The sequence below is a fragment of the Leptopilina heterotoma genome, unplaced genomic scaffold (assembly GCF_015476425.1).
Source record: "Leptopilina heterotoma isolate Lh14 unplaced genomic scaffold, ASM1547642v1 Lhet_217, whole genome shotgun sequence".
NCBI classification, from domain to species: domain Eukaryota; kingdom Metazoa; phylum Arthropoda; class Insecta; order Hymenoptera; family Figitidae; genus Leptopilina; species Leptopilina heterotoma.
In genome coordinates, this window is record NW_025110934.1 from 38,423 (window position 1) to 182,601 (window position 144,179).

The 144,179-nt window shown below is 28.9% G+C and overlaps 4 protein-coding genes across 5 annotated transcripts in view; 2 read left to right on the top strand and 2 right to left on the bottom strand.

Annotated features, from left to right (window-relative positions):
* Nucleotides 1-23,543: 23,543 nt before the first annotated feature.
* LOC122501877 lies at nucleotides 23,544-36,427 on the top strand. Of its 2 annotated transcripts, XM_043611640.1 has the most exons (7): nucleotides 23,900-23,971; nucleotides 25,828-25,877; nucleotides 26,501-26,532; nucleotides 26,979-27,141; nucleotides 27,248-27,446; nucleotides 28,565-28,756; nucleotides 35,197-36,427. In XM_043611640.1, the coding sequence occupies exons 2-7, from the start codon at nucleotides 25,848-25,850 to the stop codon at nucleotides 35,349-35,351; spliced, it is 771 nt and encodes a 256-aa protein (XP_043467575.1). In that variant the 5' UTR covers nucleotides 23,900-23,971; nucleotides 25,828-25,847; the 3' UTR covers nucleotides 35,352-36,427. The 2 variants fall into 2 exon arrangements, with proteins under 2 accessions (XP_043467574.1, XP_043467575.1); XM_043611639.1 differs by lacking the exon at nucleotides 25,828-25,877 and having other exon boundaries at nucleotides 23,544-23,971; nucleotides 26,450-26,532; nucleotides 35,197-36,424.
* A 21,885-nt stretch (nucleotides 36,428-58,312) lies between these two features.
* On the bottom strand, nucleotides 58,313-60,262 carry LOC122501842. Its single transcript, XM_043611605.1, has one exon. The coding sequence runs from the start codon at nucleotides 60,260-60,262 to the stop codon at nucleotides 58,313-58,315; it is 1,950 nt and encodes a 649-aa protein (XP_043467540.1).
* Nucleotides 60,263-77,713: 17,451 nt separating this feature from the next.
* On the top strand, nucleotides 77,714-83,289 carry LOC122501843. The gene is made up of 4 exons (XM_043611606.1): nucleotides 77,714-77,753; nucleotides 78,016-78,145; nucleotides 81,204-81,493; nucleotides 81,674-83,289. The coding sequence occupies exons 1-4, from the start codon at nucleotides 77,714-77,716 to the stop codon at nucleotides 83,287-83,289; spliced, it is 2,076 nt and encodes a 691-aa protein (XP_043467541.1).
* A 55,829-nt stretch (nucleotides 83,290-139,118) lies between these two features.
* Nucleotides 139,119-144,179, bottom strand: part of LOC122501845 — a 10,449-nt gene continuing 5,388 nt past the window's right edge. The window contains exon 3 of the mRNA XM_043611607.1: nucleotides 139,119-139,412. Coding sequence (XP_043467542.1) covers nucleotides 139,188-139,412 — 225 coding nt within the window. The 3' untranslated portion in view covers nucleotides 139,119-139,187. The remainder of the gene's footprint in view (nucleotides 139,413-144,179) is intronic.

Here is a 144,179-nt window from a genome sequence, read left to right on the forward strand (position 1 = left end):
GTATTTTTTTTAGGGGTTGAGACTAACAGTTATATTTTTAAAAATAAAATATTCTCGCCATTTTTGTAATGGAGAAACGAATAAGGAGACAGTGTTTTTTAAATAGGAGGAGTTTAAATCTCGTTTTTATTGGCCAAAAGTATTTTTTTAAGGGGTTGAGACTAAGAGTTATATTTTTAAAAATAAAATATTCTCGCCATTTTTTTAATGGAGAAACGAATAAGGAAACAGAATTTTTAAATAGGAGGAGTTTAAATCTTGTTTTTATTGGCCAAAAGTATTTTTTTAAGGGGTTGAGACTAACAGTTATATTTTTAAAAATAAAAAATTCTCGCCATTTTTTTAATGGAGAAACGAATAAGGAAACAGTATTTTTTAAATAGGAGGAGTTTAAATCTCGTTTTTATTGGCCAAAAGTATTTTTTTAAGGGGTTGAGACTAAGAGTTATATTTTTAAAAATAAAATATTCTCGCCATTTTTGTAATGGAGAAACGAATAAGGAGACAGTGTTTTTTAAATAGGAGGAGTTTAAATCTCGTTTTTATTGGCCAAAAGTATTTTTTTAAGGGGTTGAGACTAACAGTTATATTTTTAAAAATAAAAAATTCTCGCCATTTTTTTAATGGAGAAACTAATAAGGAAACAGTATTTTTTAAATAGGAGGAGTTTAAATCTCGTTTTTATTGACCAAAAGTCTTTTATTTTTTTAGGGGGTTTAGACTAAGAGTTATATTTTCAAAAATAAAATATTATCGCCATTTTTGTAATAGAGAAACGAATAAGGAGACAGTGTTTTTTAAATAGGAAGAGTTTAAATCTCGTTTTTATTGGCCAAAAGTATTTTTTTTAAGGGGTTGAGACTAACAGTTATATTTTTAAAAATAAAAAATTCTCGCCATTTTTTTAATGGAGAAACGAATAAGGAAACAGTATTTTTTAAATAGGAGGAGTTTAAATCTCGTTTTTATTGGCCAAAAGTATTTTTTTAAGGGGTTGAGACTAAGAGTTATATTTTTAAAAATAAAATATTCTCGCCATTTTTGTAATGGAGAAACGAATAAGGAGACAGTGTTTTTTAAATAGGAGGAGTTTAAATCTCGTTTTTATTGGCCAAAAGTATTTTTTTAAGGGGTTGAGACTAACAGTTATATTTTTAAAAATAAAAAATTCTCGCCATTTTTTTAATGGAGAAACTAATAAGGAAACAGTATTTTTTAAATAGGAGGAGTTTAAATCTCGTTTTTATTGACCAAAAGTCTTTTATTTTTTTAGGGGGTTTAGACTAAGAGTTATATTTTCAAAAATAAAATATTATCGCCATTTTTGTAATAGAGAAACGAATAAGGAGACAGTGTTTTTTAAATAGGAAGAGTTTAAATCTCGTTTTTATTGGCCAAAAGTATTTTTTTTAAGGGGTTGAGACTAACAGTTATATTTTTAAAAATAAAAAATTCTCGCCATTTTTTTAATGGAGAAACGAATAAGGAAACAGTATTTTTTAAATAGGAGGAGTTTATATCTCGTTTTTATTGGCCAAAAGTCATTTATTTTTTTTAAGGTGTTGAGACTAAGAGTTATATTTTCAAAAATAAAATATTCTCGACATTTTTTTAATGGAGAAACGAATAAGGAAACAGTATTTTTTAAATAGGAGGAGTTTAAATCTCGTTTTTATTGGCCAAAAGTATTTTTTTTAAGGGGTTGAGACTAAGAGTTATATTTTTAAAAATAAAATATTCTCGCCATTTTTGTAATGGAGAAACGAATAAGGAGACAGTGTTTTTTAAATAGGAGGAGTTTAAATCTCGTTTTTATTGGCCAAAAGTATTTTTTTTAAGGGGTTGAGACTAAGAGTTATATTTTTAAAAATAAAATATTCTCGACATTTTTGTAATGGAGAAACGAATAAGGAGACAGTGTTTTTTAAATAGGAGGAGTTTAAATCTCGTTTTTTTTGGCCAAAAGTCTTTTATTTTTTTAAGAGGTTGAGACTAAGAGTTATATTTTTAAAAATAAAATATTCTCGCCATTTTTTTAATGGAGAAACGAATAAGGAAACAGTATTTTTTAAATAGGAGGAGTTTAAATCTCGTTTTTATTGGCCAAAAGTATTTTTTTAGGGGTTGAGACTAACAGTTATATTTTTAAAAATAAAATATTCTCGCCATTTTTGTAATGGAGAAACGAATAAGGAGACAGTGTTTTTTAAATAGGAGGAGTTTAAATCTCGTTTTTATTGGCCAAAAGTATTTTTTTAAGGGGTTGAGACTAAGAGTTATATTTTTAAAAATAAAATATTCTCGCCATTTTTTTAATGGAGAAACGAATAAGGAAACAGAATTTTTAAATAGGAGGAGTTTAAATCTTGTTTTTATTGGCCAAAAGTATTTTTTTAAGGGGTTGAGACTAACAGTTATATTTTTAAAAATAAAAAATTCTCGCCATTTTTTTAATGGAGAAACGAATAAGGAAACAGTATTTTTTAAATAGGAGGAGTTTAAATCTCGTTTTTATTGGCCAAAAGTATTTTTTTAAGGGGTTGAGACTAAGAGTTATATTTTTAAAAATAAAATATTCTCGCCATTTTTGTAATGGAGAAACGAATAAGGAAACAGTATTTTTTAAATAGGAGGAGTTTAAATCTCGTTTTTATTGGCCAAAAGTATTTTTTTAAGGGGTTGAGACTAAGAGTTATATTTTTAAAAATAAAATATTCTCGCCATTTTTGTAATGGAGAAACGAATAAGGAGACAGTGTTTTTTAAATAGGAGGAGTTTAAATCTCGTTTTTATTGGCCAAAAGTATTTTTTTAAGGGGTTGAGACTAACAGTTATATTTTTAAAAATAAAAAATTCTCGCCATTTTTTTAATGGAGAAACGAATAAGGAAACAGTATTTTTTAAATAGGAGGAGTTTATATCTCGTTTTTATTGGCCAAAAGTCATTTATTTTTTTTAAGGTGTTGAGACTAAGAGTTATATTTTCAAAAATAAAATATTCTCGACATTTTTTTAATGGAGAAACGAATAAGGAAACAGTATTTTTTAAATAGGAGGAGTTTAAATCTCGTTTTTATTGGCCAAAAGTATTTTTTTTAAGGGGTTGAGACTAAGAGTTATATTTTTAAAAATAAAATATTCTCGCCATTTTTGTAATGGAGAAACGAATAAGGAGACAGTGTTTTTTAAATAGGAGGAGTTTAAATCTCGTTTTTATTGGCCAAAAGTATTTTTTTTAAGGGGTTGAGACTAAGAGTTATATTTTTAAAAATAAAATATTCTCGACATTTTTGTAATGGAGAAACGAATAAGGAGACAGTGTTTTTTAAATAGGAGGAGTTTAAATCTCGTTTTTTTTGGCCAAAAGTCTTTTATTTTTTTAAGAGGTTGAGACTAAGAGTTATATTTTTAAAAATAAAATATTCTCGCCATTTTTTTAATGGAGAAACGAATAAGGAAACAGTATTTTTTAAATAGGAGGAGTTTAAATCTCGTTTTTATTGGCCAAAAGTATTTTTTTAGGGGTTGAGACTAACAGTTATATTTTTAAAAATAAAATATTCTCGCCATTTTTGTAATGGAGAAACGAATAAGGAGACAGTGTTTTTTAAATAGGAGGAGTTTAAATCTCGTTTTTATTGGCCAAAAGTATTTTTTTAAGGGGTTGAGACTAAGAGTTATATTTTTAAAAATAAAATATTCTCGCCATTTTTTTAATGGAGAAACGAATAAGGAAACAGAATTTTTAAATAGGAGGAGTTTAAATCTTGTTTTTATTGGCCAAAAGTATTTTTTTAAGGGGTTGAGACTAACAGTTATATTTTTAAAAATAAAAAATTCTCGCCATTTTTTTAATGGAGAAACGAATAAGGAAACAGTATTTTTTAAATAGGAGGAGTTTAAATCTCGTTTTTATTGGCCAAAAGTATTTTTTTAAGGGGTTGAGACTAAGAGTTATATTTTTAAAAATAAAATATTCTCGCCATTTTTGTAATGGAGAAACGAATAAGGAAACAGTATTTTTTAAATAGGAGGAGTTTAAATCTCGTTTTTATTGGCCAAAAGTATTTTTTTAAGGGGTTGAGACTAAGAGTTATATTTTTAAAAATAAAATATTCTCGCCATTTTTGTAATGGAGAAACGAATAAGGAGACAGTGTTTTTTAAATAGGAGGAGTTTAAATCTCGTTTTTATTGGCCAAAAGTATTTTTTTAAGGGGTTGAGACTAACAGTTATATTTTTAAAAATAAAAAATTCTCGCCATTTTTTTAATGGAGAAACTAATAAGGAAACAGTATTTTTTAAATAGGAGGAGTTTAAATCTCGTTTTTATTGACCAAAAGTCTTTTATTTTTTTAGGGGGTTTAGACTAAGAGTTATATTTTCAAAAATAAAATATTATCGCCATTTTTGTAATAGAGAAACGAATAAGGAGACAGTGTTTTTTAAATAGGAAGAGTTTAAATCTCGTTTTTATTGGCCAAAAGTATTTTTTTTAAGGGGTTGAGACTAACAGTTATATTTTTAAAAATAAAAAATTCTCGCCATTTTTTTAATGGAGAAACGAATAAGGAAACAGTATTTTTTAAATAGGAGGAGTTTATATCTCGTTTTTATTGGCCAAAAGTCATTTATTTTTTTTAAGGTGTTGAGACTAAGAGTTATATTTTCAAAAATAAAATATTCTCGACATTTTTTTAATAGAGAAACGAATAAGGAAACAGTATTTTTTAAATAGGAGGAGTTTAAATCTCGTTTTTATTGGCCAAAAGTATTTTTTTAGGGGTTGAGACTACGAGTTATATTTTCAAAAATAAAATATTCTCGCCATTTTTTTAATGGAGAAACGAATAAGGAAACAGTATTTTTTAAATAGGAGGAGTTTAAATCTTGTTTTTATTGGCCAAAAGTATTTTTTTAAGGGGTTGAGACTAACAGTTATATTTTTAAAAATAAAAAATTCTCGCCATTTTTTTAATGGAGAAACTAATAAGGAAACAGTATTTTTTAAATAGGAGGAGTTTAAATCTCGTTTTTATTGGCCAAAAGTCTTTTATTTTTTTAGGGGGTTTAGACTAAGAGTTATATTTTCAAAAATAAAATATTCTTGCAATTTTTTTTAGTGGAGAAACGAATAAGGATACATTATTTTTTAAATTGGAGGTGTTTAAATCTCGTTTTTATTGGCCAAAAGTCATTTATTTTTTTTAAGGGGTTGAGACTAAGAGTTATATTTTCAAAAATAAAATATTATCGCCATTTTTGTAATAGAGAAACGAATAAGGAGACAGTTTTTTTTAAATAGGAAGAGTTTAAATCTCGTTTTTATTGGCCAAAAGTATTTTTTTTAAGGGGTTGAGACTAACAGTTATATTTTTAAAAATAAAAAATTCTCGCCATTTTTTTAATGGAGAAACGAATAAGGAAACAGTATTTTTTAAATAGGAGGAGTTTATATCTCGTTTTTATTGGCCAAAAGTCATTTATTTTTTTTAAGGTGTTGAGACTAAGAGTTATATTTTCAAAAATAAAATATTCTCGACATTTTTTTAATAGAGGAACGAATAAGGAAACAGTATTTTTTAAATAGGAGGAGTTTAAATCTCGTTTTTATTGGCCAAAAGTATTTTTTTAGGGGTTGAGACTACGAGTTATATTTTCAAAAATAAAATATTCTCGCCATTTTTTTAATGGAGAAACGAATAAGGAAACAGTATTTTTTAAATAGGAGGAGTTTAAATCTTGTTTTTATTGGCCAAAAGTATTTTTTTAAGGGGTTGAGACTAACAGTTATATTTTTAAAAATAAAAAATTCTCGCCATTTTTTTAATGGAGAAACTAATAAGGAAACAGTATTTTTTAAATAGGAGGAGTTTAAATCTCGTTTTTATTGGCCAAAAGTCTTTTATTTTTTTAGGGGGTTTAGACTAAGAGTTATATTTTCAAAAATAAAATATTCTTGCAATTTTTTTTAGTGGAGAAACGAATAAGGATACATTATTTTTTAAATTGGAGGTGTTTAAATCTCGTTTTTATTGGCTAAAAGTCTTTTTAGTCTCATCTTGAAAAAAAATAAAGATTAATTAAAATAAGGCTGAAACCTTTTGTGAATTTCTAATGTTTGTTTGTAGTTGAATCACTTCTTTATGGTGTATTTGCTGCTTAGAACCAAAATATATTTTTTACTTATTAATATTATTATATTATAATAATTAACAGGAAATGTGTAAACAAAACCATAGTATTATTTAATGAAATTCTCCAGTTATTAAAAATATTAGAAAATATTGTCTATTGCATTCGCAACTTGAAAATATACATCTTTGGAAGTCCTGCACTTGCGTGTTTGTGGTAGCCAATCAGAGAACTTCTTGGTGAACGCGTGAGGTTTCCCCCACTATTATAATACCGTCTAGGACGTGTGTGAGTAGCAGGCTCGTACATTGTTTAACCTGAACGCCAAAGAGCTTTATTAAAAATAGTTTACAATTGATTTAACAAATCTGATTATTAACATTTTGCTTTCTCATATGTATTCGACATTTACAAACCGTAATTGAACAATCATAATAGTATTTCTTAAGATTTGAATGTGAACTTTTATGTATTTTATGTAGTCTTGTTTTCTTGTCAATTATTGTTGAATGCGTTTGTTTTGTTTCACACATTTCAAATAATTTAGAGATTTGAACAAATTGCCTTACTTATATTTCATGTTAATTTGGAATTGTTTATTAAAAAGCCAAAAGAATTAATTTTTTTAATTTTTGTTATTTAGTTGATGTTTGTGCATAAATTATTATATTTAGTATACATAAAAATAATTTTTATCGAGTGTCTTTATATGTTTTGACAAAAATTATTTTTTTTATTGCTTATAATTAAGAAACAAAATGGCGTTCAGGCGTCGATTCTTATGTTACACATGTAACAGACAATTCCAAGGACAGCAAATGCGATTATTAAACGGTGTCGAAAATATTCTTAGACGTCAAATTGCTATAACAAGGAGAGAAGGTTTAAATCATCCTCCTCTTCCTGTTAATGAAGATTCCAAACTATGTTTTAATTGTTATACGTCAATAACGAACGAAATCAATGCTATGCAAGAAGATCCAAATTGTACAAGACTAAATGTAGTCCATCAGACATCGAGTCATTCTTGTATTATTTGCAATGCACAGGATAATGTGCAAAGACTCTCTGTTGAATGCAGAGTAAATGTCTTTATAGTAAGAAATATTTATGTACCCGAGAATGTGAGATCTTGTGCACATCATTTAGATGAAAACGGGCTTTTTCTTGGTCACTTTTTAGTCGATTTCAGGTACATTAATAGACCATATATTTTAAAAGGTAATATACTAGAATCATTTTTACAGAATCTAAGAGAAACTTCTGCCAAAAAAGAAAGATTTTCAAGTGAAAATGATTTTACAGATGAAGAATTTGAATGCATTGCACCTATTACAAAAGAACAATTTCATAATCTTTATACTTACTGCGAACCAGTTCTCCAGTATGGAAACAATAGAGAAGTTTCGAAAAAGGATCTTATGACTTTTTTATGCAAATTAAGGCAAGGTTTACCCGATAATTTGTTAAAAATAATATTTGACTATCGTAGTAGACAAACTGTCAGTTTAGTTGTTGACAATGTTCGAAAATCTTTACTTCAAAGGTTTACTCGAGAGAATATTGGGCTTGAATCTATAACTAGACAAGACTTTATTGCAGCTCATGTCACGGAATTTGCTCAGCATTTATACAATGCTGATCCAGAAACTCCTAAAGCCATTGCAGCTATTGATGCAACATATGCATACGTGGAAAAAAGTTCAAACTTTCGCGTTCTTCGTCAAACATATTCGATGCACAAAAGCAAACATCTTGTAAAACCAACAATGGTGGTTGCACCAGATGGTTATATTTTAACTATTTTAGGGCCACACTTTGCAGATTCAAGAAATAATGATGCGCGAATTTTAGAAAGCGACTTTGATAAAGATGTAGACTCTTTAAGAGACTGGTTCGAAGACGGCGATATTATTTTAGTGGATAGAGGGTGTCGTGACGTAATGCCTCTTCTAGAACGGTTAGGAATCAATGTAAAAATGCCATCTTTTCTTAGACGTGGAGAAAGACAATTGAGGCTCCGGATCTTAAAAGGGCACACGCGCGAACACACGGCAAATAATTTGGCCCCTGGAGATAAAATTTTGAAGTTGTTCAAAATGAATTTTAAATTATTGTTTCTTGTACAGAATTTCAAGGCGAAACTTTTTTTCTAATAAAATTTTTTTATATAATTTCTCGTTTTCACGTAAATTGAAAAAAACGTGATTTTTTAAGTTAAGAAATTTTAATGAATTTTTGACTTCAACTCGTGACTACTTCGTTAAATATTAATATTTTTCCACGAAATTTACACAGAATATTCTTCAAACTATTCCAAGAATGAAACAATATTTGGAAATTTTAAAAAAAATTGTATGTCAAGGTAAATAATTATTTAAATAATTTTGTCGGAAAAATGATTCTCCTATTTTCAATTGAAAAAGTTGAGTGACGAATTTTCGTTTTCGGAAAACTTTCAGCGACAAAAATGTTCATTAATATGTTAGGAAGTTTTTTGGAAAATATCTCGCCATTTGATAATAAATTAAAGACAATAGAGCAATTTTAACATCGTCGCGCTCTGCTGTAAAATTGCGGCGTGGCGGCGCACGTGTAGCATGGCCGCCATTACAAGACCAATGCATATAGTTAGACATTGTTTACGTTTACAGCAGAGCGCGACAAAGTTAAAATTGCTCTATTGTCTTTAATTTATTATCAAATGGCGAGATATTTTCCAAAAAACTTCCTAACATATTAATGAACATTTTTGTCGCTGAAAGTTTTCCGAAAACGAAAATTCGTCACTCAACTTTTTCAATTGAAAATAGGAGAATCATTTTTCCGACAAAATTATTTAAATAATTATTTACCTTGACATACAATTTTTTTTAAAATTTACAAATATTGTTTCACTCTTGGATTAGTTTGAAGAATATTCTGTGTAAATTTCGTGGAAAAATATTAATATTTAACGAAGTAGTCACGAGTTGAAGTCAAAAATTAATTAAAATTTCTTAACTTAAAAAATCACGTTTTTTTCAATTTACGTGAAAACGAGAAATTATATAAAAAATTGTTATTAAAAAAAAAGTTTCACCTTGAAATTCTGTACAAGAAACAATAATTTAAAATTCATTTTGAACAACTTCAAAATTTTATCTCCAGGGGCCAAATTATTTGCCGTGTGTTCGCGCGTGTGCCCTTTTAAGATCCGGAGCCTCAATTGTCTACAGAAGACGCGAATCAGAGTCGCATTGTCACTAAAAGTCGATGGATTGTAGAAGCCCGAAATGGTCATTTGCAACTGATATTTAAATTCTTTGCCAAAAGAATTGGTTTCCATCATTTGAAAAAATTACAGAGCTACTACTGTATAGCAGGAGCTCTAATAAATAAATATCACCCTACTATTCAAATGGAAGGGGCAAATGCAGACCTTGCCAGACAAATTCTTCAAAGATCTCAAGTTCCTAATGCAGTTCAGAATCGAGTGCAGTTGGAAAATCTGCGGACAAGAAACGGACAATGGCGAAGACTTAATAATGGTCATGTAGGAGATTTCCCAATTGTAATATATACTACGAATTTCAATTGGATGAACATTTCAACGAACACGGCTTTCTAAGAATCCGTATGTATTCTCGATTCCGAAATAGTACAAAACATTATGTCTTCATAGAATACACCGTGCAAGAGCTAGAAGATGAGCCAACTGAAGAACCAATTAAAGGCTACTACTGTACATGCCAAACTGGAGCAAGAACAGTAGGATCATGTTCACATGTCGCATGTGTCATATGGTTCTTAGGTTTTGCCAGACATCAAGAACGTGTCAAATATCTAGACGAAGCTTTATTAAATATAATATTAGACGCAGATGGTAGAGAACCACCAAGGCAATACGAAAATCCGGTCGATTGAAATTCCAACCTTAATTGGCCGAATAACATGCTATTCTTGCCTTTGCTGGCTGGAAAATCGCCAATTCTGCATTAATTAGCCGAATAACATGCTATTCTTGCCTTTGCTGGCTGGACAATTATCAATCCTGCCTTAATTGGCCGAATAACATGCTATTCTTGCCTTTGCTGGCTGGACAATCGCCAATTCTGCCTTAATTGGCCGAATAACATGCTATTCTTGCCTTTGCTGGCTGGACAATTATCAATCCTGCCTTAATTGGCCGAATAACATGCTATTCTTGCCTTTGCTGGCTGGACAATCGCCAATTCTGCCTTAATTGGCCGAATAACATGCTAATCTTGCCTTTGCTGGCTGGACAATCGCCAATTCTGCCTTAATTGGCCGAATAACATGCTATTCTTGCCTTTGCTGGCTGGACAATCGCCCATTCTGCCTTAATTGGCCGAATAACATGCTATTCTTGCCTTTGCTGGCTGGACAATTAACAATCCTAAAAACACTCAATTAACAAGTTGCAAACAAATCTTAGCGATAATTATAATTTTATCAGAAAGGTTAATCCCGCCATCTTGAATTTATAAAATCTCACCTAAGATTTTTGTTCTAATCAGTCTCAAAAGCCCACGAGTAACAATTTTTTAAACAAATTGGTCGATTTTTTAAATAAGGACAAAAACATAAGTTAACATTTTTTAAAATTATTTTACAACTTTGAGGCTTAATAACTCAAAAACTGTTCATTATTTTTAATTTTGCCATTTACATTTTTTGTTCAGGGGATCATAAACTACAAAACTACAAAACTACAAAATATAAAAGAAATTGGCTGAAAGCCAAATTCAATATAAAAAGTGCGTGGTCCTTTTCCGGAAGATTTCCGTAAAAAAAAATAAATTTCGGGAAGATTTCCGTAAAAAAAATAAATTTCCGGAAGATTTCCGTAAAAAAAAACAAATTTCCGGAAATTTTCCGGAAGATTTCCGGATGATTTCCGTAAAAAAAAAATAAATTTCCGGAAATTTTCCGGAAGATTTCCGTACAAAAAAAATAAATTTCCGGAAATATTCCGGAAGATTTCCGTACAAGAAAAATAAATTTCCGGATGATTTCCGTAAAAAGAAAAAATTTCCGGAATTTTTCCGGGAGATTTCCGGAAGATTTCCGTAAAAAAAAACAAATTTCCGGAAATTTTCCGGAAGATTTCTGGATGATTTCCGTAAAAAAAAATAAATTTCCGGAAATTTTCCGGAAGATTTCCGTACAAAAAAAATAAATTTCCGGAAATTTTCCGGAAGATTTCCGTACAAAAAAAATAAATTTCCGGAAGATTTCCGAATAATTTCTGAACAAAAAGAAATTTCCGGAAATTTTCCGGAAAACTTCCGGAAGCCGCTTCCGGAAAGTTTCCGGAAGTTTTCCGGAAACTTTCCGGAAACCCTTCCAGCTGGGTGGACAGTACATTTTGTACTTAACTTCATGTTTCGTGATTGATATTAGTCTGTCAAGTGTCTTTGTATATTTCATAACTTTATGAAGTTGACGGCGAAAAATTTCTGCTTGTCTGACACCCAGTTTGTGGTTTAAGGATTTTTTCGTAAGTGCACTGAGAAAAAAGAGGGCGCGTTGCAGCACATTTTCGATTCATGTTGCGCGACTCAACCTGATTTCAGATTCGTAATCAGCGACCCTGAAAATCCTCAAGTATTCAGTTTCAAGCCAATCTGATCAATTTTTTATTTCGTTGTCCGCCATATTGGATCCGCTATTTTGAATTTTGGAAAACTAATGTTAGATTCGTAATCAGCGACCCTTAAAACCCCTGAGTAACAAGTTTCAAGCAAATTCAACGAATTTTGAAAAAATTTCCGTTATCTTGGATCCGCCATTTTGAATTTCGAAAAACTGATGTCAGATTTGTAATTAGCGATGCCAGAAACCTTAGGGTACCAAGTTTCATAAAAATGCATTAAAATTTTTTTCAAGGGGTTAAATACGACAAATACCAATTTCATCCAATATATTTCTCCTTAATCCATTTTAAATACTTCAAATTCCATCCAACATCCAATCAATCGAAATTTCAATTCTATCCAATATTTCTTTTCTTATCTTTTAAATAAAAAAATCAAATCTTATTCAAAACAGGAAAAAAGTAAATGTTAATTTCTCTATCCTTTAAATTCAAAATGAATAAAACTATATCAAATGGTAATATAATATTTAGAAAAATATAACTATACCACTCAAGAAACACTTTGATTAACTCTCTACAAATTGTAGAGAAATTATATAAAAAACAGAAAATATCTAATGTTATCCAAAATAAAAAAAACTATATCAAATAGTAATGTGATATATTCAAAAAATAAATATACCACTCACGAAGCACTATCGTTATCTCTCTACACTACACTGAAAGAATTTTTGGGAGGCTGCAGGCTTTACATTAGTGCCGCTAGAGCTCGCTGCCTCAAGTTCGCAGTTAACCTCAAAAAGGCGAGAATCTACTCCCGAAAGGTAAGCAGCAACTCCTCAGGGGCAGCAGCTCACCTTTCGGGAGTAGATGCTCGCTTTTTTGAGGTGAGCTGCGAGCCCTGAGCAAGGGGCACTAATTTCGGACATTAAAAGTCAGCAGCCTTCCCAAAAATTCTTTCAGTGTACATACAAGGAGAGATGTCCCAGTTAGTCCCGTGAGGGGAAGTAGTCTTCTCCCACCATACGGCACACCAAGTTAAAAATGAGTCCCGAGCAACCCTCACAGCAAGGATCGCTCGGAACCTTAAACCCTCATTAAGTAAAACTGTTAATGACTTTCTCTATAAAATATAATTTTTTTAAATAGTAGCATTTTTTATTTTTCATTAACATATTTAAATTCCTTACTTTCTCACGATTCTATACATATGTTGTTTACCAAAAAAAAGTTGAAATTAAAAAAATTAATTATTTTTTCCAGATACATAGAATGAAGTTAACTCTACCAAAAACCATATACCTATTATTAAATAAATATTTTCTGTTTCACATAGGTTTTATCTAAATCAGTTTAATGCTATTTGACCCAATATTTGCAGTATTTGAAGCAAATACCATTTAACTTAATTTTTAAATTTTAACATTTTTTTGGTAAACAACATGTATAAAATCGTGAAAAAGTAAGGAATTTAAATATGTTAATTTAAAAGTTAAAAATGTTACTATTTAAAAATTTATATGTTTCATTATTAATAGAAAAGTCTTTAGCAGTTTTCCTTAATGAGGGTTTAAGGGTCCGAGCGACCCCCGCTATGAAGGTTGCTCGGGACTCAATTCCAAGTAGCCCTCGCAGCGGGGGGCTCTATGTCCCTTATAACGGCGAACAGACAAACTAAATGCGAACAGACAAAATATATGGGCAAATCTCTGGAAATTTTAACATTCGAATTTTAATTTTTTAAAAAAATTTTTTGTGTGCACAATTTTGATATTTTTGGTCTTACATCTTCGACCAAAATAAATTTTATTTTAATTACTGTACAACCATTATTTGGTTGCCTTCTATTTTAAAATATAAATTTTTGGAAAGAAAATAATGTTAGGTTATCTAAATCTGTAACAAGATATACATAAACATTTTATCTCCTACACTTAAGTAAGTTATTTCTCAGTATCACAAAAACATAATTAAACATGAAAATAAATATAATAAACGTCTAATACAACTAATAAGGACAAAATCACAATAAAAAAATTTAATGAAAATTTTTTACGTATAATTATTTGATTTAGTAACATGAAATTTTCTAATTATTTGATTGGCTGAATTGTTTTGAAGAAATATCGAGGATCTTAATATAACCTTGAAAAAACACTAACAGTTTCATGAACGTTTAATAAAAAATAAATAAATATTACTTAAGTGCCTTCCGTTGATAAATTTTTCATTCCGCGTTTCCTTTTTCTCGCTTTTTATTTTCTTTTCTTTGATTTTCTTTCATTTTGTCACTTTTTATTACATTTTTGGTTACTTCGTGATAAATGACACATAACAAATAAATGCGAAACTTCAGATTGATTGGAAAACTATTGATTTGACCAAGCGACATATTTGACGAGCGACAATTTGAATATCCACGTAAAAAAATAAGTAAATAAGAATTAGAATAAATAAAAACATATGCACAGTTTTAAATACATCTAAAGTAATATGTGCCCCAATTTTGGAGCAAATTAAATAAGAAACTTTGGAGAAATTAATGATTTGACCAGCGACATATTTTTCGTACTACACCAGTATCACAAGTATCCAACAATTATTTTGCTTAAAATATAGTTGAAAATAAAAATAAAAATCACGCACATAAAATTTGAATTACTATTCAATTGTGCCTCTTATTTCAAACTTTTTCATTTAGTTTTTAAATGTTTATTTTATAAAACCATTTTGATTTGACCAGCGACACAAAAACTGAGGGACACTTTTTAGAAGATTATATCTTTCATAATTTTTACTTTTTATTTTTTTTAAGTTTGTTTATGGAATTTTTAAGATATTTTTAAATATCTTAAATATTAATATTAAATATTAATATTAAATTAAATTAAAATATTAATAAATATTTTTATTTTTATTTTTTTTATACTTAAATATTAATATTAATAGTATTAATTTTTTGGATGTTCTTATTACTAGGGTGGGTTGTAAATTAGGAACTAATTGGTTTAGAAAAGAAACTTTTTCCGGTAGATACAGAGATTTTCATTCATCTATGCATATTAAAGATAAGATCTCTATTGTTAATGGTTTAGTTGATAGGGCTGTAAAATTGTCGGAGACTGATTATATTAGAGATAACTTAGAAATTGTTTTTGATATTATGAGTTCTAATAACTTCCCATCTTGGTTCCTTAAAAAACATATTAATGCTAGATTTAAAAGGATTACTGACTTAGATTCTGTTTTTTCGCACGTTCATAATACTACCACTTTTGATGTCGAGAAAGTTATATCCTTACCTTATGTTGAGGAACTTTATATGTTTTTGGATAAAACTTATAGGGAATTCGGCATTAAGGTTGTATTTCATTATTATAATGACCCTTTTAAATGTTTCTCAAAAAACAAAGACCTGACTCCGTTTGATTTACGAAAGAATGTTGTTTATTGTATTCCGTGTAATTGTAATTGTGTGTATATTGGCCAGACTTCGAGACATTTAAAGGATAGATTAAGTGAACATAAACGAGATTGTAAAAATGATAAGAGAGCATCGAGTCTTGTGACACATTCTCATGATCATGATCATTTATTCAATTTTAAAGATACAAAAATTTTATGTGTTGAGGATAATTTAAAGCAAAGTCTTTTTAAAGAAATGTTTTACATTTTGAAATTTGAAAATTGTGTTAATGTCAGATCAGATGTTAGTGGTCTAAGTGATTTTTATTATAATTTAATCTCATCTACTAAGTTGTAGTTTTTGTGTTTTCTTTATAATTTTATAATTTTTACTTTTCTATATTTTTAAATTTATTAACTTTTGTTTTTCTTTTTATGAAGATTAAAACAAGGTTTAAAGGTTTTTTGAATGAATGACCATGTCTCGATTAATGTGAATTCGGTTTTATCAATGACATGTAATGGACGAGTCTTTAGTATACAGGAATGTGAGCGAGGTTTGAGTATGTAAGATCAGGTTAGGTAGGAACTTATTCCTGTATTATATGCTTCTCTGACATGAGTGTTTTCAGCACGTGCTTTATTTATGTAAAAAACATGTGAATTGTTTTTACATGTTTTTAATGATGTTTATAGTTGTCCCAGTAATTGTTTTTATTCAGTTTTTTGTTTTATTTATTTATAAATGTATTGACATCAAATGTGGAATGAGGATGACTGTTTTAAAATTTTTGAACACGTGTTTTTAACAGGTTAGGATTTTTGTTTGTATGTCTGTTTATTTACATTTTATTTCTGAATATTTATATTCTTGATTTTCAGTGTTATATTCTTGAAAAGGCCTCACTTCGTAGAGGCGAAAGCTCGATAATTATATCAAAGTTTTATACTGATCAGTTCATTGACAATTAATAAACATCTATGACAATATATTGACTCTGATCAACAATAATATCTCCATCTTATATTATATTTTTAAATAGTTTATAACAGTAAAAACGTGTTTTCCAAAAAAATCTTATTTAAACAGTTAAAATACTTTTAGAAAAAGTGAAAGTGACACTTGCAAAATCATGGTATTGTGAACTTTAATAAAGAAAAACATAGAAAAAATAAACAAAATAATTTATATCAATGGTTAAATCTTAATCCCTATTTTCTTTTTAAAAACATGTAAATATTTAAAAATCGTTGGTTTTTATATTTAGGCTGTTTAAGTGAAAATAATGTGAGGGACATAAAGGTTAAAAGTTCTAGAGATTCGCCCATATATATATGCAAACGGAATACGGACTTTAATATTGTTAATTTACTTCTGGAGTGCTCAATTATACAGCCTCTATTATCATTATTACTAATTGAATTAAAATTATTATAATTTTTTTTATTCAAAGAACACTTATCCTTTGACTGCTCCATTGTTACAATTTTATTATTATTTACATTATTCCAAGGGTGTGTCTTCAAAAAATTATAAGAAATTGTTTTTTCATATTTCAAAAGACGCTTCTAATCACACTCTATAATCGAATGTCTCATATTCGATCTTCTCATCTCTGAAAACTGACATAGACGATTATCTTAAAACATTTTTTAAATGCTGCCTCATTTTGTTATTTATGCTTTCGTAATTAACAGTGTTTGGCATAACATTATAAAATAATGATGTTGCAAATGTTATTGCATATACTCCGCATTCAACACTACCCATTGGTTGTTAATCAACAGTAACAAAAACTACTGGTGGCTTAAAAGGATATAATCTACTTAAATAATTCAACTGATCTCCATTCAGACATTTTTCATTAAGACTATTAAAAATATAAATTCTTGTTGTAATAAATTTTACGAGGCCTTATACGGTGTAAACAATTTTATTCATTTTGACGACGTTTCGATACATTGAGTATCCTCTTCAGGTCAAATAATTGGAAATAAAAAACAAACAGTCGTTCAGTCATTTCATCGAAAAAAAATAATAATAATAAATTAATGGAAACCCTCTTTATGAGGTGTTTCTGTTTTCTTTTGTTTTTTCGATGAAATGACGGAACGACTGTTTGTTTTTTATTTTCAATTATTTGACCTGAAAAGGATACTCAATGTATCGAAACGTCGTCAAAATAAATAAAATTGTTTAAACCGCATAAGGCCTCGTAAAATTTATTACAACAAAATAAATGAAAACGGATGTAAAATTTATCAAGGAATATAAATTCTTACTCCATCATAAAACGTACAAATCCAATGACCCCTCTTATTATGACCACTAAATAGTATTTGAATATGTTTTTCGCCTACTCCAATAGGTCTAATATATTCAAGCAGATCTTCATTTACAAATAAAGTACTTTGCATTCTAAACATAGAATTTGATTCTCTTTCCAAAATTTTTCCAAATTCATAAATATGATTATCACTTAACATTTTTTTATTATTAAGTATTTCTCTATATTCTCTAGCACTTAAATTAACATGTCCTTCTATTCTCGACATTTTTTAATCAATATTTTCTTCTTAATCTAACTTTAATTCCAATTTGTGGGTTTTGATAATAATAATTACGTTTTCCCAATTTATATTTTCTACATCACAATTTCATCAATTCTTACAAAATCATTGTCTCCTATATCATTAATACAAACTAACCAATATTTAACTCATAAAACAATATTCAAGATTTCAACTAATAAAGTGTATTTACTCCATTTCAAATAGGCCACATTCCATTTCTATCCAATATTTAATTATTTAACCAACATATCAATATTTAACCAATCAAATCATATTTAACCCATAAAACAATGTTTTTGAATTCAACAACCAATATTCTATTTAATTCATTTTTAATATGTCAAATTCCAATTTTATTCAATATACATATCCAATAAGCCCTAAATTCAATTTTATCCAATATATATTCTATTTAATATTTCAATTTGACAAATTCGTCAAATTCGTCAAATTCCGAATTCATCCAATTTACATATCCAATAAGCCTAAATTCAATATTATCCAATATATTCTATTTAATCTATTTCAAATTCCAATTTTATCTAATATATTCTCTTTATTCCATTTTAAATACGTCAAATTCCAATTTCATTCAATATATTTCTCTTTAATCCACTTTAAATGCATCAAATTCCAATTTCATCCAATATACATATATATATTTCTCTTTAATACATTTTAAATTTTAAATACTTTAAATTCCAATTTTATCCAATATCCAAATTTCAATTTTATCCAATATTTCTTTTCTTATCTTTTATTTCATCCAATATCCAAATTTCAATTTTATCCAATATTTCTTTTCTTATCTTTTTTTTCATTCAATATCCAAATTTCAATTTTATCCAATATTTCTTTTCTTATCTTTTAAATAAAAAAATCAAATTTTATTCAAAACAGAAAAAAATGTCAATTTCTTTATCCTTTAAATTCAAAATTAAAAAAAATACTATATCAAATGATAATATAATATTTAAAAAAATATAACTATACTTCTCACGAAACACTTTAATTGACTCTCTACAAATTGTAGAGAAATTATACAAAAAAAAGAAAAGAAAATATCTAATGTTATCCAAAATAAAAAAAAGTATATCAAATAGTAATGTGATATATTCGAAAAATGAATATACCACTCACGAAGCACGATTGTTAACTCTCTACACTACATACAAGGAGTGATGTCCAAGTTAGTCCCGTGAGGGAAAGAAGCCTTCCCCCACCATACGGCACACTAAGTCAAAACTGAGTCCTGAGCAACACTCACAGCGGGGATCGCTCGGACCCTTAAACCCTCATTAAGGGAAACTGTTAATGACTTTTTCTATAAAAATACAAATTTTTTAAAAAGTAACATTTTTTATATTTCATTAACATATTTAAATTCCTTACTTTCTTACGATTCTATACATATGTTGTTTACCAAAAAATGTTAAAATTAAAAAAATTTATTATTTTTCCAGATACATAGAATGAAGTTAACTCTACCAAAAACCATACCTATTATTAAATAAATATTTAACTTAATCTTTAAATTTTAACATTTTTTTGGTAAACAACATATGTATAAAATCGTGAGAAAGTAAGGAATTTAAATATGTTAATGAAAAATAAAAAATGTTACTATTTAGAAAATTTATATATTTTATAGAAAAAGTCATTAGCAGTTTTTCCTAATGAGGGTTTGAGGGTCCAAGCGACCCCCGCTGTGAAGGTTTTGCTCAGGACTAAATTCCAAGTAGCCCTCGCAGACCCCCGCTATGAAGGTTGCTCGGGACTCAATTCCAAGTAGCCCTCGCAGCGGGGGGCTCTATGTCCCTTCTAACGGCGAACAGACAAACTAAATGCGAACAGACAATATATATATATATATATATATATATATATATATATACAGTGCCGCTTAAAAATCTTTTGCCCACACTACAGCGATTAATTAAAAAAATTAAAAGTTAAAAAAAATAAATTTGTTAATGTTGAAAAAATATTATTGCAACATTAAATTTATCAATTTTCTTTGTTTTTTTAAAGTGATTTTTAAAAAAAAATTTACTATACTTTTTAAGAATAATATGATTATTTGTTTAAAAGATTAGCTTTTTTTCAATTGTTGATAACTCAAAAACGGTTCATTTAAAAAAAATTTTTTTAAAACATAAATTTTTCATTTTTACATGTAGAATCAGAAAAAAATGAACAAAATTTTTTTTGGAAAATAATTTTTTTAACGTATTTAAAAAAATTTTTTTTTTTGCATTTTTTATATTTTTAAGTATTAATCGTAGAAATTTTCTGATTCTATATGTAAAAATGAACAATTTATGCTCTTAAAAAATTTTTTTTTAAACAAACTGTTTTTGAGTTATCAACAATTAAAAAAATTGCTATTATTTTAAACAAATGATCATATTATTCTTAAAAATTATCGTAAATTTTTTTTTAAAAAATGTGTTTTAAAGGTATTAAATCTATCCTTCAACTAATATAAATGCGATTCACATGCAATGATTTTCTAAAAAAACTGTACCACTTTAAAGAAATCAAAGAAAATTGAAAAATTTTATGTTGCAATAACATTTTTTTAAACATTAACAAATTTATTTTTTTAATTTCTGTTTTTATAGTGTTAAAGCTTAGAAAAAGAGCTTTAAGGGGAGACCTTTTTAAACTTTTGAACTTTAATACCAAACAAAATACAAAACTTTTTGTAATGTGTTTTATCGTTGAAGGGTGGGCAAAAGTTATTGCTATATTGCTATAATATATATATATATATATATATATATATATATATATATATATATATATATATATATATTATTTCTGACATAATTACTTTTGTATTTAATAGGAGTGATTGCATTTCTCAAGACTAATTTTGTGGAGCAAAGGATTGGAGTAGGACAGCAAGTTGGAACGTATGGATGTGGATCCATAACAAACGGCTCCCATAAATTGGAGGTACGCATCGCGTCCTTCAGAGGAGTATCAAATTTCGAGAAAGGGCAACATGTATCTGTGACCGGAAGAATTTGTAATCAAGGTAAATTTTCGAAAGACCTTTTTGAACTTTTTAACTTTAATAATAAACAAAATACAAAACTTTTTGTAAAATGGATAATCGCTGCAGGGTGGGCAAAAGTTTAAGACCAAACAATTTCACATTTAATACTAAGTCAATTATAAAACATTATTAACTAATTACATTTATTAGGATTTAAAAATTAAGTTTTTTCCGCCTTTTTATACAGTGCAAGACGATTAAAATCAATTTTTTAGACAATCAAAAAAATTTATATAGACTTTGTGTTCATATGTACGATTTAGTAAACTCCGTAAACTGTAAATAAAATAAATAAACATTAAATAATAAATAAATAATTAAAAGTAATAAATTTAGTATATAATGTTTTTGTTTTAAATATAATCCACTTATTTATTTCTCTTTTTTAAAAATACATTAGCTTTCGCCCGACAACGTTGGGCCTCTTTAGACGAGAATTCGAAGTGGATTTTTTTCTATTTAAAAAATATATAATTTACAAAAAATTTTATTATTTTCAAAAACGCATTTTTAGCGAGAAAATTAATTGTGTATTATGCTTAAAGCATGGTTGCTGCATAATGTACTTACAACGATACATTCTGCTTGGCACGAATACATTTAACCGCACGTGTTTGCCAAGTAGAATGTATCGTTGTAAATACATTATGCGGCAACCATGCTTTAATCATAATACACAATTAATTTTCGCGCTAAAAAATGATCTTTTGAAAAAAATGAAAAATTTTTGTAACATATATATTTTTTTAAATTAAAGGAATTAATCTCCTTCAAATTCTCATATGAAGTGGCCAACGTTGTCGGGCGACAGCTAATGTATTTGTAAAAAAGAGAAATAAATAAGTGGATTATATTTAAAACAAAAACATACTAAATTTAAATAATCCAAAAAACATTTACATTTATTATAAAAATAATAAATAATAATAAAAGAAAAATATAATTAGGAAGTACACTCTATAAACCACTGTTAATAAATTAATATTTTTTAAGATAAATTAATTTTAAGTAATTATCAATTATTTTGTTAATATCTGTAAAAAGAGGTTCCTTATATTGCAAGACCTTAACTTAATTTTTTTTACAGGTCCAAGAATACATTTACAAACAAACGACGAAAGTGATATTGACGTTGTTGATGATGCGATGATGACTTTATCAGAACTTCTTTGCGGTTTTCGGGAAATGAAAAGAATATTACAAGCAGGGGAAGAACCTTCCAATTCAAGACGAAGGGAATAAAAAAAGGAATTCATTAAATAAAATGAAATTTGCGTGACCTCGATATTTCATGTAAATATTCCAATTGAATACGAACATAGTTTTTCATTTGTTTAATTTCATTTTTCGTTTGATTAGCATTACTTATAATGCTTGTTTTTTTTATCATGAAATATCTTAATTCTTTTCTTTAATTATGTAATTTCAAATGTTTCTTTTCATTAACTTCAATCTATTTTCTTTTCATTCAACGCCTCATATTTTGATATATAGGTCTCTTAATGAAACTGTTTTGTTTAGTTATTATCATTATAAACATACTTTGTGATGTGAGAAACTTTAATTTTTTTTCAATAATGCATTCTAAAAATGAATCAAATTCGATCAAATTTATCGAAATTAAATAGATAAAAGAAATCAGCGTTTCCGCGATTGGCTGCAAGCTCTAATGCAGTCAAGTAATAATAAGCCAAATTTGATAAGACTGATATAGCATATAGACGAGAAACTAAGACTTATAATATATTACTTGTTAATGCTATTGTATTATTTACTTATAATTATTATACTTATTATTTACTATTAATTGACATATTAATTGAAGAATTCAGTCAAATTAATATGTACGTGCGATCACCTGAGTTAATACCAGTCAAGTTGCAATGAATAGCTCTCGAACATTCACTACTACTTGACTGGTATTATCGCATGCTTCCACATGAAAGTCGATTTATTGAACTGATCTTCTAAATTTCTCTAAAATATTTAAGTTTATTTTATATTGATATAAGTAATGTTACATCTTATCATGTTATAGAATTTGTGATAGAAACGAATGGTGATGAAAATTATTATGCATATATGTAAAATTGTCAAACAAGACAATTATTTTCTACACAAAGAATTTACACATTTGTTTATAGAATAGGTTTACTAAATAAAATAATTATATTCTGATTTTTGAATTAATTTTCATTTTATGCATTTATAATTTCATATATGTGCAAGCGTGAATATATATTTCAAATATAATACTCTAATGTTTATTAACTCTTTAGCTCTATGATTTGTCAAACGTCTCAGGACAATGTTAAACGTTGCAAAGAATAATATTTTTAATTTAATTGAGGTTTTTCTCGTCCGAAAATTCTCCCAGTCAATTTTCTTTGAAATTTTAAATTAATTAATATTTCAATTTGTTTGGGTGCTTCCTCATTTACCGTACTTCAAAAATAAATGTTGAAAAAACTATTAGAAATACAACTTTTTAACGCTTTAATTAAAAAATATAAATTTAAATTAACATATTTAATTAAAACAGTAATTTGTAGAATTCAGGTATACTAATATCGTGTGGTTAAATTACTATGGAATATATTAAAATTAATTACTTTTTTATTTCTGTACTATCTTTTATGCTCAAAAATAAAAGTTGGTGCCATCAATTCAACATGAATTAAATTCCATGTATATGTCTTTGCTCTCGATTTATCGCTTCTCGAGATTGCTAATCGCAATTCGAGTTTCTTATTGCAAACTGATAACTTCAATATTCGATATTGCTCATGCCTTCATGTTTTTTCTTGTAGGGTGGCAGTTTTTTTTAATTTTGCACTACAGTACAGTATAGTTGTTTTTGACACAACCTAGGAACAGCATTGTGTTGCCTACATTATTGTCTCTCCATTATTTTGACTTCATATCTCGAATCTACTGTGACGTCACAAATGAAACAGTCTAATTTACTTGATGTATTTTACTTGCCCAACACTGAGTGTATGTAGCATGACCTGACATCTGGTGGAAAACCTCTAAAGTTATCCATTACTACCAGCATCTAGCGATCTTTATTATTCATAATATAAGGACTTGTGTAGTGTACCTTGACAGTATAGTGAGAAGAATCTGATTGTGTGAACCGCATGTGCATTTCTCTAGACAAAAATTTTGTAATCGACTTACATCGTAAGGTGAGTAAACAATTTGGTATATAACTATAAACAATTTCATTTAAATACGCATGATAATAATTATTAATGTTTTATTTAATTATAAACTATAATTATTTAACGTTATATTAGTATTTTACGTATCTTGAAAAACTTTGAATTATATTTTTATAATTGGCTATTTTAAATAACTAGAGGTTTAAAATATTAAAAATTAGAATCTATAATGTTTGTCAATGGTATATATTTCTAATTTATTTAAAAAATATACAACTATTTAATAAATTTATACGTTAATTTTCATATCTATACATGTAACTCAACACACATGCATATATATATATATATATATATATATATATATATATATATATGTAACTGATATACTGATATATATGTGCCTTAGTCGCAATGATTAATTCACGGCTAGATTTTTGCATATATAATTTCTATAAAGATACAGTTTTTCTAATAAATATTAAATAGACAATAACTTGATATATTAATATTACAAATAATTATATTTTGTTGGAATTATTTTTATACAGATTTTATAGATTGTCCTCTGATTTTTTATATAAATTCAAGTTTTCATTTTCGATATACTTATACTAGAAGTACTTAATTTTCAAAATTGTTCATAAATATTCCATATTTTGAAAACATCTATTTTACAAATTCTGATTATTATTTTGATAAAAATTGTGTTAAAATGTATATTCTAATAATGGAAGGGGTCATCCATGAATTATGTTTACAGTTCTGATGCTCATTTTCAACCTTTTTCACCTCTACTCATGTTATATACACTGATGTGTACATATCGACATTTTCCCTGTTGGATATCACAAATAACTTGATCTCTTTTTCTCTTGAAATATAACTAAATTGTATGAATAATCTCTTAAAATATTACAAAATGTATGAATAATTTTTAGTTATCGTTTAAATTTTATACAAAATTATTAAAACCAAATATTTTATAATATATCTAATTTTTCTTTTTTTGTTTTATAAAAAAATAAAATTTAAGAAAAACATATTATGTAATTATTTAAATTATTTTTATTCTTTAACTATTAGAAAAAGGTTTCTTATAGACTAATAATTCTTAACTAGAATTATAATTAAATTTGGTTGTATATAGTGATACAAATGAAATGATTGTTAATTCTAGAATTTTTTGAGGTTTTAGGATTTTTTAATTGAATAAATTTTAAACTAGATGGTCTTTATATTTACTGGTTTCAAACATTCAATTATATTTTTTTAAAAATAAATTAATTTACAGAGATTTTATACGATAATTATTTTTCGAAACTGATCATATATTAGTAACGTTAAATTTAATTATTTCATAATTTTTATAAATTATTTACTTCAATTCAATATTAAAAAATTTACAATATTTAATTTTTTTAAATGCTATTACTGGAAGCTAAATTATTTAAAAATGGAGTAAATTAACTCCATAAAATGCAGTTTTCTTGTGTTAATTATTGCAGGGATATATTTGATTACACTGTATAATATAATAATAATTTAACATTTATTAATATTTTATTTTTTATTCTCGTTTAAAAATTGATAAATTGATAAATAAAAAAATAAATAAAAATAAATAAAAATAAATAAATTAAATAAATTAAATAAATAAATAAATAAATAAATAATAAAATAATAATAATAATAATATAATTAAATAAATAAATTATTAATAATAATAAATTGATAACATTATGTCATTTTTAAAATTTAAATAATATTTTTTCAGTTGTTTTGTGGTTTTGTTTATATATTTATTTTTTATTTATTTCTTATTTGTTTAAAAAATGTTCTACATGTGAATAAAAAATATTTTTAACATTCTTTTGCAGATTCTAATATTTTTTGTAACATGGCTGTCTCATTTACCTCGTCTGAAGCAATATTTAATTTTTGTAAATGCTATTACTGGAAACTAAATTATTTATAAATTCAGTTTTCTTGACTCAATTATTGCTCTCTAAATCTGAATTAGTAGAAAGTTACTAATGAAATGACGAAAAGTCTTCCATCAAATGATTTAGTAATAATTTTACTAATAAATAGTGAAATTTTATTAATTATTAGTAGATTTTACTAATTGATTAGTAGAATTCTACTAAAACATTAGTAAAATATTACTAAAGATTGGTAATATTCTACTAATTGAAAAGGGGAAAAGTCTTCCATGAAAAGTACTAAAAATTAGTAAAATTTTACTGTTTCTTGGTAGAATTCTACTAATTCAGATATGCAGGGATATTTAATTACATTGTATAATATAATAATTTAACTTTTATTAATATTTTACTTTTTATTTTCGTTTAATATAAAAATTGAAAACATTATGTTATTTTAAAAAATTGAATTAATATTTTTTTAGTTGTTTTGTGAAATTGTTTATACATTTATTTTTTATTTGTTTAGAAAATGTTCTACATGTGAATAAAAAATATTTTCAACATTCTCTTGCAGATTCTTAAAATTTTTTGTAACATGGCTGTCTCGTTTACCTCGTCCGAAGAAATAGAAGAAATCCAATTTTGGGATAGAACAGTGTACGTTACGTAAAACTAATCGATTTATTCTTAAATTCCAGTATACATTAAAATTTTTATATTAAAAATCATTTAAAATTAAAGCATTTTATTTTTCGACAAGTTATTATTTGTTATATAAAACACTTTTATGATAAAAATTTGAAATTACAACGCATTTTTAAAATAAAAAGATCAATTAAGTTTCTAAAATTTTAGAAAATTTATTTTTGATGTTATGCAAAATTTTTGACTGTTGAAAAGTTTCCTAACTCAAAACTTTATTTTTTTGGACTAAGTATTGATTTTACACAATATATTTTAATTGCAATTGAATTACTTTAATTAATTACAAATTTAAATTTTATTTTTACACAGATTTTTATAATATATACGTTTATACAAATTAAACTAAATACTTTTATGACATTAAGTCTTATATTTTTTTCATATTTTTTAAATTTCAGAGAAATTATTGGTTCTGTTGAGAATATCATTCCTAGAAAAGCGACAGGTGCCACTGAATTATTGAAATTCTATCTGTCAAACCAAAATGGAAAATATATTCAATGCGTCGTTTGGGGGCCTACAGACATTAATGCTTTGGAAGATCATATTGTTCTACATGAGGTATATTATTCAAGTCGTTTCTGTTTGTGACGTTTTTATTTTATTCTTTTAATTACCCACGTATTAAAAATAATTTTCCATTTTATTAACTTTATTCATTTTGTAGATATTGCATATCGATGGGGCTTGGGCAAGAGTGCCTTCAAGAGTTGAGTTTAATAAGGGAAATGTTCCTTTTGAACTACAATTATTTTCCAGTACAATTATCAACTCCTTAGGACAGCATTTGGTAGCTATTGAGAATCAGGATTTTGAAATAGTGGATTTGCCGAATGTCATTCATTTCGATTCAACAAAAACTATTAGTAAATACATTTTACGAATAATTTTATTAAATGTGACATTTCTTACCTATTAATTAGTTATCGAATAAATTTTTTATTATTTAGTTTTATCTTCAATTACAAATATTACAGTACTAAATTTAGTGATTAATAATGTTCAATAATTCTGTTTTACGATAATAATTTATATTTTTTTCTCAAATTAAAGTAATAATAATATATATATACAGTGCCGCTTAAAAATCTTTTGCCCACCCTACAGCGATTAAAAATTTTACAAAAAGTTTTGAATTTTGTTTATTATTAAAGTTAGAAAGTTCAAAATGGTCTCCTCTTAAAAAAAAAACTTTTTTAAGAACATAAATTGTTTATTTTTACATGTAGAATCAAAAAAAATATAGAAAATTTTTTTAACGTATTTTTTGAAAACAAATTTTTTGCATTTTTTATATTTTTAAGTATTAATCGTAGAAATTTGCAACTTTTACTTACCACAACAAAGAAATAAATTTTTAATCATTTTTATTTAATTATTTTCAACTCAGAAATAGTTTAAATAACTTTTGATCAGTTTACAAACAATAAAATTAATTATATTATCAAAAGTTATTTAAATAATTTATTAGTTGAAAATAATTACATATATACGATAATAAATTTATATTTTTGTTGTCGTAAGTAAGAGTTGCAAATTTCTACAATTAATATTTAAAAATATAAGGAATGCAAGAAATTTTTTTTAAAAAATACGTTAAAAAAATTTTTTCTAAAAAAAATATTGTATATTTTTTTATACACTTGCTGCTTACTATACTATTATATATAACTGCGATTTACATGCGATGATTTTCTAAAAAACTGCACCACTTTTAAAAAAACAAAAAAAATTAAAATATTTTATATTGCAATAACATTTTTTAAACATTAACAAATCTATTTTTTTAATTTCTGTTTTTTTATAATATTAAAGCTTAGGAAAAGAGCTTTAAGAGGAAACCTTTTTAAACTTTTGAACTTTAATAATAAACAAAGTACAAAACTTTTTGTAATGTTTTATCGCTGAAGGGTGGGCAAAAGTTATTGAGCGGTACTATATATATATATATTATTTCTGACATAATTACTTTTGTATTTAATAGGAGTGATTGCATTTCTCAAGACTAATTTTGTGGAGCAAAGGATTGGAGTAGGACAGCAATTTGGAACGTATGGATGTGGATCCATAACAAACGGTTCCCATAAATTGGAGGTACGCATCGCGTCCTTCAGAGGAGTATCAAATTTCGAGAAAGGGCAACATGTATCTGTGACCGGAAGAATTTGTAATCAAGGTAAATTTTAGAAAGACCTTTTTGAACTTTTTAACTTTAATAATAAACAAAATACAAAACTTTTTGTAAACTGGTTAATCGCTGTAGGGTGGGCAAAAGTTATTGAGCGGCACTGTAATAATAAATAATAATCTTTAAGAAAAAAAAAAATTGTTATTGTTTTTTTTTTTTTTAATAATCTTTAAGACCAAACAATTTCCAGGGTTGCCAAGCTTTTGCTCATTTCAAATTCCGTGACTTTTCCAGGTTTTCCAGGTTAAAAAATGGAATTTTTCCAGGTTTTTAAAACTACATTTGTTGACAACAAAAATTAAATTTTGCTTTTCCCTGATTTTCCCTTGAACTTCACACAAAATTCTTACTTCTCCTTGACTTAATAAAAATATTCTCATTCAGTTTAAAAATTATTACTCAGAAAAATGTTCTATTGCTTCTTTTTTAAATAAATATTTAATCATTATTATTTTTCCATAAGAATTAAAATTCTTGAAAACATTCAAATTCAAACCTTTTTAAAATTAAAAAATTTTTAAAAATTGTTATAATAATTGAAGCTTTTTGTGCAGAAATCCGTATAAGTTCATTTTTTTTCGAAAATCACTTTTTTATTGAAAATTTAACTTTAAATGAAGCTTTTCAATCTGGTAAAATATTACATAAGTGACTAAACTCTAAACCCTTTAAAAAAATAATTAAAATATCATTTTGTGCAGAAACAGCACAAGTCCATGATAAGTTTTATATTTATTTGTGATATTCTTGACGTATTTTAATACTTTATATTAAACAGTTTATATTATAAATAAAAACACTCATGGGAAGCAAAAAGTGACAGTGGTGACAGAATTATTTTAAAATTAGAAAAAATTGAAAATTTGTTAAATTTATTCTTAAAACAATTTTATTATTTATAAAATGTTACTAAAATTTATCCAAATTTAATATTTTAAATAAATGTTATTAAATATTTCATAAAACTTTGATATTTCACTGGATTTAATAAATTTTCTGTGTTTTTCATTTCATTTTGTGCAGAAACAGCATAAGTCTAAATGTTAATTTATTTTTTTAAATTTTATATTAAATAGATAATTAATCAATCATATTGGATTTTCTAACTTATAGGTTAGTAGAATATATAGCAAAAAGCCAAATTAAAAAAATCTTAACATTTACGAGAAAAACAGTTTTTATTGATTCCTGAACAATTTCGAATTATGGACTTATGCTGTTTCTGCACAAAACGCTTCAATTAAAAATTAAATATATATTAGAAAATAAAAACACCAAATAATTTCAAACAAGTTCCAATAAAATTTTTAAAAAAATTAAACCGACACAATTTTTGGTTAAAAGTATGAAAAATTCAAACTTTCAAAGATTATAATTTGAAACCTTTTAAAAATTCAATTATTTCTAAAAATTCACGCTATAATACTTTCTCTTTAAATTTTAATTAGTAAAATTGTTTACTAATTGGAATTAGTTACTGACATTTTGCTTTTGAATTAGTAAATTTTACTATTAAATTAGTAGAAACGACTATGTATTGATAAAATCTGCTATAATTCAAAAACATAAAGTCAGTCACTAACTCAAATTTAGAAAGTTTAATATTCAATTATTATCCAAAATTTTAACTGAAATGCATATTTAAATAAATTTTTAATAGAAAATTCTTCGAGAATTCAATTATTTAAATACAAAAATAAATAATTTATTGAATAATTGAATGTTTTTTAAAATTGAACTTTCATAAAGAATTTTGCAACAAATTTTTAAATAATTAAAATTCTTTTGACGAATTTTAAGAAAATTTTTGACAATAGTTTCATTTTTGGAGCAATTAAATTAAAATTGTATTAAAAATAATTGAATCTCTGTAAAAAAATTTGATTGAATTGAAAAAAGGTTTTGAAAATAATTGACATTTTGCCAAGAATTTAATTAAATTTTTTGAAAATAATTGAATTCTTTACATAATTTTATTAAATTTTTTTAGAATTGATTTTTTTAAAGAATTTTATTACGAACTTTTAAAAAAATTAAAATATTTCAACAAATTTAACTAAGATTGTGATGACAATAATTCAAATCGTATAAAGAATTTTATCAGAGTTTTTGAAAATAATTGAATTCTCTCGAAGAATTTCATTAAAATTTTTTCAAAATATTTGAATATTGTTGAGAAAGTTTATTAAAATTGTATTGAAAATAATTGAATTCTTAAAAAGAATTTATAAACAAATTTTTAAATAATTCATATTCTTTCGAGGAATTTTAAGAAATTTTTTAAAAATAATTATATTTTGTTATTTAAACATTCGATTATATTTTAATTTCTGCGATGACTTTTATTGCTTTTTAAAATAATTGAATTCTTCAGGCGAATTTTAATAATATATTTCTTTTTAAAATAAGTGAATTCATTTGTGAAATTTTATTGAAATAGTAGATTTGAAAAATAATTGAATTTTGATAAATTATTGAAATTAATTAAATTTATGGGAAAAATTTTATTAAAATTATTTTGAAAAAAATTGAATTGTTAAAAAGAATTTCATTAAAATTTTTAAAAATAATTTAATTCTTTTAAGAAATTTAATTAAAAATTTATTGCTAATAATACTTAAATTATAATCAATAAATTGTAGGAAGGATGTTTAAAATAATTGAATTTCTTTGATAAATGTTAATAAAAATTTTAAGAATAATTACAATTTTCGAGATATTTCATTGAAATTGTATTAAAAATAATTAAAATTTTGCGATGAGTTTTGTTTTGATATTGGTATGAATGAGTGAATGAATGATTAACTCCTGTGTGTAGACTTCACTTTATACAATGGTGTTTGTATTAATTTGAATGCCTTTTTTTGTAATTTGACCGTTTGTTCTTGGAAATTTCTCGATGTTTTTTCAGTTTTGCAAGAGTGCGAGGAACTTATAGTCGCATAATAATCGACTTAACTTTTAATTGATTAAATTCACGAAATTGGTGTTTTCTTTTGAACTCAAGTTGTTAATAATAATAATAATTGGTGAACAATAACTTTGTGTAAGTGGTCTTACCGCGAAATTGACTTTAATTAATAAATAATGAATTATTCCTTTGTTAATTGAACTGACGCTATTTTATTTCTATCTTTATAACCCAAATAAATGATTAATTAATAAATTAATTAATCCGAAAATTCAACATGGTCCTTCGAGCCGGATTTGGAGTGAATTGAAGTGGAATAGTTTATAAAAAAGGACATTATTTAAATAATCGCAGTTGTGTAAGACATGTGCTCACCAATACAAATGCAACAGTGAATTTTATATATATATAAAACATTGTGGTTCCTCGCTAAATTTGACATTTTTTTTTTGGTGGGAAAGTATTATGTGTAGCATAGAATTATTTGAATTTGAAAGCATGGTGCTTTCTACATAAATACATGTATATGTATACTATGTAACACGGTTTCCCGCCGACGCCAAGTGATAACGCTATAGAGGGAAGCTAGGAGAGATGAGGGGAGTGGAATACGTCATTGGTCAGGTGATTCAATCGTCAGTCGATCTTCTGTCTCAATCTTCTGTCTCGTTTTACTTCTACTGTCCAGGCTACCATCTCCAATTCAAATAATTCTGAGTGGGGATCAGTCGACGCTGTCCATCGCTTCATGATGAACTGGAGAAGTATATGAATGTCGAATGTATAGTCTAGTATACCGTTTCAATATAGTCGCCTTGTTCGATTATAAGTATACAAATTTTAACTGAATGATCTTCAGCAATTATTAATCTTGTATGTTTTATTATTTAATTAACTCTTGCAAAATTTTATTGAAATTTTTTAATTGTTTGTCCAATATATACAATTTTAAATTGTGACAAATTTTATTCACAAAATTGAAAGAAGTTAAGTTAATTAATACTTCTTTTCTTGTGTTTTTGTTTGTAGTTTTGTCAATTATTGTCCTTATTTATTTATTTATTAGTTGGTTCAAGTAATTATTTATTATTTATTTAATGTACGATATTTTAAAATGGAACCATATTTTATTGAAATGGAAACTATTTTCCAAACGATAAGTCGCACAGAATCAAATTTTAAAAAAATCGGCAAATTAAACATAAATGAGTCTGTCATTAAGGGACGCATTGAATTATTGAACCAACGATGGACAGTTGCACAAACTATAGATTTAAAAATTCAAATTGCAGCGGCTAAAGAGGACAAACAGAAATATGATTATTTTAAGCAAGCTCAATTTTTGCGAGTAGAGGAAACATATTTATCCGCGCTTGATTTTCTCAATTTACAATTGCATAATATTATTACTCCTGTAATTAAACCTGGTAATTTTAAACCTGTTGAAAATAAGGGAAATGAATCTGTCAATGTTAAATTACCACAAATTAGTTTGCCAGAATTTTCAGGAAGTTATGGAGATTGGGAAAGTTTTCGGGATTTATTTTCCGCACTTATTATTAAAAATGATAGTTTATCAAATGTAACGCGTTTTCATTATTTAAAAACAGCGTTGAGTGGAGAAGCCGCTCAATTGGTGAAACACATTGTAATTACTGAAGCAAATTTTTCTAACGCGTGGGAAATATTAACGACACGTTATGAGAATAACAGAGCACTTATTACTGCTCATATTCAATCTTTTATGGACATTTCAAATGTTAGTAGTAATTGTGTAGATAGTTTAAAATCACTTCGGGATACGACGAATGAAGCTTTGTCAGCGCTAAGAAATTTAAAGAGACCTGTAGAACAATGGCAAGATTTATTAGTTTTTATAATTTCACGTAAACTCGATTCTCAATCACTTAAAGAATGGGAAATGCAGCTTGGTTCTAGTTCAGAATATCCAACTTATGGAAATTTAAATGAATTTTTGTCAACAAGAATTAGAGCTTTGGAAGCAATTCAAGCTTCAAAATCATCATTTGATAAAAATAAAACTTCAAAATCAAACTTAGTGAAGAGCCATGCTGCATCTTCCAAGTCTAAATGTCTTATGTGTAAAGAAAATCATCCTTTGTTTAAATGTTCTCAATTTAAGGCTTTGCCAGTAGAAAAACGTAAGGAATTAGCACAGAAAAATAATTGTTGTTTTAATTGTTTAACCCCAGGACACAAGCCGTCGTCTTGTTATAGTAAATTAACATGTGTAAAATGTCGAAGAAAACATAACACTCTACTGCATTATGATTTTACAAATAATAATGTTTCTCATGTTTCTAATAATAATCAAAATAATGTAATAGAATCAGCTGATGATATTGGGAGGGAGGAGTCTTCTTCAATAAATGCTAATCAAGGTTCAGTAAATTGTAATGATACGGTTTCAGGGTTAAATACACATTCTAAATTCATGGGAAGTACAATTTTAGCAACGGCTCTAATAGATGTTAAAGTAAATAATGGAAAATTACATAAATTTAGGGTTTTATTTGATCAAGGTTCTGAATGTTGTTTTGCTTCAGAGAGAGCAGTTAAAATTTTAAAACCAAATTATGATCGTATTAATACACTAATTTATGGAGTCGGTGGAAACTCGGTTGGTCTTGCAAAGAAATTGGCAAAAACCTATATAGAATTTTATTATTTATAAAAATAATTAAATTTCTGGTAAAAAATGTTATTCTTTATGAAAATAATAATTGAAGAACAATGAAATTTTTAAAATATTTGTAAATAATAGAATTCCTGTGTTATTTTTATTATTTAATTCATTCATTCAAAATTGAAATTTTCTAAAATTTCAAATTAAAACCTTTTTAAGTTTATCTATTTATGAAAATTGTAATGCAACTCTTTTAAAATTCAATTCATTTTGAAATATTTAAGATAAATTTAGATTTGAAGAATAAGGACAATAACTTTAGAAAACATTAATTTTCCAGAATTCTGATCAAAATTCCCTGACTTTTCCAGGTTTTTTAAGGTTTTGAAAATTCCCAGTCATTTCCAGGTTTTCAGGTTGCATGGCAACCCTGATTTCACATTTAATACTAAGTCAATTATAAAAAATTATTAACTAATTACATTTAATAGGATTTAAAAATTAGGCTTTTTCCGACTTTTTATGCAGTGCAAGACGACTAAAAACAATTTTTTAGACAATCAACAAAATTTGTACAGATTTTGTGTTCATATATACGATTCAGTAAACTCTGTAAACTGTAACTAAAATAAATAAAAATAAATAAACATTAAAGAATAAACAAAAATAAAATAAATAATAAAAAATAATAATAAAAAAAAACATAATTAGCAAGCACACTCTATAAACCATTGTTAATAAGTTAATATTTTTTAAGATAAATTAATTTTAAGTAATTATCAATTACTTTGTCAATATCTGTTAAAGGAGATTCCTTATATTACAAGACTTTTGAATAACGGTGAAAAAAATAACATAATTTTCTTACAGGTCCAAGAATATTTTTACAAACAGACGACGAAAGTGATATTGAGCTTGTTGATGATGCGATAATGACTTTACCAGAACTTCTTAGCGGTTTTCGAGAAATGAGAAGAATATTCCAAGCCGGGGAAGAACCTTCCAATTTAAGACGAAGGGAATAAAAAAGGAATTCGTTGAATAAAATGAAATTTGCGTGACCTCGATATTTCATGTAAACATTCCAATTGAATACGGACATAGTTTTTCATTTGTTTAATTTCATTTTTCGTTTGATTAGCATTACTTATAATGCTTGTTTTTTTATCATAAAATATCTTAATTCTTTTCTTTAATTATATAATTTCAAATGTTTCTTTTCATTAACTTCAATCTATTTTCTTTTCAATCAACGCCTCATATTTTGATATGTAGGTCTCTTAATGAAACTGTTTTGTTTAGTTAATATCATTATAAACATACTTTGTGATGTGAGAGACTTCAATTTTTTTTCAATAATGCATTCTAAAAATGAATCAAGTCGATCAAATATATCGAAATTAAATAGATAAAAGAAATCAGCGTTTCCGCTATTGGCTGCAAGCTCTAATGCAGTCAAGTAATAATAAGCCAAATTTGATAAGACTGATATAGCATATAGACGAGAAACTAAGACTTATAATATATTACTTGTTAATGCTATTGTATTATTTACTTATAATTATTATACTTATTATTTACTATTAATTGACATATTAATTGAAGAATTCAGTCAAATTAATATGTACGTGCGATCACCTGAGTTAATACCAGTCAAGTTGCAATGAATAGCTCTCGAACATTCACTACTACTTGACTGGTATTATCGCATGCTTCCACATGAAAATCGATTTATTGAACTGATCTTCTAAATTTCTTTAAAATATTTAAGTTTATTTTATATTGATATAAGTAATGTTACATCTTATCATGTTATAGAATTTGTGATAGAAACGAATGGTGATGAAAATTATTATGCATATATGTAAAATTGTCAAGCAAGACAATAATTTTCTACACAAAGAATTTTCACGTGTCTTTAAAGAATAGGTTTACTAAATAAAATAATTATATTCTGAATTTGAATTAATTTTCATTTCATGCATTTATAATTTCATATATGTGCAAGCGTGAATATATATTTTTAATATAATACTGTAATGTTTATTAACTCTGTAGCTCTATGATTTATCAAACGTTAAATTTAATAAATTCAAGAAAAGTTCAAGATAACACACTTTTTTAAATTGTCAAGTCTTATGTTAATAAATATTAAAATATGGAATAATAAACAGGGAAAGAAAATTCGGTTATTTTAAAATATTTAATTATCACAATAGTTGTAACAGATGATATGGGCACAATTTCATTTCATAATAGTTGTTCAAGTTGAAATGATGTAATGGGCGCGCGTAGCGCGCAAAGTTAGTTCTAGTATGAAGAATAAAATGATCTATTTCGTGCATTTTGTCTTGTTTTATAGAGATTTTTTTCTACTGTGTAATATCAATTTTTCTCCAGGGTCAAACATTTTTGAAACACATTTGAAAATTCCGACGTCGTAAACTACGTTGTACATGACGCCGTAAACGACATCGTATCGACGTCAAATATCACGTAGTATACGACGTCGGAAACGAAAGCGGAAATTGGGATAGTGAATGACGTAGTATACGACTTCGTAAACTACGTAGTAAACGGCGTAGCAAACGACGTCGTTTACGGTGTGGCGAAAATGATTATTTTAATATTATTTAATAAATACGTGAAAAAAGCAGTTATTATATAGAATAAAAATTATTTTAATTAAAATAAAATCATACATCATTTCAAAAAGGTCGAATTCCTAATTGACAATAAATAAGACGTTGTTTTCATATTCAAATTATTTTTTATTAATATAATATAAAATATCTTTTTTAACATTATGTAACTCATAACAATTTTAAAAAATCTAACATAAGTGAGATAATAAATACAATCACTTAAAATATGGAGTGTAACAATTATTTCACTTAAACATTTAAAGCACTTTTCAGATAAGTGCGCACTAATGTCGTTTTTAACTTAATACAAATTTAAAAGTTATTGTAAAATATAACCTATGTCATGTAAATAACAAAGATCTAGTAATAAGTAAAAATATCTGAAGTAAGATGAATTTAAATTAAGATAATAAATAAAATCACTCATATTTATAAAAGGATAATAATTTAACTTACAAAGTTTTGAGCATTGCTTACAGCATTACGTACCAACGGTCGTTTTTAACTTATTACAAATTCAAAAGTTTTTAAAAATTTTAAAAAAAGTCAGGTAAAGTAATAAAATTCTTGTAAGTAATAATTTTTGAACTAAAATCAATTTTCATTTTAAAAATTTGGAACATTTCTCAGAAAAATGCACTAACAGACTTTTAGTAATTAATAATGGTATAGATTTGGCACAGCGCAAATATACTAAGTACCATTTCATCCATATGAAAACAAACTTTGGAAATGTCCATGGTTTGTACTACTGATTGTTCCCTAGAGATTTCAACAATCTTTTTCAACATGCTACATGCTTCATCATAAGCGTTTGTTGTAGTTAATTGTTCAATAACAGTGAATTCTAATTGATTTACTGAATAACTATTTATTTGAATCAAATACAAATTATTCAAATCAAATAAATGGAGTATTTCAAACTAATAAATAATTATTTGAATCAATTATAAAAATTATTCAACTCAAATAAATATTTACTAGACCTAAGTATTTTGTTTTATCGTATCAAATAAATAGTTATTTGTATCAAATACAAATTATTCAAATCAAATAAATGTAATATTTCAAGCTAGTAAATAATTATTTGAATCAATTATAAAAATTATTTCATTCTATATTTAATACAAAAATTTTTTTTTTAAATATTTAGTATTTTTTTTTAATTTATTAATATATTATTATATTATATTTATATATTATATTATATATATTAACTGATTGTTTAACAGACTTTAAACATTATTTACAAACATGTTCACACAGTTTTTATTCACAACACAACACACAATTTTATTATTTTATATAACGCTTAAAAGGCTTAAAATGAAAAATATTCGCTCGCATGTGGGATCGAACTCACCGTCCCCCCACCCCTAACGCATACTGAAAGTCTTAAACGCACGTATTTAAACCGCTCGGCCACAGAAGGCTGGAAGGCATCACGCCTAATCTACTATATCAATGCCAGTGCCGTATATTCTGTATCCAAATAACACATTTTTATTTGTCGAAATATTTTTTATTTGTCTTCATAAAATAGGGTATTAGTATTAACTAATTCATTATTCGTATATTTAATAATTTAGTTAATTAGAATCGATAAAATAAATTTACCTATTGGGTTAAATATTTTTTATTTATATTTAATAAATGAAATATTTAAGTGAAATAAATAAATGAACAGTTTCAAGTAATTCATTATTTTCGTTTCAAATAATTATTTAATTGATTGAAATATTTTTTTATTTGTCTTGATAAAATAGTGTATTAGCTTTGAATAACGAATTATTCAGATTGAATAATTAAGTTTATAATAATCAATAAAATAAATTTATTGTGTCAAATAATTTTTATTTGCATCAAATATACGAAGTATTTGAGTGAAATAAATAAAAGAATACTGCCGTCCAGTTTAAAAAAGGCACTATCTACATATTTTACGAAAAATGAGTTCTTTATACCGTTGGATTCGTAATGAAAAGACGAATCTAATAGTCGTGTTCGTAATTGAAAATTATAATTATATTAGAAGATAATTAGCTGTTAATTAAACTATCTACAGAGATTTTCGAGAAATATTTTTTAAAGTATCACTATCTGTAGAAGGAGACGACCTAACTACAAAATTTTCAGGATTTTCAACCCATTTGACCCCTGAAATCCTGATTCACGAGCATGTACATAGGTTAATCAGTAAACTGATTTCAAAAGTCACAAAAGTAGAGAACTATGTACATAGTGACGTTTTTCGTACATATTTTTCTCGAACTTTGGTTAACTTTCCGCGAGAGAGAGCACTATCTACAAGTTTAATTATGCAAATAAAATAAAAATAATAAAATAATTTGCAAATAAAGCTTTTATTTTGTATTAACACATATATTTAATGCAAATTAAAAAACAATTTTAATTATTTTTTTTGTAAAGTTAACATTTAATTTAATAAAACTTTAATGCAGAACATAATAATCAAATAAAATAAAGTTGTAAAGTTAAATAAAATTTATGTACTTATTGAAAGGCTGATAGTAAAAATGGTTTAAAATAATAACGGGAGCAAAAGTGGAATAAGTGACTTAGAAGCAAAAACAGATTAAAATGATTGTGTAATTTCTTGATAAATTAATTATAATAATTACAAAATATGAATTCAAATAAAATAAGTTTTTTTATTATTGACAATATTTTTTAAGCATTAATATAATTAATTTATCAAGAAATTACATAATCATTTTAATCCGTTTTTTCTCTCAAGTCACTTATTCTACTTTTGCTCCCATTATTATTTATTATAAACCATTTTTACTATCAGCCCCTCTATTGTTCGTGATTTTTCGTTCGGTATTTTCAAAATTAAAAAATATAATATAATAATAAATAAAATAAAATATAAAATAATAATGAAAATATAACAGAAATAAAGGATTGTGTTAGAAAATAATGTAGATAGTGACGCTTTAAACAGGAAAGTGGACGGACAAAGCAATTTTAAACGTAGGTACTTTCTACCACATAGTGCACTTTTCATGTATTCTCCATAATTTTCGGATAAAAAATGTGCACTATCTACAGTTTTATTAATAAATTAAAATTAATAATTTTTTTTGCACCAATGAAAAGAGCGTGTCCGAATTAGTGAAGAACATAAGTTTGTTTACAAAATTTTTAATTTTATTAAGAGATCTAGATGCAAACGCGTTTCCTTCAATATCTCCGATTGAGCTAAAATGTAGATAGTGTCTTTTTTAAAAAAGACGGCAGAATAGTTTCAAGTAACTCATTATTTGTATTACACAAATTCAATTATTCAATTTAATTAATTATTTAATTGAATCAAATACGATTTATTTGGTTCAAATAAGTGTGATTCAAATAATTCAAGTTATTTTAATCAAATTAATATTTTTTTGATCCAACTAAAAAGTATTTGAATCAAATAAATATTTTTCAAATAATTTGAATTATTTGAATTAAATAAATTTTTTTTTCAGTGTATATTTATTAACTTGTTATACTTGTTCTTCTAAAGGATTTTCATGAGTTACATAATGTTAAAAAAGATATTTTATATTATAGGGTAAGTGTACCAATTGCCGAGGGTGTTCCATTTGTCGATGTTACCATGGTAATAACCAAAAAATATTGTCTAAAATGTCTCATTTGTTTGTTTATATAATATTAATATATTTTTTTTACATTTATAACGCATAACAAAATTAATATTTATTATTTTTTTTCATTTACAATGTGCTACACTATTTAAATAAAATTCAAAGTTTGTTTACTCGACAACAGGAACCATCCTCGACAATTGGTACGTTTACCCTATTAATGAAAAATAATTTGAATATGAAAACAACGTCTTATTTATTGTCAATTAGGAATTTGACCTTTTAGAAATGATGTATGATTTTATTTTAATTAAAATAATTTTTATTCTATATAATAACTGCTTTTTTCACGTATTTATTAAATAATATTAAAATAATCATTTTCGCCACACCGTAAACGAAGTCGTTTGCTACGCCGTTTACTACGTAGTTTACGAAGTCGTATACTACGTCTGTCGCGTCACAGGTTATATTTTACGTAAATTTCCGTTGGTTTCACTAATAACCAATGGCTGGATTCTTTTTACTGTTATAACCGCTTGAAAGCGGGCACTGAATTTAAATTTGAATTTATTATTCAGATTTAAGGTGGGATAAATAAATGTACACTTATAATTGATTGGAAAAACCCCTTTCGGGTAAAAAACCAATTTTATTTAAGTTCAAATATTGTTTCTTTTAACTATACACTTCACAATTCTGTTTTACAAATAATTGTTTTATTGTTAAATATTAATTTAACAATTTATATTGTTTGTCGAAGGTTTGATTTTATTCACACTTTGTAAGATTCGTTGATTTTAACAATATATAATGCTTTTAAAGATATACACTAATAATTAGTGGTCTCTTCTCAAGTCTCGAAAATTGTCTGAAACTCTGGGTCTCAGGCCCTCTCTTTATATACTCAACTAAAAGGGGGGAGGTTTACCCTTCCCTCTTTGTTTAACCAATCAGAACGCTGATGACGTGGCACTCGACCAATAAACGTTGAACACTCAAGGTTAAGTTATTACGCATTTTCCAAATGACTGAAATGATGACACGTGTCAAGGTTAAATTATTATGCATTTAACAGATCTCAAGGTCAGAGTATTACGCATTTTACAAGTGACTAAAATGATGACACGTGTCAAGGTTAAATTGTTACGCATTTAACAGATCTCAAGGTCAAATTATTACGCATTTTACAAATGACTCATTATTGTCATATATTTTACTGCGCAGTTTTTAACTGCGCAATAAAATAACCGTCGTACGAAGATTTACAATATAATTTCACAGTTTTTCTTGTCAATAATAAGAAGTACAATTTCAGTATTTCATAATCATAATTTCGTTTGATTTTTAAATTATAAGTAAAATATTTAATGCATATTCCTTAATTAATTAAACACTAATAAACTTAAATTAATATTAATATTATATCTAATTACAGTTTTATATAATTATTTATAATAATAGTTTTACAATATCTTTAAATAATACAATGATTACACGATAGAGAGAGAAAATAAAATTAAATGTCGATATTAAGGTTTTCCTATATTTTAATAATAATAATAATAATAATAATAATATTATTATTATTAATAATGTATAATGTATTATTTATATTTAAATTTGAATCTCTCAAGATTACAATAGAAAAATTTAGTTTATTTATTAAGGATTTAAAATTCCCTGGAAAATTTACTAGGCACTGATGCCAGATGCCACACCTCCTCACACAAAAATGTGGCACATCTACACGTGTGTCCACTTTAAAATTTATTTTTATTATAAAAACATATAATAAAGTGTTTGCAAATGTTGTTTATAAGTTTTATTAGGTAATGATTCGTGAATAGAAGTATTGTAAGAAAATAATACAAATCGCAATTTCTCATCCCAAGATTGAGCGTTACTAAATTGACGGAGATATTAAATTAAATCTTGATGACTTCTTTCTAATGATCCTAAAGATTGAGGGTGATAAGCAGTTGATTCTTTTTTTTATATATCAAAAATTTTACAAAAAGTTTCATAACTTTACTCATGAAATTTCGTTTAGATTATTTACAACTTTTGAAACTCTAGCAAAATGTACATCAAGTGGCTCCATAGCATTTCTCAGTCCAAGAATAGCACTGGAACCTTTATTCAAATATGCTTTGCCATCAAAATTTTCTTTTACTACAACATGAAAAATATAGCGATTTCCTTGAGGAATAACGATTACATTTCCAACCTTAAAATCATCATTTTTTATTGCATTAACATTTAACAAATTTCTTTCTATTAATTCTTTACTCATATCAGAATCAAAAATGCAATCTTCCGAGACAAAGTGAACAATATGACCAGTTCCCATGGACAACATTTCTTTACTATAAATTATACAAGCATTATCGATCTGGAACACAAGTCCAATCATCTTATCAAACATGTCTTCAAGGTTGATCGTCCGGCACGGGTTGGGAACACAATATACACCTTGGCCAAGGACATTTTTACTCTCACCTATTAAGTGGTGCAGAGACAAAACAGGAATTCCATTAAATAATGGACAATCCAAACAATTCTCCGATCTCAGGCCGAATGTCTGCGTTCCAAGAGAACCATTACCCTCCGCGCAGATATAATATTGGATACAGCTCCCTTAGTTCCCAAACAATTCACCTGGCGACTCGTTAAAAGAAAATCACAACCACACAATCCAAAAGCCCGATCAACCAGACCATTTACATTAAAAATTTTTACTGTTTTCATTTTAACATCATCATTGTTCACAGGATTTCTCGACAAAGCATCAGCATTAGCATTAATTTTACCAGACTTGTAAATAATTTTGTAATCGTATTCACTCAATTTTACACGCCATCTTGCTAATCTAGAAACTGGATCTTTTAATCCATTTAATTTTAAATTTTGTAATAATAAAGCCAACATTTCAGCATGGTTTTTTTAACCTTATCAGGGGATTCTACGGACCGAGTTTTAAGTATTAAATAATTTAAAGCAGTTGCAAACTCTTGCAATTCCAAAGTTGGTATAGTCAATTCCACATTTTTTACTAGTTGAATTAATCATAAATAATTTAGCTTTGTTATTTTTGTTAGTTACTAATATTTCTATTTCTTCTGCAAATATTCCAGAACTACAGCAAATTTTTTGAACATATCCCTCAGTTAAATTAGATAATTTAATTGGTAGTTCAACCAAAGTTTTTGATCGCGGAGATAATTGAATTCTTTTGTTTTCTTTGAAAGGCATATATCTACATTATTCATTCTAATATAATTGTTAATAAAGTTCAAAGTAGATATTTAATAGGAAAATCGGATGTAACAACCTGAATTAAAGTCTCAATTCCATAAATAAAAATTTTGTTTCTCCTAGTAGAGTTTTCGTCATATTTGGATTTATTTTAATCAAATTAAAAATTTTTGTTTTATCAATAAACGTTTCAGTTTTTAAAGCATTATTCTTAATTAAATTTACTGAAGAACCGGTGTCTACTAAAAAATTTGCTCTTTTATTCAAAAATGAAATATTTTCCAAATCTATTGACAGAAATTCACCCTTTCTCCCACTTGCTGATCCCAAGTCAAGTTTTTTGGAATGAGTTGATCTCCTTTTCTTTTTATCAAATTTTTTCTGTTATTACTATATTTATTACTTAAATCTATTTCTCTTTCATGCTTCTTCTTTAGAAAACACCTTTCAATTGCATGATTAGACATTGAGCAATATTGGCATTTTCTCTCTCTATTTTCTTCACCTAATTTAGATTTACAATTAATTTTCTTATGACCAAACTGAAGACAATTGTAACATTTTATTTTTGACATATCAGAATTACTATTTTTATTCCTTTTATATTCTTCATTTTCCTCGGCACGAAAATGAGAGATACGTTTTCGCGGGGGAAAAGAGTTAAAAGATCTTTTCTCAAAAGATGAAGTAGATGGTCTCTCGGTTTTGTGCAAAGTTTCCCAAATTTTGAATGTTACCTCTTCTTTAGTGGCTAGAGTTATTGCTTCATCTAAAGATTCCATTCTTTTATCATATAATTTTGAAAATATTTCTTTACGCAAACCTCTCAGAAAACCACTTATAGCATTTTCTCGATAAATTTTACTGACTGTAGGGATCAATTCTAAAGGGTTATTTTCTTTAGAATGACATATTAATTTACTTAAAATTCTTTTAGTTCTGCATCCAAATTGAGAAATTGTTTCATTAGAATCTTGTTTGAGTGACAACAACTGTTGCATTAATTGACTTCTATCTTCTTTGATAGAATAAATTTGTTCTAAAGTTGTTAGAATTTCATTTACCCTCATATCATCCAGAATGTGATCCTTAGCTTCACCGATTATTTTTGTATAAAGAAACATAGGAAATATTGACAATTCTTGAGGGTTAAGCATTGTAATTGCTGATCTACAATGATTCGTAAATATTTTTACTGGTGGATTTTTACCATCAAAGATTGGTATACAATTACCAACAACTTTAATCATATTTCCAGATAAATTGCGTGACATTTCAGGGTTAAAAGTCCTAAACGGAACTGGTACAAGATTTAAATTTGAGGAAATTGAATTGGTTTGTTCTGATGTGGTTTCTGTACTATCTAAATGAATTGAGTCATCATTAGAACGAGCAATTTCTCTATGATTTTCATTTGAATTATACTGATTTGTGTTAGAGGTATCATTAACATCATTCGTATTATTTTCAATATTTGGGTTTTTATCAGCACTTGGTCTTTTTGTTTTATCTGTTTTTCGTGGACGACCCATTTTAAGAAAAGAAAAATTTTCTTACAGCAAAAGTTTAAATATGATCTATTACTAAAATACCTCACAATTTCTATGGTCTGATTGATGTGCAGATTCCAGTTGAAATTCAAATTCTTCTTCTTCGTTTCGTAACACCTTCTAGCAGAAATGTGGGAAGTGGGGTGATCCTCGGGTTTCACTATGATGATAGAGATGTCGCTGCTTCCTCCTCTGGTAAAGTCTTTCAAGCGCGCATGGGCAAGGCTCCACTTCTAAAGGTCCAGCGATGTCAGTATTTTTCGATGATGATGTACTTTTCTTATCACAGTTTATTTATTTTTATTTATTAATGTTCAGTGCACTGAATTTAAATTTGAATTTATTATTCAGATTTAAGGTGGGATAAATAAATGTACACTTATAATTGATTGGAAAAACCCCTTTCGGGTAAAAAACCAATTTTATTTAAGTTCAAATATTGTTTCTTTTAACTATACACTTCACAATTCTGTTTTACAAATAATTGTTTTATTGTTAAATATTAATTTAACAATTTATATTGTTTGTCGAAGGTTTGATTTTATTCACACTTTGTAAGATTCGTTGATTTTAACAATACGAGAACGATCGCGCGCTACCGCGCGCGCGTTTTTTCTCTTGCATTTTTATTCTTTAAATTACAGTCTTTTGTTTGTTAAGGTATCAATTTGAGTGACAGTTTCTGATCATAGGAATTTTTAAATATTATTCAATTTAATAAAATAATAGCCTATGTTGTGCGTAAAACAATTTTTTATACCTTTACAATTCTAGTTCTGTTTTTATCTGTTTCTAAATGTATCATTTCTAAAGTTTATGGTTTTGATAAAAAAAAACACTTTTCTTTGCTCAAAGAAAAGCGTATATTTCAAGAATGGCACATTTTATAAAAAGTTTTGTACGATGAAGTTATAGAAAACCTTTTTATAATCAAAGTAATCTATTTGTTAATTAAATTTTGTAACATTTAAAATCTTCCATAGTAAATTTATATTTTAAAAGATAGTGATGAAAGAAAAACGTTACTAAATAAACAATTTTTAACTATTTTTCACTTAGCTAGCAAAAAAACATCTCTACTGTCAAAGAAAGCCATAAACAGAGGATATTAAATTAAAAATTTACTTTTGTTTCTTAAAATCGTTCCTACTTTTGCTATAAAAAAGAAATATAAGTGTGGTTTCTGTAAATATTATACAAAAAATGTAAGTACTCCGTCATTTCGAAGAAAATAATTTATTTCAATATATGCTTTTCTATAAGATTCATGGGATGCAAAATTTCGTTAATAATCTTGAGAAATATTATCTTTAAACTTTTTTCAAAGTTCATTTGGATGAACTGGTTGGCAGTACATTAAAATACGTACAAATAAGTTTCTTAATTATCTGAAGTTTGAACTATTATTTGAAATTAGGAAATTAAAACGTCTTTGACCAATTGATAAGAAAGAAACGTGTAAAGAAATCTTACGTGTGAATCTTATTACAAAAAAATGACCTAATTTACCAATAAGAAGCGTCGAAGAAAGTCTTACGCGTAAAGACAGCCATACTGAGACACACTCCTTTTTGAAGAAAAAAAATATATAACGACTCAGACATTTTTATAGAAAAAATATTTACTTTTATTTCAATAATTCAGTGTAAACATAATTCTTGATTAGTAAATTAGGTCTTTGATTTCCTAAATATATAATTAATGATTCCCAAGATTTAACTCGTGAAAATGCAACATATACTTCCCCATGATTAAATACATTTTTACGAAGGTCTACACCAATCTTGTCAAAAGTTTGTCCTTGGCTTTTATTTATTGTTATTGCGAATGCTAATTTTATAGGAAATTGCCGTCGTTTGAAAGTAAAAGGATTAATATCCTCACAATACAGCGTAATACGATTTATAAATACAATATCTCCAACCTTATCACCTGTTAAAATACGACAACGTAGCAGATTGTTTGATAGTTCTAATACCTGCATTCGCGTTCCATTACATAAACCTTCATTAATACTAAGATTTCGAAGTAGCATGACAATACAATTGGCTCTTAATCGTAATTCATAAGGCGGGAAATTTGATGGATTTAAAGTATTCAAATACTCTGGTAAAATAGCATCATTTATACTTGCATTATCACAATTTTCGGTACTATCAACACTTGTATAAATTCGCTCACTTTTATTATCAAACAGTTCGAGTACCTTGTTGTTAATTTCATCAACATCAACATTTCGAGCAGACAATATTGCTACTTTTGCTAAATCATCGTATTTATTATTGATAATTAATTCTCCAAATATTTTATGAATATCACCATTTTCTACACATTGCTCTGGTGCTAGTATATTATTATCATTATCATTTAAAGTACCATTTCCAACTGATAATAAATATTCTGGAAATTCTTTTTCACCAGGTAAAGTTCTCATATTTTCTGTTAATGATATCACCTTAAAATGACTCCATAATGTGCTAGATTTAATAGATAAATTAACTAATTTGCTTCTAGTAGCATTAACTTTAACAGGCAATAATTGTCTAAAATCACCACCCAAAAGCATAGTTTTTCCACCAAATGGCATATCAACATTCATAAAATCGCGTAATGTTCTATCAATTAATTCCATAGCATATCTTGGCGCCATTGGAGCTTCATCCCAAATAAAGACATCAACCTCTTTCAAAAATGTAGCTTCCTTAGATTGACTTTTAATATTTGATGTAGAATCATAAAACAATGGAAAAGGCATCCCAAATGTTTTATGTAAAGTTTTACCACGGGGAAGTAATATTGCGGCAATGCCTGTAAATGCCATAGTACAAACACATTTTCCTTTACTTCTTAACAAATGGTATAAAGTTGTATAAACAAAAGTTTTTCCGGATCCACCTGGTCCATCAATGTAATAACATGAAGAAGATGGTATTCTTTTATCTTGAATAACTACATTTAATACTTCATCAACAATATCCTTCTGTTTGGAATTCAGTTTCACATATTGCATTTCACCAATCTCTTTATGTTGTTGCAATGACATTTCGTTGTTCGCTTGATTTTCTGTTTCAATACTTATTTCATTTAACTGTATCATTTCAAGAAAATTGCTAATATTTGATCCTTCATGCAACAGAAAGTTAATTATATCATTATATGCTCTTTTATGAGCTTCATTAGATGGATAATTTTTCTGATAATCTTCAGACATAGCCTCTTTAAACTTTTCCCAAAGTTCGTTTTGATGAACTGGATGGAAATAAATTAAAATACGCACAAATAAACGTCTTAATTGTTGTGGCATCATCCATACTTCTCCTTCTGTCAAAGCACGTTCCCATTCTCCATCATCTTCAATAAGGCCTAATGCTAAACATGCACTACGAAAAATGTCATGTAAAATATTTTTGACAGTTCGCAGATCATCATAACTTGTAGCGCCTTTAACTACTATTAAAAGTAATCTAAGATGAAACAGTTCTGATTGACTGGGCGAAATTGAATACATCCGTCTAATGACATTAAATGACCCTTTACGCTTCACCCATTTTAATGCATTTTCACCACGTTCTTTCTTAAAAACATAATAACATGGAATTTCTGCATATGTATATTGTCTAGCTTGTGGATCACGCCTATTTAAATCGAAATATTCTAATAACATAGTCCGTTTCTGTAAAGCTTCATTTATAGCATCATCATTTGCTTCTTCACTAATGGTTACAGTATGCCGATTAATTAAATGAACAGGTAATCGGAGAATAGAATGACTTTTACTCTGTAATGGTTTACCAAATATTCTATCACATGCTTCAACAGGACTAACATATCGAGTTAAATAAAGTTTTTTATTTCATCATATTCTAAAGAACTTGTATTATTACTACTATCGGTAATTACTACAGCAGCAGCATCATGTCCCTTAAAAATATATTTATACAAATATTTTACGGATTTAATACTTGAAACTACTTCTACATTAATATGACAATTAAATAACTGAAGTAATGTAGGATTGTATGGAATAACGTATTGATTATCTGTAGTTCCTCCATTTAGGCAATCGTATTGTCCTGTATTAAGGCAGCGATACGTTAGGTATCCGTTTTCATCCATTATTGTCACAGAACAGAATTGTTTTGGGAAACCTTTCAAACATTTACTATTATTATCTTTACACCAATTTCCACATGGGCCATGAATTATATTTTTCATAACGATGTCATGAAGTATAACATTTTCTGATTGACTTGGAATTTCTGCCGAAATATATTTGTCTACAATCTCGGGTGTTGTTATTTTATAATTTTGTTTCAAAGTCACTAATAAATGCATATGCGGCAATCCACGTTTTTGATATTCAATGACATACACATAAGCAATCACTTCGCCAAATAATTGTTCCTTTACAATAGTATTAATAAGTTTATCTTTTTTTATGGTAAAAACACGCGATACAATATCTGGTCTGTCAAAGGCAGTTTGGTTAGGTAATAAATTTTCCTTAATTTCACGCCAGTTTGGATTACACGTCATCGTAATAAAAAGATCAGGTTTACCAAATTTTCTCACAATAGCCATTGCATCTTGGTAATGCTGTAACATATTTCTCGGAGAACCTGTGAAAGATGATAGAAGTATTACAATTTTCCCAACTTCATTGTTCAAATCATTAGCTCTTCTTTGTAAATGATCAATTAGACCTTCGTAAGTATCTGCACGAAGTTTCTTTTGATTATTTCGAGAGAAATTTCTCCTATCTTTTTCAATTTTCACATAACTGTCGACAATCAATTGCTGAAATAATCTACCACCCTTTAAAAATACATTGTTGTCCCTAGAAGCCATTCTATGCCTGATGTATGCAGCTCTTGATACACGTTTATTTGTATTAGCGCAGGTCAGATTTTTGTCCCAACCTCTTGTTCCATGTGGATAAAATAAAGGATATATCCATGGCTCAACATTGGGATTCATAGAACTTATATATTGTAAACTTTTTGTATTCTTATTATATACGGTAACATATGATTCTGGAATATCACCATCAGCAGTTGTAGTAAAAATTGCTGCAACTTCATTGACACTTTGTAAATTATAACGTCTACTATCCATCCCAGGCTTTAATGAAAATAATAATTGCATCTCAGGCTAAATTTCTGCATTATTTTCAGTCATTGTTTTTTTAATTTTTTCATGCATCATACGGTAGGACTGTGCAAATAGGTTACAATTCCGAAGGGCTGTTTCAATTCCATCAACAATATCTCGGTTTAATTGAACATTATTCTTACAACAAATTTCGGAAGCTTCGTTTTGATCAACAATAAAGAACTGTCCAAATGAAGGAGTATCGTTCCTTTCTGCATACAAAGATGTATTCATTTGATAATAAACCTGACCATGTATTTTGAAACAATATGGTCCTGGTCGTCTATTGTTAAAATTAACTAAGTTAGCGTTGAAAGAAGCAAAACCAAATGAATTATTGTAAGGTCGTATATTATGAAGAAAATGCCCAGATAATTCGTGGGTGCCATCAAATAAATTTTGTAATATGAGTGGAGGAGCAGGTAGATCTTCAAGAATGACTTCGCCATGTTTACAACAATCATGAAATGAATTTTTTTTATTAGATACTCTTTCTGCTTGGAAATGTTTAGCATTACAATGCTCACATGAAATGTTCATCGCATCAGCAAAATGTTCTTCTATATGCGAGACTGAAATACTGTCAGAGAAATTTTGATTCTGTGCAAAATCCCGTTTTTTTTGGCTATGAGTTTTTTGATAAGCTACATTTTTTTGACGACCGGAAATATTAGTATTTGCTAAATTTGCTGTAACAGTTACATTATCTTTTGCCAAAGATGTAGTAACAGTTGTAGAGGATTTTTCTGAATTTATATTTGATTTTGACACTGTAATAATACTGTCCTTTGTTTGAAGTGATTGAGGGTTAAGAATTCTATTATTCTCTTGTTTTTTTTGTCGAAACTTTCTTTGATAAGCAGCTTTCTTTTGAAGTTTCATGACTTGATGTTGTTCTTCTTCCTCTAAAGAACGTATTATTGATCTTTTTTTTACTTGATTTTCATTTTTTAAATTATTATATTTTGTAACATTTCTTGAATCATTACAATCATCATTAGTTTTTGATTTTATAAATAATTCACTGTTAACTTTATGTTCACAAAGTTTTACATAAGAATGATCACGTGTAATGTTCATTTCATTACAATAACCCATCTCTATATGTGACTTTGAAATAATATCAGACTGATTTTGTTTTTGAACAGAAGTATGTTTATTTTGTCGAGAGGTGCGCTTGTAAGCAACATTTCTGTCACGAATTGACGTTTTAACTTTAGAAGTAGAAATATTTTCTTCTGCTGATGATAAAGCTGTAGATGTGCTTTGGGGCCTCGTATTTAAAGTTTGCTCTGCACTAATGAATTCATTAGAATCCAATGATTCAGAGCGAACAATTTTATTATTTTCTCGCTTTTTTTGTCGATATTTTTTTTGATAAGCAGCTTTTTTTTGACGTTTTATGATTTTATATTTTTCCTCTTCTTCAGGAAAATGAACCATAGCTCTTTTTTCTCCTTGCTTCTCAGTTATTATTAATCTTGTATCTTTCATTCTATTGCTTGAATCAATAGAAATATTATTAACATCATTTGCTGGAATTAAAGGCAAATCTTCTAAACAACTATCAACAAAATTTTTTTTACAAACATTGCTGGTTGAATTCAACGATGATAAATTATTGTCAACAATTTTATTTTCTTCATTTTGGAAACTTTTTTCTCTAGCTCGATTCCTAAGAAGACACTCCCAATTACATTCAACAGTCATACAATACCGTCCGAAATTGTCAGTCCACCCATTTTCAAAGGAATGACAAAAATTTTTTAACATAAAATTCATAAAAAGTAAAATTTTTTTTGGTTTATATTTTGAAAGACGATAAAATTTTAAGAAGAATAAGACCTTACAAAAGTCATTTGGCCAAAATTTGTAGAAGATATTCTTAAAAATCGTCATTTTCAATGTTTTACAAAAATTTGAATAACTTCTAAAATAATGAACGCTTTTTAATAATCTTAGGCTTATTTTAAAGACCATTTTCTACAGAATAAGAATTACTTATAGGCATTAACCTGTAATTTTTAACTTGGAGTAAGCATGACGTCAAAGTTGTACAAAAAAATTCAAAAAATTTGAAATAATATTATTAAAAGAAAAATAATTTTTGAAACTCAAACATATATTTTTATTAAATTTTCTTGAAAAATCTACACCATATCATGTTTTATATATGTTCTAGAATAGTTTTTAGTACAAAAAATTGATTTCAAATTTTTCCAATTTTTTTGTCTAATTTTGACGTCATGCTTATTCCAAGTTAAAAATGACAGGTTAATGCCTATAAGTAATTCTTATTCCGTAGAAAAAGACCTTTAAAATAAGCCTAAGATTATTAAAAAGCGTTCATTATTTTAGAAGTTATTTAAATTTTTGTAAAACATTGAAAATGACGATTTTTAGGAATATCTTCTACAAATTTTGGCCAAATGACTTCTGTAAGGTCTTATTCTTTTCAAAATTTTATCGTCTTTCAAAATATAAACCAAAAAAAATTTTAGTTTTCATGAATTTTATGTTAAAAAATTTTTGTCATTACTTTAAAAATGGGTGGACTGACAATTGCGGACGATACTGTAGTTCTAATATTAGTCGACCTTACTGCCGGAAATTTACTTAAACGATTGTTTTTGAACATTAACATTAAATGATTTCTCATGTTATAATAATAGTAATTGATAGAGTGGGGCATAATATTAAAAAATATCGATGTTGCGAATGCTATTGCATATATTCCACAAGCAAGACTATTGTTTGGTTGTTGATCAACAGTTGTGAAAACTACTGGAGGTTTAAAAGGATATAATCTACTTAAATATTTCTTTTGATCTTCATTTAAACATCCTTCATTAAGACTATTATAAATATAAAGTCTCATTCCATCATAATAAGTGCAAATCCAATGACCTTTCTTGATAGGTCCACTAAAAAGTATTTGAATATGCTTTTTACCTTTTTCAATCGGACTAATAAATTCAAGCGTATAAAAATACAAAGTGCTTTGCATGCTAAAAGCAGAATTTGATTCCCTTCTCAATAATTTTTCGAATTCATCAATATGAGTATCATTTAACATTCCTCCTTCAGTAAGTATAATATTAAAATCTGTAACACTTAAATTAACAGTTCCTTCTTTGTTCGACATGATTTCTTTCAATTTATTGAAAAGATATCGCTTCTAAAAAATAGTTTTTCATAAAATTAATTAATTCAGAACACATGTAAATAATGTTACTATTGTCACATTTAACAGTAACTGGAATTTTTATCTTATCCTTTCTTATTAAAGATTATTAAGAATGTAAAGAATGTATCTTCATCTATTAATATTATTAATATTATTAAATATAAGTATATTTTTGGTAAATTTTTCTGTTTTGTATCTGTTTTGTATCTGTTAATCTAGTATCTGTTAATAGAGTATCTGTTAATCTAGTACCTCTTGACTAAATCTCTGTTTATCAAGTATCTGGTATCTCGTAATCACATGTTATTTTTAGTACATTTTTAATATTCATAAAGTTTTTTCCAAAATAATAACTAACTACCAAAATGTTAGAAAACAAAATGTTAAAAAATCAATAATTAAGATTTAAAAAAACAAATATTAATCAATATTAAATAATAATTATTACCACTATAATATAATTATGTACAAACATCAGAATTTAAAAAATCAATATTCTACATTTAGAAATCAAAATAACAGGCAAATGTCCTTTATTCCTTTAAATTAATAAATCAAATAATTCACACATTATATTTACAAACTCTTCCTAATAAATATATATACAAATAATATTAACAAAAAATTTAATTTGTATTTACATGTATTTTAATTTTAATACTTACGTACGTAACGTATGCAATGTACTTTAACTTTTTTCAAATGTACAAAAAAACAAAACCACAAAATTCACAATCAACACTTTCAGAAAAAAATCACTCAGCAAATAACAGCCAATACTTCTTATCGAAACGATACACTTGTCACACTTTGCAAATGGCTGACAGTTGCTGACACTTGTAATATTTTGTAATTTTTCATACCAACCAAAAAAAACTATGCGTTTCACACTGAGGTGAGGTTACGTAGCGAACAAACAATTGTTTGGAAAAAAAGATGCGCGCGCAACAATTTTGTAGCGTCGAAAATGAATCATAAAATTAAATATATTTTATTATTAAAAAACTTTTCATTTATTACAAACCAAATCATAAATAAAAATTATTTTTATCTAAAACTACTTTTGGTTAACTTTTAGTTAATAAATAAATTTTAATTAATTTATTTTAATTTTAATTTTAAAAAAGAGAAAAACGAAAATTTAAAAGTGTGAGGTCACTATCATTATAAAATTCAGCCAATGAGGAACACTCATTATAAAATCAGCCAAAAATCAGCCAATGAGAAAAAAGTTCTACACTTGAAGTTAGCTGCTTTGACATCAGTAAGTAATGTCGTCTCGATTATATCCAATCAAAATAAAGGATTTTGAATTTTATCCAATCAAAATAAAGGAATAAAGGATTTTGAAAAAATAGCCAATCAAGAAAAAGTTCTACACTTGAAGTTAGTCGATCTTACGCACCTCGTTTTTAAGAAAGGATATAATGCTTTTAAAGATATACACTAATAATTAGTGGTCTCTTCTCAAGTCTCGAAAATTGTCTGAAACTCTGGGTCTCAGGCCCTCTCTTTATATACTCAACTAAAAGGGGGGAGGTTTACCATCCCCTCTTTGTTTAACCAATCAGAACGCTGATGACGTGGCACTCGACCAATAAACGTTGAACACTCAAGGTTAAGTTATTACGCATTTTCCAAATGACTGAAATGATGACACGTGTCAAGGTTAAATTATTACGCATTTAACAGATCTCAAGGTCAGAGTATTACGCATTTTACAAGTGACTAAAATGATGACACGTGTCAAGGTTAAATTGTTACGCATTTAACAGATCTCAAGGTCAAATTATTACGCATTTTACAAATGACTCATTATTGTCATATATTTTACTGCGCAGTTTTTAACTGCGCAATAAAATAACCGTCGTACGAAGATTTACAATATAATTTCACAGTTTTTCTTGTCAATAATAAGAAGTACAATTTCAGTATTTCATAATCATAATTTCGTTTGATTTTTAAATTATAAGTAAAATATTTAATGCATACTCCTTAATTAATTAAACACTAATAAACTTAAATTAATATTAATATTATATCTAATTACAGTTTTATATAATTATTTATAATAATAGTTTTACAATATCTTTAAATAATACAATGATTACACGATAGAGAGAGAAAATAAAATTAATTGTCGATATTAAGGTTTTCCTATATTTTAATAATAATAATAATAATAATAATATTATTATTATTATTAATACTGTATAATGTATTATTTATATTTAAATTTGAATCTCTGAAGATTACAATAGAAAAATTTAGTTTATTTATTAAGGATTTAAAATTCCCTGGAAAATTTACTAGGCACTGATGCCAGATGCCACAACGTCATTCACTATCCCAATTTCCGCTTTCGTTTCCGACGTCGTATACTACGTGATATATGACGTCGATACGATGTCGTTTACGGCGTAATGTACAACGTAGTTTACGACGTCGGAATTTTCAACAGGGATAGTAGTAAGTAACAATGTTACAAGGAGAAAATAGTATATTGTGCACCTAGGGAGGAAAATAGTGATTTTCCCGAGGGTGAAGTTTGTATTTCGAGACGTAGCGAGCGTACGAGCCGAAGGCGAGTGCGAGCGAAGTCAAGAACTGCAAACACACGAGGCGAAAATCATTTTCCTTCCGTGGTGCACATACTATTTTTTCTAACACACGTAAACGAAAGTACAAATATGCAATTATTTAACGGAATTTTTTGAAATAAATACTATTAATTTTATAATGTTAATTTATTATTAGATTTTTAGAAACCAATATTCACAATACTGATTATATTGAGATTAGAATGTTTGACAATTAAAAATAATTAATAATATATACATTTAACCACAATTATAATAATTATTATTGTTGTAATATTTATTTAAAATCCATTATTAATTAAAAAATAACAATATGATACATATTTAATCTTAAAAAATATATAGCTCTTTTTATATTTTGCATTTAAAAAAAAAATTACAAATTATTATAGCAGCAGGAAGGAAATATTACTTTCTCTGCCCGTGACATCACAGCGGGGAAGAAAAGTATTACTTTCCCTCCCCGTTATGACGTCACGGGGCGGGAAAGTAACATTCTCTCCCTGCCTCCGGGAAAGACGTACTTTCCACCCTCTTTATAGGTGAGAAATGATGTACTTTCGGTGCGTGTGTTAGAAAAAATATTTTTATATTTATAGGTAGGTACGCGACTTTTAGTATTTCGTAAAAATATCAAAAATAATGATTTTTTTGAATTTTTTTTCGTCTGCGCTTACGAAAAATTTAAATTTTTCTAACCGGGATTTTTTCTATGATTTTTTAGCATTAAATAGAAGCTTTTAAAACCCGAGGCCTTTAAAAAAAAAGAAAAAAAAATTTTTCGGCCCACCCTATTGCTGATGGATCGATAAAAATGAAAGTTGATAATCCCACCGTACCAACAATGATTGGTTGCTTAATGGCTGCGTATTACAGTTGGGATGTAAATTATCCAGTTGCTTTTAGGAATACCCTAGAATTTTTAGATTACAAAATCTTCGGTACCTCAATAGATAAAAAGTTAGTACTCCAAAAATTTGATAGAAAATTAACTAATGTGTTAGATGCAGTTCCAAAATAGACAACAAATTTATATTTTTATTTTCTCAATTGTTTAATTCAAATATTTTCCACATATTGAAAAGAACAGATCTCGTTAGAAAAAACTTTCATTTATTCTTTAATTTAAAAAAATTTTAATTTCAATTAAGTTTTTTCTCTTAAATATGAACAAATAAATCTAAATTCAACTTATATTTCCTTTTATTCAATAACTGAAAAATTTCAAATTTAGTAAGGTTTTTGTGAGTTTTGTTTGTAACATAAAATTTGTACAAACACATGTAAACACAGGTTTAATTTATCATACAAGACTGATTAGTTGTAAATTAACCAATTGTTCAATAGAACAATTAGGTAATAAACTAGAAACAATTATTAAATATAGGGAACAATTTTTTATTTTCATTAATTTAATCGTTTTATACAAATATTTTTCAAATATCGAAGGAAAGAGATTTCATTTGCTTAACTTTTATTTTTTCTTACACCAAAAATTCGAGACAGTTTAATTTCATTAAGTTAAAAGTAGGAAAATTTTATAGAAAATTAAATAATGTGTTAGATGCAGTTCCAAAATAGACAACAAATTTATATTTTTATTTTCTCAATTGTTTAATTCAAATATTTTCCACATATTGAAAAGAACAGATCTCGTTAGAAAAAACTTTCATTTATTCTTTAATTTAAAAAAATTTTAATTTCAATTAAGTTTTTTCTCTTAAATATGAACAAATAAATCTAAATTCAACTTATATTTCCTTTTATTCAATAACTGAAAAATTTCAAATTTAGTGAGGTTTTTGTGAGTTTTGTTTGTAACATAAAATTTGTACAAACACATGTAAACACAGGTTTAGTTTATCATACAAGACTGATTAGTTGTAAATTAAACAATTGTTATACTATAAATATATATGTATATGAAAAAAATTTTGTATTATAAAATTTGAGTGTGCAATAAAATGAAACTGCTCAAAATTTATCCATAAAATTCTGTTCGCTCATTATCCAGTAAAAGGACATATAAATTTTGCCGAAATTTTAATGCAGGAAGAGGATGTGGAAACATCAGATTTTCAATTGAAATTGAAAACTGTGAGTAATCACTAGATTCTTTAAGGTGATAAGCATTGAACATTTCCTCGTAGAGCAAAGTTTCTAAAATATTGTAAATAATGATGACATTTTCATCCACAACAAACATTTCAATTATTTTTCCAAAAACAGGTAGACATTCATCTGAGTTCTCCAAAAGAATCAAATCATTCGGTTTATAAACTGTCCCACGAATTTCTACTTTCTTTGACCTCATAATTTCACAATTTTCTCTATTATTTTCCAATACGAAATTGTATAATAAATTTGCATTTGGCAAGTTTTCCAGTAAAACTGTTGTACCTGGCGATATTTCTTGTCCCTGGTTGATAAATTTTTTAGAATCGATGTTTGAAAGACTGGCAAGCCTCGAGCATAGACGAGCTTGATACCGATATGCCAATGTGAAAGGCATGTTTTTAAAATTTCGCATAACAGGAACTAAAGCTTTCGATAAATTGTGCGTTGTTTCAAATCTAAAACACCATTGCCGACGTGCTGGCCCGAATAATTTTATATAAAATGGAATGTGAATTAGAAAGTGAAATTTGGGCACAATTGTATTTGGATACAAATTATTGAATTCCGTTATATAAATTTTGATCATTCGAGACAACAAATCAACTGTGTCTATGTGGATTTCATAGGACAAGCAGATATTTAAAATTTGTAGAAGTCGACTGTGATTTAAAATTCGACTTTTGATTTCCTCTCTGTTGTCATAATGGGTCCACTCGGCAATCAATAATGGTAGACAATGAGCAAGGGCAAACATTTGTGACGCACTTTGTTTCAAAGGTTTATTATCTTTTAGCGGATCATAAAAAATACAACTGGGTTTATTGTCTCCGAAATGACTAAAATCAAAAGTTTCCATCTTCGAATTTATTTCGCTCATAGAAAAAATCTCCAAATCAAGAATTAAATAAGAAAGAACGGCTCTTACTGCTATTTCTGATATTCCTATGATTAAAACGTGCATTGCATCTTGAGGAAAACATTTTGTTACATCCAGATGTTGTATACCGTCCAAAGGACTTGGACCATTTACACCATATCTGGATTTCCAAAAATGCAATACTCTTGAAGTAACATTTTGCTCAGTCACAGCTTCAACATGATTTATATGTGTGGTTGCATTTCGAAGAATAAAATCTGTTTCATTGAAATTCGATTTCCAATCAGAATTGTTTGTGAAACAAGTGCGACAAAGACGATAAGCGGATACGGATTGTTTAAACCCTCCCATTTCTGCAGAAGCCGGCGTATCTCCTGCTGCAAATAGCAAAGATCCTTTAAATGTTTTTTCTTCGTTATTACAAAGAATCGTAATTCCCTCGTTCTGTAAAATTCCAATATCTTTCACAAACGGTTCCAAAATTGCCCTCAATCCATGTTTTTTAACAATACTTGTTTTCACTATTCCTAAAAGTTGAATAGCATCTTGTGTTGATCTAAATTCTGGAGGTATATTTCCGAGAGTCCAATACAACATATACAACATTTGTTTTGTAGTATTTGAACCGAGAGGATTTGCTATTCCCAACTCATCTATATACAAAATGGTAGCAAGAGAATTTCGATTATTTTTAAAATAATCATCATTTTTGTAAAAGGACCCTTCCAATACCGTTGTAACTAATCCATTTTCTTCATTTCTCGGATTCTCAATATAAAATCGAATTTGTTCATTTTTTAAAAAGTTCGTTAAATTTTGCAGGAATGGGACAATGATGGCTGTGTCTTCAACATCCACAAGATCCGTAAACGGCGGAATTTTCGTTCGAATCCAACGTTGTGAAATTCCTACTTTTATTTTCTCAGGAAACACCATATTAAATTTTTCTTTCAGAAATTTGTCCAATAAATATTTTGAACTGACAGGAGACAGCACATCACTTGGTTTCAATTGCTGAAATATTTGATGAAGTAACTGCAAACTAATTAAACCTGTGTTTCTGTCCAAATGTTGTGTAATTTCACCCTGTAAAAAATAAAGTTGCTTGTATGAAGTTCTGCATCTCGTTTTAATTACCAAATTTATGATTATGTATATACATTTATCTTACTATTTTTTCCCTTTTTATGTTTCTTCATTTACAGGGTTGACACAAAAATTTAATTTTGGTTTTTCCTATCTACATGCAAACAAACTTTTAAATTTTTCCCGACCATAAAAAATATTCTGATTCACTCTAAAAATTATGAAGATACTCAAAAAAAATGTTTTATTCTTTTTATATTTACGAATTTGTTTAATTGTAAAATTATACGAAAACATCAGAACTTTTATTTAAAATAATAATTATTTTTCCATAGCAATTAAGATTTTCAAAAAACTCAAATTCAAACCTTTTTGAAATTTAATAACTTATAAGAATATTATTAGAAAACATAACTATGACTGACAAAATCATTATATTATATTATAAGAATATTGTTACTTGCTCAAAATTATTTTTATCATTTCAATTCGATTACTATTTTCTAGAATTATTAATTTAAATTCTTCTTTAAATCAATCTTTTTAATAATTTTTGAAAAAGTTCTTCGAGATTTTCAAATTTTAATTAAACTTTTGAAAAAATTAATTGTACTAAATTGTTAGTTAAAATTATAAAAAATTCAGATTTTTTTAAAGATTTCGAATTTGATTTTGAATTTGAATTTCTGCGAAGAATTTTATAAATTTTGAAAATAATTAAATTTCTACAATCAATAAAAATTGAAATTTTATAAAATTTCAAATTCAAACCTTTTTCAAGTTGATTTAATTTTTTTTTTTTTTTTTTTTGCTTAGGGACTTTTGGGAAATCTGCCTACAGATACCTTGGATTCCGCACTCCAAGGTTATGTGGGGTTGGTACAATGAAACAAAAGGAAATATTAAAAAAAAGATAAATACATAAATGTTATAATAAATTTAATAAACTGGCGACCTACTACCAGCCCGACCCACTAAAACCCGTAACCCTTCTTCTGGAGCCCTTTACCCTCCCTCGGAACTGTCGTAAGACTTTAGCCTTCGAGGGTGGCGCTCCAACTCTGTCACTAATGCGACCTTCTCCCTTTCTCTGCGGTCCTCCTGCGTCCGTAGTTAAAAAAATGATTAAAACTATTACAAAGTCCAAGCGGAATTCACAGCACAAAAATAATAAAAAAAACAAATATTTTAAGAAGTGTAAAAAGTCAAAAGATAAAATTGTAAACGGATATAAAAAAGAAAAGAAAAAAAAAGTAAACACGTATATAATGTTGAAAAGATAAAACTGTTTAAAGACGAATAAAAAACACAAAACAAATTAAACAAAAAAAATGTATAAGGACAAATAAATCACAAAATAAATTAATAAAAAACAAACAAACAAATTAAAAGCTGTTTAAATCACGCTTTTTGGCTCCTTTTAATACTTCTTATTTGCTTTTAGTTCTTGCGAGAGTCTTCTTCGCCTCCTCAAGGGCCGTCCTGAAGACTCCGCATCCTCCGCTGCCTGCAATATGGGTGGTTGACACCTTATTGCCAATCTTTTCCTTGCACAAAAAGCAACTTGAGTTGTTTTTACAGTTGGAGAACCTGTGACCGGCCTCACCGCACTTAAAGCACGCAGCCGATCTGTCCTCCTTCTGGCATTTGGCTCCAATATGGCCGTATCCCAGGCATCGATGACACCGGACGACCATTACTCTTCTTTTGATTGGGCAACACATAAAATCAATTTTTACGTGTCCCAATTTCTCCAGCCTGTTCGCCTCTTCCAGGTTGGTGACTACAACCGCGAGCTTCATCCCTCGGCGGTTGGGTCCTAAGACCGTCACTCTCCTGTTTACTGGCTTACCCATTGCTTCAGACAACACTTGTTGCACCTCAGCTTCTTGGGTAAGGCAATCCAAATCACGGATCTCGAGTGTAACTCTTCGATCCAATGACTGCACCTTACCCATGCTTCCAACCGCCTTGGTGACCTCAGCGGTGAAAGCGTCCTTATCGGAGTCTCCTCTGAACTTAATCAGAAGGTCCCCCTTGTTTGTAGCTTTTGCTGCTACTATTCTCGTATGGCTGTCCTCTGGGTTGACCTCTTTGCGAAGCTTACCCAGAACGTCAGCATACGTCAATCCTTCACCGACTCGGATTAGAACTGTGGATCTTTTTGACCCAATTCTTTCCAATTGAGGAATCTTTGGATCTGGTACTTCCGTTTCCATTGGAGGAGCTTCCTCCTTCTTCCTCTTATCGGTTTTGGTTCGAGTCTCTTCTGGACTGTCACCCTCTCTCTTCCGTTTCTGAGCATCTCTTAAGACGCTTTTGAGATTACGCCTATAGAAACGCTCTCTCTCTTTCTTACGGTCCTTGCGGTTGCATTCCGCACCGCTCAGAACGCATGCCAAATCGAAGTCCGACTCATCGGCCGCGGCATGCTTTGCCCTTGCCTCCTTTAGCAGGACGTCGATGACCTTGAGTCCATCCTTTACCGTCCTATTGACGGTCTTCTGAATGTCGCAAGATTTTATCATCTTTGCGACCTCCAACTCCATTTTTTCGAGACAAGTCGCCTCCTCCTTTCTGAGCCGCAAGCATATCTCGCGAGTCTCTTCTATCGCCTCGTCGTCTACTTCTGAGTGGATAGCGCTATGAACGGTTTTTTCCGCTACTGCAGCTTGACACACTCAGAAGGCTCGACGTGCTTCCTTTCCTCGTTTTTTTATTTTCCACGATGTTCTGTGGATCTACCCTTTCCACGATCACTCGTGGCACTGCAAGAAATTGTGCGCCCCCACAATCCGCGCGCACTTGAGCATCGGTCCTGGGACCGATGGTGAGATTTCCCGTTTCCGGCCTGCTCACATGGGGTACCTTCTCAGAATTTTTTGAATTCATTTTTTCTTGCTGTTTGGTTGTCCTTTAGTTGAAAGCCCCGCCACCACGACAAGGTCTACCGAACATATCCATGATGTCAATCATGTCTGGCAGTGGATATGCATCCACTTCTCCCAGCACATCGAAGACATCGATGATGTTCGGCAGTGGACAACCAGCGGCGGAGAAGTTGATTTAATTTATGAACATTGTAAAAACGCAACTCTTTATTTTAAATTCAATTAATAGTTTATGAGACAAAGAAAAAATCTTACTAAAATTTAGAATGTTCACATTATAAAATTTAAATTTTTTGCATTACTTTTAATAAAATTTCCTAACTTTTTCATAATCTCTCTGACCTGTCTCAACCCTAATTTTTTAAAAGTTTTTTTTTTCCATTTTGGCCCATTTCCATTCATAACCAAAATAATATATTTAATATTTAATTTATTTATTTAATATACATTAATATTATATTATTATAAACATAATATAATATTATAATATTATATTAACACAAGAGTTAATGTATAATAAATTCTTACCTAAAGTGTACCAGAAAAATATTCCAAAAAATCCTCAACGCCGGAAATTATTTCTGTGAGTGCCATCGAAGATGTACGATACGTTTCACGAATGTTTACCATAAATTGAGCGAATCGTAACTGCATTTCCTCAACATTTGTTACAACTTGATTTCCTTAAAAAATCGAATTTTATTTTCTTCTTATAAATAAACAATATGAATAAACTCATACGTAATTTACATTAATTTTTGAAAGATTCGAAACAATATATATAATAAAGATAGTGATAATACTTATAATATTTATAAACTGAAATATGTTTTATTTACCCGGATTCTCTTCTTCATCATCCTCATCTTCATTATTATACTCTTGTTCATTGAATTCATTTAACAAGTTGACACGAAAAGGATGATTTCTTGCAACATGCGTTTTAAATGATCTCCACTTTGTAAAAGTGGCACCGCAGCCACGAAATAGACATTTAACTTTAAAATTGGGTTCGTTTTTGTGGTATTTAATAACATGTTTAAGTAATAATTCAAAGGAATTTGACCAAAAATCACAAATCGAACAGAAACTTTGATTCTTCATTTTCACAAAATAACCATCACATTTTTTGGTTATGTATCAAACAGTATGTCAACAACCTCTACACGACAGTAGTCAATGACCTCCCCAAACGCAACTGCACTTGCTCCAAAAAGTAATCTTTGTTACGAGCACATATGAGTTTTATGCGCAAACTCAGCGTGCTCAATTGTGATTCATTGAGTTCATACTTTGGCTGAATCCTTAAGAGGAACCGGGAATTACAAATGATAAAACAATAATATTCCATTAAAACGGAGGGAAAAACCTCTCAAGCAGAATGGATCAATCAATAATTAATAATATTAATTATTGATGGAAATCAGTCCTCTTGAGAGTAAACCCAAATAATTTATTTAATAAAAAGTTCAAGAGTACAAAATGACTAAGGAAACGAACGAAGCAACCTTGTCAGTCAACCGTCAACTTAGATCTAACTTCTAGTCTTGTAGTTATAGTCTAGCAGAGTTGTTATCAGCTGTTAGTCCATGTTGAGGGAAGTGCGCATGTTCCAAGTGACGCGCATCCCCCACTTTACTATACACTTTTATGCACTTCACTAATACAAATACAGTCTCATACGTCATACTTATTGGTGTAGATACAGACACATTCGTCATAATAATATTATTCGTTATCATTATCATACTATAACTCTTTCAATAATTTAATTTATATACAAATAATAAACTAGTAAATATATTTCTATAATAAGCATATTTACTCTTATATACAACACACACACATACGTTTACAATTATAGTAAATATTGTATAACATAATACAGCGCTGATAGTCATGATAGTTATAACAAACTAATTGTTAAACTATAAATCTTGAAAGTATTTTATTTACAAATGTCACCTCATTTAATAATTATAATAATTGATTAAATGTTAGATTAATATAAATAGTGAAATACATAAATTGAGATTATTTATAAAATTATTAGAATGATTATCATTTCTAAAAGTAATGTAAAATTGGGTTTTTCCAATACGTGACAATTTTTAAGGTAAAAGGATCGAAAGTTTTTAGATGTACCATTTCGGTAGTTATTACCTGAATAGAGGATCTGGTCTATAAAACTAAGCTGTTCTGATTTTATGACTTTCTAAAGGAGTATACTTTTTGGGTATATTTTACAATTGTACATAGTGTTAGAAAAACAGATAATTTTGGAAGGAATCGAAGAGTTTAGATTTTATAAGAAACACATTTTTCTTAATCCAGATTAACTTTATGATGTTTTAGAAATACTTTTGGGTTTCTTAAAAGTGGAAATATTCATTCTTTAAGCTATATAAAATAACATCTGTTAAAACATGAAAATATGTTTGGGTATTTTATTATACTATATTCTTTAGTCGTTCTCAGTCTCAGGTTTATATTTATTGAAATGTGAATTCAAATATATTATTTTAATAATTTTGATTTCACCGCGACATACAATCGTAATTCGATTAATCTCGAAGTGTGATTCGAGCGAGATAGTAGTCGCTCGTCACATCTTATCTATTGATAGAATAAAGCGCGTATATTTAAATTAATTTATATTAATTTTATATATTAATATAAATATTAATATAAATAAATATTAATTAATATATATATTAATTAAATTTAAATTAATAAAGTTTATAATTTTTGTTTCCAATTAATAATTAATTAATAATTAATAATTTTTTAATATACATGTTATTCATATTCATTAATTATAATTCACCAATTATTTTGTATTAAATAATTATTTTAAATACATTTAAATAATTATTGTTCATTAATGATTATTTTTAAAACTAACAATTTTTGTTTTTGTATAGAAATTAATATTTTAATAATTAATATTTATTTAATAACTCTTATTATTACTTATCAAATATAATTAATAGTTGTAATTATTATTCTTAATGAATAAAATTTAAAATAATATTAAATTAAAGAAATAGATTTAATACTATCGTTTTATTTATATACTCTCATAATTTTTATAAAGTGATTTAAATAAACGTTTTAATTTTAATTTAAAAATTAAAATAAATTTAGTCGGTAATGAATAAGACACATGTAGTGACTTATCAAAGACGCTTCTACTGTCTTTATAGAAGACACTACAAAACGTCTTAAAAGTGACTACAAAAGTGTCTTCAACGAAGACACCCGTTTTTGCAGTGTAATTGTGATTTGGTTGTCATTTTTCTGGTACATGACTTACATACAAGCATCTTACATTTTTTTCAATCGTTTTGAATCATCAAAATCTATTTTCAATTTCGTATTCAACTACCCTAAAAAATCCTTGAGTAAATAGTTTCAAACAAATTCAGTCGATTTTGAATTTTTATGGCCGCCATATTTGATTCGCAATTTTGAATTATCGAAAACTAACCTCAGATTTGTATTCAGCAAACCAAAAATTCACGAGTAACTATTTTTAAACAAATCCAGTCGATTTAAAATTTTCATGTTCGTCATATTGGATTTGCCATTTTGAATTTATAAAAATTACCACAGATTCGTATTCAGCGACTCAGAAAACTCCCGAGTAACGAGTTTCAAGCGAATTTTCTGTTAAAACTCTCTTATTAAAGAAGCACATTTCCAACAAAAAATGTGCTTTTACAAAATCTTAAAAATTAATTAAATTAAAAAAATTTCATCATGAGAAACTCAAAGAGTATCTTTAATGATATAAAAAAAAATTTATTTCATATTTATAATGTTCTTTTAAAAGGTAAGAAGCTTTTATTTTCATAAATAAAAACTTTACCTATAAAATCAATTAAAATTAAAAGAATTTTTAATTTTCTCTTTCAGATCATTAAATATTTATTTAATCCTTTTTGAAATCCTATAAACTAAGTAATTTATTGTTAAAAATTATTGTGAAAATTTGCAAAAAAGAATTAACAAAAATTGTTTAGGATATAAGAAGTAAAGCAAAAATTCACATCCCAACAGTTGGATCGGATTACTAGAAAATGATTTTTTTATGTAAAAGGTACATTTTTTATTTGTTTTTCATTTGTTTATAATGGTTTTATTGTTAATATATGAGGCATTATTCCTGAACTGACCCAAAAATAAAAAAAAGTTCTTGGATTTCCTTTATACTTTGGAAATATGTTACCCTAGTAGGTACAAGTTACTACACCAATTTACAGGTCCAACCCCCCACCCCAATCAAAAGGGTGGGGGGTTGCAATTTCAGCCTAAACTCGAACATGCATTCTTTAAACATTTGTAGTTTCTACTTAAATTATTCAATTAAAAAAAGTAAGTAGTGTTTTAGAAAGGTTTTTTTGTGTACTTTTAAAATATTTTATTTATATAATAAAAAAAAATTTTTTTTGCAAAAATTTTTAAAAATAAATAGTTTTTTGCAATTTCGTGCAAGTTCGGTAGTTTTTATTTTCTTTTTAATAATCTCAAATGAAAGCTTGGGAATTCCCCTAAAAGAAGATATAAGTCTGAAAATGGGCCGAAACAATTTGCCAAAGATATAGTGTAATAAGTAAAATTTGTCCGTCCGCTCGCTCACTCCAGCGCGATGAACAGTGGGATTTTTTTTCAACTTACTATTGAAAATTGTCTAGAAACTACAAATTTTATCGGATGTTGATGTTCTTGATTTAAAATTACTAAGAGATCCATCAAAGTTGATTTTTGAATTTTTAATTGTTTATTTTTTTCTTGTTACTCAAAAATTTGACAAATTACAATATTTTTAGAAAAAATCATGTTAATTTTTTTATTTTTCCATTACACATGATCGAAATCAATTTAATTTAGTCTAGTATGACCACCGGACAATTAATAAAGCATAATACAATTTATTTAAATTGTTGCAAACAATGTTAATTAACAAATAGATTACTTCGGACCTTCTTTATAAAAAAAATTGGTTTTTTTGCAGACAAGTTTAAATTTATGTCTAATTTAGTAAAAAACTATTTTACAGTTAAAAATTATCATTAATATTAACAATTATATAAACAATAATCAACTTCCTTTTGTATTTGTAAACATTTTCGTCATTTTTTAAACTTTAAATATTTATATCATATGTACATTCTTTCAAAAACTTAAAAAATTTATTTGCTTAAACAATTACATTTGTTATAAACAAATTTTTCATTTTTAAACAAATAAGTAGCTTTTTTCATCAAACAAAATTTTTTCCTTTTTTTTATATTTACTATCATAAAAAAGAACTCCTTAATGAAATGGGAATACTATAAATTATTCATTTAATTCTAACGAACATTATAAGTTAAGAAATATTTATATTTTTAATGAAGTAAACCATTATTCAGTTAAAACAGTTTACATTTAAATGCATATAAATAAATATATTTTTTCTGTGAAAAAAGAATAAAGTTAAATATTTGTTAACTTATAATGTTTATTAAAATTAAATGAATAATTTATAGTATTCCCATTTTATTAAGGAGTTCTTTTTTATGATAGTAAATATAAAAAAGGAAAAAATTTTGTTTGATGAAAAGAGCTAATTATTTGTTTAAAAATGAAAAATTTGTTTATAACAAATGTAATTGTTTAAGCAAATAAATTTTTTAAGTTTTTGAAAGAATGTACATATGATATAAATATTTAAAGTTTAAAAAAAAATTGGACAAGTGCGAGTTGTACTCGCACTGCAATGGCGGGTTCCGTACACAAATATTAAAACAATACTTGCAACATTTATCGGTAATTGATAGAATTAAAATAAACAATTATAAAAATATATTAAAATCATATGATAAAAAAATAACTAAAAAAATTAAAGTATTGTATATATCTAATATTGTAAACAATAATAAGCAGAGGAACAAAATTTTCAAAATTTATTATAGTTCCTCTGCTTATTATTGTTTACAATATTAGATATACAATACTTTAATTTTTTTTAAGTTATTTTTTTTATCAAATGATTTTAATATATTTTTTTAATTGTTTATTTTAATTCTATCAATTACCGATAAATGTTGCAAGTGTTGTTTTAATATTTGTGTACGGAACCCGCCATTGCAGTGCGAGTACAACTCGCACTTGTCCAATTTTTTTTTTAGTTAAGAAATTAAAGTCAGAAAACAATCTCTCATTTATTCTTTTAAAATTTCACTCTCTTCCTTAAAATATTTAATGCCACGTGTTTAAATTAAAAAAAAATTTTTTTTTTGAAAAAAAAATTAAAAAAAAATTTTTTTTGATTTTTTTTTCAAAAAGTTTCTTAAATAAATTTTTTGTCGTCTGACTGTAATAATACACTAGGATACCAATTTTCAGTTCATTAGGTCAAATAATGTAAAAGTTAGAGAAAAAAAATTTTTTTTAAAAATTTTTTTAGTTTTTCCTTGACAACGCTATGGCCATCATTACATATCAAGTTCTCTATATTTTTCCTGTAATATTCGAGTAAAAATACACCAGCATGCAAAATTTCAGCTCTCCATGTCGAATAGTTTAGAAGTTAAGGGGGGGGGGGAATGGTCACTTTTGATGCATTTTTGGCCAAAAATCTTGTTATTTCCTTGACAACGCTATGACCATCACGTCCAATCACATTCGCTATATTTTTCCTGTAATCTACGAGTGAAAATACATATCTGGACCAAATTTGAGCTCTTTAGGTCAAATAGTTTAGCCGCTAGGGGGGGGGACACGATTTGGCTACGGACAACAGAGTCTCACCAATAGGGTTCCGCCATTAAGTTAAAATTTCGAAATTTTTGGAAAATCCGTGACACAAAAAAATTCAAAAGATGTTATTTCAATAATTTAATTTTCGGGTTTACTTAAACAAGCAAAGTCATGCAATAATGACAAGAAATGTCTGACTAAATGATCTGATAAAAATTTTAAAAGTCGGGAAAAAGTCTGCTGCCGGTTACAAAACTTGAATGGGCCATGGATGGCTTCCATGTATGGGCCACAATTAAACATCGGGCAAAGCTAGGGAAATTTCTACTTGGGAAGTGTAAATTTATGTCTAATTTAGTAAAAAACTATTTTACAGTTAAAAATTATCATTATAAAATAATTAATTATAATAATATATAATAATATATATATATATATATATATATATATATATATATATATATATATATTATTAAAATAATTAATTATTATTATTATTATTATTATTATTATTATTATTTTAAATTATCATTAATATTAACAATATTGTTAATATTAATGATAATTTTTAACTGTAAAATAGTTTTTTACTAAATTAGACATAAATTTACACTTCCCAAGTAGAAATTTCCCTAGCTTTGCCCGATGTTTAATTGTGGCCCATACATGGAAGCCATCCATGGCCCATTCAAGTTTTGTAACCGGCAGCAGACTTTTTCCCGACTTTTAAAATTTTTATCAGATCATTTAGTCAGACATTTCTTGTCATTATTGCATGACTTTGCTTGTTTAAGTAAACCCGAAAATTAAATTATTGAAATAACATCTTTTGAATTTTTTTGTGTCACGGATTTTCCAAAAATTTCGAAATTTTAACTTAATGATTCTTCGAGCTCTACACTATTTGATCTAATTAGCTAAAAATTGGTATACTTGTGTATTTTTACAGGCTGATAAAAGAAAATTATTTAAGAAAATTATTTTAAAAAATTTTTTTTAAATTAAAAAAAAAATTTTTTTAAATGATTTTTTTATGATAATTGTTTATATTAATGTCAGAAACCATTTAAAAAAGATTCCAAGAGGATCTAAGTCGGGGAAAGCAGTGATTTTTTTGTTACGGATTTTCCGAAAATCCAGGAATTTCAAGTAAATTGTTAATTCCTCGGCTTGGAAACCATTTTTTTCCTTTAATAACTATTTATTTTAATTTTCAAAACCCTTTAAAAAATTGCAAGTGGTTGAAGTCGGGGAAAGCAGGGGTTTTTATTTTTTTGTCACGGATTTTCCAAAAATTTCGGAATTATAACTTAATTAATAATTTCTTGCCTTGGAAACAATTTTTTCTTTTGGTAATTGTTTATTTTCTTATCAGAAGACATTTAAAAAACATTCCAAAAGGATCCAAGGCGGGGAAAGAAGTGATTTTGAATTTTTCTGTTATAAATCTTCAAAAAATCCAGGAATTTCATTTAGAAAATCAAAATTACTGTTTTCCTTGACTTGGATCCACTGAAAATTTTTTTAAATAGCTTCTTACATTAAAATAAATTATTATCAAAACAAAACAATTTGTTTTCAAAGCAAGGAATTTTTAATTAAGTTGAAATTTTTTGATTTTTGGAAAAAATACGACAAAAAAATCCAAAATTCCAGTCTTGGATTCTCTTGGAATATTTTTTAAAATAGTTTCTTGTATTAGAATAAACAATTATCAAAATAAAAAAATTACTCATGAGTCAAGGAACTTGAAATTTTTTTTAAATGGCTTCTAACATTAAAATAAATATTTATCAAAAGAAAATAGTTGCTTCAGAGTCAAAGAATTAGCAACTTACTTAAAATTCTGGGTTTTTGGAAATTCTGTGCCAAAAAAATTAAATTTATTGCTTTTCCCGCCTTGGATCCTCTTGGAATTTTTAAAAAATGGCTTTTGACAGTAACATAAATAATTATTAAAAGAATAAAATTGCTTTCGAGATGAGGAATGAATAATTTAGGTGAAATTTTTTGATTTTTGGAAAATCAGTGAGAAAAAAATAAGAACTATTGTTTTCCCACCTTTTTTTATTTTAGGCTAAATTAGCGTTTAGAGGGTTTACTTGGTGTAGAAATAAAAAAATGTTATTAAGAAAAATTAGTATCCTGAACTTTTAAGAAAAAAATTTGTTCTAATTTTTTCGATAAATCAACGTTGGTAACTTCAATTTCATGATAACTTTAGGTAAATCCTAAATTAATAAATTATTTATAAAAATTTTAAATAAATTGGGTTTAATTGTTAAAAGTGTTTTTTCTCAAATAAATAAATTTAATAAAATAAATTTAATTAGACTTTGAGCTTCAAATGTACACATTAGATGTATCTTATTTTCGACATTAAAAACTATATAAAGAGTTTTATAATGTTTAATCGGAAGAAAAAAAGTAAAAAATTTCTAGGAGAAGAAATTGATGCACAATAAATCACCTTTAGAATGGTTAGGATGATAAAAACCGCTGGAACACGCTTAAAACTATGTAAAGTATTCATTTTTGATAATTTCAAAAGTTAGGAAGAAGTCTGCTGCCGGTTACAAAACTTGGGTGGGCCACGGATGGCTTCCATGCATGGCCCACGTATGAAACAGGGCTTCCAGACAAGGGCCATGGTTGGATCAAGGCATAAGTTTCTACTTGGGTTGTCTGCAAAAAAACCAATTTTTTTTATGAAGAAGGTCCGAAGTAATCTATTTGTTAATTAACATTGTTTGCAACAATTTAAATAAATTGTATTATGCTTTATTAATTGTCCGGTGGTCATACTAGACTAATTTAAATTGATTTCGATCATGTGTAATGGAAAAATAAAAAAATTAACATGATTTTTTCTAAAAATATTGTAATTTGTCAAATTTTTGAGTAACAAGAAAAAAATAAACAATTAAAAATTCAAAAATCAACTTTGATGGATCTCTTAGTAATTTTAAATCAAGAACATCAACATCCGATAAAATTTGTAGTTTCTAGACAATTTTCAATAGTAAGTTGAAAAAAAATCCCACTGTTCATCGCGCTGGAGTGCGCGAGCGGACGGACAAATTTTACTTATTACACTATATCTTTGGCAAATTGTTTCGGCCCATTTTCAGACTTATATCTTCTTTTAGGGGAATTCCCAAGCTTTCATTTGAGATTATTAAAAAGAAAATAAATACTACCAAACTTGCACAAAATTGCAAAAAACTATTTATTTTAAAAATTTTTGCAAAAAAATTTTTTTTTTATTATATAAATAAAATATTTTAAAAGTACACAAAAAAACCTTTCTAAAACACTACTTACTTTTTTTAATTGAATAATTTAAGTAGAAACTACAAATGTTTAAAGAATGCATGTTCGAGTTTAGGCTGAAATTTCAACCCCCTACCCTTTTGATTGGGGTTGGACCTGTAAATTGGTGTAGTAACTTGTACCTACTAGGGTAACATATTTCCAAAGTATAGGAAATCCAAGAACTTTTTTTTATTTTTGGGGCAGTTCAGGAATAATGCCTCATATTCCGGTTCAGTAATTTTTTAGACATGTTTATGTATAAGGAACATGCCAAAAATAAAATATTTTTTAATCCATTGATAAATATTGTAATGATATGATTTTTATTTGCTACGGAATTCGCTCGCCGGTTGAAGTCCGGGTACTTATCGTAGTTTTTTTGACTAATAATTAGTAAATATTAGGTTGAGCATTACCTAATTATGATTTCTGCTGTAAATTCGAGGAGAGATGTAGTCAGTAAAGAGTTCAAATTTAAACCTTCGAAAGTAAATATATTGTAAATTAAAAGAAAATACTTAACAAACAATAAAAATAAGAAATATAAGAAAACAATAAGTATAAATATAAAAATAGTGAAACATAAAATAGTATGAAAAGTAACTTAATATTTGTTTCTCGCCGAAAGAAATACTTTAGTTGACATTCGAAATTCACTTAAACAAATAATACTAATTCTTATAATTATCGGTTCTCGCAGAGTTAAGTAGATACTTTGTTCGCATTAGATTTTAGTTACAAGTAATACGCATTTCAGTTTGTATTTCCGATGCAGGGACTTAATTCATATTCTCGAGACAGTTCTAGAATAGGTTTCCACGTTACGCGAGTCCGACGATGCCTATGGCGCGCGCACACTTCTAAAAATTAACCAAGTAGCACATAAGGATTAATTCAAATTCCGGATGCTGCCGAAATCCTTGCCGTATGTGGTAACGAGTGAATATGAATTACGAGGAAAGGAAATTAATTAAACTAGACGTACTTGTCAACTTTCCACGAGAGCACTCCTGGTCAGTTGCATTGTACCTGGTAAAAGAAAGTTCGTTCGACCTAAGCGTGGTATATCGGTTCGCTTTGCCGCGATGGGAAACGGAGGCAGGCGACGCAAGTTTCGTGCGCGATCGCTACTCTCTCGTAGCTCTTACGCTAAACGTGACTACGATGGCTGTGTGTGTGACGTATTCTATTTCTCTATATATTAATACATAGCCCATCGTTACAATATGTAATAGAAATGTATAATGTATGTAAATTGTAAAAGTGATTCTAAATTCTTTAATGTATTTAATATTCCTGATATATTAAAACAAAATTTATGCTTATGCAGCTTGAGACCACGTATGTGTCGCAATGTTTACAAGTGAAACAATTTTTAATAATTTTGGCACATATCACATAAATATCACAAAAAAATTAATAAAGAACATAAAACATAGTTTCAAACCAATTTATTGTCAATTTATATCTATAAAAATGGTAAACTGACATTAAAAATATAAAAAAAAGCAGTCCACTTATGGTTATAAACAATGGTCTACTCATGGTGACACGCAACTTTTTATACCAGCCACTTGCTTAAATCCACTTGGATAAAAGGAAAAATTGTAAATTGGTTAAATATTGGATAAGAGACAAAATGGGAAATTAGTTACATTGGATAAATGACAAAATTGGACATTGATTATATTTGATAGAAGGAAAAATTTGAAAGTTTTGAATTGGGAGAGAATTGTAAATTTGTTGTTATTTTCTATAAGAGGCAAAATTTGGTAACATTGGATAAAAAAAATTATAAAATTTATAATTAAATGTATAAAACTTGATGTTAAAATTCTAATGTAATATTACTATTTTTAAAATTATAATTCCTTGATCATATAAGTAAATATTATGAAATAAAGGAACAATGTCTAACAAAGGAGAAACTGTTAATTCGACTACTCATGATTTAAGCATTGTTGTCACTGAAGGAGCAATGCTAAATAATGATCATATGTATAAATTTCAAAAGCTATTGGGAAGACAATCAAATTTTTTTTATAATATGCAAAATACTTTGTGTTTACAAACAATTGATTTGATAGTTCCAATCGAGAAAAGTAAGCAGCACATTCAAATACTTTTTAGTGGATCTTATGAATCTGGTCATTGGATTTGTACTTATTATGATGGAATAAGCCTTTACATTTTTGATAGTCTTAATAAAAAAAGTCTAAATCATGATCAAAGATATTATTTAATTAGATTATATCCTTTTGAACCACCAGTAGTTTTCACAACTGTTGATCAACAACCAGAATACAGTCTTTCTTATGGAGTATATGCAATAGCATTTGCAACATCGTTGTTTTTTAATATTCTGCCCCACTCTGTCAATTACTATTATTGTAATATTAGAAATCATTTAATGTTAATGTTCAAAAACAATAGTTTATGTAAATTTCCCTCTGTACAACTTTCTAATAATAGATCTTGCATAGTTGTGTATGACTGAAATTGCCTTTTAAATGAAAAAGATATTCAACTTCAGTATGGAGAATCAAACTTTTCTAAAAACTCTATTAAGAAAGAAATTTCTTTTTCGAGAATAATAAATGAAGGAAATATTGCATCAACAACACTTCAACAAAGTAGGGCTGAAATTCAAAAAAGTTATCGTGAGAGGCAACAATTAAAACGTACAATTGATAACGTAAATTATTAAGTGAAAAAAAAATTCAACTAAGAAAAAACTTCAAGTCGAATCCAAAATAGAATATGCTAAGAAACTTAAATTAAAAAATAAAAATAGTGATACAAGTTCTTTGTCAAAAATAAAGAATACTTGATGTCAAAGAAATTATTGTGAAGGAGTATTAAAGCATCAAATTCAAAATGAGTTGAATGTTGAAAATTATCTAGGTTTTAATGACTGCTGTAGTCATGGAGGTGTTGTGTTAACTTTAATACAATATCCAGATGAATTAAGGCTTTTGTTAGAAGGGTTTCGTAAAAAATCAGGTCATTTTAAAAAGAATATAAGGCTGTATAATAATTATTTTTTTTGCATCTTTAAATGCTAATGTAATTAATTTTAATGGCAGAAAAATTAGATTATTCTGTTCCAAAATTCAAGGTGAAATTTACTATCAAGTTAATAGTGCTTTATATCCGGATAAAAGTGAGGATCCATGTTTTGGTCAATTATGTATTTATGACCCAGAGGAATCAATCAGATACAGATTAAAAAGTAACGAAAATTTTGATGAAGACGGTTTACAATCTATAGAAAATATTATGAGAAATTCTAATGCATTCACAAAATCTCACATGATGATGTCAGAGGTAATTCAAATAGAAGCTGAATTAGGAAGACAAATAATGAAGAAATTTCTAAGTTACAATTATTATTCACGTTGAAAAAGGCTTTGATAAAAATAGATACAATTATCAAAGTTTTAATGAAGTTGCTTCAATTTTTAATACAAACTTTAAAGGAGAAATACCAGAATGGGAAATATTCAAAAAAATTTCTAAAAAGTTACATAGAAGAAACTACATTTGAAGAAAATTGCTAAATTTTGAAAATTCGTAAAGTAAAAGTATAGTGAAGAATGTATTCATTTAATCCACATCAGTTGGAGTTATTTCATCTTATATTATTGTTGCTAACAGTAAAAGGAGCAACTTATTTTGAAAGTATGAGAACAGTTAATGGAGTTGTTCATGAATCTTTTACAACTGCTTGTTTGGCATTAGGACTTGTAGAAGATGATAGTGAGTGGATTAGGGCAATCGAAGAAGCTGCATTATGAATGATGCCTCATTCACTTCGCCAATTATTCACAAGAATTTAAATTCAATGTCATCCTGTACATCCGGATAAAATATATATGAGAAAAATTTAAGGGTCAAATGTCAGAAGATTATTAAAAAATAAACGACATTGAAGCTGAACAAAGTGCTTGTAGAAAAATTAACCCTTTGAGTCATACATTTTTCATTTCATTGAAATCTATTGAAACTGGTTACTCGGGGGTTTTTGGGGTCGCTGAATACGAATCTGGCATCAGATTTTCAAAATTCAAAATGTCGGATCCAATATGGCGGACGCGAAAATAAAAAATGAACAGAATTTGCTTGGAACCCGTTACTCGGGGGTTTTTGGGGTCGCTGAATACGAATCTGGCATCAGATTTTCAAAATTAAAGATGGCGGATCTAATATGGCGGAAGCGAAAATAAGAAATGAACAGAATTTGCTTGGAACTCGTTACTCGGGGGTTTTTGGGGTCGCTGAATACGAATCTGGCATCAGATTTTCAAAATTCAAAATGGCGGATCCAATATGGTGGACAAACAAACAAATGACAAACGACAGACTTACACGAACGATTCTCTCCACAGGTAAGTACCGACTTTAATCAAACAAATGACAATCGACACAATTAACACAAACGATTTCCTCCACAGGTGAGTATCGGCTACAATCGGACAAATAACAATCAACAGACTTACACGAACGATTATCTCCACAGGTAAGTACCAACTTCAAAGAAACAAATGACAAACGACAGACTTACACGAACGATTCTCTCCACAGGTAAGTACCGACTTTAATCAAACAAATAAAAATCGACACAATTAACACAAACGATTTCCTCCACAGGTGAGTATCGGCTACAATCGGACAAATCACAATCAACAGACTTACACGAACGATTATCTCCAAAGGTAAGTACCGACTTCAAAGAAACAAATGACAAACGACAGACTAACACGAACGATTCCCTCCAAAGGTAAGTATCAACTTCATTCAAACAAACGACATTCGAGAAACTATTACTAACGATTCTCTCAACAGGTTAATATAGCTTTTACGTTAAAAAAAGGTATTTTGTTTAGTAAAAGCAGTATTATTGTTTGTGTTTTTTTACATCACATCCTGCATTAAGTTTGACATTTTCAGTTACTCATCGGTTAGCAATTCTTTACTAATGTCTACAGTTTGTTCAATCGGATTGCCAAAAATGGTACATTATATTCAGTATCAAAAAATTAATTCTTTTTTTTTATAGACAGAAATACTATGAAGAGGATTTTACGTTAAACGAGTTACCTGACTGTGGATTGTCAGGATTCATTCACTTTTGATTTTACTCTTTAATTTTATCCGAACGTTTTGAATCTTCTAAGTTTATTAATAAATTTATTAATACTCATGCCAGATTCGTATTCAGCGACCCCAAAAACCCCGAAAAAAACGAGTTCTAAGCAAATTCTGTACATTTTTTATTTTCGCGTCCGCCATATCGGATCCGCCATTTTCAATTTTGAAACCCTGAGTAACCAGTTTCAAGCAAATTCAGTTCATTTTTAATTTTCGCGTCCGCCATATTGGATCCGCCATTTTGAATATTAAAAATCTGATGCTAGATTCGTATTCAGCGACACCAAAAACCCCCGAGTAACGAATTTTATGAAAATAGGTTTAAAATTTCATTTGAAATACTTTTATTTAATAAAATATTACAAAAAATTGTTATTTATTATTAAAAATTTCAAAAAAAAATTTCAAAAAAATAATTGTAAATATAGTTTAGGATCTAATTTGTAAAGAAAAAAAATTATCATCTCAAAAATTAGTAAGGATAAGTAGAAATTGATTTTTTTCTGAAAAAGAAGCATTTTTTTTTGTTATTTATTTGTTTATAATATTTTTATTATTAACAAATTGTGAATCAACAGTTTTATTAGACTTGTTTAGGTATGAGGTACATGCCCGAAAAAAACCCTAAATTTATTAATAAATATGCCATAGAAATACTGAAAACTGAGAAGAAAAAGGTGGGTCGCTGAGCGACCCACTGTGACGCAAAGGGTTAAAACAATGTTATTTAAGGAAGGATATAATTTAACTGAATTTCAGGGGTTATTAGATATACAAGATGAAATTTTTACTGAACAAGTTAATGATATAAATATTGCAGAACATATTAACATAGGAGAACAGAATTATGCTAAATTAAATGTAAAACAAAAACTTGTAGTTGATTATGTACTTGATGTCCTAAAGGATTCTTCTTTTGATGGTTCTATGGCAATTGTTAAGAAGTAAAGGAATAAATGATTGCAACATGGCATTTACAGGTATAGCTGCGACTCTGCTTCCTAATGGAAAAACTGTTCATAAAGTTTTAGGCTTACCCGTTCCATTATACAGTGATTCATCTTCAAACATTAAAGTTCAATCTTTAGAAGGCCTCTTTTTTAAAAAATTTTGATGTTTTTATTTGGGATGAAGCACCAATGGCTCCAAAATATGCTTTAGAAATTATGGATTATCTATTCCAACAAACCTTTTGGTGGTAAAATTGTAATTCTAGGCAGAGATTTTCGACAAACTTTACCAATTAAAGAACGGGGTACTAAATCAGAAATAGTAAATTTATCAATTAAAAAAAGTAATCTATAGAAATATTTCAAAAAATACACATTAACAGATAATATGAGAGCTTTACTACAAGAAACGGAATTTATAGATTTTTTACTTAAAGTTGTCAATAGTGAATTAAATGATGCAGATGATAATGTTATATTACCAAAACATATTATTCAAAAAGCGAATAGGTACACAAAATTTAAAATAAAATTTAATCCTTTAAAGATAAAATGTTTTTAATAACTATGTGTGTATCTTTAGAGTGATATTAGAAACTTTTCGGTGTAAAAACATTTCCATTTTTAATAGCAGAAAGAAAAGGGGCGTGCGTAGCGCGCAAAAATAGTGACTAGTATATATAATAATCTTATATTTTTGAACATATTCCCTTCTATTCAAACATTCATATATTCCTCGGCATATTCCATTATAATCAAACATATTCTTTGATATTCTCTTTGATATTCACGTTTATTCAAACATATTCTTACATTTGTCTAAATATTCTGAGTATTCCATATTCCCAAATATTCTAAAGTATTCCTTGTTGGGAATATATTCTTCGTACGCCCTCAATGAGAGTTGTTCACCCCTCATGCACCACTTATTTTTAGTCGAGGACAAAATTAGATATTTCTTAAAAAAATTTTCCAATTCTTTTTTAAAAAAATTGATTTTTTGCTAACCAATGTTCTCGTCTTCTGACCAAATATGCTTTTTCTACTTTATTGTACTTCCTGAAGCATAAGAAAAAATAGTCCACCACTTATTTTTAGTCAAGATCAAAAATAGAAAATTTTTTCCAATTTAAAAAAAAAATTAATTTTTTGCTAACCAGTGTTTTTGTCTTCTGACCAAATATGCTTTTTCTAGTTTCTTGTACAAAAAAAATTAGACAAGTGCGAGTTGAACTCGCACTGCAATGGTGCGTTCCGTACACGTGAAAGGGCCGTAACCCTTTAAAATGAATTGATTTCTCTCTTAAGAAAGGGAGGAGTTAATTTACGAAAATGGGCCTTAAACGATCTGACATTACTAAACGACATTCCAATAAACGAGGTTGACACAAATATGTGAAATATGAATGAAATATATATTTCATTAGATCCTTCTGATTGCGAAAAATTAAAGACACTCGGTGTACGTTGGAATGCAAACTCAGATGCTCTCTTTTATACCGTCAATTTATCGAAATCGGTCGGCCCAATGACGAAAAGACTTATTCTATCAGAAATTGCGAAACTTTTTGACCCTCTAGGTTTACTAAGTCCTGTAATAATTATCGCAAAAATTCTCATTTAAGAACTTTGGAAAACAAAAATCACTTGGGACGAACCGGTCCCAACAGAACTAGGAAACGCTTGGGTCGAACACAAAAATAATCTTCCGCTATTAAATAAAATTAAATTTAAAAGATGCATCGTGGTCCCAAACGCTGTAGAAATTAAACTGCACGGATTTTCAGATGCGAGCGAAAAGGCCTACGGAGCCTGTCTTTATCTTAGATCTCTTGACAAAGATGGAAAATTTCATTGCGCTCTTATAACAGCAAAATCTCGCGTTGCCCCGTTAAAATTAACCACGTTGCCGCGGCTCGAATTGTGCGCTGCAGTTTTATTAGCACAAATTTATACAGCCACAATTAAAGCTCTGCAATTGCAGAATTTGAAAACATATCTTTGGTCTGATTCAACAATTGTTCTTGGTTGGATAAAATCGTCACCGCATTTGTTAAAAACATTTGTCGGAAATCGAATAGCCGAAATTCAAGAAAAAACTAACTTATGCGAATGGTGACATGTGCCAACTAAGGACAATCCAGCTGATTTGATTTTCCCCGGTCAGTGTCCCCAAGAATTTATTAATAATGAATTCTGGACTCAAGGTCCAGAATGGCTGGTTAAACATGAAAACACGTGGCCACAGTTAACACATAAAAAATGCGAACTTCCCGAAACACGTGAACAAATTTCACTCATTACACTAAAACTGACACTGTCTGATAAAAATATTTTAGACAAATTCGAACGGTTTTCTGATCTTCAACATGTAATTGGCTATTGTTTGAGATTCATTAACAATCTTAAATCTACCAATGCCAAGACTCGAAAGTTTGGCTCACTCTCTCGAGATGAAATTAGAGTTGCCACACAAATTATAATTAAGTTAACACAAGCCGAGACATTTCCGCACGAAGTCAAGGCTCTGACAGAAAATAAAGATGTGAATCCAAAGAGTTCTCTGTATCGATTAAATCCGTTCTTAGATGAGGGAATTCTCAAAGTAGGAGGTAGGCTTGCACTTTCAAATTTGTCAAATGCACAAAAACATCCTACTGTACTTCCGAAATCACATAACGTCACAACAATGATCATTCGAAGTGAACACAAAAGGTTATTTCACGCCGGTCCTCAAGCGACTCTCAAGGAGGTTAGACAACAGTATTGGCCCATTGACGGTCGTAATAAAACTCGACATATTATTCGAAAATGTGTAACTTGTTTTAAGGCAAAGCCTCGTGAAACGAACTATTTAATGGAAAATCTGCCTGAAAATCGAGTTTCTTTTACTAAACCATTTGAAAATGTAGGCGTGGATTATTGTGGACCGTTCTTCGTTAAAGAACATCGTTATCGAAATCGAACAAAGGTAAAGACTTATGTTTCAATATTTGTATGCTTAGCTACTAAAGCCGTCCATCTGGAACTAGCGAGCGATTTAACGTCAGACGCGTTTATAGCTTGTATGTCTCGTTTCTTTGCTCGTCGAGGTTTAGCTTCTTCTATGATGTCAGATAATGCAAAAAATTTCATAGGGACAAACAACGAAATGCGTGAATTGTATAAACAAGTAAAAACTTTCGAGACGAGTAAAGAAATTCAGGATTTTTTATTAACAAAAAAGGTTACTTGGCATTTTATTCCACCTAGAACTCCTCACTTCGGAGGTCTTTGGGAGGCAGCTGTGAAATCATTTAAATTTCACTTCACAAGAATAGCAGGTAATTCATTATTGACTTATGAACAATTACATACTTATGTAACAGAAATCGAGGCGATCCTCAATTCACGTCCTCTTACTCCTCTTTCCAATGATCCAAATGATTTATTGCCGTTGACTCCCGGTCATTTCCTAGTTGGTAAATCCATGACGAGCTTCCCTACAGGAGATCTCCGGAACATACCTGCCAATCGATTGAATTGTTGGCAACATGCACAACAAATGCGAAGACACTTCTGGGATCGGTGGCATAAAGAGTACATCAACGAGCTGACATCGAGAAGCAAGTGGCAATCACAAGTCGATCAAAGTAAAATTAAGATCGGTACACTAGTGATTGTAAAGGAAGACAATCTACCCCCCATGATGTGGAAATTAGGTCGCATTATTGCTACCCATCCGGGACAAGATGGAATCGTGCGAGCGATAACCCTGCGAAGTGCAACTGGCACTTACAAACGATCTCTAAAACACGTTTGTCCTTTACCAATCGACGATTAATTTCTCTATATTTGCAAAACAATCTTGTATAAACATTATATCATAGATTATCCATACAATATAAAATAATAACATTTGAGAAAAATTATGACACCATTTAAAATGTATTATGTGTTATCAAAGTTAATTCGTCGATATTAGTTTCAGTTAATTTAATATATCATGTCAATTATAAAATACACATATTAATCAAAAATTATAAATGTAAATTCTAACATTATAAAATTATTAAACACAAGAAAATACTAAAACTTTGAACTTGATAGTTCAAGGAGGCCGGCATGTTCCGTCGGAACAAATCATTAAAAGATTCGTAAATTATATTTATTATTTATCGTGCTGTTTCTTGAAGCAAATATAAATTAAGATTAAAATCGAATTTTTTCCCAGAAATATCGTAAAGAGTAATAAAATAGAAAGTGAAAATTTCTGTTTGCTAAAGCGGATCTGAATTGTAAAATGTTTGAAGATTCATAAAACATACAAAAATAAATATTACAATTGTTAAACTAAGCAGTCGAGTGCTATTGTGAAGCACGTTTCTAGATATAATCTTCGTACTTGCAACCAGATTTTTTATGACTTTCTTCCAAAAACCCAAACCGACCATCGGAGGTACTGTTTAAGGGAACCGACAACCCCTTCTTTCTCGCAAAAAGGGGACGATCGGTTAAGCGCTCATCGGCACTTTACTCAAGTACCTGGGTACATCCGGCAGATTAAAACGAGAAACTGACCTAGACACATCGTTTTCAGTTTTCTCAAGAATAAAATTTGTAAATCCCCAAAATTAATATTGTAGGCTTTCTATTTGAAATCTAATTCTTTTTGTTTAAATAAATTTAATTCATTGTTATTCAGTGTTTTATTTATAAATTGAACAATTCGTTCGTGCTAACAAAATTTACATCATCACAAAACAACTTTTTTTTGCCAATCGAACAAAACAATTTTTTTTCGAATAGTAGGTGTTTTTTGAGTAACAAAATCATAGTTTTAATTTTTTTCCCTCGTGCAGTTTTTCTGTAGCTTCAAATTTTGCATTTTTGAGGTGCGACGCCACTTAAACTTACCTGTAGGAAAATTAGCTTGTCAAAATATAATAAATGAGGTATCATTGGAAAGGTTATTAAATTACCTTTCCATCCATAGGTCACAGAATAAAATTCAACAAAAATTGAGAGAGTTACAGTCGATTAAAGATGAAATTTCATGACAATTTTGATGATTTTTAGACATTTGAGTAACTTCTACTATTTTTTTCTACATCAAACAGGAAAGAATGTTTAGGTTTTAATTTTTTTATTGATAGACTATATCATTACACAAATTTTGAGCCCTTGTGGACCTCGATTGGATTTAAAATGACAATTCTACACTAAATTTAGTGAACAAAACTATATTCTTCATTTTTAGTATCCCTTAAACATTTGCAGCAAAAATTGAAGTAATAAAATTTAGTTAAGCTCTAAAGTTACTAAAATCACTAATAAAGGATTTCTGAAATCGTAGATTTCGAATCCAATGTTAGTTTTCTAAATTTCAAAATGGCGGATCCAATATGGCGGACAAGTTTTTAAAAATCGATTAAATTCGTCTTAAATTCGTTACTCGGGGGTTTTCGGGGTCGCTGATTACGAATCTGATGTCGGATTTCGAAAATTGAAAAGGATGGATTCATAATGGTGAACGAGTTTTTTAAAATCCATCGAATTCGCACCTATTGGATCCGCCATTTTTAATTTTTGAAATCTGACATCAGATTCGTAATCAGCGACCCTGAAAACCCCCGAGTAACGAATTTAAGACGAATTTAATCGATTTTTAAAAACTTGTCCGCCATATTGGATCCGCCATTTTGAAATTTAGAAAACTAACATTGGATTCGAAATCTACGATTTCAGAAATCCTTTATTAGTGATTTTAGTAACTTTAGAGCTTAACTAAATTTTATTACTTCAATTTTTGCTGCAAATGTTTAAGGGATACTAAAAATGAAGAATGTAGTTTCGTTCACTAAATTTAGTGTAGAATTGTCATTTTTAATCCAATCGAGGTCCACAAGGGCTCAAAATTTGTGTAATGATATAGTCTATCAATAAAAAAATTAAAACCTAAACATTCTTTCCTGTTTGATGTAGAAAAAAATAGTAGAAGTTACTCAAATGTCTAAAAATCATCAAAATTGTCATGAAATTTCATCTTTAATCGACTGTAACTCTCTCAATTTTTGTTGAATTTTATTCTGTGACCTATGGATCGAAAGGTAATTTAATAACCTTTCCAATGATACCTCATTTATTATATTTTGACAGGCTTATTTTCCTACAGGTAAGTTTAAGTGGCGTCGCACCTCGAAAATGCAAGATTTGAAGCTACAGAAAAACTGCACGAGGGAAAAAATTAAAACTATGATTTTCTTACTCAAAAAACACCTACTATTCGAAAAAAAATTGTTTTGTTCGATTGACAATTTCACTGTCAACCAGTGTTATTTTTAGTCATGGAAAAAAATAGAAATTTTTTTCACTAAAAATTGATTTTCTGCTAACCAATGTTCTCGTCTTCTTACCAAATATGCTTTTCTACTTTATTCTGCTGTCCGAAGCATATGAATAAATAGTGAAGCACTTATTTTCATTCAAGGAAATAAATAAAAAAATTTTTTTTTAATTTTTTCAAATTTTTTTCAGAAATAATTGATTTTTAGCTAACCCTCTGTAAAAGGAATCCTGGTAAAAATTTCGGACTAATTCCGGATTAAATACGGACAGATAAGTACGGATTAGTCCGAAAATTGTACGAAAAATTTCCGAAAATGATCCGCGTTAGTCTGATATCAATCCGAAAACACTCCGGAGTAATCCTGAATGTCTACGAATTTAGTCCGTAATTAGTCAACAATAATTCGAAATTATGACCGGTAAACAATTCTGAGATAAGTACGGAATTATCGAAAATCAATATGTAAAGAATACGAAATCAGTTCGCAACAATCCTAATTTAATCTAGTTAAGAAATACTTAATTCGAAAAATGTCCGGAGCAATCCGAAAACTGTATGCTACCCAGTAAAAAAAAGTATTGGAAGAGAGCGAATAGTATTGGCGGTGAGTTTCTGCCAATACAGAATGACAAAAACTTGACCATAACCAGATTAATTCCAGACTTAATCGGACTAATTTCACATTTGCAAGATGCATATTATGAGACTAACTTTGGACTATAGTTCGGACTAATTCCGGATTCACTGGTTATACACAAACTCTGTTGAGTTTAGATTTATCCGGACTACTTCAGAATGACAAAAACCTAATCATAAGCAGACTGTTTCTGATTAGCTGCGGATTCACTGGTTAAACCAACCGGATTACTTCTGCATTTACTAGTTGCATATGATCTGACTAACTTCGGACTAAACCAGAGTAATTACGGATTCAATAGTTGTTAAAAAAATTTATTGATTTTAAACTTAATTCAGGGAAAAAAAAACTCCACAATAAACCGTACTGTTGCGGACAAATTCCGGATTAGTCTAAAATCAACCTGGCTTTTTATTCAAGTTATTTACTTATGGTGAATAAAATATTTAATTCTGCAGTCAATTTGTTTTTACAAATTTACTAGTATTATTAGTTATATTGTTTCAATATTAAAATTGACACTGATGTGTTAGTTTCTTGTCATTTCTTTTCGTGGCACTTCATAAATTCTATTATGAATTTGAACTCCCATGCGAGCGTGGTATAGTGGTTAGTGTATTCGATTTCGGTGCGTTATAGTGTTAGATAGGTGTAAGTTCGTATCCCCAAGCGTTAGAAATTTTAAGTTAATTTAAATAAAATTGCGATAGGTATATTGAAAAATATTTTAAATGTACCATAAAGTTATAATAATTAATATTTGTAACTTGTATAATAATATTTTTATTAACGTTCACTAAATTGAACGGACTAATTCCAGATGACAAAAACCTGACAATAAATGGCACTGTTTTGGATAAATTCCGGATTCACTAGTTAAAATTAACTGATTAATTTCGGACTGCATGGGACCAACTCCGCATTTACTAGTTGTTCACAAACCGTATAGAGTTCGGATTTATCCGGATTAATATCGGGTGACAAAAACCTGACCATAAACCGCACTGTTTCGGACGAATTTCGAATTAGTCTGAAACTAATTCAGCTCTAGTATATATATTTTTTCCAATCTGAAATTCTTTTTTAAAAACTTTTTTAGGGCTAAAAAAGTTACAAAATCCCTTAATTATTATTTTATTTATTATTTAGGTTGGATTTTCCTAACTTTAAATCCCTTATTTAAACGAACTATTTTAGTTAAAACAACACTAGTTTTTCTCAAATTTTGACAAGCATTATAAAGAATAATAAAATTTCTAACATTCCAAAATCATTTCTTTTAGTGTACCTGTGTTTAAAAATAGTATGTTTAACTCTTACAAAATCAATCATTCTTCTCCCTAGATGCACAATATTTTATTTCATTTTAAAAATTTTAGTTCTTCCAAAAATGGTAAAGTATTCATGTTTATTGACATTAAGTAATCACATTCAGAAAATCGATCCAAATAAAATTTTATAAAAAATAAAGCAGAATTTGGTTAGGAATGTTGATGATCTACATAATAATATTATTTGATAAGTACACCAAAGGAAAGACAAAGTAAATACTCGCTAAATAAAATAGTAAATTTTAGAATGACTAATTTGAACAGTAAAGTATGCCAGAATGCGGTTATGTTGAAGTAACTCCGAAAGAAGTAAATTAACTCCCTTTTAATATTGTTAGTTGAAATCTTTTCCAAATAATAATTGTATATTGTGAAATTTTAGTAAATTAAATGTACGTCATTACAATCGGCTGACTAGAAATTAAAAAATTTGGGATTCGGTACAGCAAAAATTGTCTTCTATCTTCAGTGTAAAGAAATTTTATGCGTCCAATCAGATCCCAGTTAACGGAAACTAATTGAAATGAATTCACAAAGAGCTTCAGTGAATCCCGCTTTGCGACAAATACGAATTGGAACCATATTGCAATTTTTCTGAATTCGTCAAACTGTATTGAACTTCCAAACCTTCTATTCGTACGAATTAATTAGCTTTCTACCAAAAATCTTAATTCGTTTTAATTAGTTTTCATTTACTGGGATGTACTAATTATATACATATGTGACGCTCCACGAGAAAAGGGACCTTATTTACTCTTGTCATAAGGTCCCTTTTCTCGTGGAGCGTCACATATGTATGCGCCACTAAACGCGAATTAAAAAACGTTTTTTTCAGTGTCTCCTTATGTTTTTGCTGTCTTAACTTTTATTTATATTAAAAAATATTTAATTTCATAAGAATAGTGAGAAATATATACATTCGAAACATTAAATAAAAAACGTGAAACTAATGCACATTCGAAGTTTTTCAATAATAAATGTAACTTTAAAAAATTACAAAAATTAAGAAGACAAAAATTAAGTTGTTTTTCTAAAGAATTACGCAATGTAATTGCATATTTTACACATTACTTCTCACCACTTAAGGGGCACACCTAGTGTGAGTGATTGAAAAAAACGTCGATTTTTAGGAATTTTTTTCAGGGAAATTATTGCATCTAATTTTTTTAAAAGTTTTGTACATGTATATTTGTATAAATAGTAAACATTTTGTAATTTTTTCAAAGAAAAATATATTTTTTTTAAAGAGTTATTCGCTATATCCAAAAAAACCAGTTTTCCCACTGCAGCAGCTATTGCGGCCTTCTGAGTGACTGAAATAAAAAAACCAAAAAGATTATTAAACTAGAAGATATTTGCCGTACAATGAGGCTCCAGTTTTTTGATTGGATAAAAAATAAGATTTTGGGATGCCAAAAACCATCGGATTTTTTTAGCGAAATTTAAAAGCTTTTTTCAAAACTCCGCCATTTTGTTGCAATTCAATATTTTTTGACATCCGAGGGTCATTGTATGGCAAATGTCATCTAGTTTAATAATCTTTTTGGTTTTTTTGATTTAGGTCACTGAGAAGGCCGCAATCACTGCAGCAGTGGGATAACTTTTTTTCGGATACTCAAGAGATAGCGAATAACTTTAAAAAAAAAGATATTTTTCTTTAAAAAAACTACAGAATGTTCACTATTTATACAAATATACATGTACAAAACTTTAAAAAAAATTAGAAGCAATAATTTCCCTGAAAAAAATTCCTAAAAATCACCGTTTTTTTCAGTCACTCACACTAGGTGTGCCCCTTAATTGAAATTTAATATTTTTTATCACTAACATTGTGTTTCTAAACACATTGTAAAATATTTAACCTTTAAGCCATTAAGGGCTGTTCGGAGTAGTCAGAAATAGGAAATATAATGTCTGTTTAAGTTTTTACGAATTTAATTACAAATTTTAAATCACTAAACTAAATTTTCATTTTCTTAAAAAAATTAAAATAATTAAATGTAAAAACTTGATTAATTTTGCAATGCACAAAAAAATTATGTTGGTAACACCGAATAGCCCTTGGTGGAATGAGCAAACCAAAAAATTATATGGGGCGAAGGTTATTAAAGTCGTAGAGATTTTTCCATAAAGCTTAAAAATAAAAATTCAATCGACTGTACCGTCAAATAGGGTAACTCCGGACAGGAGGCTAACTTCGGACATTCGTATATTTCTGTAAATATTTTGTATTTCCATTCTACCTAAAAAATTTTATAAGGATTTCGCATTTCTATTGCTTTACCGAACATTCAAGGAACATTATATGACAGTTGAGAAATAAAAATAATCAAAAAAATTTAAGAAAAAAATTAATTTAGTTAGAAGAGATTTCAGGAAGTTATTGAACTTTGTGAAAAAACTTATTTGTATAAGCGAACATATGTAAGGTAAAAGCTATTTCTTTTTTAAAATTTAATCTACTATGTCTTGACATAAAATTAACACTAATTTCAATAACCTAAATTCGAAAATTATTTCGTAAATGATTTTTATTTAAGAAAATGTAATGGTCAGATACACGTCTTCTGGCGTTGATTACAGTAAATTGAGTCAAACTTTACTTTTATTAAATGTTTAAAAGCTTTAAATATACATATTGTTTATATTCTCAAATTGTATTACATTCTTATGTCCGAAAAATTATATTAAAAATGGCTCAATTTTAAAAATGTTCATTTTTCAAATGCACCATTAATTGAATTTAATTAGTTTTTGTTTTTCTAAAAAAATTATAATAAATAGTCTGAGAACCTTAGAATGGTTTCTTGTTAAAACAAAAATACGTAAATAATATAATTATCCAAAATAATTTTAAATTACACAAAAAATTATACGGTGTCCGAAGTTACCCCCCTTTGAAGGCTAACTCCGGACACTTGTTTTTTACTTCACAGAAAATAACAGAGATAAATAAAAAAATGTTAAATAGAAATATCAACACACAAGACCCTAAGGATGATATATTCTGAACATCAAACTTCCAGATATTATATTATAAAAAATATTAATAAAAAACATCGAAAACCGTCCGAAGTTACCCTATCTGACGGTAGCATTTACTTAACATTTGTTTCAAAAAACATTTAAAGCTTCAGGTAAACAACTCAAGTGTACAGTAGTTCTTATAATAATATAATATATTAGAATTCAAAATATTTTAAGATTATTTGAATATTTTCAGTTACTTTTGAATCCTTAATATGTCCTCAAGACATCTATATGTCGTAGGCAAATAGAAGAATTCGTCATTTAGCTAAATGCCTAGGCAATTAGCCAAACGGCGCCGAATAGACAAATGAGCTTCATTATTACTGTTATTCGTCTATTCGCCTGGAAGGATTAGGCAATTAGCTAACTGGCTAGGCATTTAGCTATTCGAGAAACGCAGTTTAGGCAAATAGAAGAAAATGATATATTGAAAAAATATTTTCATTTATTGAAATATTTGTTATTTTATTTATTATTACAAGGTTGGCTCTGATGACAGCGCGAGTTGCATAAATGCATAGTGTTCCTGACTTGAAACACTCTAGAGAGTAAGAGAAGTATTATTATACTAAATAAAATTTCGTTCTTACATGTTCCTCTCTAACATTTAATAAAGCTATTAAATTTATTTTGTTTCGATTATTGTTTACAATTTATCACGATGTGTATTTTTGTACACGGAAAAAATAAATTTAGCAGATTTTACGAAACTGTTACGGAGTCGCGGATACAGCTTTTTACGAAACTGAGTTTTATAAATTGTAAGGAATATTTCCGGATAAACTTCAAAAATATTCAGTACAAACTACGAAAGTTCTGTACTTTATCCTGAAACATTCCTTACATTTTATAAAACTCAGTTTCGTAAAAATCTGTATCCGCATCCGTAACAGTTTTGTAAAATCTGCTAAATTTATTTTTTCCGTGTAATATTTATTAAAATATTAAACTTATTTTCTTTCAATCTTCTGTTTACAATTTATAGCTCATATTTAACGGAAAATAATGCAAATAAGACGTTCCATCATTTCAATAAATGAAAATATTTTTTCAATATATCATTTTCTTCTATTTGCCTAAACTGAGTTTGTCGAATAGCTAAATGCCTAGCCAGTTAGCTAATTGCCTAATCCTTCCAGGCGAATAGACGAATAACAGTTATAATGAAGCTCATTTGTCTATTCGGCGCCGTTTAGCTAATTGCCTAGGCATTTAGCTAAATGACGAATTCTTCTATTTGCCTACGACATATATACATTCTAATTATTTTCTAAAGACATCTTATGTCAATAGAATATTTTCAAAATATTTTTTGTAATATTCCTATATTATTTCAACGGTACTTTCCAATGATAGGATGTTTATTTTAATATTCATAAAAATTTGATGTCATATTCCAGAGAAATATTGTTGGAAGAATTAACTTTTGTTTAACAGTTATGGAACAATTCTATGCAAATGTCAGCTTATGGGTGTAACCTGTTACTAGTACATAACCGTTATATATCAGTATTATGCACCAGAAGCAGTAGGAAAATTAGCTGATCAAAATATAATAAATGAGGTATCATTGGAAAGGTTATTTAATTACCTTTCGATCCATAGGTCACAAAATAAAATTCAATGAAAATTGAGAAAGTTACAGTCGATTAAAGATCAAATTTCATGCCAGTTTTGATGATTTTTTGACACTTAAGTAACTTCTACTATTTTTTTTACATTAAACAGGAAAAAAAGTTTTGATTTTAATTTTTTTATTGATAGACTATATGATTACAAAAACTTTAAGCTCTTGTGGACCTCGATTGTATTAAAAATGACAATTCTACACTAAATTTAGTGAACAAAACTACTTTCTTAATTTTTAGTGTAGAATTGTCATTTTTAATTCAATCGAGGTCCACAAGGGCTTAAAATTTTTGTAATCATATAGTCTATCAATAAAAAAATTAAAATCAAAACATTTTTTCCTGTTTAATGTAGAAAAAAGTAGTAGAAGTTACTTAAGTGTCAAAAAATCATCAAAATTGGCATGAAATTTGATCTTTAATCGACTGTAACTTTCTCAATTTTCATTGAATTTTATTCTGTGACGTATGGATCGAAAGGTAATTTAATAACCTTTCTAATGATACCTCATTTATTATATTTTGATAAGCTAATTTTCCTACAGGTAAGTAGAAGTGACGTTTAACCTCGAAAATGCAAAATTTGAAGCGACAGAAAAACTGCACGAGGGGAAAAAATTAAAACTATGATTTTCTTACTCAAAAAACACCTACTATTCGAAAAAAATGTTTTATTCGATTGACAAAAAAAAGTTGTTAATTTGTAAACCTGTGATAAGCAATAAGAAATAATAAAATTTTAATTGCAACTTTTAAATAATTATCTTGGCATCGTAATGATAATACAACCAACCCGTACGATAAGTAAAATAAAGAAGACTGCTACAATTAATAAATAGAATAGTTGGTTAAAGTTCAAAGAATTTCATGATAGTAAAACGAGTTAATAGACATATACCCTGCAGAATACTGACAAGTACAGGCGAAATGCTGACAGACAACATTGAATCAACGGTAACCTATATTCAAAATGATAACTCTTTTTATTGTTAGTATTGAGTAATTAATGTCATGTTTTAGTAAATAAGTTTAAAATAATGAGGGAGTATTGGTATGCTAATATTGTTTTGCAGTATTGTCTCAGTACAGAATTTTTGTTAAGGGGACACCTAAGTGAAAAAATGACAAAAAAATCGATTTTTTTAAATTTGATTTTCTAAAAGTAGACTCAATTAGGAATAGAACAAGACTTTTTAAAACCTTTTCTGAAAAGTAGAAAAAATCTGATTACATGATTTTAAATACCAAGAGTTTTTAGTATTTTTTCTTTTTTCGTGTCTCCTGTAAAAATGTTTTTTTACAATTTTTTAACTTCCGGTACACTTTTCTCCAAATCTACTAAACCGATTTGTAATTTTTTTTACTTTGTTCAGTATGGTTCCAAGAATACGAATAAGAAGTTTAACATCATTTTGAGTTGTTCTAACGGAGATATGAGTCAATGAATCAGAGAAAATGGGATTTTTATTTTGCTTTGGGTATAAATATTCATAAAAAAGTTTCTAAAGCATATTTTGGAGCCATTGGTGCTTCATCCCAAATAAAAACATCAAAATTTTTAAAAAAAGAGGCCTTCTAAAGATTGAACTTTAATGTTTGAAGATGAATCACTGTATAATGGAACGGGTAAGCCTAAAACTTTATGAACAGTTTTTCCATTAGGAAGCAGAGTCGCAGCTATACCTGTAAATGCCATGTTGCAATCATTTATTCCTTTACTTCTTAACAATTGCCATAGAACCATCAAAAGAAGAATCCTTTAGGACATCAAGTACATAATCAACTACAAGTTTTTGTTTTACATTTAATTTAGCATAATTCTGTTCTCCTATGTTAATATGTTCTGCAATATTTATATCATTAACTTGTTCAGTAAAAATTTCATCTTGTATATCTAATAACCCCTGAAATTCAGTTAAATTATATCCTTCCTTAAATAACATTGTTTTAATATTTCTACAAGCTCTTTGTTCAGCTTCAATGTCGTTTATTTTTTAATAACCTTCTGACATTTGACCCTTAAATTGTTCCTATATATAGTTTATCCGGATGAACAGGATGACATTGAATTAAAATTCTTGTGAATAATTGGCGAAGTGAATGAGGCATCATCCATAATGCAGCTTCTTCGATTGTCCTAATCCACTCACTATCATCTTCTACAAGTCCTAATGCCAAACAAGCAGTTGTAAAAGATTCATGAACAACTCCATTAACTGTTCTCAAACTTTCAAAAGAAGATGCTCCTTTTACTGTAAACAACAATAATCTAAGATGAAATAACTCCAATTGATGTGGATTAACTGAATACATTTTTCCCTATACTTTTACTTTACGAATTCTTTGTTTTCATTCAAGAGATTTTGTTACCCATGTATAATGCTCTGGTATATCTGAATAATAATACTTTTGAGCATTACTATCTTGTTGGTTAAGTTTAAAATAATCAAAAAGTTTTGTATTTGAATCGAAAGAAATGCCGTTGCTATCTTTTTCTTCTCGAATAATAACATTCTGTTCATTTGGCAAATGTATGGGTAAGCGATTAACGCTATGACTCTTTTTCTGTAAAGATTTACTTAGAATTATCCAAACTGCCTCAACTGGACCAACATATCTATTTTCTTCATAATGATGTATTTCATTATGATTAACAGTTATCTCAATATTCGCATTTGTGATAACAATAGATGCATCATCATGCCCTTTGAGAATATATTTATATATGTCGTAGGCAAATAGAAGAATTCGTCATTTAGCTAAATGCCTAGGCAATTAGCTAAACGGCGCCGAATAGACAAATGAGCTTCATTATAACTGTTATTCGTCTATTCGCCTGGAAGGATTAGGCAATTAGCTAACTGGCTAGGCATTTAGCTATTCGACAAACTCAGTTTAGGCAAATAGAAGAAAATGATATATTGAAAAAATATTTTCATTTATTGAAATATTTGTTATTTTATTTATTATTACAAGGTTGGCTCTGATGACAGCGCGAGTTGCATAAATGCATAGTGTTTCTGACTTGAAACACTCTAGAGAGTAAGAGAAGTATTATTATACTAAATAAAATTTCGTTCTTACATGTTCCTCTCTAACATTTAATAAAGCTATTAAATTTATTTTGTTTCGATTATTGTTTACAATTTATCACGATGTGTATTTTTGTACACGGAAAAAATAAATTTAGCAGATTTTACGAAACTGTTACGGAGTCGCGGATACAGCTTTTTACGAAACTGAGTTTTGTAAAATGTAAGGAATATTTCCGGATAAACTTCAAAAATATTCAGTATAAACTACGAAAGTTCTGTACTTTATCTTGAAACATTCCTTACATTTTATAAAACTCAGTTTCGTAAAAATCTGTATCCGCATCGGTAACAGTTTTGTAAAATCTGCTAAATTTATTTTTTCCGTGTAATATTTATTAAAATATTAAACTTATTTTCTTTCAATCTTCTGTTTACAATTTATAGCTCATATTTAACGGAAAATAATGCAAATAAGACGTTCCATCATTTCAATAAATGAAAATATTTTTTCAATATATCATTTTCTTCTATTTGCCTAAACTGCGTTTGTCGAATAGCTAAATGCCTAGCCAGTTAGCTAATTGCCTAATCCTTCCAGGCGAATAGACGAATAACAGTAATAATAAAGTTCGTTTGTCTATTCGGCGCCGTTTAGCTAATTGCCTAGGCATTTAGCTAAATGAAGAATTCTTCTATTTGCCTACGGCATATAAATATTTAACAGACTTGATACTCGAAACTATTTCTACATTAATATGCCAATTAAATATTTCTGAAAGTTTAGGGCAATACGGAACAACATTAGAATTATCAACAATAAATCCATTTGGTCGTTCATACGCTTTATTATGATTTCTTCGACGACAATGAACATATCAATTTTCTTCAATTGTAGTTTCTTCTTGGTAACTTATTGGAATTTTTTTGTACATTTCCCATCAATTAAACACCAATCTCCACAAGGTTTGTGAATATTATTTTGCATTATTATTTTATGTAAAATATGAATGATATTTTCATCAGGAATTTATGCAAAAATATAACTATCAATACTTTCACCTGTTAATATTTTCGAATTTTCTTTCAATATAACTAACAAATGAATGTGTGTCAATTCTCGCTTTTGAAATTCAATAATATAAACATAAGATTTGACTTCTCAAAATAATTTATTATCAACAATAGGTTTAAGTAGATGTTTAACTTTTAATGCGAAAACCCTATTTGCTATATCAGGTCTATCAGCAGCAGTTTGATGGGGGAATAAATTTTCCTGTATCTCTTTCCAATTTGGATTACACGTCATTGTGATAAATAATTTTGGTCTACCATGACGAGCAACAATAGCCATCACTTGAGCTTCATTATTTGCACAAAATCTTAATCTATCTTTTTCTGTTTTTACATCATTTTCAACCACCCATTGTTGAAACAATCTACCTCCATATAAAAATTGATTAAATTCTTTATCTCTTACAGCAATTTTGTATTTAATGTAGGCAGACCTAGAAATAGTATGATTTTTAATTCTGTAATCACTATCACTACGAATCATATTGATATTATAACCCTTATTTACAAGTGGATAAAATATAGGATAAATTCAGGGTTCAACATTCGAATCTAAATTACTAACCAATTTTAATTCCTTTGTAGATTTATTATAAACCGTTTCATAAGATTCTGGTATTTCTCCTTCAGAGTTTGTATTAAAAATTGCAGCAACTTCATTAAAACTTTGAGAATTGTATCTATTTTTATCAAAGCTTTTTTCCAACGTAAATAATAATTATAACTCAAGAATTTCTTCATTATTTGTCTTGCTAATTCAGCTTCTATTTGAATTACCTTTGACATCATCATGTGAGATTTTGTGTATGCATTAGAATTTCTCATAATATTTTCTATAGATTTTAAACCGTCTTCATCCAAATTTTCGTTACTTTGTAATCTGTATCTGATTGATTCCTCAGGGTCATAAATAAATAATTGACTAAAACATGGATCCTCTAGAGATGCACTTCGAGCGAGTCTCGTCTCGAAAAACCGAGAATCTCGCGAGAAAAACAATGAGAACAATTGAATGTTATATTTTCATCTCTTTTCTTTTATGAAAGGACAGAGTCTCGTCGTGCATCTCTAATCCTCACCTTTATCCGGATATAAAGCACTATTAATTTGATAGTAAATTTGACCTTGAATTTTGTATCAGAATGGTCCTCTTCTTCTGACATTAAAATTAATTACATTAGCATTTAAAGATGCAAAAAAAGAATGATTATACAGCCTTATATTCTTTTTAAAATGATCTGATTTTTTATGAAACCCTTCTAACAAAAGCCTTAATTCATCTGGATATTGTATTAAAGTTAACACAACACCTCCATGACTACAGCAGTCATTAAAACTAACTTTTTTACCAGTAACTTTTTCATCTTTAAAATGTTTAGCTTCACAATGTGTGCAGTAATTATTTATCGGACCTAGATAATTTTCAACATTCAACTCATTTTGAATTTGATGCTTTACTACTCCTTCAGAATAATTTCTTTGACATCGAGTATTCTTTGTTTTTGACAAAGAACTTGTATCACTATTTTTATTTTTTAATTCAAGGTTCTCAGCATATTCTATTTTTGATTCGACTTGAAGTTTTTTCTTAGTTGAAGTGTGTTTTTCACTTAATAATTTACGTTATCAATTGTACGTTTTAATTTTTGCCTCTCACGATAATTTTTTTGAAATTTAGCCCTACTTTGTTGAAGTGTTGTTGATGCAATATTTCCTTCATTTATTATTCTCGAGAAAGAAATTTCTTTCTTAATAAAGTTTTTAGAAAAGTTTGATTCTCCATACTGAAGTTGAATATCTTTTTCATATAAAAGGCAATTTCAGTCATACACAGTGTAACGGGTGTCTTACTATTGTTGTTAATATTTGAGAAATTATTACTAATTTTATTGCTCTAAATGAGGTTATTTTATTTCAAGAATTTATTTTTATTTATTTCCGAATCAACAAACTAAATAAAAACACACGTTACTTTGTGGTTTGAATTTATGCCCGAACGCCAGAGATATTTTATGGAAAAATATTCAAACCTAAAATTTAATTAATTTTACGCTAGCTCAATCTTTTCAAGGAGAGTGCGGGGTAAGAGAAATCACCAGTTAATGTTTAAATTTTAATTTAATAATAATAAATTACAGGTCCAGATGGGACCTGTTCAAATTACAGAAATGTCGTGAAACAAACAAAATTGACACGTTTATTTTTGATCGATTGTTCGTCAGGAGACAACACATTATTACTTTTGAGACTCACCGGAGATGCGCCGACGCCCTCGCATTGTTCCTCGGCTCATCCTTGGGAAGTAGGCACAACTTATTAAACTTTTTAATTTTATTTTAATTCAAAATGGTCTACTGCGACCTGTCATTAAACGACGCCAAATTAAGAATGAATTAAATGGCCGACGGGGACGCCGAAGTCGACGCGCATCTCCACTTCGTGGTGAGTCTCACGCGCACTTTTTACATAGATTTTCCGATGGTAATCGATGCGCGCCAGTCAGTAATTAGGTAAATTACCGACTGTCGAGAAGAGTTCATAAAAGTTCGTTTAGTCTCCGCGAGGGGCACTGCGCGACGACGTCCGGTTAGCAAGATGGCTGCAGCCAGTGTTATGACAGCTGATGTCCTCGCCGATGGACTTCCTCTTTCTGTCACTTCGTATGACCGGTATTTATTCCCAGTAATAAATACGAAGTAATCTCTCGGCAGTAATCCCGATGTTTGGTAATTCCGAAACTCGCAATGACATGAAATGATAAATTGAGTATCAACTTCTATTGTTTAATTATCATTGTGTTGACCAGCGATCTGACTGTTCGCTATTTTACAGGTTTGATACAATACATTTAACAAAAGTGGATTAATAAGAAAATATTTCTCGGAACGAGAAAATAATGGTCGATTCTCAATTTGACGTAAATAAGAAAAAGGTTAAAAGTCAATTAATGACAAGAATTATTAATTTGTACGCGGCAAATAAAATGCCGCGTTACAACAGCTATGCAAGATCTATTATTAGAAAGTTGTTCAGAAGGAAATTTACATAAACTATTGTTTTCGAACATTAACATTAAATGATTTCTCATATTACAATAATAGTAATTGACAGAGTGGGGCAGAATATTAAAAAACAACGATGTTGCAAATGCTATTGCATATACTCCATAAGAAAGACTGTATTCTGGTTGTTGATCAACAGTTGTGAAAACTACTGGTGGTTCAAAAGGATATAATCTAATTAAATAATCTCTTTGATCATGATTTAAACATTTTTTATTAAGACTATCAAAAATGTAAAGGCTCATTCCATCATAATAAGTACAAATCTAATGACCAGATTTATAAGATCCACTAAAAAGTATTTGAATGTGCTGCTTACCTTTTTCGATTGGAACTATTAAATCAATTGTTTGTAAACACAAAGTATTTTGCATATTATAAAAAAATTTAATTGTCTTCCCAATAGCTTTTGAAATTCATACATATGATCATTATTTAGCATTGCTCCTTCAGTGACAACAATACTTAAATCATGAGTAGTCGAATTAACAGTTTCTCCTTTGTCAGACATTGTTCTTTTATTTAATAAAATTTACTTATATCAAGGAATTATAATTTTAAAAATAGTAATACAGTAAACCCTCGTTAACACGAACTTGAAGGGACCGAAAAATTAGCAGTTCGTGTTAAATTAATTCGTGTTATCGAGGAATTCATAATAAATAACATAAAGTACCATAATTAATAATTTTGCGTTTAAGTCGATATTCGATTGTTTTCTTTTACTTATAGCAATGTAAACACTATTTCTTGTATTATTTTACGGAAATACTGAGAGAATTGTCAAATATGTGAGATTATTTATAACGTTACCCATCGCTGATGAAATCGGATTTGTTTCTATAAAATTGAGTATAGATAAAGGTGAGCACTATACCAGCTGTGCCACGGCATATGATAACGATGGTTTTCCTGAATCATCTGAGGTCTGAGGTTGGTGCGGGGGGGTTAATGAATCAAACGATCACTTGATTGTCATACCTCGCACTGACCGCAGGATTTTGGGCCATGCTTTCATGTGCCGGCCGAGGACACAGCTAGGTATAAAATTATAAAGTTCTAATTTTGTATTTAATTAATTGAGGATATATTTGAGTTTAATATTTTTTGTTTTCCTATTTTTTTGTTATATGAAAAGTGTGGCCGTTATTTTATAATATATCATTGAGACAATTGGTGCTGTTCGATCTCATAAAAAAGTTGTACATATTTGTATTGCAACCACACCTTTTGGAATAAAATATGAAACGGAACCGATGACATCGGCATTCGTGAACCCTGAAGACATCCTGTATGTACATCGATTCCAATCATTATTAATGACCAGCGTGTGGGATAATTATCCGGACATTGAGATTTGGGACCGAAGAATGATAAGTACCATGTCGTTTGACTAATTTTATATTGTTAAATTGAATTTAAAGCATGAGTCTCGTTTGTGAGGTACAAAACGATCATACTTTTGAATATTATATATTATGTGTATATGTGTGACTATGTGTGTATGTGTATTATTTTCATTTGTCTAATTCATTTTTATAAATTTTATGATTTTTATTATATATAAAATTTCGATACCTGCGCAGGAAATTTTATTGATGTTGTTTATTTTATATGGACGGAGAAATTTAAATTATTAATAATAAATTGACATCACTCGCTAAATATATTTCTTTTATTTTTTAAATATAATAATAATTTGTTACAATACGTTTTCATACTAATTAATCAAACGATTAATAGAATTATTACATTATCAAAAATATTTTAAGGGGTGGAAAAATATTTGAAACTGTTCGAATTTCGTGTTAACCGGGTTTCGTGTTAACCGAGGAAGACTATACAGTTTATATGCATCTCTGCCGGGACTGCAATTTTTGTTCGTGTTAAGAGAGAATTCGTGTTAACCGAGTACGCGTTAACGAGGGTTTACTGTATTACATTAGAATTTTAACATCAAGTTTTATACATTTAATTATAAATTTTATAATTTCCTTTTATCCAATGTTACCAAATTTTGCCTCTTACAAAAAATAACAACAAATTTACAAATCTCTCCTTATTAAAAACTTTCAAATTTTTCCTTCTATCAAATATAATCAATGTCCAATTTTGTCTTTCATCCAATTTAACTAATTTCCAATTTTGTCTCTTATCCAATATTTAACCAATTTACAATTTTTCTTTTTCTCCAATTTAACCAACTTCCAGCTTTGTTTTTATCCAATATAAATAATTTACAATATTTCCTTTCATCCAATTGCGCGAACGGTTGTTGCGTTCGAGAATACGAATGTTGTTCGGTGAACAATTTTCAGTACCATGGCTAGAAAAATACGATGCAGCGGAAGCCACAAAAACATTTTTGTTGAAGGCATTAAAGTTGCCATACGAACCTGACAATGAACAACGGGCGTTAGGGCAATTACAGCCAAGCGGGGAAGATAGCAACGACAGTGTCATTACAGTAAGGGATGCTCAGCGGGCGTCGGATGTGCTCACAGGGGGGAATCATGGCGGCGACCTGGCAACGGGACCATTGGAAACAACGGTAGCGTCGTGTGGCCATTTATTGACGACCACAAATGTAACGACGGTCACTTGCGCGGGGAGACAAATGATGTATAGGTCAGCGAGTCCAGCACCAACAATTGTGACCTGGGCGTTACCTGCGGCGGGAATTTCAGTGCCAGTTTGTGTCCCCAGTACGTGGTGTCGAACGCAGTCGACAGCCCGAGTGTCATTCGCGCCAATTGTAAGCCCTGGAATGGAACCAAGCGGTGGTGGCGGTATGGGAGCGACCAGTATTGACCCTAATCAATTTTTTTTGAAACCAGGAGAGATGGCGGGAAATTGGGACCAGTTATTGGACCAACAAGTCACATGCGGTAAAAAAAATTGGAAACGATACCTAAAACAGTGAATAACCCAGTGCTGCGTGCGGCCCGCCAAACTAGTGTTCCCGGTCAGCGCCCTAATGAAGCCCCACCAAAGCAGGTCAGCGAAAAGACGCGCGTGTGTCCCCTGAGAAAGACGAATGGGATCGGAGGAGCCAAGGGTATGATACTCCACCATCGAGACTCAAAAAGTAAATATGCAAAAAAGGTCACTGATGGGGTTCCGTCTAGTCAAGGTCAACGTTTGTCGGTAAATTCCTTTAGTCAAAGTGGTAATCAATCCCCAGTAGAATCGTTCACGAGTGAGAATGAGTCCGGGGATGAGTTGGATAATGTCCTGGCGCCAGCCTGGCCTAATGCTGGAACCCTGAGTCGAAACGGTAGTAAAACAATAAGAACGTTACGCGACTGGGAGGTTAAATTTTCAGCTTTGGACAAGGAATACCCCGAAGAATTTTTGGAGCGTTTAGATGATTGTAGAGTGTGTAATAGTATCAGCGATAAGGATTTACTCAGGGCGGTACCATGCGTTTTACGAGGTTCAGCGAGTCGGTGGTTCAGAGTAGTGAGAAGTGAAATTCGTTCCTGGAAACAATTCTTAAAATATTTTAAGAGAGAATATCTGGAAGTAGTCGAGGACGAGGACGTGTTTGAAGAATTAAAAGCACGTACGCAGGCTAAGGGAGAAAAAATCTCGGAATATATTGTTAATTTAAGAACGATTTCACAACATATCCGTGAGCCGATGCACCAAGATGCGTTGTTTAAGGTGATATATGAGGCATTATTCCTGAACTGCCCCAAAAATAAAAATAAGTACTTGGATTTCCTTTATACTTTAGAAATATGTTACCCTAGTAGGTAAAAGTTACAACACCAATTTACAAGTCCAACCCCCCACCCCAATCAAAAGGGTGGGGGTTGAAATTTCAGCTTCAACTCGAACATGCATTCTTTAAACATTTGTAGTTTCTACTTAAAGTATTCAATTAAAAAAAGTAAGTAGTGTTTTAGAAAGGTTTTTTTGTGTACTTTTAAAATATTTTATTTATATAATAAAAAAAAAATTTTTTTGCAAAAATTTTTTAAAATAAATAGTTTTTTGCAATTTTGTGCAAGTTCGGTAGTCTTTATTTTCTTTTTAATAATCTCAAATGAAAGCTTGGGAATTCCCCTAAAAGAAGATATAAGTCTGAAAATGGGCCGAAAGAATTTGCCAAAGATATAGTGTAATCAGTAAAATTTGTCCGTCCGCTCGCGCACTCCAGCGCGATGAACAGTGGGATTTTTATTCAACTTACTATTGAAAATTGTCTAGAAACTACAAATTTTATCGGATGTTGATGTTCTTGATTTAAAATTACTAAGAGATCCATCAAAGTCGATTTTTGAATTTTTAATTGTTTATTTTTTTCTTGTTACTCAAAAATTTGACAAATTACAATATTTTTAGAAAAAATCATGTTAGTTTTTTTATTTTTCCATTACACATGATCGAAATCAATTAAAATTAGTCTAGTATGACCACCGGACAATTAAAAGCATAATACAATTTATTTAAATTGTTGCAAACAATGTTAATTAACAAATAGATTACTTCGGACCTTCTTCATAAAAAAAATTGGTTTTTTGCAGACAAGTTTAAATTTATGTCTAATTTAGTAAAAAACTATTTTACAGTTAAAAATTATCATTAATATTAACAATTATATAAACAATAATCAACTTCCTTTTGTATTTGTAAACATTTTCGTCATTTTTCAAACTTTAAATATTTATATCATATGTACATTCTTTCAAAAACTTAAAAAATTTATTTGCTTAAACAATTATTCCCATTTCATTAAGGAGTTCTTTTTTATGATAGTAAATATAAAAAAGGAAAAAATTTTGTTTGATGAAAAAAGCTAATTATTTCTTTAAAAATGAAAAATTTGTTTATAACAAATGTAATTGTTTAAGCAAATAAATTTTTTAAGTTTTTGAAAGAATGTACATATGATATAAATATTTAAAGTTTGAAATATGACGAAAATGTTTACAAATACAAAAGGAAGTTGATTATTGTTTATATAATTGTTAATATTAATGATAATTTTTAACTGTAAAATACTTTTTTACTAAATTAGACATAAATTTAAACTTGTCTGCAAAAAACCAATTTTTTTATGAAGAAGGTCCGAAGTAATCTATTTGTTAATTAACATTGTTTGCAACAATTTAAATAAATTGTATTATGCTTTATTAATTGTCCGGTGGTCATACTAGACTAATTTAAATTGATTTCGATCATGTGTAATGGAAAAATAAAAAAACTAACATGATTTTTTCTAAAAATATTGTAATTTGTCAAATTTTTGAGTAACAAGAAAAAAATAAACAATTAAAAATTCAAAAATCGACTTTGATGGATCTCTTAGTAATTTTAAATCAAGAACATCAACATCCGATAAAATTTGTAGTTTCTAGACAATTTTCAATAGTAAGTTGAATAAAAATCCCACTGTTCATCGCGCTGGAGTGCGCGAGCGGACGGACAAATTTTACTTATTACACTATATCTTTGGCAAATTCTTTCGGCCCATTTTCAGACTTATATCTTCTTTTAGGGGAATTTCCAAGCTTTCATTTGAGATTATTAAAAAGAAAATAAAAACTACCGAACTTGCACAAAATTGCAAAAAACTATTTATTTTAAAAAATTTTTGCAAAAAATTTTTTTTTTATTATATAAATAAAATATTTTAAAAGTACACAAAAAAACCTTTCTAAAACACTACTTACTTTTTTTAATTGAATAATTTAAGTAGAAACTACAAATGTTTAAAGAATGCATGTTCGAGTTGAAGCTGAAATTTCAAACCCCCACCCTTTTGATTGGGGTGGGGGGTTGGACCTGTAAATTGGTGTAGTAACCTGTACCTACTAGGGTAACATATTTCCAAAGTATAAAGGAAATCCAAGAACTTTTTTTTATTTTTGGGGCAGTTCAGGAATAATGCCTCATATCGTGGTTTGACACCAGAATATAGGCATTATTTATCTGATTATGAAGTCAATCAGATCAGCGAAATGGAAAGAATTTTAAGGAGATACGAGCGAATTAAGGATATCGATAGGAGATATGCCCCGCCCCCCCAAAAAGAGAAAATGAAATTCCCGATGGCAGCGCCTAAGACTTCGGCGAGGGTGTCGAAAATAGATGCCTTATTGGATAGTTAAGCGTCAGAATCGAGCCCGGAACTGGTGTCGAGAAATAGTAAAAAGGCTAAGCCAACAAAAGGGAAGAAAAAGAGGAAGGAGTCTACAAAGGTAGAGGATGCAACGAGTATGGCAGCGTTGTCAAATAATGATCGGTATTTTGGTGCGAAACAAGGACATGAACGACCAGTGAAGCCGCCGCAGGGAGCACTTCCTGTGACATCGAAAGCTCAAACGGTAGATAAGAATTTACCAATAATTCAATCGTTGGTCAAGTCATTGTTTATTTCGAGTGATCGTCAAATGACAGGTAATCGGGCTCAGAATAAAACCCTACTTACCGGTCAGCGTCCTTTTGAGGGGTTATGTAACGTGTGTGGTGCAGCGGGTCATAAAGCGGTGCAATGCGCAAAAAAAAATGTTATCATTGCCAGGGTCTTGGCCATTATGCGTCGGAATGTGCATTAAAGCGGAGCGAGAGTAATGATAAATGTCAAGTGTGTGGAACTGTAGGAGTTGTGTTCATGCGTTGTGAGGCCTGTGCACCCATACGCGAATTGTTGGGAAACGCGTTAGGGGGGAAGCAGAACAGTCTTTCTCCCCAGCCATAGAGTTAGAATGTTTAGCGCGTAGTATAAGTGATACCGGGGAAAATCCTTTACCTTTGAGGGAAATAGTATACGATAAAGATAAGAGCGTATATAGCAAGCACCGTGGAGAGTTACAAGTGGGTGGGGAGAGGAACTCGAGCGGTGAGAGGGGTAACGAGACTGCTGTGATAGCACCGAGCGGGGCGTCTGGCGAATACCCAGTGGGTGGGGGGAGAGAGCCAAGGCACGAGAGGGTCAGCGAGGCTGTCGTACTAGCACCGAGTGAACGGTGTAACGAGACGAGAGACATAATGCGCGCCATAGGCGACGCAGGGAAAAGAGATGCACTGGCGAACGGTGCAGTGGAGAACGCTCGTTTGCCACCACATACACGGGGAAATAGCGTAGAAAAGGGGGAAAATTTTCTAGATGTAGAAGAGGAGAGTGAGGAATTAATCGATGCGACGAGCAATGAAAATAGGTTTTTCTTGAAAATTTTAATTGCCGACCAACCTTATTTTGCGTTGTTTGATCCCGAAGCAACAATTTCAGCGGTAGGGCCAGCGGTAGCAGAAAAATTTAAAGACAAAATTGAGAATTTAGATTCCGAAATTGCAAGCGCCATTGGAGGGTCAACGAAAACAATGGGCAAATTAAGATTATGGTTAACGGTCGACGGTTTTGCACAGTCGTTTGAGTTGAAGGTGATTCAATCTTTGACTGAAGATCTAATTTTGGGGGTAGATTTTTGCCGTGAAATGAATAAGGATGTTCAACTTGGCAAGGGACTGTGGAGAGTGAACGGACAAGAATGGCACGAATTTGCAAGCCGCCTCGATCAGCGTAGTGGGGGGGGGAATTATGGGTGAATGTGCGGGTATTTGCGAATTAACCCCCCGGTCAGCGTAGGGAAGTTCAGCCGATAGTAGATGAGTTAGTGTTGCCCCAGGGAAAAGAACATGGCATGACGAATCTCATCGAACATACAATTATCGTTAAAGAGGATAAGCCCGTTAAACATTTACCACGAAGAGTGTCCCCAGTTATGTTAGAGTGGTTGATCAGCGAGGTAAAGAAACTGTTAGATCAGGGCATATTAGAGAGAACGTGTAGTGAGTGGAATACTGCTCCTGTCATTGTCAGAAAAGGGGATGGTTCTTGGCGTTTATGTTTCGATTTCCGTGATTTAAATAAAATAATTTTAAAAGAAGCTTATCCAATACCGAGCATTGACGCCATCTTGGATAAGCTCCGGAAAGCTCGTTTTATTTCAAAAATCGATTTAAAAATGGCTTATCACCAAGTACCAATGGCGGAGGGGAGTAAAAAGTATACTGCGTTCTCAGTCCCGGGTTTAGGACAGTTCCAATTCAAAAGGATGCCGTTTGGGTTAACCAATGCCCCAAGAACGTTTCAGTGTTTGATTGATTCCTTATTTGGCCCTGAATTTGAGCCAGTTGTGTTCGGTTATTTAGACGATATTATTATCGTGAATGATAATTTCGAGGACCACATTAAATGGATCAGCGTAGTTTTGGAAAAATTGGCGTCAGCGGGGTTGGTTGTCAACCCAGAAAAATGTGAATTTGGGTGTTCAAGTGTGACGTATTTGGGGTATGTGCTCGATAGTAAAGGTCTGCGTACTAGCGAGGAGAAAATTGCGCCAGTCTTAGAATATCCTGCACCCACTAATATGAAACAATTACGGAGATTTATAGGGATGGTAGGATGGTATTCACGTTTTTTAGAAAAGGATAGCCATTTGAAAATACCGTTGTTGCGGTTATTGCAAAAGGGAAGAGGGTTTTCTTTAAAAATTAAATTAAGTTCAGCGCCAGTTTTAGCTCGACCTGATTTTTCGAAACCATTTACCATTCAATACTAATGTGATGCGAGCGATTATGCCAGTGGTGCGGTGCTCACACAAGAGGCTGAGCATGGCGAATATCCTATTGTATATGTGAGCAAAGTCCTAACGTCAGCGGAGAGAAACTATAGTGTAACTGAGAAGGAGTGTTTGGCTTTACTTTGGTCGATTAAAAAATTTCGTCCTTACGTGGAAGGGTATAAGTTCACTGTCATTACTGATCATAGTGCTCTAAAATGGTTGAGGAACTTAAAAGAGCCTTCTGGTCGTTTGGCAAGGTGGGCGTTAGAATTACAACAGTGGGATTTCGAGATCGTTCACCGGCGAGGAATCCACCACCACGTGCCTGATGCATTGTCTCGGTTATACGAAAATGATTTTGAGTGTGCTGCGTTTGATTCGATCAGCGACCAGTGGTATATTAAACGCAAAGAATTAGTTGAAAAATTCCCTGAACGTTTTGTGGGTTGGCGAGTGGAAGAGGGACGTCTTTATAGACAACGTGAAGACCCTTTACTAGACCCGTTCAATGACCAAGCAGAAACTTGGAAATTAGTCGTGCCGAAGGAGTATCGTGAGCAAATTTTGAAGACAGCCCACGCAGAACTTTCCGCAGGCCATTTGGGGATAGATAAGACTTATAAGCGAGTAGCGAACGAATACTACTGGCAGGGGGTGTGGCATGATGTACAAGCGTACGTGAAGGCGTGTCCGGAATGCCAGCAGTTTAAAGTGTCGCAGAGCGGGCCATGTGAGTTAATGGGTCAGCGTATAGTGGAAAGTCCATGGGTTGTCGTAGCGGCAGACTGCATGGAATTTCCACCTAGTAAAGGTCAATGTAAATATTTAGTAGTTTTCCAAGATTTGTTTTCTCGGTGGATAGAAGTAAAGCCTTTACGGTCAGCGGATGGCAAAACAATTGCTCGAGCGTTCGAGGAATTAGTTTTGTTTAGGTGGGAAACTCCACGTTTTCTTCTCACAGATAACGGAAAAGAATTTGATAATAATTTTTTAAATTCGACGTTAGAAGAATACGGAGTTAGACATTTAACAACCCCTCCATACCACCCCCAAGCAAATCCTGTCGAGCGCAGTAATCGAACCCTTAAGACAATGATTGTGACATTTGTGGGTAACGATCACCGAGAATGGGATAAACATGTACATGAGTTTAGACACGCTGTGAATACGGCAGTTCAAGCGACTATGAAAGTTTCCCCAGCCTTTTTAAATTATGGTCGTCAACCACAATTAGTGAAAAGTTTGCGAATAGAGGTGGAAAAAAGAATATTAGTAGATAAAATTGAGCCGGAAGTTTGGTTAGATAGATTAAAAAGATTAGATGCGTTGCGGGATTTGGTTGCGCGTTTCATCGATAAAGAAAGAGAAAAGCAAACGCTGCACTATAATCGCAATAAACGAGTAGCAATGTTCAGCGTTGGCGATAAAGTTCTTTGGCGAGTTAATAAACTATCAAATGCGACTCAGAAATTTTCTGCGAAATTGGCACCTAAGTATGATGGCCCTTATGAAATTAGTAAAAAATTGTCGGATAATGTTTATGAGTTAAAAACCGATAATAATCGTAGGGTGAATAAATTGCATGTGTCCAATTTGAAACGTTTTGTGCCTCCTCGTTGTTGAAGGAATGATGACAAATTTATTTATTTATTTTTGTTTCGTGTCGTTTTGTTGTTGTGATTACAGCGCAAATAAATAGTGGATTGATGCCCAGTCATTCTGGACGATCAGCGACACAGAAGAGTGAGGAGAGGCGACCAAAAATCCGCAGTGTAGTGATCAAGAGGCGTGCAGGTGAGACCATGTGGCGTTCGTCTTGCGGTAGAAGGAGGGCGGCGCCGAAGAGTACTAGGAGAAGCAGGACGACGTTATCTGATTTTCCTGAGGGGGCAGACCCCCCAACGAGAGACCCCATCTCGGTTTGGATCCAGCGAGCCCTGACGGAGAGGTCGGATATTTCCCCCCAGGTTGTGTCGGGATTGGAGACTGTGCGAGAGGAAGCGGCTGACTCTGTACCTGGGCCTTCTGCATTACCAGTGACTCCAACCCCGCAGAAGAAGTTGAGGGCAATTCCTAAAATTAAAAGTCAACGTGGTGTCAGTCAGGAGAGGAGAGTAGTGGTCGGAGAGGAGGTTGCGGCAATGAGCCATGAGGAGAGAGAGAGTAGGGATGCCGAGAGAGATCTAGAGGAGACCATCCGTACAACAGAGAGGAGAGAGCGGCGAGAGTTAGACCGACTGAAAGAGAGACAGCGAGCAGAAATTTCCAAGCGCAATACCAGTCCCCTCTTCAGTTGGGACTACGTCACTAGCACGGCTCGGCAGAGTGAGGAGGAGAAGAGTCCTAGTAAAGTCCGTCAGACGGACGAAGCTCGGAAATTGCCGAGGCATCCCCCTCCTCCCACGTACCATTCCCCTTTAGTGGGATTGCATGACTCCCCTCCCCGCTCAGCGACAAGAGGTCGAAACTACGATCAGCGTCCGCGACCACCCTTACCTATTCGGCTCACGGGGCGCATGTTCTCGGGCCTCGACCCCATCCCTACGGATGAGACCCTTGACCCTCCCTTGGACGCATGTTTCAATTGTTGGGCCCATGTTCATGGTTTGCGGAGGTGCCCAAAACCCATGGGCACATTCTGTAAGAATTGCGGAAGGAAGGATGTCATTTTGACAAATTGCCCAAGATGTTCGAGGGTAAATCAACTTCGTATGGAGCAACGTTATGGAGCGAATCAGTATGCAGATTTTCCAGGTCGGAGGGAGAAGTATTACCATCTTCTCCATCGACAAAAGGTCAGCGCTGCACAGTCTACTGACTAGGTTGATGGAGATAGCGGTTTCATCCTCTAGTTCTGTCCTCCCTGACCCCTTCCCCTTTCGATCAGAGATATCGGCGGAGTTCAGTGAGGAACCGGAAGTTTCAGTTCCAGTTTCCACCTCCGGACAAAAAATTAGTATGGTAGAAGAATTAGGGCGTTTGGAGCGCCTGGTAGCCGATTTGCCTCCAGAAATGGCAAGAGAGATTAAAATCCGTTTCTGGGAGGATTTGAAGAAGAGGGAACAGTAGATGGGAGATTAAGAATAGTTTTTTTTATTTTTCTTAAATTTGGCAAGGTTGCCCTTTTTTTGTTTTTTTTTCTTGAGAATTTATTTTGTTTATTTTCTCCCACTATCAGCGATAATTTGTTTTAATTTTTGTTATATTGATTTATAAATAAAGTTGAGTTAATACTTTATTTATTGCAATTTTGTTTCCTTATTACAAATAGTTTTTTTTCGGCAATGTTAACGGGGTTAACATCGGCCTAGTGGAGGAGATTGTAACGAAGTGAATCGTTACTTGATATTTGAAATAGAGTTCAGCGTGTATGTGTGTTTGTAGTTGTTTTTCTGTCAGCAAGTTGGTCGTCGTTTCGTGTGGAAACGTCGTTATTTTTCTTTTCGTTTCTTTCGTTCAGCGAGGTGACTCTCGTCAAGGTTTCTATCAAATGCCTTTGCGCATGATTGATAGTTCGGAGAGTCACATGGTCAGCGGCCCTTTCCTAATTTCTTTAGATTTCGCATTGGAAGGAGATGACACGGAGAGCGTAATTTAGGATTAATTGGGAAGGAAAGAGAAGGATGATTTTTCGTACGTTCGCACCGGCTTCTTGGAGGAAAGCATCGTTTTTGGTTTTTCAGTGTTTCTTGAGACGAGTTGAGAGCGAGTCGTGTATTTTGAATCTCGAGTGAGAGAGCGAGTATTAATTGAGAAACGGTTATCTAATTACTTAAAGTAATTTAAATTGATTTTGTAGTTGTAAATTTATTTAGTTAATAATTCGTTTTTATTAATAAATAGTTTAATTGTTGTTTGAAAAATTCCTGTGTGTTTATTTTTGGTTTTCGTTTTTTGCCTGTTTCCCGCCAAGTTGCGAGTAGAGCGTCATTCAACGAGTAAGTAACGGTTTCAATTCAAAAAAACAAAATCGAAGGTCGCTGCACCGCGATGTGATCTTCTCAGCGGGATTCCCCTTTAATGAGTTATTTGTTTCATTGGGAAAGAGTTGAATTAATAATTTGGGGTTCAGCGTTAGAGTAATTGCATTTAGGGGAAAACGGTGCAAATTGATTTATTAGAGTTTTCGAATATTTTATTGAATTTTCCCCTTTACAACTTACTATTCACTAAATCACTATTTACTAATTCACGAAGTATTCACTTATAATTCACTTATTTAACTTTACAATCACTCACATATAGTGAGTGAATTCACCAGTGAATTATAAAGATTTTTTAATTTAATTTTCGTTGAAGACACGTAGTACGTGTCCCAAGAAAAATAATCTACAATATGATTTTTAAATTAAAAAAAAATATTCGTTCTTATATTTAGGTGGTAGGCCCTAAGCGTGAGTGTCCTTTTCGCACTCGTAGATTGATTCTGAGGCCAATATGTATATATATATGAGGCATTATTCCTGAACTGCCCCAAAAATAAAAAAAAGTTCTTGGATTTCCTTTATACTTTGGAAATATGTTACCCTAGTAGGTACAGGTTACTACACCAATTTACAGGTCCAACCCCCCCACCCCAATCAAAAGGGTGGGGGTTTGAAATTTCAGCTTCAACTCGAACATGCATTCTTTAAACATTTGTAGTTTCTACTTAAATTATTCAATTAAAAAAAGTAAGTAGTGTTTTAGAAAGGTTTTTTTGTGTACTTTTAAAATATTTTATTTATATAATAAAAAAAAATTTTTTTGCAAAAATTTTTTAAAATAAATAGTTTTTTGCAATTTTGTGCAAGTTCGGTAGTTTTTATTTTCTTTTTAATAATCTCAAATGAAAGCTTGGAAATTCCCCTAAAAGAAGATATAAGTCTGAAAATGGGCCGAAAGAATTTGCCAAAGATATAGTGTAATAAGTAAAATTTGTCCGTCCGCTCGCGCACTCCAGCGCGATGAACAGTGGGATTTTTATTCAACTTACTATTGAAAATTGTCTAGAAACTACAAATTTTATCGGATGTTGATGTTCTTGATTTAAAATTACTAAGAGATCCATCAAAGTCGATTTTTGAATTTTTAATTGTTTATTTTTTTCTTGTTACTCAAAAATTTGACAAATTACAATATTTTTAGAAAAAATCATGTTAGTTTTTTTTATTTTTCCATTACACATGATCGAAATCAATTTAAATTAGTCTAGTATGACCACCGGACAATTAATAAAGCATAATACAATTTATTTAAATTGTTGCAAACAATGTTAATTAACAAATAGATTACTTCGGACCTTCTTCATAAAAAAATTGGTTTTTTGCAGACAAGTTTAAATTTATGTCTAATTTAGTAAAAAAGTATTTTACAGTTAAAAATTATCATTAATATTAACAATTATAAAAGCAATAATCAACTTCCTTTTGTATTTGTAAACATTTTCGTCATATTTCAAACTTTAAATATTTATATCATATGTACATTCTTTCAAAAACTTAAAAAATTTATTTGCTTAAACAATTACATTTGTTATAAACAAATTTTTCATTTTTAAAGAAATAATTAGCTTTTTTCATCAAACAAAATTTTTTCCTTTTTTATATTTACTATCATAAAAAAGAACTCCTTAATGAAATGGGAATAATTGTTTAAGCAAATAAATTTTTTAAGTTTTTGAAAGAATGTACATATGATATAAATATTTTAAGTTTGAAAAATGACGAAAATGTTTACAAATACAAAAGGAAGTTGATTATTGTTTATATAATTGTTAATATTAATGATAATTTTTAACTGTAAAATAGTTTTTTACTAAATTAGACATAAATTTAAACTTGTCTGCAAAAAACCAATTTTTTTTATGAAGAAGGTCCGAAGTAATCTATTTGTTAATTAACATTGTTTACAACAATTTAAATAAATTGTATTATGCTTTTAATTGTCCGGTGGTCATACTAGACTAATTTTAATTGATTTCGATCATGTGTAATGGAAAAATAAAAAAACTAACATGATTTTTTCTAAAAATATTGTAATTTGTCAAATTTTTGAGTAACAAGAAAAAAATAAACAATTAAAAATTCAAAAATCGACTTTGATGGATCTCTTAGTAATTTTAAATCAAGAACATCAACATCCGATAAAATTTGTAGTTTCTAGACAATTTTCAATAGTAAGTTGAATAAAAATCCCACTGTTCATCGCGCTGGAGTGCGCGAGCGGACGGACAAATTTTACTGATTACACTATATCTTTGGCAAATTCTTTCGGCCCATTTTCAGACTTATATCTTCTTTTAGGGGAATTCCCAAGCTTTCATTTGAGATTATTAAAAAGAAAATAAAGACTACCGAACTTGCACAAAATTGCAAAAAACTATTTATTTTAAAAAATTTTTGCAAAAAAAATTTTTTTTTATTATATAAATAAAATATTTTAAAAGTACACAAAAAAACCTTTCTAAAACACTACTTACTTTTTTTAATTGAATAATTTAAGTAGAAACTACAAATGTTTAAAGAATGCATGTTCGAGTTGAAGCTGAAATTTCAACCCCCACCCTTTTGATTGGGGTGGGGGGTTGGACCTGTAAATTGGTGTTGTAACTTTTACCTACTAGGGTAACATATTTCCAAAGTATAAAGGAAATCCAAGTACTTATTTTTATTTTTGGGGCAGTTCAGGAATAATGCCTCATATATTAGACCTGTATTAGACCCTACGAAGGATTACCACAAGCAATACAAACCCTTGAACAATAGCATTTGTAAACGAGGGACCCAGGTAATAATATTTTCTTTCTTCCTTTATCGCAAGGAAAACTATAGATAAAAGTCTATATATATTATATACTTTTATAATTGAAACTCAAAAGGTAACGTCTGGGTAACGGCGCCAGTAACGCCGGCTCTGGTTTCTCTCTTTATCTAAAGGAAATATAAATAAGAATGTCTCTCTTTACCTAATTTGCATATCTACTCGTTTCATATTAAGGATAATTGATTATATTTGTAATCGAATGAAAAAAGGGCGAACGCAATTGGAATAATAGTTTTCGAGAAAAGTGTACCGAAAGTTGACTCTTTTTGCATTGTTTTAGGTGACTTGGGTGTCCCCTTAATAGTACTGAACCAGTACGGGCGAGTCAATTGTTTTGTATCATAGAATAGTTACTGTCCAATGTAGACTTGTTGCCTTACAATATAGTTAAGGGAATGTCAAAGTGGATTGGGTTTTTACATTGAGTTTCAATGAGAAAATCGGACAGACTTTGACACCGCTTCAAAATTAACCTAAGTTAATTTTCAACTCATATTTTACTGTATTTCCTTTAGTATTTAGTATTTGAAGATACTTTTAAATAGTTCATATAATTTTACATAATTTTATAATACTTTAATAAATGTTAGGAACAGAAAATAAAGTTTCATATGAGAAAAGTAAGTTATATTGAAAGTTGTAAAATAAGGGGTAATCCACATATTACGTTACACTATTTTTTGCTATTTTTGATCCCTCCCTCCCCCATGTCACACTCTACTGTATACATTAGCGCCATTTTCTCTTAAGGATGTCGCAAATTGTTTGACTCTCCCTTGCCCTTAAAGTGTGACGTAATATGTAGATGGACCCTAAGTTTATCAATATTTTATATTTTACATTTTACGATAACTTAAATTAGTAAAGATATTTTTAGGAGAGTTGTTTATCCTAAGGTTTAAATTCTGTATTATGTAGAACATAACTTTATTTTTATTGTTTTGTAATATTTTATATTTGTATCTTTACTTACAGACGTAGAGAAAAGGCTTCAAAAAAAGAAGAAGAAGAAAGTTTAATGAAAGGAAAGTCTTCTGTCTCAGATCAAGATGGATTAGGTGTTGCATGCAATTATTCTGATACAGTAGTTTTTGATTTTCCAGAGTTAGAATGTAGTGGGAAAGAATTTAAAAATTCTGTTGAAGAGGAGAATACAATTCCTCTTTTAATTTTAATGCCTTTATGGCAATTAGCTAACAACCAACAAATTAAAGACTTTGATGTTAAGTCGAGAGTAGTCGTTGAGAATACTATCGAATTATCAACAGTGGATGGTCAACGTGAACTGAATTCAGATATCGATAAAGACATTGGAAACATAAATGACATCACGGTTGCAATTTCAGGAGAAAAAGAAGAAGTTCCCTCTGAGTCTAAAGCAGAGTTTAATCTTTTTCAATGCAATAAAGATAAAAATGAGATTGTGGATAAAGCTCTTGATATTGAAAAATCGCCTTGTCTAATGAATGGTTGCCGCATTGTTCATTATGAGCATGTAATTAAAGATCTGCTCAGTAAAGCTACTGATGCCAGTTTACATGAACCATCATGTAAACTGAACAAATGGGAGTTGTTTACAACAAGACAAAGAGGCTTCATTATTGACGTTTTTTTGAAGTGTATGATTTGTAAGGTTACAATTAAACATACGTCACAACCAGAGGATCCTAATATGATGAATGTAAATGAAGCTATCGTCCTCGGCTGTCTTACTTCAGGTTCCGGTTTCTCAAATATGCAGGAGTTATTAGCTCCTGCCGGTATTCCAACTATGTTGTCTACAACTTATTTAGAAATTCAACGAAAAGTTGTTATGTCAATAATAGAGACAAATGAAAATGCCATGCTTGAGAATATCGAAGAAGAAAAGCGGTTAAGCATAGAAGACGGCAATGTTATATACTATGTTGCTGATGATGGAACAATAACTGAAGAAATTTATACCACAAGGATTTGTGACGGTGCTTGGATGCAAAGAACATACTCTAATGGCTCATTTAATTCTTTAGCAGGTTTCGTTGTAATAATAGGTAAGTACACCAAAAAACCTTTGGCTGTTAAGGTTAAATCAAAAACGTGTGCAAAATGTGATTCTAGAAAAGAATATATAAATGATCACAATTGCTTTAAAAACATTCCTAGAAATAAAAGTTCTGCACTGATGGAGTCATTAGGTGTTAAAGAATGTTGCCACGAATCTTAAGATTTACACAAGATTCTTTATAAGTACTTCATTGGAGACGGAGATAGTAGCGTTTACAATGCAATTCTGACGGACAATCCTTATGATCAATTTGGAATTGTTGTTCAAAAATATGAGGAGATTAATCATAGGTACAAAGGACATTATAAGGCAATTAAGAAGTTAAGTAACAAAGCAGGATTTAAAAAAGAAATTGCAAGTTATTGAAAGAAAAAGAATTTCTGATAAAGATTTTTGTCTTGAAGATAATTTAGACGTGCTTATAAACGAAATTCTTAATGTACCTTATCATTTCTTTGGTGATCATAGTAAATGCGCCAAACTTGGCGGTTGGCCTTGTAATGGCATTTCAAGTGAAGGTGAAATAAACTATGTGCCACACTTAAAAAACTGTGGAGTTATGGATGAACTTCTTGAGTTGCAAAGAAAACTTACTATAAGTGCTAAAAGTTTATTCCTAAAAACAACAACAAACTTAGCAGAAAACTTCAATTCCGTTCTTTGCAAATATAGTTGCGGGAAAAGAATAGCGTACTGCAAATCTGGATCATTTGCAGCGAGACTCCATGCTGCGTCAATTAAATGCCTAACTAAGCGTGTACAAACAAACGTTATTCAACATTCTGAAAAGTTGTTACCTTCAACGGTGACTAAAGTTGAAAATGAGAGGATTCAAAAAGTTGAAAGAAATAAGCTATATCATTAAAAAAAAAGGAAATTATTAAACACTAACGTCTATAAAGACAAGGACTAAGGTCAAAAAGCAAACGAACCTGATATAGATGCTGTAACTTATAACATTCAGAAAGATATCGTCTTGAAAACGTTAAAAGATTATCAAGAAGAAAGATTGGAAATAGCTGTAAACACCAGTGATCAATATAAATGTAAAAAGTGGTTTCTTACACGTCAAAAAATGATTACAAGTAGCAGATATGGACCGATTTGCAGAATGTTTTAAACAACCAAACGTGGTCCTACAGTTTCTGATATGTTATATAATAGTGGGAAAACAATTAATGCTGATATGGCTTATGGTCTTCAACACGAAAATGATGCTAAGCAGGCGTTAAAGGAACAAATCAACCATACCGTGCATAGCACGGGTTTTTGGATTGATCCTGTTCACGAGTTTCTAGGAGCAACTCTTGATGGTTTGCTTGACGTCAACTTAGAAGATTTGTAGATTGGCAAGGCATTAGGAATAGCTGCAATGAAAAGACCTTTTTTGTTATATAAAGTTGAAAAGGGTTGCTGTGTTGAAATCAAATGTCCAGCAAGAGAAAAAATAAGTCAGTCAACGACTTACTCACAGAGTGCAAGGATTTACAGAAAATTTATCATTCCAAGCAGCCCAATTCACTAAATAAAAATCATCGTCATTATTATCAACTGCAGGGGCAAATGCATCATACCGAAAGAAAAGATGGTCTTTTAGTGCTGTGAACAGACAAAGATATGAAACTAACTCCAGTTTTTAGAGATGATAATTTTTGGTGCAGAAAAATGGAGCCAAAGTTAATAAGTTTTTACTTTAACTCTCTACTTCCAGAAATCGTAGACAGTCGTAAAAGAAGAAGTTTGGAAATTAAAGAACCTGTTTACGTTATTGATAGTCAGAAAAACTCAAATATTGCAAAAAAAGAGCCAAAAAATACAAAAGCGAATGCTGACTCCTCTTTTGTAAAGAAAACTGTAGCAAAGAAAAGAGAAGCAGCAAAAATAAAAATCGAAATGGACAAGAACAACAATTGTAATATTGAAGGCGAAAGTGTAAATAAGATAGCAAAAATTATTAATAAAGCAGAAATCAAAATGGACACAAATAATGACTGCAATACTAAAGACGAAGGTTTAAGCAATATGGACAAAATTATTAGTGAAACAGAAACCAAAGTTTCAGATGATGATGACATAATTTGTGTACCAAATAATGATAGTTTACCAGAAACACCAGAAAAGGTTCGCAGCGTCTTACTAGCGCTGTCTTTAAATGGTAAAATGGAATCTATTGCACAACATGTTTTAAACGTTGATTTTTGGTTAGGTGATGTAGATATTGATACATTTCTTTTTTTGTTATGTGAGAAGTATCAAGATTTCGAATTTTTAAGCGTTTTAAACATGGGCGTTCCACATTGTGTAAAACCATGTTGCCGAGATGAAGACGTACAGATAATAGGCGGATCTGTTATTGGTCATTGAAGAACATGTCATTACAAAAAGCAGAGCAACGAATTATTTATTTACGACAGTAAAACTCCACCTACGTATGACAATAATTGTCGAACGCAGAAAAATATTATTTATCAAAACGCTATCCAAGTATCGAGATAAGCAACACAAAATTATTGAGGACTGGATACCAAATTGATGGTTCCACTTGTGGTGTTTGGGTCATGACATGAGAAAAAGAATACTTTTTATCAGATTCTCTTTTAATGAGAGAACATTTTATTAAAATTTTATTTTCAAAAAAGATAGAACGCTTCCCCCCAGAGAAAAAGAAATAGTGGCTTTATTTTTAATTATAAACTTAATCTGTGTACAAATGTTTTGATGTGTGAAAGTGTTTGAAGTATGTATGTATGTGTGAATGAAATTTGCCACTATAATAATAAAAGGAAAGGGGTGATTAGAATATTAAGTTCTTTCTTTTATATTTTAATAAGTTAAATAACTTCATACTTGCATGCGTATGACAAGTATTTACAAACTTATGTTAAATACAATAGTATGTTATCAAAAATAGTCATAGTTGCATTTGTATGACAATGTTTAACATATTAATTGTGAATAAAAGTGATAAATGCGAGTATTTAAACAAATGTGCATGCCTGTTCAATACAGGCACTTTTAATAAGTTAAATAACTTCATACTTGCATGCGTATGACAAGTATTTACAAACTTATGTTGAATACAATAGTATGTTATCAAAAATAGTCATAGTTGCACTTGTATGACAATCAATAACATATTAATTGTGAATAAAAGTGATAAATGCGAGTATTTAAACAAATGTGCATGCCTGTGTATAAGTGAAACTTATATATAAAAATATGATCAAAGTTCACATAATTGCGAATCCATTTACATCATAATTTTCTTTAGTACATGATGCTGAATTTGCCTGCTAAACATATTAAAGATTTTAGTGCATGATTAATATAACATTGCCTTTTGTATATAACTAACTGCATGACTAAAAAATCAAGAAGAAAAAAGTACAAGATGCAATGTACATTTTCATTTCAGTGAGGATACACTGTATATAATAAGTTGTCCAACTTTAATGGAGTTGTATATTGAATCAAAAATCAACTGAAGAGACTTTAGAGTTTCAGTTTTCATCATAAGGTGCGATATTATTTTGGGTAAGTCATACAAAAATTTTGTTAAAATCATACATATTTTGTAAAGATAATCATAACATTTCTACGGTATTGTAAAATTTGTACGGTCTAATATTTAAAAACATATTTACATTAATAATAAAGTATGAAAAAATTAGGGTTTAATTATGTTCGTAATCATTTATTATTTACTGAAAACCGTTTTTGTAGGTATTCATGTTAATTTGCAATAATTTCTTCTTTTATAATTCTTTCTCTTCTTCAAATAATAGTTCAATTAAATATAAACCCTATTTTTTTGGAATTAGACAGGAATCTTAATCTTTTTAAAATAATAAGAAACATTTGATTTAATAAGCTTAATTCATTTACAGAGTTTAGAAATAAAGTTTAAATAGGAACGCTATTTCCGTATTTTTTGTCACCTACTAAAGTGACGCCAATTAGAAGGCTATGCCGCTGAAGTGGTTAAATATTTACAATTGTTTTTGTATAACACCGAGGATTTCCTGACAGTTAAAATTAACTTCACTGCAACCTTTGAAATCTTTTGTTACCAATCATCTTATGCAACTTGAAGCAGTCTCAACATTGAAGCAGTCTCAACATTGCAAGAAAGTTTAAAAATTGTTAACTTTCATCCAATGTTTAATAAACTTTCTCCTCAAACATTGGGCAACGGTGAAGAGTTAAATAATTATTTTAAGTTTTACGATCTTTATAACAAAAGATTTAGGTTTTTAGGTTGAGGTATCAATCCCTACGAATGATAAGAATATTTTAAAAGGTTTGTAAGATTGGGTTTGATTTAAGAAAATAAACTGTATGAATATTATAAATTAAACAGTAAATAATTGAATAGTAAATAATAATTAAATAATATTATTTTCTGTATTTTTGTATTTTGAAAATACTAGGGGAGTAATGGTAACCGAAATTGGACCATTAATTTCTGCCGAGATCTGTCTGCCAACGTTCATCCGACAAAACACCACATTATCTGCACGGAGAAAAAGGAACAACAATTTATGCAACCAGTGAAGTAATTCTGTATAGAATAAAATGTGATGAATTATTTATTAATTGTAAGTTTCAAAATGTGGAAAGAATGAAACTTTTGCATTAATGATTATTATATTAATAGTGCAATTAACATATTTTTCTTTTTTTTAATGATTAGTTTTTTTTATTTAAAATTGGCAAAGTGAATAAAAGAAAACACTCGCGTCGGCGTCGTCCAGCTAGTTATTTTGATAGGTAACGCGCCTGCGAAACGTTATTACTTCCTTTATTGAGAAAGCTTCACATTACGGTACTGAGTCCCTTACTCATATGTTTCTTTAATTACATAAATCTTAGTATAAAAAAGCGCTATAATTTAAAGTCATTTCACCATTATTTCAATTTGCAACTATTTTGTTAAAGTAGAGGCTTAAAAGGGACAGTTAGTAGAAAGATTTAATAAATAGTAAGAAACTTTAAAGTGTCAGAAATAAAAAATCAACATTTACAATTACTACAGAATGTTCCCTAGTAAAAATTTCTGACTAATTTTTGATAGATTAGTACAGATTAGTCCGAAAATTGTACGAGAAATGTCCGAAAATGATCCGCGTTAGTCTAATATAAATCTGAATAAAAACCTAAAATCCGAAAACACTCTGGAGTAATCCTAAATGTATACGAATTCAGTCCGTAATTAGTTCGCATCAATCCGAATGTATGACCAATGAAGAATGCTTCTAAAAAAAGTACGGAATTATCCGAAATCAATTTTTAAAGAATACGCAATCAGTCCACAACAATCCGAGTTTAATCTAGTTAAAAAAACTGAATCCACAAAATTTCCGGAGAAATTAGAACTCTAAGCAAAAAATCTGACATTATTCGACAACAATTTGGACTTAAGTGTCACAAAATCCTATTCCGAAACAAGTACTAAACAATCTAAAAGCTGTCTGCAACGAATCCGAAAATTGTCTGCAACAATCAAAAGACATAATCCGAAACAAATAAGAGACAATTCAAAATCTGTACGCAAAGAATCCGACGTTAGTCCGCTCCAGTTTGGAATTAGTGTGGTAAAATCCTATTCCGAAACAAATACGAAACAATCCGAAATATGTATGCTAAGAATCCGGAAATAGTCAGCCACCTGAATCATATATATCTCTGGTAAAAATTTCGTTATCAGACTAACTTTGGACTAATTCCGGATTCACTGGTTATACACAAACCGTATTGGGTTTGGATTTATCCAGACTAATTCTGAGTGACAAAAACCTAATCATAAGCAAATTGTTTCGGATTACCGCGAATTCACAGGTTAAACCAACCGGATTACTTCTGTATTTACTAATCGGACTGAACCTGACATATTACGAATTCAATAGTTATAAAAAAAACTGTATTAATAAGCATTAAACCGTACTATTGCGGGCAAATTCCTGATTAGTTCGACTTTTTATTCAGGGTATTTACTTATAATAAATAAAATATTTACTTCTAAAGTCAATTTGTTTTTACAAATTTACTAGTATTATTAGTTCTTGTTTTAATATTATAATTAACACTGATGTATTCGATTTCGGCTCGTTATAATGTTAGATAGGTGTAAATTTGAATCCTCAAGCGTTAGAAATTTTAAGTTAATCGGAAAATATTCTGAGTAGACCATAAAGTGATAATATGAGTAACTTGTATAATTATTTTTTTATTAACATTCATTAAATTGTCCGGACTAATTTTTGATTAACAGATCAATTTCGGACTTCATCGGACCAATTTCGAATTCACTAGTTATTAACAAACCGTATGGAATTCAGATGTATCAGGATTAATTTCGAATGACAGAAACCTGACCATAAACCGCACTGTTTAGGACAAATTTCGGCTTAGTCCGAAATCTGTCTCGTTTTTAACCAGGGTTATTAAAATACGTAATATAAAAATTAAATGCTGTAAACATTTTTTGTTACTTACGCTTACAAATAAATTGGGAACCTCAAAGTGAGCTTTTGAGTTTCCTGAAATTCTACTGACTATACAAACACCTGATGTCTCTCGTGATTCAAATTTAAAAATAGACAAACAAAAATTCTTAATAATTTAATAAAATATTAGTATTAGCAAGTATGACTACATTACAAATAACAGAATAAAATTAATAATTAATGAAAATACGTTGTTCCCTATTCTTTGATAAACAATATTTGTTATATCTAATTTTTCTATACCTATATAATAAAAAAGTACGATTACATAATTAAATTAAATTACAATTAAATAATGATACTAAAATTATTTTAAAAAGAGAAGAAGTATATTGCTAGTTAAAAAGATAATTGGTAAATGAATTTTATGAAATGTATTATACAGTTTCGGTTCGGGTTACTTAAGTAGTTTATCGAGTGGACAAAATCACATGGAGAAAATTGAAAATCAATTCATATTCTATCAAATTAAATTCATTGAAGAAATAATTGAATAACATTTGAAATTCATAAAAATTCGCATAACAGGAATTTTTTTGTGATGCCGTGTTTTTCAAGGACTAATCTAGTTTTAGTCTAGTAGATTCTCATCATCATTCAATATTCTTGAACGTCTGTTGAATAAAATATAATATTGTAATTTTTTAATGTCTCTTAACCCTTGGGCGAAGAAGCTGAAAAAATTTCATAAGCGGGCAAGCGGGGACCACTGGACCCCGCTTACAAAAACACTTAAAAAACTCTTAAAAATTATACATCTTTGTATATTTTGTTTTCTTTTTATTATATTATGAATTTTAATGCATTAAAATATAAAAATGATTATTAAGATTTTAAATTTAACAAACAACTATATTTGCGAACACTATTTTGCTATTTGTATATGGCACACAGTTTGTACTTTTTGTCTATTCCACAAAGTGGTACTGTCGTCGTCATAGTAAATTTTTTCCGTGTACGTTCGCAATGTTTTTATGCTTATGACAATGCCGGTAAAAAGGTTAAACACTTATATGGCATCATTTACAATTGGAATATGAAAACCGTAAAAGTATTCGGTTCTATTTTTAGTCTATTTAACAGAATTTCTAGGATGAACTCATTTTTTCATGGTTAAAAACTTGTTTAACAGCTTTTTTGTATTGCAAAATTCTTTTAGTTTAACAATTTCAGATAAATTTCAATTGTTTATTACGTCCTGATATTCCCTATACAAAATGTTTAGAAAAAACAAACTATTATAAAGTTCAAGGTTTTATGGATTAATTACGTTAATTATTGCGAATTTTAAAACTTGGTCTAGTATTATTTTTTGTGCTCTTTATTACTATTATTATTGTTCCTTCACGAAAGCACTGCTATACCAAAAATTTTCAAATCCTTTATGACACATTATGAACTCTTTGTTATAAAAATTTTGTTTGCCCTGCTGGAAGTAAAGGGATAGAAATCCTATCTCTTTGAATATTTTTTTATTTCTGAGATAGAAAGATATAAAGTTTCTCTATCTTAGTCTATCCCCACTTTATCACTTCAATCACTTTTTATCTCTCTTACTGTATAAATCTTTTTCAATAACCTATATTTCATCTCGTTTAATACTTTTAATATCCACACATATCTCTTTCTATCTCTAATTTCATCTGAGAATATACTTATCTCTTTTAATAATCTTGTTTCTATCCCAGGCTATCCCTATTTTATTCCCCTCAATCTTTTTCTATCTTCCCTTTTTATTCAATCTCTTTTAATAACCCTTAATTTATCGCCTTTTATCCTCTTACTATTCACTTCTTTCCCTTTCTATCCCTATTTAAATCTTAGTCCATACTTGTCTCCTTTTATTCCTTCGGTTCTATCAGAGTCTATCTCTTTTCTATTAAATTAAAAAAAATTCGATTTTTTCTTTTTTCTTAATCTTTTTTGATAACCTTCATTATATCCTATTGAATCCTTTTTCAATACTCAAAGATAACTTTTTATACCCTTTTCAATGTGACGATTTCATGATAAATAAAGAGAAATTAAAACTTCAAAAAGGAGATCAACTATGAGAGATAAAGAGTGATAGAGTAAGAGATAAAAAGAGACCAATACAGTCCCAAAATTTAAAAGGTAGTTCAAGAAAAATATCTTCCAAGCTAGCAAAACTGTGAAATTGTTAAATAATATTCTATTCAAATTGTAAAATAAAATACTGTTTGTTTTTGTTCTCTTGTGTGTTCAAAATTGTTATATCACGAAAAAGTATTTAAATTATTATTGTTTTATTGTTATATTCATATATTGTTATATTGTTGTATTGTTATTGTTAATTGACGTACAAACAAAAATATAAGTTAATTTGCGTAAGTGATACGTTAACACGAAAAACATTTTCATTTAATTCAAATATATCATTGTAAAGAGTACATTTTGCGAGAATAAACAGTAGTCTATCGCCAAAATTCAATACATCATGTTAAATTACACAACGCTTTATTGTTATGTTTTCTACGTTGTCATGTACACTCAATATTGTGAAATAAAAAGAAACATTTAAAAAAAATTTTAAAAAATAAAAACTTAGTGACATGTGTATTTGACTTGCGTCCCTAAGGTTCAGGGTTCGAGCCCCCCTTTGTGCGAGATTTTCCAAATTTGGTTTTATGTGTTATGTGTACAATGTTGGTTAATAATGTGAAATGAAATATAGATTTAAACAATAAATAATAATTTCATAACAAATGAATAAATAACTTGATTTGTTAAAAATAGGTCATAAATAGAAGTACGAAAACTCTAAAAATATTTTTTTTAAATAATAAATTCAATTGAAATTGTAATACTTCATAAAGTCTTTAATATTGTTAATAATATTGGTTAATTAATTAAATTTGCAGCAAAGAAATAAAAAGAGATAAAAGTACATAGGTATAAAAAGAGATAGATAGGGGATAATAGGGTATAAAAAGAGATATAAATTTGAAGATAAAAAGGTATAATATTTCGGGTATGCAAAGTGACTATTTCAAAGGGATAGAAAAAACTTTATCTCTTTCTATCCCCAAAATTCTATCAGGTCAGTCCATTATATTTCATCTAAAGTCGTTGCGGCCTATTTTTTAAAAAATCTCATAATTTGTAAAAATGATGTTTAATATCCATAAAATTCATTTTTGAGAATTATTTTATAAAATTTTTTGAATTTAACTTAGAATTATAATTTTTAAGTTGAGTTGCACAGAAAAAAGGTTAGATTGACAGTTATGTACATTTAATAAAAAAGCATGGAAATAATTTAGATAATAGAAATTTCTTGAATTATATTTGTTAAAAATGAGCTAATTTACTTGTATAAATAGATTATTATGTGAACATACTCAAAATAATAGATAAAAATTGATTTTAAAACCTAACTATGAAATGTCAAAAGTCACTACATTTTAATTACATTTTTCTAAAAAGTTTATAAATATTAAAAAATTTATTACTACTTAATTAAAGTATTTTCAATGTACTTTCATGATATGTGCTAACTTTTTAATTTTATAATATAGAAATATGAAAAATTTTACCTTTAATATTGAGTGTTTCATGATTTTCATTGATTTTAATTACTTATTTCTTCTCAGGTGCAAGACTAAAAAATCCAATTTTTGTCTTAATATTTAAGTTTGAACTTCTTTTCCATTCTATTAAATTTTGGTGGTGGAGAACGAGCTACTTTGTAGTTTTATTCATGTTTAAAAAATCTGCTTCCAAAAGCGAGTTTGTTGGTTAAAATGCAGGTAATTTTATAACACTGAAGTTGGCTATCTCAATAGTCATGCAAAAATCTACTTGCATTTTAACCAACAAATTCGTTTTTTCAGCAGATTTTTTAAACTAAATTTAAACTGAAAAGTAGCTCGTTCTCCATCACCAAAATTTAATAGAGTGGAAAAGAAGGTCAAACTTAAATATTAAGACAAAAATTGGATTTTTTAGTCTTGCACCTGAGAAGAAATAAGTGATTAAAATCACTGTAAATCATGAAACACTCAATATTAAAGGTAAAATTTTTCATATTTCTATATTATAAAATTAAAAATTAGCACATATTATGAAAGTACATTAAAAATACTTCACATTAAATAGTAATAAATTTTAGAAAAATGTTATTAAAATGTAGTGACTTTTGACATTTCATAGGTAAATTTTAAAATTAATTTTTATCTATTATTTTGGGTATGTTTACATAATAATCTATTTATACAAGTAAATTAGCTCATTTTTAGCAAATATCAATCAAGAAATTTGCATTATCTAAAGTATTTCCATGCTTTTTTATTAAATTTTCATAACTGTCAATCTAACATTTTTTCTGTGCAACTCAACTTAAAAATTATAATTCTAAGTTAAAGTCAAAACATTTTATAAAATAATTCTTAAAAATGAATTTTATGGACATTAAACATCATTTTTACAAATTATGAGATTTTATTAAAAATAGGCCGCAACGACTTTAGATGAAATATAATGGACTGACCCTATCTCTTTCTATCTTTTTACTTCCAGTAGGGTGGCTTCTTAGGCTTGATTATTAATTTCTTATAATGATTGTTACAAATAACTTTCCTACAAGAAAATAACTAATTCAATAACTATTCTAACAATTTGTAATATAATGTACATGCAAAAAAAAGCTTAGAAGCTATAAGATATTGTAAATAAGGTAATTTTAATATTTTTTAAACATGACTCAAAGTTATAACAATTAAAGTTAATATTTTTTGCAGTGTAATTGAAGAATAAGGTGTCTAAAGTAAATAAGTTCATGTTGTACTGTTTTGAGAAATTTATGCAATAATACATTCACTTATAACCAATAAATTTAAATTGAAAGAAGAAAAACTGTATACCTACTGAATTATTTAAATTTGAATAATTTTTTTGATTGAAAAGAAAACATGGTTGCCACAGGTCAGAAAAATTAGGAAAAAGTCAGGGATTTTGATTAAAAGTACTTGAAAAAATTAAATGTTTAAAATTTATAAGAAAATTATCAATTTTTGTTTCTTTTTGTTTGCCTCATAAACTATGAAAATACCACAATAAATTCTAAAAAAAACCTTCAATATTTCTACTTCTGCCAATAATTTATTTTGAATAACTTTATTGCGTTAGAACTGCAATAAAGTAATTACTTTCAAATCATTTAATGATTTATTTTCTTTAAAAATTTTAATTTCAATTCTGTTGAAATTAGTTTCAATTTAAAAAGTTTTAAAGCAAATCTTTTAAAAAATTTGATCATCTTCATAAATGACGGGTTCCACGTCAAGTGCCCCAGGTCAAAAATTTACATGGAATATTTAAAAAATTTGTAGTTTCTTTAAAACAAAACGAAAATACGTTTTCTATTTTGGGTTTTTCTGCTGTTTTTCAACACTTTCTAATGGTGTAAACAAATGTAGAGAAAAAAATTTTTTGACCTTGAAAAATTAAATTAAAAAATAAAATTTCATTTTTTTATCAAATGGACAGTTTTTATTTTTTTAAAAAAAATTTTATCATAAACGTAAGGTTTTTTCCTAAAAAAAATGTATAGGTCAAAACGTGGGACAAGAACTTTTAACTGGTCAAAATAAACATTTACTTCTGCAGTGCACCGACCCGCAGTGGAATTTTTTTTACAATTTACTATTAAAAAATGTCTACACCTTACAATTTTTAACCGATTTGAGTGTTCTTTGTCTTAAATTAAAGGGGAATAAATTCTTAAGACATCCTTCGAGGACAATTTTGGGGATTTTAATTATTTATCATTTTTCTTAATCAAAGTTAACAAATTAATACACTTTTTAAAAAAGGACGTTTATTTTGTTATTACGTTGCTGCACTTGATCTAAATCAATTCAAATTCATCCAATATGACCACCAGATAATTACTAAAGCATAAAATAATTTATTTCAATTGTTATAAACAATATACAGTCCAACAACGCGCAGGGGCGGTGGATTGCAGAAGTAAATGTTTATTTTGACCAGTTAAAAGTTCTTGTCCCACGTTTTGACCTATACATTTTTTTTAGGAAAAAACCTCACGTTTATGATAAGATTTTTTTTAAAAAAACTAAAAACTGTCCATTTGATAAAAAAATGAAATTTTATTTTTTAATTTAATTTTTCAAGGTCAAAAAATTTTTTTTCTCTACATTTGTTTACACCATTAGAAAGTGTTGAAAAACAGAAGAAAAATCCAAAATGGGTCAAACCATTTTATTTCGCCTAATGTATTTTTGATCTTTATAAAAAATGTCAATGTTTCGGGAAAATATTCTTATATGTTTTGGGATTACGAAATGCACAATGATTTGTAAAAAATAATTTCATTTCATATAAAAAAAGATATTATAAATTGAGAGTACATGAAAAAAGGTTACATTGACAGGCATTACAAAATATTTAAAAAAAGGAGTAATCTCTTTAAGAAATATAAAAAAAGCGATTGATATTTATTTTTAAAGACTTAATTTGTGATTTGAACTTAATAAAAGTATCAAGTAATTTATAATATACTGTAAAATATGTTATTTAAGTTTCTGTATGAAATGTCAAAAATCGATCATATTTAACAATTTTTTTTGACAAAGTAATTTAATTTTCGTAAATCAGAATTATTTAAATAATAAGTATTTTAAATACACTTTATTATTATTTAAATACTTTTTTAATTATCAACTGAGAAATATAAAAAAATTTACCTCAAAAATGAACCATTCTTCATTTTATCGGGATTTTGAATGTTTGTAACTTCGTTGGAGAAAACCCGATTTATGCCAAATTTTTGGAGCATGTTGATTAAAGCAATATCTTCCTGCTACTAAAATTTCGCGATGGGTTTTGCACTAGTTTTCAAAAGAAATTGATTTAAAAAAAGTGTTTATTTTGAAGGTTACAGACAAGTATTATAACTAACTTGAAGTTGGTTTGCTACTTGCAATAAAAGTCAAATTCAAAATAAAACGATTTTTTTAAAGTCAGTTTAAAACAAACCAACTTCAAGTCAGCTATAATACTTGTCAATAACCTTCAAAATAAACACTTTTTTAAATCAATTTCTTTTGAAAACTAGTGCAAAACCCATCGCGAAATTTTAGTAGCAGGAAGATATTGCTTTAATCAACATGCTCCAAAAATTTGGCATAAATCGGGTTTTCTCTAACGAAGTTACAAACATTCAAAATCCCGATAAAATGAAGAATGGTTCATTTTTGAGGTAAATTTTTTTATATTTCTCAGTTGATAATCAAAAAAGTATTTAAATAATAATAAAGTGTATTTAAAATACTTATTATTTAAATAATTCTGATTTACGAAAATTAAATTACTTTGTCAAAAAAAATTGTTAAATATGATCGATTTTTGACATTTCATACAGAAACTTAAATAACATATTTTACAGTTTATTATAAATTATTTGATACTTTTATTAAGTTCAAATCACAAATTAAGTCTTTAAAAATAAATATCAATCGCTTTTTTTATATTTCTTAAAGAGATTACTCCTTTTTTAAATATTTTGTAATGCCTGTCAATGTAACCTTTTTTCATGTACTCTTAATTTATAATATCTTTTTTTATATGAAATGAAATTATTTTTTACAAATCATTGTGCATTTCGTAATCCCAAAACATATAAGAATATTTTCCCGAAACATTAATATTTTTTATAAAGATCAAAAATACATTAGGCGAAATAAAATGGATTGTCCCAAATAGAAAACGTATTTTCGTTTTGTTTTAAAGAAACTACAAATTTTTTAAATATTCCATGTAAGACCAAAAATTTAAACTTTGACCCCCTCCAGTTTTTATATTTGTTTAAATAAATTAATAATATTTGATATTTTTTATTGTATCTAATAGGACTACTGTTTGTGCAAACTTTTTACCTGATCCCAAACATTTCAAATTTGGACCTGGTCACTTGACGTGGAACCCGTCAAATATCAAAATTCTTTCCAGAAAAATTAATTATTTTCAATAATTTTTTTTTAAATTCTCGTCACCATTTTAATTATCTTTATAAATAGCAAAATTCTTTGCCCAAATGCAATTATTTTTAGGAATTTGAATAAATTTCATTGCAAAATTTAATAATTTTCATAAATAATAATATCCATCACAAGAATTCAAGTATTTTCAAAATTGCCTAATAAAATTCAATTATTTTAAAAAATTTTAATAAAATTCAGGGCAAAATTTAAATTATTTTTAAAAATTTTTCTTAATTTTATGATTTTTAACCCTCCTGCGTACCGTGACGAGTATACTCGTCCAAACTAAGTTGTTACCAAATGCGCGAGGACGAGTATACTCGTCCAAATATTTTTTCTCATAACTTTTAAACAAATTAACTTTAACACACGAGACAAAGTGCAACTTACAGTGCAAGGTTCATAGTTAATGATACATACATAATAAAGTCTCTAATTAAAGTATTTGTTAATAAACAAAGTATTAAATATTTGTTATAAACAGTAGAGGATAGGTCACAAAATAAAAGTTGCAAATACATACTTCTCTTAAAAAAATTGTTTGATTTAAATGAAACTTGGTATCTCAAAGATTTTTGGGGTTGCTGATTAAGAATCTGAACCCAGATTAAAAAAATTTAAAATGGCGGATCCAATATGGCGGATGAGTTTTTCAAAAATTCATCCGAATTTCTTGAAAATCTATAATCGGGGGTTTTTGAGGTCGCTGATTACGAATCTAAGGTCAGATTTAAAAAATCCAAAATGGCGGATCCAATATGGCGGATTAGTTTTTCAAAAATGTATCCAAATTTCTTGAAAATTTATAATAGGGGGTTTTTGATGTCGCTGATTACGAATCTAAGGTCAGATTTAAAAAATCAAAAATGGCAGATCCAATATGGCGAATGAGTTTTTCAAAAATTTATCCAAATTTCTTGAAAATTTATAATCGGGGTTTTTGGAGGTCGCTGATTACGAATCTAAGGTCAGATTTAAAAAATCCAAAATGGCGGATCCAATATGGCGGATGAGTCTTTCAAAAATTTATCCAAATTTCTTGAAAATCTATAATCGGGGGTTTTTGATGTCGCTGATTACGAATCTAAGGCCAGATTTAAAAAATCCAAAATGGCGGATCCAATATGGCGGATTAGTTTTTCAAAAATGTATCCAAATTTCTTGAAAATTTATAATAGGGGGTTTTTGATGTCGCTGATTACGAATCTAAGGTCATATTTAAAAAATCCAAAATGGCGGATCCAATATGGCGGATGAGTTTTTCAAAAATTTATCCAAATTTCTTGAAAATTTATAATCGGGTGTTTTTGAGGTCGCTGATTAAGAATCTAAGGTCAGATTTAAAAAATTAAAAATGGCGGATCCAATATGGCGGATGAATTTTAAAAAAATTGTTTGATTTTAATAAAACTTGGTATCTAGAGGTTTTCATGGTCGCTGATTACAAATCTGAGGTCAGATTTTCAAAACTCAAAATGGCAATATCAGAATATTTTATAAATTTAACAATTCTTTAATTGTTTTAACAAATAATTGTTGTCATGTACTAACTTTTTACAAAAAATTTCTAGAAACGTGCGGTTTTTTTCTAATTTTGCAATTAACTAAGCTGTGTAATATTACATGAAGATTTTTCATAAATTTAACGATTCTTTAATTTTTAAAGAAATAATGTTGTTGTTTACTAACTTATTACAAAAAACATCTAGAAGTATGCAATTTTTTTAAATTTTGAAGTTAACCCTTAAACCGCACCCTGGGTGTGCGACACCCATATTCTAGCTCTTTACTCTAATATTTCGGTTAAATTCGTAAAAATTGATCATGTGTTGATATTGGACGGTACATTTTGTACTTAAATTTATGTTTCGTGAGTGACATTAGTCTGCCAAGTGTCTTTGTGTATTTGATAACTTTATGAAGTTGTCGGCGAAAAATTTCTGCTTGTCTGACACCCAGTTTTTGGTTTAAGGTAATTTCAGTAGTTTAAAAAAACTCTTTTTTAATTATTAAAATTAAATAAATCATTATGAAACCTATTTTCCTTCAAAATAGATGTATTGAGCTATATAAGATAATTTTTCCAAAAGATAATATCCTATTCCAGCTTGAAGAACACACTTAAAAGTCCCCGGGTGTTTAAGGATGGATTCGGCAGTGTGCGGTTTAAGGGTTAACTAAGCTGAATAATATACCTCCAATTTTGAAATTAACAAACATGAATCTTACAATAATACTGATCTTGTTAACTTTTAAAATTTGGAAAAAGCATGTTTCTAAGTCTTTTGTGCAAGGAGTTAATCAACATCTATAATTATTTGTTTAAATATGTGTTAAATTGTTATATTCATAAAACATCATTATGTAGTACTACTCAACTTAGGAAGTCTAAAAAATGCACATTGTTTCATATAACAGAGACGTAGTTTATGAAGGACTCGTAAAATACCAATATATCTAAAACAAATCTAAAAAATTTCTAAAACTGGCGGCCATATTGGCTCTGATCTTCTGTATTTTTAAAATCTGATCTCAGCTTCGTAATTAGTGACCTCTATAAACCCTAGACACCAAGTTTCATTAAATTTTTTTAATAAAATCAAACAATATTTTAAAAATTCGTCCGCCATATTGGATCCGCCATTTTGAATTTTCCTAATTTGATCTTAGATTCGTAATCAGCGACCTCAAAAACCCCCGATTATAAATTTTCAAGAAATTTTGATGAATTTTTTAAAAACTCATCCGCCATATTGGATCCGCCATTTTGAATTTTTTAAATCTAACCTCAGATTCGTAATCAGCGACCCCAAAAACCCCTACATACCAAGTTTCATTACAATCAAACAATTTTTTAAAAATTCATCCGCCATATTGGATCCGCCATTTTGAATTTTTTAAATCTGACCTCAGATTCGTAATCAGCGACCCCAAAAACCCCTAGGTACCAAATTGTAGAAAAATCCAACAGTGTGAAAAATTTGTGCATTTGGAAACAATTTTATGGGTGAAAATAGGTACGCAGAAGGGTTAATATTCTACTATTATAATAAAATTTTGCAATAGAATTGAATTAATAAACAAAAATTTTAATAATAACTTCTACACAAACATTAAATTATTTTCGAGAACAATAAAAATTTGACATGAATTCAATTATTTAAAATAGAATTTACATAAATTTTTTCAAAATAATCAAATATTTTAAAAACTGACAGTAAATTCCTCGCCGTAATTTTATTATTTTCATAAACTTTTAAATTCCATTCAAGGATTTAATTATTTTCATAAATATTAAAATCATTCCGAGGAAGTTAATTATTTTTACAAATAACAATATTTGTTACAGTAATTTAATATTTAAAAAAAATTAATTTAAAGTTTTTATGTATTATGGGTCCTCGAACCCTGCATTGAGCACACACCTCTCCTCAGATAATTCAAGTTTCATTAAAGTGGTGACTTAAAATTATAGATGGATATTGTTAAGGACATCGAAAGTAGTCAATTGCAAGTTTGCAGAAAATCCCAGCTGCCCCCCTTTTCAAAATATTGAAAGAAACGTTATTAGGGTTCCATACACCCACGGTGTTCGACAGAACCATATTTGTGAGACTCTTTTTAGGGTTCCGTATACAGTAGATGTACCGACGAAATCCTATTGGTGAGACTCTTGCGTCCGTAGACAATTTTGTGCCCCCCCTCCAAACGACTTAACTATTTAACCTAGAGAGCTGAAATATGTTACCGACAAGTATTTTTACACGTAGATTACTGGAAAAATAAAAGGAATGTGATTGGAGGTGATGGGCATAGCCTTGTCAAGGAATTTGTACAAATTAAATTTTAAATACGTTTCAGTGAAAAAGCGAAGAATTTAATTTTGAACATTTAAATAATAATATTGGTGTATGGAACTTGTCATTTCCTTGACCAATTTTTTAAATTAAAAACACTAATTTTTCATCAAATTATAACAATTTTATATTAACAGCAATGGATTAACAACAATATTTACATTTCGTATACTTATGTCTAATAACATATATATACATATGTAGACATATGTTAATAACTTATTTTAACTAGAGGTGTCGAGAAGAAAATTCAACTACGGCCTTTTGTAGTTGAATAACATAACACGGGTCTTCCATCGAATTTAGTTTGTAACGATTCCAATACAATAAAAATTCCTTGTGAATTGATTCACCGGGCTGTTCGGACCACAGGCCAAGGCCATCGTCATCATTCAGAAATAATAAACATTGCAAAACATGGTTTAGAATTATATGAATTTTAAGCGATTCAGATACGTCAGTGGCATCAAAAAATTTCTTCAAATCTTCAATATTTATTGCAAGGTCAGCCTCATTTTTTCTAGTAGTTGAAAAGCAGTTATGAACAATTTCGTTCATTATCTTGAAGGATACCACAAAAGACTCGATTCGCAGTTTTTTAGCACCTTGAAAAATTTCTTCGTCATACAGTTGGTCAGCATGTTTCAATAATTTTCTGCAAGCGTTGCCTTCGAATATTTCACCCTGATAATTTTTTGGCACTACTTTTAGTTTTTTAGGCCATATAAGAGCAGTTTCACGTCCTAGTAGAGGAACTAATCCTTTCCAGAAGAGATGGCCTGACTTCAAATCTCGCAATGAAATAAAACAAAATGGGCATGGATACATTGCACTGGCGGTTTGTTGTCCGTTTATGGTTAATAGCAGCTTAAGATCACATGCGAATTTGAATGGCACATTGTTCAAATTTATTAATTTACATAAGTAAAAGAGGTTATCATAACTTTCTTTAATTTTTGGCACTATACAAATCATAATGATTTTGTTTACACTAGTCAACGCAGCGCCTCTACCACTTCGACCTCCTTCGAAATATTTTGATCTTTTGGCCGGCGTAGGATCACAATCAGAATCAACTTTACCTTCATCTCTAGTAAATACCGACATTGAAATTTTGAAGAAACCCTGTCCCGAATCAGCCATAACTTTTATGCAATAATTTCCTACTAGATTACGATGCTCTACGACAGCTTCTAGTAATTCTTCGCAATCAGCATACACGATAGGCCTATTTTTTTTCGCATTGTCCCCTTCAACATCAAAATCGTGACTACTTACTTTATATATATCTTTTAAAATCTTGCCTTTTTCAATCGCGTGATTTCTATAATTCTTCGGAATTGCGTTTTTTCCAGCGTTGCAACGAATGAAATTCTCAAAAATTCTCATTTTATTTGAAGGTAATCCCAAATTGTTTTGTAAATTATCCAATTTCTCAGTTTTAAAAATCGTTTTTTTACTTTCTTTAGGATTCAGAACAATTGTTGTGTCATGTCGGCCGTAATTCTGCAGTTTCAATTTTTCTGGTTCTAATGACTGCGAGGATTTATTATTTTTACCTTTTTCTTTTAAAATGGATACTACAACTTTATCTTGGACGTTTTCAGGAAACTTCATTACTATATTTCGTAAATTATCCACCAAAATACGTTTACTATTACACTCATGATGCATTCCTTTACCGAGCTCTCCGCAACAAATTTTACAAATTTTAATATCCTTTTTCGCAGGTGTTTCAGCAACGTTTGTAGAATTACAACTTTTTTCTAAGGTTGAAGCTGCATAAAGACCATTTTCCGCATTTATCTCGATTTCGAATTTTCGTTCACAACCATTACCTGTTATAACTTTTGAATGAGTGGTAGATCTTGCTGTTAAACAAATATAGCAATTGCAAGGTCCTTTTTTTGTATCATTTTATTTTAATTTATCAGACAATTTTTTTAAATTTCTTTTTGTAAAAATATGTTACAATCAAAATTTTATAAATTTAGAAATATTTTTTAAAATATATTAAAAAAATATATAAATATATGTACATTATTAGCATATTTGGTATTTTTTTAATAAAAATAAACGTTTTCGTCGATATTTTAAAAAGGGGAGCAGCTGGAATTTTTCGCAAACTTGCATTTGATTACTTTCGATGTCCTTAACAATATCCATCCATAATTTTAAGTCACCACTTTAATGAAACTTGAATTGGCTGAGGAGAGGTGTGAGCAGGAAGAGTAAAATAAATATACTTATTTAAAAAAAAAATTCTTATTCAATTATTTGTATATCTATTATTTTAATAAAATTTCACCAAATAATTTAATTATATAAAACAATTTTGAAGAAATTCTATACGAATATTTAATTATTTTCATAGGTTATAAAACTTTTTTATGAATTTAATTATTCACATTTTTATTTATAAATTGCTTCTCAATAATTCAATTATTTAAATTATTTAAAAATTTGTTAATAAAATTATGTATAAAAATTGATTTAAAAATTAATTTCAGTAAAAGTTTTAGATAATAATTGAATTTTAGAAAAGTTACTAATAAATGCAATTTTTTGGAAATAATTGAATTTTGTAAAGGTTTCAAATTCAAATCTTTGAAAATCTGAACTTTTCATACTTTTAATTAAAAATTATATGAAATTAATCTTTTTTCAAAAACTTAATCATAATTATTTAAAATTATTTCAAGTTTTTATTTTCTATAATATATATTCCATTGAAGAATTTCCGAACAATCGAAATTTCACGTAAAAATGAATTGCAAACAAAAAGATTTAAAAATTCTCAGAAGAAGAACTTTTAAAAAAATTATTAAAAATAATTGATTTAAAGAAGAATTTTAGTTGAAAAATTGTAGAAAATAACCATTAAAATTAAATGATCTTTAATTATTATAAGTTATTGAATTTTAAAAGGCTTAAATTCGAAAATATTGAAAATTTTAATTCCAATGGAAAATTAATAATGATTAAATACTTATTTTAAAATGAAGTTAATGATGTTTTCGAATAATTTTACAATTAAAGAAATTTGTTAATTAATGTAATAGGACATTTTTTTGAGTATCTAATAATTTTTTTAATGAATCAAAATATTTCTTAGGGTCAGGGAAAAAATCCAAATTTTGTCTGATAATCAGGGTGAAGTTACGGTAAATCAAAAATTTTGTGTGGCAACACTGGTTTTGTTATTTTGCTTCTTTAACTTTAAAGAACACTTTAAGAAATAAAATTTAATTTTCTATAAAAAAATTTTTACATAAAATTACTATAAAACTGTAAAAAACTGGACAGTCATTTTATAACCAATAAAAAACTGTTAATATTGTACTTATGATAGTGTAAAATAAAACTAAAGTTTCTTGAAAATAATTTCACAAACACTATTAGAAGAAATTAAAGGATATCCCTACACCAAAACTATATTTTTAGTTGATGATTTTTATCAAATCATATTCTATCAAACTAAACTTATCTATAAAAAAGTAATTGAATAACGTTTAAAATTTACAAAAACTCGCATGGCAGGTACATATAAATAGACACAAAATAACGAATTGTTTTAATGGCAAGTAAATTTAATGAAATTTAAATATCAATAAACTTTTTTTTTCTTTTCGTAAATCGAGTAGTTTACAGTTTAGATAAACTAAAACAGTTTCAAAAGCGAAATTTTAATAATTGTAATGTAGTGTATTGCAATTTTTCAAGAAATAAAATATTTTAAGACAATGATAAAACTAATAATAGTAGTAGTGAAATAATATAAATAAACATTAAATGAATACATGTAAAAAACACTTAAACAGTAATGCCTGCTCCACCGTATCCACCACGACGTCCTCCATTCCAATCTCCTCTTCCGCCTCCACGTCCTCCTCTACCACCCCTGTTTCCACGTCCTCCTTTAGCACCATGTCCTCCTTTGAAATTTTCTTTTTTTTTATGCCATGTTTTTCCAGGACTTCTTCTAACATTTTATGTACATCTCTATGAATATTCTGAAATAAACAATAGAAATCGTTAGTTAAAAAAAATATTAATCTTTTAAAAATAAAATAAATTATTTTTTGATCATTAAAGAAATTTAACTGGGTTGACACAAAAATTAAAACTTATTTTTCCCTGATTTCCAGACAGAATTTTGATTTTTTCCCGACCATAAAGAATTTTCTGATTCACTCTGAAAACACAGGCCTACAAAATTTAGAATTTTGTCAGACCCAGAAACGGGATAAGTCATTTCCGATGTAATATGCCACCCTGAATCCAAAACTAGCAGCGAAATTGCTCTATCACGTCAGGATTCTGAGATATTCTAACCTAAAAGAGTAAAAAAGGCCATTTTTGGCAACATTCGACTCTCAATAAAATCTACAAAATTTTTGTTTATCATTCGAACAAATTTTAAAGGAAAGTACAATTATTCACCTTTCAGAATATTCTACACCCCATCCGATCCGACTTTTTTTCACTAAGGTACAACAATTTAAAGTTTAGGTTACACGACCTAAAAACTGAAAAAAGGAAGAAAAGAATAATTGGAAAGTACTTTAACTTAAGCATCTGATTCTTAATATTTTGGGAATATTAATATTTTTATATTTTTAATAATATTTAATATTTAATATTTAATATTTTATTATTTTTAAAGGAATGAAAAAAATTTGTTAACATAAAATTCATGAAAACTAAATTTTTTTTTGGTTTATATTTTAAAAGACGATCAAATTTTGAAGAGAATAAGACCTTACAGAAGTCATTTGGCCAAAATTTGTAGAAGATATTCTTAAAAATCGTCATTTTCAATGTTTCACAAAAATTTGAATAACTTCTAAAATAATGAACGCTTTTTAATAATCTTAGGCTTATTTTAAAGGTCATTTTCTACGGAATAAGAATTACTTATAGGCATTAACCTGTAATTTTTTACTTGGAATAAGCATGCCGTCAAAGTTGGACAAAAAAATCAAAAAATTTGAAACAATATTATTAAAAGAAAAATAATTTTTGAAATTTAAACATATTTTTTTATTAAATTTTCTTGAAGAATCTACACCATATGTTTTATATATGTTCTAGAATAGTTTTTAGTACAAAAAATTTATTTCAAATTTTTCCAATTTTTTTGTCCAACTTTGACGTCATGCTTATTCCAAGAAAAAAATTACAGGTTAATGCCTATAAGTAATTCTTATTCTGTAGAAAATGACCTTTAAAATAAGCCTAAGATTATTAAAAAGCGTTAATTATTTTAGAAGTTATTCAAATTTTTGTAAAACATTGAAAATGACGATTTTTTAAGAATATCTTGAAAAAATATTTGCCAAATGACTTCTGTGAGGTCTTATTCTTTTCAAAATTTTATCGCCTTTCAAAATATAAACCAAAAAAAATTGAGTTTTCATACATTTCATGTTAAAAAATTTTTTTCATTCCTTCAAAAATGGGTGGACTGACAATTTTGGCCGGTACTGTAAATAATTGAATTCCTCTAAAAAAGTTGAAAACAACACTTTTTTGAATAATTGATTTTTTCGAGGAATTGAAATTAAATTGTTAAAAATAATTGAATTTTTTGGAGAAATTTTGTTAAAACTTTAATTTTAATTAGAAATAATCGAAATCTTGCGAAAACTTTCATTATTTATGAAAATAATTAAACAGTTGCAAAGAATTTTATTAAATATTTCAAAAATAATTGAATTCCTGAGAAGAATTATTTTATTATTTTTATGAAAATAATTGAATTATGGCGAAAAATTTTATTAAAATGTTTAAAAAGAATTGAATTTTTGTAAAAGATTTTGTTTTTTTTGAAAGCAATTGAATTCTTTAGAAGAATTTTATAAACTTTGTTTTAAATAATGAATTTCTTCGAAATCTAATAAATATTATGAAAATTTTCTTTTAAATAATTGAATTCTTGTGAAAAAATTTTTTGTGAAAATATTTGAATTTTCTGATTAATTAATTTAAAATAGTATTACAAAAATTGTAATTGAAATTCTTCGATGAGTTTTAACCCTTAAACCGCACACTTCCGAATCCATCCTTAAACCGCACACTGGGTGTTTGACACCTGGGGACTTTAAAGTGTGTTCTCCAAGCTGGAAAAGGATATTATGTTTCAGAGAAATTATTTTATGTAGCTCAGTACATCTATTTTGAAGGAAAATAAGTTTTATAATGATTTGTTTAATCTTAATAATTAAAAAAATGTTTTTTAAAACTACTAAAATCACCTTAAACCGAAAACTGGGTAACAGCTACCCAGAAATTTTTCGCTGTTAATTTCATAAAGTTATTAAATACACAAAGACACTTGGGAGACTAATGTCCCTCACGAAACATAAAGTTAAGTACAACATGTGTCGTCCAATAGCGACATATGTTCAATTTTTACTACTTTAAACGAGATATTAGAGTAAAAAGCTAGAATATGGGTGTCTTACACCCAGGGTGCGGTTTAAGGGTTAATATTTATGAAAATATTTCCTGTGAAAATTTTATTATGTATGGAAATAATTGAATTTGGGACAAATTTTTTAAATTTTTTTCAAGTAATTAAATTTTTTTGCGAAATTTTATGAAAATAATTAAAATTCGAATATTTTTTGAAAATACTTAAATCGTTTTAAAGAATTTTGATTACAATTTTTGAGAATAGTTTTTTGATTTCTAGTACTAGCGAATTTAAAGTAGTGTCAATTCTAAAAAAACAGAAATAGTAGATTTAAGTGGCTGAAATATAAAAAAGTAGTACCCAAATAGTAGCATATAACGTAAAGAAAGTAGTAAATAGTCGGTTTAAGTAGATGAGTGATAAGCCTCATTCTTTTATTTATTGCTAATACATGAATCTGAAATTTTATTAAAATTTCTAAGAATAATTGAATTCATGCGAAGAATTTTACGAAATTGTGAACAATAATTTAATTCTTTATGGGAAGAATTTTGTTGTTTATGAAGGTAATTTAGAATTCTTTTGTAGAATTACTTAAAAATGTTTGAAGAATAATTGCATTTTTCAAGAATTGTATTTTAAATATTAGAAATTCTGCTTTATGAAAGTAATTGAAATCCTAAATGAAATTTTGAGGCGCATGAAAAGTCTCCAATTTTTATTTTCCGAATCTTTATTTTATCGAAATTCTTTTTATCTAATAAGAATTAATTATAATTTCTTTTAATCGAAAGAATAATTGTCAAAAACATTATTTTTTTGAATGACTAATTAACAGAATGTTTAATACTGCGAAAGAACGCTGGTTGTCCACTGCCGAACATCATCGATGTCTTCGATGTGCTGGGAGAAGTGGATTCATATCCACTGCCAGACATGATTGACATCATGGATATGTTCGGTAGACCTTGTCGTGGTAGCGGGGCTTTCAACTAAAGGACAACCAAACAGCAAGAAAAAATGAATTCAAAAAATTCTGAGAAGGCACCCCATGTGAGTAGGCCGGAAACGGGAAATCTCACCATCGGTCCCAGGACCGATGCTCAAGTGCGCGCGGATTGTGGGGGCGCACAATTTCTTGCAGTGCCACGAGTGATCGTGGAAAGGGTAGATCCACAGAACATCGTGGAAAATAAAAAAACGAGGAAAGGAAGCACGTCGAGCCTTCTGAGTGTGTCAAGCTGCAGTAGCGGAAAAACCGTTCATAGCGCTATCCACTCAGAAGTAGACGACGAGGCGATAGAAGAGACTCGCGAGATATGCTTGCGGCTCAGAAAGGAGGAGGCGACTTGTCTCGAAAAAATGGAGTTGGAGGTCGCAAAGATGATAAAATCTTGCGACATTCAGAAGACCGTCAATAGGACGGTAAAGGATGGACTCAAGGTCATCGACGTCCTGCTAAAGGAGGCAAGGGCAAAGCATGCCGCGGCTGATGAGTCGGACGTCGATTTGGCATGCGTTCTGAGCGGTGCGGAATGCAACCGCAAGGACCGTAAGAAAGAGAGAGAGCGTTTCTATAGGCGTAATCTCAAAAGCGTCTTAAGAGATGCTCAGAAACGGAAGAGAGAGGGTGACAGTCCAGAAGAGACTCGAACCAAAACCGATATGAAGAAGAAGGAGGAAGCTCCTCCAATGGAAACGGAAGTACCAGATCCAAAGATTCCTCAATTGGAAAGAATTGGGTCAAAAAGATCCACAGTTCTAATCCGAGTCGGTGAAGGATTGACGTATGCTGACGTTCTGGGTAAGCTTCGCAAAGAAGTCAACCCAGAGGACAGCCATACGAGAATAGTAGCAGCAAAAGCTACAAACAAGGGGGATCTTCTGATTAAGTTCAGAGGAGACTCCGATAAGGACGCTTTCACCGCTGAGGTCACCAAGGCGGTTGGAAGCATGGGTAAGGTGCAGTCATTGGATCTAAGAGTTACACTCGAGATCCGTGATTTGGATTGCCTTACCCAAGAAGCTGAGGTGCAAAAAGTGTTGTCTGAAGCAATGGGTAAGCCAGTAAACAGGAGAGTGACGGTCTTAGGACCCAACCGCCGAGGGATGAAGCTCGCGGTTGTAGTCACCAACCTGGAAGAGGCGAACAGGCTGGAGAAATTGGGACACGTAAAAATTGGTTTTATGTGTTGCCCAATCAAAAGAAGAGTAATGGTCGTCCGGTGTCATCGATGCCTGGGATACGGCCATATTGGAGCCAAATGCCAGAAGGAGGAGAGATCGGCTGCGTGCTTTAAGTGCGGTGAGGCCGGTCACAGGTTCTCCAACTGTAAAAACAACTCAAGTTGCTTTTTGTGCA

What these genes read in the sequence shown, in the direction of transcription:
- LOC122501842 (XM_043611605.1), bottom strand. Translation starts at nt 60,262, where the DNA reads ATGGTGTTTCCTGAGAAAATAAAAGTAGGAATTTCACAACGTTGGATT.
- LOC122501877 (XM_043611639.1), top strand. Translation starts at nt 23,924, where the DNA reads ATGTGCATTTCTCTAGACAAAAATTTTGTAATCGACTTACATCGTAAG. An exon ending in ATCATATTGTTCTACATGAG is followed by an intron (nt 27,142 to 27,247) that starts GTATATTATTCA and finishes TTCATTTTGTAG; the next exon opens with ATATTGCATATCGATGGGGC. An exon ending in CGGAAGAATTTGTAATCAAG is followed by an intron (nt 28,757 to 35,196) that starts GTAAATTTTAGA and finishes ATTTTCTTACAG; the next exon opens with GTCCAAGAATATTTTTACAA.
- LOC122501843 (XM_043611606.1), top strand. Translation starts at nt 77,714, where the DNA reads ATGACAAACGACAGACTTACACGAACGATTCTCTCCACAG. An exon ending in ACGAACGATTCTCTCCACAG is followed by an intron (nt 77,754 to 78,015) that starts GTAAGTACCGAC and finishes TTTCCTCCACAG; the next exon opens with GTGAGTATCGGCTACAATCG. An exon ending in TGATTCAACAATTGTTCTTG is followed by an intron (nt 81,494 to 81,673) that starts GTTGGATAAAAT and finishes TCTGGACTCAAG; the next exon opens with GTCCAGAATGGCTGGTTAAA.